Below are 120,443 nucleotides of genomic sequence, written 5' to 3' on the forward strand. Positions count from 1 at the left end.
GCGTCTATATGAAATAAGTTGTAAAAGAAAGTTACTTAGTTATCGGTCTCAAATAAGTTCTATGATAAATCATTAAGACTTGCAATTGTAAATCTTGTCATAGATGCCCGGTCTGCATTGTTTACACGTTTTTGCCTTTTGTTTAAAATCTAAATGTTTAATTAGGGCTCGTTCAATGTACACACAAGGTTTTAATCCTTACTTTAAATGGTAAATACCGTAATATACGTAAATCTTGTTTAACAAAATATGTAATATGTGTAAAATGCAAGATTAAATACAATATATTTGCACAGTGTTGTTTGTGGAGTTTTGTGCTGTTCTTCCATGTTTCTTGTATGTGATTTTTTATTTTGTGTCCTATGGCGTTTACCCAGTGCCATTAAACCTGGTTTATGTTTTAACTTTTTGCTACTGAGCTTGTTTCAGTAGTTTTTGACATAGGTATTCATACACAGCTAAATTAGCAGCAAACAGCATAGGTTTACAAAACAGAAGTAGTATCAACTTTGTACAAGTATGCACAGGAATGAGCATTCAAATGTGTTGTTTTTCTTAAACAAAACGCAGGAAGGTTTCATTTGTTTCAGAGATGAAGTGGTTGCAGCAGTGTTTCTCTGACTAGTGAAAAGCACGCTAACATTGGAATCATTAGCAGTTCGCTAAGAAAGAAGGATTCCAATGTAGTTCTCTATCTCTACAGGACTTACAGTCGATGACTACGCAATGGTTCGTGGTCATTATTAATATGAAAAACTACAGAAACAAGCTCAGTACCCAAATGTGTAAACAAAATCTGGAAGGCACTTTAAATAGGTTTGTTAATTAGAGTGAGATAGAACAGAACGGTCTAAAATGAGTGAAATGCTCTTGTTTACGGACTTCTCAGAATGTCTCAAGTATGATTAGCATTTTGTACGAGATTGAGTTTATGTAAACAATTGTGATGGTGTATTTAGGGATCTGCGCCTTTGAAACCAGATGGACTCTCACTAGCATTATCATCGTTCTGGTGTGCCCAAATGTTGCGACCCAATCGGTTGGTTGGGACTAACTATGATTTTAAACATTGCTTTGAAAGATTTTGAAAGTATCAAAATGATTAAATTTTATGTTCACACTACTTTATAACAAAATTACTAATACAGCATCACACAAAAAGTATTAATATACCGTACTGTGTAATGGCAATTAAAAAAGATATATTAAAAACCCAAAAACTTAAGGTGCAAAAGCTCTTGTTCAATTTGTATACATACAAGGCTATTGTGTATTTGGTAATTTGTGTTCTAGTGCATAAGCAATAGTTTGGCTTTTTGAAATCAATTTATTAACAGTTAACGGCGAAACGATTATCCCATCGATCTATTTGATCTCAAAACAGGATTTGATTTTTTAGACATTTTCAAAATAAGCAAATGCTGTTTTGACTGCCATGTGAACGACGATTATGAAAATATGTATCATAAGCCTAGCATTATGTCAATACAAAGTCAGGGTAGAAATTTGTCTGTTATGTATGCTCTTAATTAAAACAGGAAACGCCTTCTTTATTATTTTACTATGAATTCTTCCTTTCCTCAATGAAAATATCTTACCCTATTTCTGAGCAACTTTAATATTTCGTGTTCACGTATTAAAATTTCACACATCTCATATGGACATGAGGCTCACAGTTGTACACTTAAGTTTGCTGTAATTAATGCATACCGATAAAATAATGAGTCGAAACCCCGTCTTACGCCCTTGTTACGACCGATGCAGGCGGTAATAACAACATTTATTAATAACCATGTTTTAATGTAAAGTATATAGGAAATATGTGGCTCATGTCGAACGGCGCTGTGTGTCTCGTGCCTCTCATCCAAGCCCATACTTCAAATATCGATTAATGGGATCGTCCTGGTGGTTTCCAATTATTTCATTTCGTCATGTTTTTAATGACCTTTCAAATGATGTAACACCAGCATTTATTGACATTTTACTCTGTGTACATAACAAGAGGTCGTATTTATTAAACGATGCAGTGATATAATGCTACTTTGGGTATAAACGCTACAATAATATTACAATGATAACTTTAGGGACACGCCCAGTAGTAAACATTTAAAGAAAACTATGTTTAAGGCCTAACAAACACATACCTCTAGACATAAAGTTTAACCCCGGTGGGTCGACCTCCCAGGAACTGGCGAAAATATTTCGAGCATCGGGATATTCGAGCCAAGCAGGAATGTTAACATTTGTTGAAACAAGTCGGTCCTTTACATACAGATCGAGCCAACGAGAAAATCGAGCTGAGTGAGTTCGAGCAAAGGAGTTTATACTGTACAACCAACAAAAAAAACAGACGACACATTTTAAGTGTTTACCCATCAGATCGGGTCGTAAATATACCGTGTTTTACAATGTTTTACAATGTTTGATATAAACCATGTTACTTAAACCAAATGTTCCTGTAAACAAACGTATATATGAATCTGCGTAGAACGTACAGGAGAAATTGATTGTTTTTAACAATATTTTATCGAAACCCAGCTCAGTTCTCTTAGAATGAAGAAAGCTGCTCAACCTTTACCTAGAAATACGATTTCCCTAGAACTGGTTTCTAAGATTGTATATCCATTACGTTCCAGTAGAAAGATGTTGTCTAAACAACATTAGAAATATCAGATGTCTGCTGGATAATATTGGAATAACTAGGCGTTTTGAGATCTTCTCTTTGTTGGGAATTTATTTTAATATTTGCGCTTTGACATTTACTACATCTTGCACCAATATAACTTAAAAAATATGTATATGTGTGCGCTTATAAATACAACCATATTAAACTGTTTTCGCATATTCATTTCAACAGCTTGGAATAGTTAATTATATATCAGCACGTCGTTTATCATTGGAATACTTGTTTCATGGTAACAAGAAGCAAAAATATTTTTTTTGGCGATTTTAACAGTTAACGTAAAAAAGTGGAATAATTTATAGTGATTTAAATATAGCAAGTAAATACTTTACCTCAATTAGTTCCTTTTCACGAAATATTTGCTCAGTGGAAATGTTATATCTAAAATAAAATTACCATGGATACCATGTTCTGCGTCTTGAAGACATAACACTCGAAAAAAGTACGTGAAGCCGCTGTGTTTCAGTTAAAGAAGTTTCTGATTTATTAGTAAAAGAAACAAAACTTTCACAATACGAGCAGTATGAGGTCTAGATTGGAATGCATCTGAATAAACATTAAGAAAAAATGTAGACATTGAAATAGTTTGGGGGTTTTTTTAATGAAAGCGTTTCGATGTTTTATATTCAGCTAAAGGATAGAGTAAAGATATATGCGTGATGTAATTTTTGAAAGTAAATGTATTTGCAATTCAGAGAAAATGATCAAAACATCAAACAGTGCTGTATTAACTGCATTGCTATAGGACGCGACGGATTTTAGAAGAACTGGATAACTATACAGTTATATCTCGTTCTCCTAAGGATGGAATTAAGAGGTAAAGTGGCGTTGGTAACTGGTGGAACCTCAGGAATGGGAAGCGGATTTGCAGAAGCCCTCCTGACAGAAGGAGCAAAGGTTAGTTTAATACTTTTTATTATATATTTGATGTTTAACATGCTACTGAGAGTTACTTTATCTAGAATGTTTCGATTCGCCAATGTAATATTTGTTTCTGGATGCCGGTGTAGTTTCCGAAAGAATATTTAAAGAATAAGCACAATTAAAAGTAAACACCATTCTATTGATGAAGAGAGGTCGTTGTTACCATATCATATGAAAGATAAATGTTTCAGTGATAGAGGCTTTCTATTGAATTGCCTAGTTCATGGAGTGTTTTCAATTCACTATCAATGTATTATTCGAGACCATATCGTATACATACTAGTCTTAATTCAGTTTTAGGTTTCGTTTCTGTTAGGTTCGTTTTTATCAAATGTGTTTATGTTAAGTGCACGCAAGGTGAAGAGCAGTTACACTAAATTACAACCAAATGCCATTGTTTGGATGTCATTTTGTCAGTTTATGTTAATCTACGAGGTATGTTCGGAAAGTTCCCGGACTGAACGCATTCCTTTTAAAAGGCTCATTGTATTATAATGAAACTAAGTACAGATTTACTACACCTTTTATTCCATATCACTCTAAAATTTCGATTCCATACATATAACAGTAAAAAAGTTACAATAAATTTAAAACATGTACCAACGATATGGTGGAGCAACCCGACGTTAAAACTTATAACGTCAACGTCAATTCAGTTTACTCTTTCTCGAAATAGCGGCCATGTGCTTGCATGCAACGTTCATGTCTCCTGACCCATGATGTGTAAACAGTTTGAAACCATTGTTTATCAAATGAAGACATGATTGTCTGCACGTGACAACGTAGGCTCTCGAGATCGTCGAATCGGATTCCGCATAGCTGGGCTTTGACGGCCGAGAAAAGCGCAAAATCAAGTGGCGCAAGGTCTGGGCTGTAGGGGGCGTGCTCCAACCTGCCGATACCGAGAACATCCAGCTCCAACTCTGTGTACCGGGCCCTATGCGCTTGGGCATTGTCCTGGTGTAAGAGAACATTTTCTATGTTCTCTTCCATGCCGGGCCTCTTCTTGCGCAGTGCTTGGACCATATCCCGCCTCACGACCTGTTCAATAAATAACACAAAATTAAATAATAAGTTGTCTATTTGAAAAATAATGCATTGTGAGGTTACACCGTTTCACTGCTGTTATGATTGAATTTATGCATCAATTCTCTATATTTGATTCATAGCATGATTATATAAATGTGTAATTTCGTTTATAAATATGTTTGTAAAATGTTTACCTTTGAATAATACGCTGCATTTACGGTAACGCCCGCCGGGACCGCATGTATCAAGACTACTCCGTTGTTGTCCATAAATACGATGAACATGAATTTTCCTTTCGATTTCGTCACCCGGGCCTTCTTTGGTGGTGGTGAAGACGATGTTTTCCAGACCATACTTTGCTGTTTAGTTTCTGGGTCGAACAGATGAAACCACGTTTCATCCGTTGTGATTATTCTTTGAAGAAATCTGTCCCCTTCACGTCAATAGGACCTCAAAAAGTTCAATGATTTATTCACCCTATTCTGCATCTGATTGTCATCCAACAGCCTTGGTATCCAACGTGCGCACACCTTTGTCATCTTAAACTCTTCAGTAATTAACTTATACGCTGTTGCTACCCCAATGTCACATTCCTCGGCCACTTCCACGTCGGCCCCTATCAAGCATCGACTTTACCATTTCGCGCTTTTTCGCCACAAGTGCCGGCTTCCCACATCTCTCATCGGATGTTGACTCGCGCCCCTCCTTAAAGCGTCTGTGCCACTCAAAAACAGCTGTGCGACTCAGAGTTTGGTCTCCAAACGATTTCTTCAACTGTATCAATGTTTTCGACGGTGAAACATCTAAACTCTAGAGAAACTGTATCACGACACGCTGTTTTTCAATAATTTCGCGTTGCATGTTTGCTTTGAGCACCTGTTTTTGAGTTTGTTTTGCGAGGCGGTGTATGCTTAAATGACGTCATGCGTATTTTACTAATGACGTCATGTTGTGGTTCAACGTCAAGATGACGTTTCCCGCGTTTTTTAACGTTACAAAATGCGTTTAATGTGAACATTATAGGAAAATATATGGCTTGCTCCACAAAAGCAAATATTATGTTGCTATGGATACAATATTTTTAGTATGTATTGACTTAGGCGAATCTCCGCTTATTATTAAAATGAATATATATGTGTCTCAACTTGGCCGAAGTTTCAAAGCTCTACGTTTAAAAATAACAAAGTTATAAGTACAGTCCGGGAACTTTCCGAACATACCTCGTATTAGGCATTGTAATTTATCATTTTAAACCTGGTCATATTACATAGAATATAGACCTTTCATACAAAGGAAAGCATTTACAAAGATCTGTCAAGCCGTTTCATATTAAGTATGGATTATGGATTGCATCGTACTAGTACCATATACTTTTAAATATATACGTCCCTGAAAATAATGGAAATGCAATATTCTTATTTTTGTCTTATGTATAAAGTATTTTACAGTATCATCTATTTATTTTATGCCTTGCACAATTACAAAGGAATTATTATTTTAATACCTTGTCATATTGCATTGATAACCCAAAAGTATTTACAATCATCCCATGGTATAACGCCGATACTTGAAGCTATAATGATCATTCGAAAAGTCGCCATCTTTATATCTTAACCATATTTGTTTGTTATACGGTGATTTTTTTCATTAGTGTTTAGTGTTTGGTGTGCATCGAATTTACTATGTATGTATAGTTAGTGTTGCCATTTCATGTTAAAGATTTATTTACGGTCAGTTTGGTCCTTTTATGTCCTTTTTATAGGTCAGGTCTGTTTCGTCCTTTCATGTCGCCATATGTAAGGTCATATATGTGTCTTGTTAGTTCGGTCCCTTATATTGTATTTTTGTCCGGTCAGCTTGCTCCTTTCATGTCGTCATGTGTATAGAGAATACTACTAAGTTAGTGTCATGGCTAGAGGAAGTTTATCTGGCAAGTCGTTGGAAATTCTCGGATGAGCCGTAGGGTTGCCAGAAAAACTTTGTCCATCCACGGCACAATATATATGCGAAAAACTACAGAAACAAGCTCAGTAGCAAAAAGTTTAAACATAAACCCGGTTTAATGGCACTGGGTAAACGCCCAAGACATAGAACGTAAAAACAAAATATCACAAACAAAAAACATGGAAGAACAGCACAAAACTCCACAAACAGCACAGTGCATACATACTATGTATAAAAAAATATGTTTATCAAGGATTAATAGGTACCGTCTTGGAACAGTCAGTAAAATGTAAATTTATTGGGGGTTTAAACCATTTTAAGTGCACAAACCTCACTCTTATCCCAACAAACCTAAATAAAGACAAAAACGTAAAAGGTAAATCTTATCAAAGTGTGCATTAACTTGAGGAAGCTTAATAATAAAACAAATATTGATAAACTTAGATGTAAACCTAAAGTACTTCTATGATTACAGATCCCAACTCTTTCTGCAGACGATGGTATACAATTAAGAGCACCTGATGCAAATACTTTTCACAGATACGATGCAGTCATTGTTTGAAACTATGAGTATCACAAACCTAGTATACGAATTATCATAATACTTAGTTTATTAAAACACGATAATTTACCTTAAAATATCAAGTACTTTTTAAAAAAGGATGATCATGGATCAGTCAACAAACGTGTTCTAATTATTTTACAACCATTTGGCAAGTCACATACTACGGTACACAGGTCATGGTTTAAGATTACGTCAAAGAGTGAATTCATTTCTGTTGTTGGTGAGATTTTGTCATTCAAAACAGAAGTTACTATCCTTGGTTGCTGCACATTCAGTTTGTAGCTTTTGCGGGTGGGGTAAGTTCGCATGTAAATTTTCTGTCCGATTTTCTTTGACAGTATCATTATCAGACAGTGTGATAGACCTTTCTGGGCGAGTGGTTGTTGAGGGTGGTTGTTAGCGGTTTATTGTTAAAATACTGAGGCATTTCTTTGTGTTTTTCCTCTGATTTTTCATAATAGAAAAGAGATCCGCGGTCACATGGTCAACTGACTGTAGATAAACATCACGTGGTCAACTATCCTAATAAACTAATATTAACACGGCACCTGGTTGTTGGACCGATTTATATGCAAATGGCAGGATAAAATGTCCTAAATATGTCTGGTCAGTTTTCTCCTTTCATGTCACCATGTGTAGTGTCCTATATGAGTCATTGGGGGAAAAGGTTCTTGCTCAATTTCACTTGGTCTTGGATCATGGGGAAAGGGATAATTGCTCCATATTCACTACGGTCTTTGTCATGGGGAAAGGGGTACACGCTCCATATTCACTAAGGTCTTGGCCATAGGGAAAGGGGTATACGCTCCATATTCACTAAGGTCTTGGCCATAAGGAAAGGGGTACACGCTCCATATTTACTAAGGAATTGTTCATGGGGAAAGGGTTACACGCTCCATATTCACTAAGGGCTTGTCCATGGGGAAACGGGTACACGCTCAATATTCACTAAAGTCTTGGCCATAGGGAAAGGGTCATATGCTCCATACTCACTAAGGTCTTTGCCATAGAAAAATGGTCACATGCTCCATATTCACTAAGGTCTTAGCCACAGGAAAAAGGTTCACACGCTCCAGATTTACTAAAGTCTTGGCCATGGGGAAAGGGGTACACGCACCATATTCACTAAGGTCTTTTTTTATTCAAACGTATACAAAAAGCACTTCATACAGCTATACGTAGAAAAAACATTTGACATGTATACAAAAAAGTATATTTCATATGAAGACACCTGTTGTTTTGCGATTTTCTGATATAAAAAAGGGGGGATTGGGCTAAAAAAAGAAAAAAAAAGAAAAAAAAATGCCCATAAAAGGATTAAGATAAAACGAAGAGACAAACTGGCTTTCTAAAATGTATTATATATCTGATGATTATAAAAGAAAAGCCCATTTTTGCAAATGGACATTTAGCTTATCTTTCATAATAGCTATTTCACGTTCGATATTGATTCGAATATATAAGTATTTTTCAAAAATTTGGAAGTAAGGAATTGTTTCTCTGTGTTTTGAACAGAAAATGTAGTATTTTCGAAGTATAAATATGAAGTTAATGCAGCTACAGCTTTTTTCGACGTTTATTCCTAATAAAACATTTTTTAAATTTAGTTCGATTCTAATATTTTTTGAGTGGATAAAGCGTTTCAATTCATTCCACAGGTCTTGTATGATATAACACTCCCAGCACATGTGGTTTATTGTTTCCTCAAAGCTGAAACACAAGTTGCATAAACTAGAATTGGATAATTTGCATTTAAAGAGATATTTATTTGTTGGTAGAATTCTATTTATTATCTTAAGCTGAAGGCTCGTATACATGTGTCGATTGTTGCAGTGAATATACTTCCTTCCAATTAAGTGTTTCGTTTAAAGAATTTTCCCATATATGTTTATGTTTTATTTCAGTAGTGTCATTTTGAATATGTTTATTATTCAGAAACTGTGTGATCTTTTTTTTGGTTCTTATTTCATATTTTTTTCGATTGGATGTGAGCTTGTTTGCTCTTACTTCTGATTTACACGATCGTATTTCAAATTATTTAGAACATTATTCCTTGCACGAGTGTGTGATATCTAACTGTATTACAGTGCCTTTCCTGAAGAGAAAAGTTTGTTATCAATTGATTTAAAAGCTAGAGGAAAGTTGTGGATTTTGGGAAGAATTTAAAATTTGTATTGTGCAATATTTCGTTGGGATATTAACTCATAACTCAACCAAACTTTTACACATAAGAAGTGTAACTTTAGAGCGGCTCTACTGCATATATATTGTCTAATAAATGGCTGCCGTCAATTTGCTTTGAAACTGGTGACACATTTACTAAAAGTGTGTTGTAGGCGTTGGTGTTTTTCTAAATTAACTTTATATCAGACCGAAGCCATTTTTCGTAATTTTCTCTTGGAATTCTAAGCATGCAATTAGCTGAAAAAGTTGCGATGGTCAGCAGAGGGGCTTCGGGAATAGGACGGGGATTGGTAAACGCCCTTCTGGCTGGTGGTGCAAAGATGGGCTATATTTAGGTAAAACGATGCATGGGTTTATATAAGTTTATGATTTCAGAATAAAATATTCATGCTGATGATAGGTTATATGGAGCTTTGACATTGTTTGAAATTTCATTTGTCAAGTAACATTTCTTTTAACCAAAAACAAGCATGCTTTTTCAAGCGTAAGATGGATCCATCTTTCGTACTCCAATATATTGGATGCATTCATCTTTATTGCTCTAAAAGATTGGATGTACCCACCTGTTTGCTATGCAATGTTAGATGGATCTATCTTTAATGTTCCTAATTCGATCACACTTCTGGAATATAAATATACAATGCATTATGCATTTTTAATAAATTGTTGGAGTATGCAAGTGTTTATTTAAAATCACAATGGACTCGTGAATATATTAATTTAAATTATTGAGGTTTTAGTTATAACACTGTGTGTTACTATTTCCTAACCAAACAACAAAGCTAGCAAGTTATTAAAACCCCGAAAACTTTTGTTATAGCTAGGTTGCACATTGACAACACCATATATTAAAAAATATAGTTCATTGTCAACGTACTAACGTAGTGTAATTTAACCGGATTGTTTAAATACATGATTTGCAAGGTAGACAATCAAACACTTCATTCAGTAAATAATCTAAAGATACTAAATCAACATGTTATGTCCATGTTCACCCTGCGTATGTTATCATTTCTTGCTATTTATGCATTAAGACTTTCTTTGTGTACACGCTATTTAAAAGAAAACCGTAATATTTATAACCAAAGAGAAAGTTCAAAACTTTCATTTATAAAATATAAATCATTTATCTTTGTTAATAACTTCAAATGTGATGATATATTGCGCACTTCAAATGGTTAAACAATGTCGTTTGTACTTTTGATAGTAATAAATTAGCAAAATTAGTTCTCTCAAAACTGGTCTCTGTATTTGTACACGTCGACTAAGTAAACATTGGTGATAACGGATGTACTTCAAATTTTTAATTTATACACATATTGTCAAATACGGGGGTCCTTTGTCTGTGGATTATGGATGCGTTGCAATATGTTTTCGTCTTCTTGACATATCTGTTGTTGTTAGTTCGCTTACGAACTTTGCACCTTAGATATATGATCATATAACAATGTATGTACATGTATGTATGATAGTTTAACAATCTGCACCAGCAAAATGTCTACGAATCTTTCAAGAAATGAATCATTCAACATATAAAAAAGCGAAAATATAAGTTATAGTTGTTCAGCTATGACCAGAGAAAAAAAAGTGTATGATAAATCTATTATAGGACCACATTTTGAGTTACGTTCACCTCAGTTGGGCTGTTGCTCAAGTTTAAAAATGTATCAAAGTGATTAGGAATTGCAGTCACTTCTAATTCGTGTCTTTTTTTGCATATAAATACACTTAACTTCGTGATTAGCCAAAAGGCAGTGTGAAGCCAAGATGGAACCAATGAGCGCAGCCATTTTCTGATAGAAGTTTTAGTAAATTGCGTAGTTTAACATGTTTTATCCATTTTAATAACATTTTTTTCATTTTTTAACGTATTAAATACACTATATACTTTACGTTCACCATACACTATGCACACATTGAGTATTGTTTTTTGCAGAAAGTATATCATGTAGATATTACGCTACGTGATTATGATCATTATGAACTATCGCTTGCCGTGATGAAAATTATATGCAATGTCATCTTCCGCAATGGTAACAATGTGCACTGCCACCTTTTGTTGTTGACAATAGACACGTTTGCCTTCCGTGATGTTAATGATAGGTACTGTAGCCTTATAATATGCAGAGGGTTGATATATTCATTGTCACTCTCCGTGATAACGCGTATGTGTACTGAATATGAACTGAAATTGTTGATGATATGAACTGTCCATTTCCGTGATTGAGATAATATGCACTGAATATGAACAATAAACACTCGTAAAACTTCCTTATGGCAGCAAAAATTATTACGGGACTTACCCACACTGTGTCAATTATTAACTTGACTCAAGAAATAATTAGAATGTTGTTATTGGATAAAAGAAAAATGCAAAAGCCCTTCTACTTCTTGTTTGTGTCAACGTGGCCATGAGGAATATATAGTGTGTCAAGGTTTGACGATGATGAGGTGCTATCCTTAAATAATTCTAATGGCTCGAATCATTTTGCTAAATTTCTTCTTGTATTTTACAGAACCCAGTTGTATAATACTGGACGAAATTCAAAGAAAAAGGCCTGTCGGTACTAACTCACTTAATTAAATTAAAGAAAAAAACACTAATAATACACTGACAAGTACAGACCAGACAGTATTTAAAGCTGAACGAACAACCTGTGTTGATGCACTGCTAGGACCAAAGAGACACTTAAACCGTGTAATACTGTTTCTTAACTATTAGGAAATTATTAAAAGCCCAAAAGGTTTTTGTAATGGTTTTTATTAAAACTATGATATGAAGCCAAGACGAGGTAAAACAAAAGAATAAATTAAAGTAAGTCGACACAAAGTTAGTATTAGAAATGGCCCTTCGACGATAATACTTGTATAAAAAACTTGTAAACGCAACTCTTAGAGGTGGCAACTTAAACTGTATATGTTACCTGTTCACAATACTAACCTCATGATGATATATTTCATGTTTGCAGTTTTAATTTTCTCTTATACCGTTCGAGGAATTTTAAATGAAACATGCCGGGAAATTTGGTTTAAGGCATATAATGGCTCAAATCTCAACTTACATCGTGCGACCAATCTGCGTTTTAACTTGTAAACATCAGCGTGTTACAGAACATTGCGCTTATCTTACTATCTTACACATATCTGACACCCCAACACGATACACATTCGAGTATTTACTAAACACTGTTGAAAAACAAGTTTCATGTTTATGTGATTACAAAATGTTTTCAATTTTTTTCTTCGAATTATTTATCAATAATTTTCCTTGTGTTTAGAAATGCTTGCCAGATGTAAATATTTTGATAAGCGACCAATCACCAGGTCTAAGCTTTGATATGGTCGACGAGATTCTCTTCTTTGTTATATGTAAAGTTACTCCAGTTCACCACTTTATTATGAAATTGCAGAAAAAATCAGCTTTCACATTTCTTTCCCACAAATTGTGAACTCTTTGTGTGTGGATTTGACCCCAGAAAACCTTATCAAGATAATTTTGTTTTCCTGCTATCATCATTTTTGATAAACCTTGGTAGTTAAATATCACGTATTTTACCTAATTTACCCATTCCCTGAGAGCCCTTGATAGTTCGAGTTCACGTATTTTAGAAAATCGTTCACATCCCTGAGAGCCCTTGATAGTTCGAGTTCACGTATTTTAGAAAATCGTTCACATCCCTGAGAACCCTTTATGGTTCGAGTTCACGTATTTTAGAAAATCGTTCACATCCCTTAGAACCCTTTATAGTTCGAGTTCACGTATTTTAGAAAATCTTTCACATCCCTGAGAGCCCTTGATAGTTCGAGTTCACGTATTTTAGAAAATCTTTCACATCTCTGCCATCTTTCACTTTTACATATTTTTTAAAGGTAATGCGCTCAAAGAGACTAGCCCATTATATTGAAGATTATACAATTTCGAGGCCAGTAATTGAAAATTTGAATTCTTAAAACTGCTAACTGCTAATATCGTCTTGGTAGTTTACATTGTATTGTTAAACTACCATTTAAATCAAATTCCACTTTGTTTTCTTTCTTTACAGACAATGCGCTGGAAGTCAAAGCACCTAGCCAATATTTACGATTATAAAAATTAAATGCCAACTTTCATTTTGGTTATGATACAGACATGGAACAATATACCGAAAGTACACAAAATACAAAATGCTAGTACAAATGGAAATTACACAGTACCAAGCAGTAAAAAGTACTTATATAACTTACACTTACTTGAAATTTTTAATTGTATATGAGTACGTTTGTTATCAGAAACCTGTTTTATGTATTACGCATTTGAGTAATTAAATCATTAAACGCAACCAGGGATGTGATGAATAGTGAGTTATAATTTAACTGCTTAGCGTAAATCATATATTTAAAACATCCGAGATAATACGTTTCGACTCCTATACAAAATGTTTAGTTAAACTCATTTAAGCGAATTCATCACCCACTGTAAAGAATTGATTTGAGTGGGAGGCGTACGTTTTAACCCATATTGTTTACTATTCTTAAGATTGCAAAGTTAATATTAATGTCAAATGTCAATTTCGAAATGCATAACATTCGATCAATGTACGTGAAAGCGCTGTTTATCTGTTAAATGGGCTTTTGATTTATAGGTCGAAAACGACTTAACTTGACAATGCGATTAGATTAAGGAGCAAATCGGAATACATCTGAATAAAAGTTAACACAAACACATTTTTTGCCATTGGATTACCTTATTAAACTAAAGTTTGTAGGTAGTTCTTTAAAGATCAACTAAACGATAACGTAAGGATATTGAGCGAACTAGATTTGGAAAGATATGAATTGGTGAAAAGAGACAACGATTAAAACAGTATAAAACGTTATCTTTCAAATCATTCATTGCTTTAGGACGTGTATGGATAATATTCGGTTATTTATTGTGCGCCACAGAATGGATTTAAGTGATAAAGTTGCTTTGGTAACAGGCGGGGCCTCAGGTATAGGTCGTGGATTTGCCGATGCCCTTCTGACCGAGGGAGTAAAGGTTTGTTTAATCAGTGTTAATTAATTGCATTGGTGATTTATTGAAGGGATGAATTGCGCTATGGATGTCAACATCGGAGTTTGGCTGGTTAAAGTGTGCGGAGTTCGATGTACTTTACGCGTTATTTAAACAGCTCAACTGCTTTTAGAATACCGAAAATGACATCATTCACGTAATTCAGTAATTATATTTATAATGATAATTTCTTTCCCAATTGTTAAAAGCTAATTAATTTCATTTAAGAAAACTTAGAGTTATTGTTTCTCAAATATACTATAAATTGAACGACCCGACCGTAACCTAGAACAGTTTATTATATTACGCCACTATAACGCATGAACGATTAATCACTACGAAGATGATACGATAAATCACTTTTAAACGTAATATTCAAACGCTAACGACAACAATACATTACAGAATGATATCATAATTTAACACTCTCTATCTTGGTGATTAAGGCTGCTTGTGGCCTGCTGGCAGAATACAAACAATAGCAAGATAAACTGTTCAATGTAAACTAAGTTTATACGCGATGGTTCGCGAATCGGTCTACTGTGATTGCCCTTGTCGACTGGGCTTGCCTTGTCTTATGGACTTGTCCAGCAATTCAGTATAAATTTAGTGTATCACCTGAATTGAATTACAAGGTGATGTAAATGACGAATCATAAACTTTTAAGATGAAGAGTCTGTTATGTATCATGAAAGTAATATTTTCAGTGCTTTCGTATTATTAAAATGCTTATTTCATAAAGTGTTATTTAATACCCACTTGTTATTTCATACGATGTATATAATAGTTTCAAACAAATTGAAATAATGATACTTAGTTAGGCTCTCGCAATTGTACAGTAAAGAACAGTTATCAATAATTTCATTTCAAATGCTTTTTCGAATTTTGTTTTGCTATTCACGTTTATCTGGCCTTGTTTATTAATTCCCTAACTATTTGGCATTGCCATTAATCAGTTTTAACTCGTGTTATATTCCATTGATAAGAAACTTTTTAAACCAAATAAAAAAATTGCCAAGAGCTGTTAAGCCGTTTCATATTGATAAATGTTCGATTTGTGGAGTGGTGAATTCTATTATGGTTTAGTAAAAACCATCTAACAAAGAATAGCCATTGTTGCAATTACAGTTATAAGCCAATTAACTGTGATAGTGTTTATGTATAAATTTATAAAGAGCTAATAAGTCGTAACACAAATTAATGAATTCGTACACGTGTCCCTAATGCAGTGGCTGTAATTGTTAATTTAAAAATTGATGACAAAATGTCATCTCTGAACAAGGCTCGATAATTGCATTTAATTCCTAGGGAGAAGAACTCTATGAGCTATGCTTTCGTTCAAATCCATTTCAATATTATAGACAACTTGTGTGTGTGTGCATATTCTGTGTAGTTTGTTTGTATATGTTTAATAAATTTTGTTTAAATCAATTGCATTTTTCAATCAGTTAATATAATATAATTACGTGGAGCCATAATGTGCATTCTTCTAAACGTCACAGGTCTGTATAATTCAACCGTAATTCTTATAGAAGAAGAAGAAGAACGTTTATTCATCGAAAAAGTATATACAGACGATGTGTTTGAAATAGGTCAATATGATCCCTGATCAAACATTTCAACAAAATACTATGCAAATAACATATATACATAGACATAGTGGATTTTTTTCTGTTTAGTTTTTACAATTCCACACAGAAATGATTTCCAACTCTGTTTTACTAACAAATATATTATACCTAGACTAATTACAGCGTCTATTCGCTGTCTTAGTTTTTATTATAGTTGTCTGTTTAGCTTGGTTCTTTCATGTTGCCATTTTGTATCATGTATCTATCTATATTTGGCCAATTTCGTCCTTGGTGTTGCCATATGGTATATGTGTCTAGTAAGATTAGTCCTTGCTTGTCTTATATGCGTGTGGTCAGTTTGGACCCTCTTCTCATCCTATGGTAATATATATCTGGTTATTTTTCTATATTATATGTCTGGTTAGTTTGGACATTTCCTGACATCATAAGGTATTATATATGTTTCATCAGTTTGGTAGTTTCATCTCCTATTTATGTCTGGCCAGCTTGCACATTTCACGTCATATATATGTCTAGTAAGTATGGTCCTTTGATGTCATCATATGTTGTTGTATCTTATGCGTAGGGAAGATAATAACAACAAAGCATCCCTATCACAACGAGAATCATGTTATGGAAGAAAATAGAAGCTGGTTTGATTAAAAGACATTCGTTCTTAGTTATATTTTTGTTTATAATACGAGGTTAAAAGATTACGTCGATTTTAAAATATGAAAAATAAGCTCAAAAATCTAAATCGATATCAAACTCCGCCGAAAAGTAAGGACACACTTGGTGGGAGATAGTTCGACGGTATCTGTACGAAGCAATTTTATACAAATGTTATAAAACATTTGCTTAATAACTACCCTGTGAAACATCGTCTGCTAAAATTCCATAAATAGTTCCGAATTTATGTTTGTGGATGTTTTGCTTAATACCGTTTAGTCTATTTCTGATTGTATTTAATTCAAATGGGAAATATAGCAATCTATCTAACTTATGATCTACTTACATTATTTGCAGGTTCCACTTGTATGTTTGTCAAAAATCAATGTAATGCTATTTAAATGTATATATATATATTAGGCATTGCATTCCACAAAACTATTATGTTCAAGTTCAGGATATCAGATATTACAGCTGTTAAGAACACTGCTCAAACAGAAACTATCCCATTTCACTTTACTCCTTAAATAATGTATAAAAGAAATACAAAAAACTTTTTAACACTAATGGACAAAAAGCAGGTATAGAATGACTTACTTTATCAATATAAGTCTCAATTGTTAGGTAATTTAAAAAAACATTGACCATGTAGATCTCTCTTTAACATTGATAATGAAACTGCTTTTTATTAAAATATGGAACTAAGTAGTACAGTTGCGCTGATTACTGGTGGGGTCGCAGGATTAGGGCGACGGTTTGCTAAAACCCTTTGGCAGAACGTGCAAAGGTCAGAGTTACATTAAGCAGGTACTGCCTAAATATATGCCAATTTATATTTGTAGGTAGAAAAAATATTTTGCTTGGTTAGTATTTGAAATAATCATGTTAAACTTGTGTAGTTGTTTGTTCGTGAATTTCGACGTTTCACTTCCTTAAAAGTGTCTTTAAAATTACATTTAGACCATCGTCGGATACTCACATAGTCCATTTATTCGAACCTAATTGATCATGTATTGACCAGATGATTATGTTTATTGATAATAATTTGATGTTGCATATGCGGTCTTACATTGTCGATTTGCGACGTTGTGTGTAAACCGTAGCCGTAAGCTTCAAATCATGACCTTCGCTTGTTGTATTATGGCTTCAGGGATAGTCCCTGTAGTTTTCATCTATAACTACATATTTTATTTAAAATGCTCAGAAATCAAAATGCTTTTGAAGAAAGTATATATATATGCGATTTATATCCGACCTTTTTTTTACTGAAGTTATCTTACTCTACTGATTGAAGAGATAGTCCATTATCACTTAGTTCAAACACTTACTGTGAGTTTGAGGAAGTCCTTGTCATGATAATTTTATAGAATAACTGCTAAAAATATACAACTCTTAGACTAAACGTGTGTATATATAATACTTGTATATATAATACTTTTTTATTTTTACTCCATTCGTTTGCAATGATAAAAGTGATATAAATATAAATATTTACTAAAAGACATGGTGGATAAAAGGTTTACTTACCTACAGCTGAAGAGCTGCCGGCAACCAATAGAGCTAGGTAACGGGCGAAAAATGAGAGACGAAAGCCAATAATTTAATTGGATATGATCTAGTTTGCTTTTATATTTTTATCAATATCTTGATTCTGAGGCACAAGGTGGGATTATATTTTGAATATAATTTCTGTAAAATCGCTCTTTAATGGAGAACGTTTATGATACGTATAACTTAAATAATTACTGTCACTTTATTGAAGACATCTTTTCCTGCTGATTGAAGAGAAAAGGTCGTTATCAATCTGTTCAAACACCAGAGGAAAGCTTGTGGATTAATGAAACCCTTTATTTGAAGAATTTGGAATTTATATTTTTTCAATATTTCGTTCGAATATTAACCCTTAGCTAAAACAAACTTTTTCAACTTTACAAGTGCGTGCTTCACACTGGAGTGTATTGAATATAAGAAACATTATCAAAGAGAGTGTTGTACGTGTTTAGCTTTCTAAATGTAATATTTTCTTACAATTGAAACAGACTAAGGTAACTCTCAATTTTGTCCTGAAAATCATAGAATGCAAATAACTGATAAAGTTGCGTTGGTTACCGGGGGAGCCTCGGGAATAGGACAAGGATTTGTGGAGGCCCTTCTGATTGGAGGTGCAAAGGTGAGCTATATTGAATTGCATTTGTGTATGCTTTCATTTAAGATATTTCGTTTTGTAAAAAAGATTAAACACAGGTACTGGTTGATTGAAGATTTGAGAGTACTTTTCTAATCCCTTTTTTTATTATGGTCAATCAAAACCAAACATGTGTTTTCAAATGTTGAATTTATTCATCGTTCTTGCTCCTATTTGGATGACTGTTCTTAAATACGTATGTATAGAATGATTTTGTATTTGATTGTTCATGTGTGTATTTCAGTTCAAGGTATACTTATGGAAGTATGATTTATAAGGGTTTCTTTTTTGTTTTACATTTTTATTTTATAGCTACGCTTACAATATTTTACCCAATTATGTACTTCAATGACAGTTTGGATTGATGCTATTGCTTAAAGTGTCGATCATATGCCCAGTACAAATATTGTTTAGTGTCATCGGGTTTAGATAAACAGTTTTCAAAGTAATTAATCAAACATTGTATTCACTAAAGTGTGGTATGAATACTACAAAAGTACATACTACGTTGATGTTCACAATTCTCATGTCAGTAGATATGTTAACACTGAAAAGGTATTTTCCAAGGTGTTATTTTACCCCAAAAAATGTGATAAAAAGACTTGCATTTGTAAACTAGCAAACACATTATTTAAAAAAAAAAAATGTGTCACTAAGATTTTGATATGTCACGCACTTCAAATGGTTTAAATATTTCGTTTGATAACAAATGTATATTGCTACAGACGCCTTGCTTAAACACGTCGATAAAGACAATATTACTGATAAGAGTAGTAATACTAATCCTTCATTTGATCAATTCTGTCATTTAATCTTAAATTTAGTCTATGGATTTCAGTTTCGTTTCAAACTGTTTTCGTATTTTCAAAATATTTGGTTGTTTTATGATTATGTACTTTTGCACCTTAGATATATGAAAAAAACCATATGTAGTTTAATAGACTATTCCAGCAGACTTTCATCGAGTCCTTTATCAAATGATACATTAAGGATATAATATATAATAAAAATGTATTAATATATTTGTATCAATAGCTAAATAAAACAAAGCATTGCATTATAAGTTTATAAGAGTATCCAGTTTTGATGTAAATTAAAGCTACACATTTAAAGGCTTATGAAAATGTACCGGGGAATCGAAGTTACTTATCACTTGTGTCTTTTTTCACATATAAATACTAGTTATGGAAGAGGGCATAAAGTCACAATAAATCAAGTCAGTTTTTTTTATTTTATTTTTTTTATTAGCAAATTCAATTAGAACATTGCCAGTACACAAAGAACATACTAGATGGCATTAATAACAACAAAATAGAGTAAAATATAGATATGAAATGAATATGAGATCATTTTTACAAAAATTAATCTTGAGGAGAAAAGCATGAACTATAACTATACATGAAATGTATTTAGACATGTTATTTATGCTAAGCAGCATTTCTTCTATCCGTAGCGAATGATAAATAAATAGCAATATTCATCAATATTTTATCATTATTACAGGACATCACGTTAATAAATTTGGTCATATTAGGCCAGTGAATATAATACCTGGGTATATATTTTGTACGTAAATCCAAATAATGAGGACACACTAACAAAAAGTGATATTCATTTTCTATAACATTCATATTACATTTATTACATTTTCTATCTTCTCGGTTTATATTTCTATATCTTCCTTCTTCAATATTAAGGTTGTGTGCCGAACATCTAAATATGGTAAGAAGTATCCTTAACTTATTGCTATTAATACAAAATAAATATTTTTCAATTGCAAAATCTTGTTTAAAATTAACATAACACTGTAGCTTGTCTGAATTTCTAACAGTTGTATACCATTGTTGTAAGTAAGTATCATATATTCTTGTAACGAGAGCTTCTATCTGTATATTTGTTACATTATCACATGTAAATAAATAAGCAAATAAAAGCTCGTTCAACAACTGTTTCAGATTAACTGTCCAAGTGTTTATATATTCACCATTAACATAACCTTATACATAAGAGACTCAGGATAACGTTTAACCTTGAACCAGTACTTGATAATTCGTATTTTCCTAAACAAACTTAGTGGGAATCTTGCCAATTCACCATAAACTGCAGCATTGCATGATTGCGGTCTTACACCTAAAATTTGTTTTAAGAACAGCAGATTGGCTTTAAACGTTGGCATGGGCTTCCATAGTTCTTATGTTACTTAACGATGAACAATACAATAGAAAATACACAAATGCAGATCATTTGATTTTTTGGACCTTCGTAACATGTGATTTGATTACCTTTGCTTTTGTATTTTATTCTTCAATATTATCATACTTAAATCATATTGCAACATACTAGTAGTACTTTATCAGATGTTTTTTTTATCTTAAATTCCAAACAGTTGTTATTTGGATTGGTTTAAAAGGGCTCAACCTCGTTTTTTTAGGTTCAGACATCGAACATTTTAATTCCATGCGTAATGTGAGAGTAGCTTGTAAAATTGGTAAGTCGTCGTTAGAAACTTATAACATTGGACAGTTTGATCCTTTATTTCCTGTATATGTCCGGTCAGTTTGGACATTTTATGTTATCATTAGGTATATATCTGGTCAGTTTCGTCCGTATATGTCATATACAAGCCTGGTCAGTTTGGACATTTCATGTCACTAAAGGGTTTTAAATATCTGGCTAGTTGGTCATTTATATGTCTGGTCAGTTTGGACCTTTCATTTCACCACAATGTATTGTAAATATCGCCGGTTTTGTAGTGTCATGTTCTATATATGTTTGGTCAGTTTGGAAATTTAATACCAAATATATATCTGGTAAGTATTTTTCTTATCATGTTAACATATTGTATTGTATAAATAGTCAACTTGGTAGTTTCGTGTCCTATTTATATCTTGTCTTCTTGGACATTTCATATCATAAATATGTCCAGTAAGTTTAGACCTTACATGTCAGCATATCTTATTGCAACATATGAACAGGGATGATAATAAACAACAAAGCATCCCTGTCACAACAAAAATCACGAAACGGTAATGAACAGGAGGTGGTCCAAATAACCCCATTCTTTCTTAGTTATATTTTGCTTTATTTGAAATACAATTCAATAATATTTCTAGAAAACAAATTAAACGATTATTATGAAGAAAATTTATGAACTCTCAAATCCAAAGCGCTATCAAATTCCGCTTAAAATCAATGATACACGTGGTGGCAGATAGTTCGACGGTATCTGTACCCAGCATTTTCATATTAATCCTATCACAACATTAGATTTGCTACTTCGCTGCAAAACGTCGTTTGGTAAAAGTGGGAAATGGTTTTGATTTTAATGCTCTGGATGTTTTGCGTAATACTGTTTAGCCTATTTCTGGTTGTATTGTATTCAACTGGGAAACATAGCAATCTATCTTACTAATGTTCTATTTACATTATTTTCGTGTTCCAATTGTTGTCAAATATCAATGTTTTGCCATTTAAAGAACATTAGGCATTGCATTTCACAAAACTATAATGTTCAAGTTCAGGATATCAGATAGTACCGCTGTTAAGAACATTGCTAAAATTTAAATATTCCATTCTACAATAATCCTACAGTATACGCTAAAAGAAATGAAAAATTGTTAAAACTTATGGACAAAAGCAAGGATAGAATATCTTCATCAGTGTCAGTCTCCATTGTAAGGTTATTCAAACAAACATCGACCATGTAGATCTCACATGACCATTGATAATGACATTGCATTCTAACAATGTGAAGCAACTGAACGTATTTATCAATGAACCGAGGTCTTGATTTATAGTTCGAAAGATACCATTGTACGACAATACATATAGTACAAGGATTAAAATCAGTGTAAACGCAGGTGATTTAAACTAGTGAGGAGTTTGATATAGTTGAGATACGAGTATATATTTATATATTTTTCTGTGTTAGGGACGTATTAAAATATGGAACTAAGTGGTAAAGTTGCGCTAATTACTGGCGGAGCCGCAGGAATGGGGCAACAGTTTGCTACAAGCCTTTTGGCAAAAGGTGCGAAGGTCAGTGTTACCTTAAGGAGGGACTGCCTAAATATATGTCAAGCGGTATTTGTAGGTAGTAAAATATTTTGCTTGATAAGAATGTGCAACAATCAAATAATCACGTTGAACGTGTTTTTTTCTTGCATGTTGCCGTTTCTTCTTTGTAGTAAAGGATCATCACTTGTCAGCTTCAATCGTTCCTTAAACGTGTCCTAATATTACTTTTGGACTATCGTCGGATACTCACGTATTCCATCACATTGTTCTTCATTCAACATGTATTGACCAGATGATTGTGTTTATTGATATGCTTTGATGATGCATATGCGGTCTTTCTTTGCCGTGTTGCAACGCTGTGTGTATCTTGTTTAGTTCTGTTAAGCCGTAGCCTTATGCCTGCAATCAAGGCTTTCGTTTGTTTTATTATTTCTTTAGGGATTGTCAATGTAGTTTCCATTCATTAGTACGTACTTGATAAAAATATGCAGAAACCAATATGCTTTTGGAGAAAGTATATTTGTTTTTATCCTACCTACTTTATACTGAAGGAATCTTATTCTGCTGATTGAAGAGAAAGTCCGTTATCACTTTGTTCAAATACTCCAAGTCCTTGTTATGATAACTTTAAATAACATCTTAAAACATTCATTTCGCTTAACGATTGTTTATATAACACTTTTTGATTTTTAGCTTTATTCGTTTGCAATGGTTAATGTTATATAAATGTAGATCTTTATTAAAAGACAAGATGAGTAAAAGGTTTATTTACCTACAACTGAGGAGCTGCCGGCAACCAATAGTGCTAGTTGAGGGGCGGGAAATTGAGAAGCGAAAACCAATAATTCGAGTGGATGTGATCTTGTTTGCTTTAATATTTTCTTTTAGTATCTTGATTCTGAGATACAAGGTCGGATTTTAAAATATTTTAAATATGATTTCTGTAAAGCGCTCTTAAATGGAGAAATTATTTGTTCTGTATAACCTACATTATTACTGTGTCTTTACTGAAGAGATATATTTTTCTGCTGATTGAAGAGAGAAGTCTGTTATCAGTCTGTTCAAACACTAGGTGAAAGCTTGTGGAGTTGTGAAAACCTCTGTTTGAAGAAATTGGAACTTGTATTTTTCAATATTACGTGGGGATATTAACTGGTAGCCAAATCAACCCTTTAAATATTACAAGTGCGAGCTTTTGAGCAGATCTACTGGAGATGTTCAGTTAATAAGAAACATATACAAAAAGAGTGGTGTATGTGTTAAACTTTATGAAAGTAATATTTTACTCCAGTTGAATAATATCAAACAAAGGATACTTGCAGGTTTTTGTCGTTGATATCTAAGCATGAATATAACTGATAAAGTTGCGTTGGTTACCGGAGGAGCCTCGGGAATAGGACAGGGGTTTGTGGAGGCCCTTCTGGCTGGAGGTGCAAAGGTGAGCTATTGTGTACTGCATTTGTGTACGGTTTAATATAAGACATTTCGTTTTGAAAAAAAGAAAGAAAGAAAACACACATTCTGACGGTAGCTTGGAGATTTGAGAGTGTTTTGCTTATCATTTGTCAATTAAAACCGAACATTTTTTCAAATGTTGGATGTATTCATCGTTCCTGCTCCTAATTGGATTACTGTTTTAGTATATATATATATATGTAAGAGTGCGTTTTTAATTTTTGTAGCAGATATGAGGATACTAATTCAAGTATGATTTTAATTGCTTCCTTTTTTATTTTATTGCTGCGGTAATTATATTTTTACCAAATAAGTTTTCTAAATGATAGTTTGGATTGATTTATTTGGCATAAAATATTGCTCATATGCAACGTGCAAAAATTTTCGTCGGGTTTAAATAAGCAGATGGCAAATTAAATAATCAAACACTGTATTTACTAAAAGTCGTTTGAATACTACATAAATGTTTTTTACGTTGATGTTCAAAATACTCATGTCACTAGTTGTTGATAGTTGAACACTGAAACCTTCTTTTTAAACGTGTTTTATTACAGAAACCAAATTCCTTTTCATAATAATACAGTCTTGCATTTGTAAACTAGCAAAACAAATCCTTATTCAAAATCTATTGTGTAAATAATGATACATAACGCATTTCAAATGGTTTAAACACTTCACATGATAACAAATTCATTTTCAACATGGCCTGCTAAAACACGTCGATAGAGACTATCTAACTGATAAGAGTAGTAAGTATAATCCTTCATTTGACATTTTTTTCTCAAAGTTGATGACTTCCAGTTGCGTTTTAAAATGTTTTCGTATTTTCCTAATATTCGTTTTTATGCCTTTATAACTTCTGCATTAGATTAGATTTAGATTTACTCCAGTGGAATAAAAGCTTCAAATTTAAAATTCAATCTTACAGGCTTTTCAAAATGTAACTGGAAATTGAAGTTACTTATCATTTTTGACATTTTTGACATCTCAATACACTTTATGTCGTGATGGGCAATCCAAAATATTTGTTATGGAAGAGGGCATGCGTTGTTTAAGATAAAAAAAATCAGCAGATCGGCTTTGAACGTAAGCAATGGTTTCCATAGGTCTACCATAGGCTGCTTTTTAGAATGGTATGTCGTCGTTAAAAGTTTGAAATATTGGCATGATATTCTTCCTTTTTCACCTTTTAGACCTTGCCATCGATTTGTCCTAAAGTAGTGGTGATAATATTGTCCACATACTTAGGTATGCATTAATAAAATGACCTTTGACCGCTCGATAAATACCCACACGTTACATAAGAGAGATGGTGGCAAACGCCTAGGTCCATATACACTTTGAAGCCCGTCCTTTTAATACCATATGATCCTCATTGTTGTTTATTGTTTATTGGTACCTCTATGAATAAGTCCGCTGCATATATTTCCGTTTTGCTAATTGTATGTCATTCTCTGTATGACCAATGAAGATTGTTCAGAGTGTTGCACTAAGGAAGGTGCATTTCTTTAATGTTTTGGGTCTGAATGATCCAAAACGTATTGTATCTTTGTAGCTATATCCAATAAAGATAAGTTTAATGACTTCCGTAAAATATAAACCAATCTTTATTTTTACAGGTGTCATTGTTATCGTTGCAGGCTTGTGTCGTTGATAACAATGTTTTCAAACATAGTATGTACACGTTTGACACATGATACGCATATGATAATTGTGAAATGTAATGTTTTTAATAAATCAGCGTTACAGTTGTTAGTGTAATTTCAGGTGAGTATCGTAGATTACAACGAGGAGGCTGGGCGCTCAACTGAGAAGGATCTTGCGGAAAAATACGGCAGCAGTAACGTCATCTTCTGTTCGTGCAATGTTACCTCACAGGAGCAGTTTGAAGGTAAGAACATATATTACGGAAAGATGGAGATTATCTTGACAATTGCTAATCTGATAAAAGGCTGAAACCAATAGTAATATTGTATCAATACGCTCTGTAATCGCATACTCCGTACCCGCTTCTTCCTGCCAATGTCATTGTGAAGCTTTTCCACCAACTTTTTGCGTTTGACTCTATCGTACTTGTTTCCATCCATCAGAGATAATTGTCAAATGCCTCGGTCTGATAGAAAGCGATCGAAATGTTCTGTTTCAAGAAAATTGTTCTCATAAAATTGGTGGGAAATGACATTCTCTATTAGAAATATCATCAGTCACCCTTTTGCTCGTGTTGATAGATGTAGAACATTTACATAACATTACCATGACTTGTCTGACAAATCTAAAACACGTTAATTCTAAGATAGACAAACCTGATTGTAGCTTTTTGTTTATCTTGACTGTCATTTTTCCGACAATATGATAATATCAGATCGTAAATTTAAGTAAGTGTATCGAAACGGTTATTGCAAAACTAATCCCGATGCAAATCAGCAACTTTGAGTAAAGCTGAAAATATTGGCTAAAGGAATATGTTTCGCAGCTGTTTAAAGAAGTCGGCAAAGTTGTTTTTGTTGCAGTTGGGTTTTTGAATGAATAAAAATTATTTTAAAATATCCAACGTCTTGTTAAAAGCCCACACTTACATATTAAATGAATGGATGACATCTTTATGTGGTTTAAAAAATAGTCGTTGCATAATAATCCGCATAGTTATATAGTGTTAGTCTATATATCTGATATTTGAGTTCATGCTTAGGTTTTAGAACAATTATTATCATTATTTTTATAATTATAATTATTATTAATGTTATCATTCTTCTTCTTCTTCTTCTTCTTCTTCTTCTTCTTCTTCTTCTTCTTCTTCTTCTTCTTCTTCTTCTTCTTCTCATTATTATTATTATTATTATTATTATCATCATTTTTATTATTATTATTATTATTATTATTATTATTTTATTATTATTATTATTATTATTATTATACTTATTATTATTGTTATTATTATTATTATTATTATTATTATTATTATTATTATTATTATATAATTTTGGCGGTATTTTGACTGTTTATTTATTGTTGCCCCAACAGACACTATGATTGTGATCTATAGGTCAAATAGTCTTAATTATATTACATTATTGTATGTCTGCTCACGTTCATTCTAGATAATAAACACATTACAATATCTTTCACAATTTTCTTTGATGAGAACAACACTCAGAAGAAATATTACATCAGTTTCTTAAAGGTTTAAAGGCAGTTAATATAAATCAAACCTCCAGATAAAACACATTAGCAATAAAACTACACGGAAATCACTATTATGTTTTAGTTAATTAGTCGGGTGGAACATAAACTACCTACTAAGTAAGAATGAAAGCGCTGAAAGCGTTGAAAGACTGTAAGCGCGACAAGCATTAATCTTTGTCATTTTTAAAATTATGTTCAAATGCAATCTAAAAAAGACTCAAGAAAAATTTTGAGTAGCCAAATTGTAACCGATAAGTGCATCTTATTATATAAGAACAGGTAATGTTAATTGATATTTTTAATACAATTGGCTAGTGTCATAACAGTAAAAACAGTAATTGATAAACTTATATGTACTAGGATATACATTGAATAAACATTTCCTTTATCACGCATGATTATTGCTAGTGTAAAGTTAATTTAATTAAACCCGATAGAACGTTTTGATTGTTTGTGTAGGTGAAGAAAGACACGGTCTCTTAATCATCAAATTTCCCTTTTCCGCGAAATTATCTTTATCTCTTTGATCCTCGCCAATATCTATTTAAGATTCTTCGGACTTCTTTCAATTCAAATTCACATTAACGTTGCAAATATTATGAACATTTTAAAATGGTATGGTCTTTTAATAACTATTTTAAAACGCATAACACAATACGTCCCATTTTGCTACCCCGTCGCATAAATTGTTTTGAAATATCATGCCAAAAAGTAGATCTGACTTTAATTGATTTCGATTTGCGATTCTGAAGTCTGTATGCATACGGCACAGCTATATACAACTTGTAATTAATAAATAGGATAGAAACTGCAATACATACTCTCGAGATCTCATTAACATGAAGCATTAAAACAATTGTGATAAAAAAACCAAGACATTATTGAGAAAAAAATCAAAAAGGCATTACCGCTTTAATTGTTGAGAGTTGATACACTTGCTGTCCTTCTATTCCAGTTGCATTTCGGCAAATTTTGGGGAATAAGAGCGGTGCAGGATCACACTATTGGACGAGTCTTGGTGGGTAACGTTCCGTTATTTATGTAAAGGAAATTGTCTACACTTTTGCAGAAGCATTCCGACGTACGCGGGAGGTGCTTGGTGGCCCGGATATTGTGGTTAACAATGCTGGTGTCGGTGGGGAAACGGACGATAAGTGGGAAGCAGTTATCGACATCAACCTGGTGAGGAAATTTACAGTTCCTTAAATATATTAGCAAACAGAATGTCAACATTAATACGGACAACACTTATCTTTTTTATATGAATGTTCGAGTAGTGTAATTTAATAACTATGTCCATTGACTAAACTATTTTAGAATGATAATAAAATTGCCTGTTTGTCGTAGGTACATGGTCCACATGGATTTCATATAAGAGTCATAACGACAATAAGATGTATCTAGTACAAAAAGGTGATAATTCTTCTTGGGCCATATGGAAACTTGCAGTAGCGATATTTCAATTATTATGAAAATTGTAATACCACTTTTTAATGCCATTGAAGCAATATTTTCTTTCTTGTAGAAGGGGACGTTACGGGGCACACGACTTGCACTGAGATATATGAGTGAGGCGGGAGCTGGCAGCGGCGGTGTCATCATCAACATGGCCAGTATGGCGGGTAAGCAAAACGAGAACAGTTAACTCGTTAACTTAAGATTGCGATTTAATTTGCATCTAGTACATTAAAGCAGAAGACAACAAAGCGTAAGAATCAAAGCATTATTATATATTTGTACTTTCGATGTTCCTTAAAAACAATAATGATTTCCTATTTTTACTCTTTTCAGGGGTAAATCCAAATCCGTTTTCCCCCGTTTACGGGGCATCGAAAGCTGGTATTATTCATGCGACAAGATCTCTAGCAGTTAGTAAAATGTCTCGATCTTTTCACTGATTAGTTCACATACTTACATCATAATTTTATCATTTCTAGAGATGAGTTTGATACAAAAAAATATATTAGCCAAACAAAAAACAGTCTGTTTACATTATAATTCTGATGTTTTGAAATAGTATAAGCAGCCATATGGGGCTAAATAATGTCAAAAATACTCAACCCACCTACGGTTTATATATGACATGGTATGTATACCGTGAGTACATATAGTACAAAGCTATATTTAGGTGAATATTGATCATGTTCTAGATATCACCTGATGTTCAAAAGTCCGGTATCCGTCTAAATGTATTGTGTCCCGCATTCGTGGACACGCCGATGTTCAGGAATATGGCTTCCGGTGACGCCTCGCAGACTTCCGGTTCAAACCAGGCGGCGGTGAAGGCATTTGTAGACCATATCGGTGTTATGAGGTGACGGCAGGGGCCGATTAGTATAAACATTATTTTAATTTCTCTGAAATAATGGAATAATATATTAAATGTACTCAGACGGAGTGACACCCATTTATTGCATAAAATTGCTTAACATATGAGTTATGCCATGTGCAAACGTATTATTACGATATTTCAAAACAATTTTGGTTTTTCCCAGATATACAAGTTTTTTTGTTGTTTTTTCATTTTAGCGTGGAAGAGGTTGCAGCTGCTTTTCTTGATTTAGTCAAAGACGAAACAAAAAACGGAATCATTTTGCGGTGTGCTAAGAAAACTGGAATCCAATATAGTACTCTAGCTGTACAGGATGTATAATCGATACGGACGCCAGGAATCGTGCCAAATCTGAGAGAAAATTTAAATTGTTTCCCTATAATGTATCAAAGTCCATTTAGCGGTAACTCTCCTTTTGATACATCTTCACGTATCGTCAAGGTAGCTTACTCCGTAGGCCAATGCAGTAGTTAGTGACTAGTGAAAAACAAAAGAAATGATATCTAACGATCTACAATGAGTGAATTGCTCTTGGTAGCAGGCCTTTCGATATTACCCAAATAAGATTGGCATTTGGGGCGACAATCAGTTCATGCCTAAAATGGTGGTATTGTTCTCAGGTGTCTATAAATTACCTAATTGCCTCAGTTTAAACCATCTAGGCTTTCTGTAACAGTATCATTGTTCAAGTGTGAATAGATGAAGCGAGCAGATCGGACAGTATTCATTGTGTTTTATCACCTTTCTGTGGGACCAATTTATGTATTAAAATGGTCGAATATCATGTCAAAATTACTAAGACAGCATTACAAAAATAACATTCATATATCTGTTTGTGAACTGAAAATTAAAAACATATTCATTTCAGCTTTTGATTGTTGACATTACTAGTGCAGTTTTTATTGTTTTGTTTTATAAGCATGCTTTATTATTTAACCTATCTATCAATACTTCGCCGTCCTTGCAGACCAAAGAGACTTTCAGTGCTTTGATATATATATATAACATTTAGTTACAGCCATTGTCCGCGCAAAGTATGTTCTGTGCAATGGGATTCAAAGGGACTATAATGTATACATTTAACAATTGTATTATGCAAAACAAATATATCTTCTTAAACAGCGATACATTTCTAGATTTAGCTGTACTTTGGCGTCTTAAACTTAAAAGTTTGTATGCTACCTGTTCACAAAGTACCGGCTTCTTGATGAGATATGTGCATGTTTTAAATCTTAATAACGCAATTTATCTTATTCCGTATGACGGCTTTGTAATCAAACTTCCATGACATTTTTTTTAATGCAAATAAGGACTTGAATCGCATAATCATGATGAAGACCTCTTACTGAACGTCAAGTCAATGCTGTTGTTGTTTTGCTTACTGAGTATTCAGCGTTATACCGAACATTGAGATTATATAGGATGATTTGGCCAACCTACAAACTACTTCTTCAACAACTTATACATACAAATGTTAATCATGTGTTTACTAAACACTTTTAAAGAACAAGTTTCCTTTTTATGTGCTTGTATGTTTTTTTCATTATATGCCTTCGAACATCAATCGTCAACTTTCTCTTAGTTAAGAAATGTTTGCCAGCTGTATATGGATTTATAAGCGCCCAATCACATTGAGAGAACTCAGGTATCTAATTGATAAACAAAAACTGAGGAAAATTTCTGAATCAATTAGAACCTTTCTGGTCACATTATGTGCTCAAATCAATTGTAATTTAACTATATGATATTTTAATTATAGTGTAAATGTATTGGGTTGTTTCTGCATGTTTGTATTGAGGTAATGTTTACTTAGTTGATAATTACCTGCATTTTCTAACTTGTATGCCTTTCAAATAGCATAAAGACACACAACGAACATGTTCAAACATAATTTATTCTATAAGTTTTATTAATTATGGAAAGGTTTTGGTTCTTGCATCGAATTAATTTATTGTTAATGGCGAAACGAATCAATTAAACATATCTCAATACACCATTTTCTTTTTTATAGTTTAAGAAAATACATGTTGTACCAAATGTGATTAACAATCATTAAAAAATGTAAAATTGACCCAGCTTTGATCTTAAAAAATGTCAATGTAATCTAGGGTCTGTTATGTATGATATCACTTTCTTCTTGAAAAAGAACAAATAACTTCGAGGCATTCACGGAGTGAATCTTTTAAGATATAAAATAAACTAAAACATAAATAATCATAGTTGAGCAAAGACCACGGACATTGAATATAGTGTATGATAAATATATACTGTGACCACGATTTGAGTTACATTTTCTTCCGTGGGGCTATTGTTCAAATTTAAACATGTCTCAAGGTGACTGGGAGTTGCAGTAACTTCGTGTCAATTTTAGCATTTATAAACACGCAACTTTGTGATTAGCCATAAGGCAGTGTGAAGCCAAAATGAAACTAATGAGCGCTGGCATTTTCTGATAGAACTTTGAGTAAAATGGCGAAGTTTAACATGTTATATACATATATTATAACAGAGTTTTTTTAAGGACCCTCGTATGCCACTAAATAGTTTTTATTTCTGAAAGTAAAATATACATTATATGCTTACGTTCATCATACACTATGAACACATTGAGTATTGATTTTGCAGAAAGATATATAGTATATAGATATTACCCTCCGTGATTATGATAATTATGAACTATCGCTTGCCATGATGATACCATGCGCTGTCGCATTCCGCAATGGTGACAATATGCACTGTCGACTTCCTTGATGTTGACAACATGGACGATTGCCTTCCGTGATGGTAACGATATGTACTGTCGCCTTATAATATACAGATGGTGAATTTATTCATTGTCGCTCTCCGTGATGGTGATAATGTGCACTGAATATGAACTGAAATTGTTGATGATAGGAGCTGTCGCCTTTCGTAATTGAGATCATATGCACTATATATGAAAAATAAACACTCGTAAAACTTCCTTAAGGTAGCAAGAATTGTTACGGGTCTTAGCCAGCACTGTGTCAATTCTAAACTTGATTCAAGATATAAATAGGATGTCGTTATTGAATAAAAGAACAATTTAAAATTATATTATTATTCCTGTTCGCGTCAACGTGGCCATGAAGAATATACTGTGCGTCAAGATTTACGATGACAAGGTGTTATCCTAAATAATGAATTATAAAGGCTTGAAACATTCTGCCCAAATTCATCTTGTATCTTATAGATTCTGCAGCCAATTGTATAATAGTGGGTGGAATTCAAAGGAAAATGCGTGTTCTAAATGCCTAACTTAATTAAATTTAGAACAAACAAAAATCTACACTAATAATACATTGGAAAATACAAGTCAAGTAGTATGTAAATCAGAAGTAACAACTTGTATTGATGCACAATGCTAGGACCAAAGAGAAACTTAAACCGTGTAATACTGTTGCTTAACTAAATAACAAAGCTACCAAATTGTTAAAAGCTCGAAACGTTTTTTGTAATAGTCTAGTTGCACATTGATAACATCGGAAACCGTGCAAATATGATGTGAATTATTCATGAAACTTTCATTTAAACTATGATATGAAGCCCATATGAGTTCAAAAAAAGAAGAATTAATTCAGGTTTGTCGACACAGTTAGTATAAGTAACGGCCCTTCGACGATACTACTGGTACACAAAAACATGTTAATGCAACTCTTACAGGTGGGTTTTTAAATTTGTTACCTGTTCACAATACTAACCCCATTATGACATATTTTCATGTTTGCAATTTTATTTTCCCTTATACCGTTCGAGGACTTTTTAATGAAACATGCAGGAAAATTTGATTTGAGGCATATCATGGCTTGGTAGTTCGAGTTCACGAATTTACATAATACACTCCATTTTTGATAAATCTTGTAGTTCAAGATCACGTATTTTACATAATTTACCCATTCCCTGAGAACCCTTAATTGTTCATGTATTTAACATAATCTACTCCATCTTTGAGAACCCTTTATGTGTCGAGTTCAAGTATTTTACACATGTTTTTGCTCTTATACTGATAACTGTTTGGACAAGTATGAACATAAACTCTTATTAATTCGTTTAACAACTATGTGATTTTTTTCAAATGACCTATTGATGTCGGTAACTTTTATTGATAGACATATATTGATATAAATATATAAATACGCATGTAAATGTGGTTGTTGTCGTGCGGCGTTGTGGTGTGGTTTCGTTGCTTTGATCAAAGCACATGATTCAAATATTGACTGCTGGCCTCGTCTTGGTAGTGAGCATTGTATTATTAAACTACCAGATAAATTCACGTTTACTTTATTTTTACAGGCAATGCGATGAAAGCGACTAGCCCAGTATATTACAGATCATAAAAAGCGAGCCTAGCACGTGCAAATTTGAATTTTTGATACTAATAATAATAATAATGAGAGGCAGTGAAATATGATATTGAAAGTATACAAACTTCAAAACTGATAGTCTCGTCATGGTAGTTTACATTGTATTGTTAATTGGTGTGTATTATTCACTTCCACATTGTATTGTCAAATTGACAGGTAAATTCACTTACACCTTGTTTGTTTTTTTAATTCGAAGACAATGCGGTGGAGGTCAAAGCAGCTAGCTCATATTTAAGATTATGAAGATTCGATGCCAGCAAAGGCATCTTAAAATTTGGTTTAAACGTGATACTGAACATATGCAACATTCAAAGCGAGTAGAAATGGACATTTCACGGACAGTAATAAGTAGTGTAAAGGTCAACAAAAACAACATAGACAGACAACACCTTTTTAGTAATGTGTTCATAAGCTCGGCTCTTCCACGTGTCAAACAATTTGACATTGAAATAAACCATAATTAGCACGACAAATGTTCATGATTTGATATATGTACATTATAAATTGAATGTTTTTTTTAATATTTGATCATAACCAAGTCAATCTCTCTTTTATTGAAATTAGCCGCCCAACTTTTGCTTGAAACCGCGATTTCACAAGAACTGGTTCCTTAAATTATACAGAAGAAAACTGTAGCGTAAACTACGATACAAATATCAAATGTCTGGTGGTTAATACTGGAATACACGATAATCGTACAAGTTTTGGAATTTGCTTTTAGTAAACACTGAATTGTAACTTTTTCGGTTGGACATTTACTTTGTTGCACTTATTTTAAATGTACGTATGTGTATACATGTGGTCTCGTAGAAAACAGTTTGTGATAAGCTATACTTAAACTACACTAACTTGAAATTGTTAATTTTATATCAAAACGTTTGTTTTATAAATAAATCTTGTTGTATGTGTTATAGGTTGATAATCAGAACGTTAAACAAAATACTACGCATTCGAGCGACTAAAACAGTTAACGCAAACAGTGGATTGATGAAAAGTGATTTATAACGAATTTGCTCAGCTGTAATTATATATTAAAAATACAAATATCCGAGACGCTACCTCCCGAGTCTTATACAAAATGTGGGTGTTTAATTTAACACATAAAGATAGAAACCTTTCAAATTACTCGTTGATAAAGCGAATTCACCAGCTCCTGTAAATAATTGATTTGAGTGGGAGGCGTATGTGTTAACCAAAATTGTAAACTATTCAAAACATTGCAATGCTAAATATCAAATGTCATTTTTAAAATTCATTACATTCGAACAATAAACGTGAAAGCGCTGTTTATCCGTTAAAGTAGTTTTTGATTTATAGGTCAAAAGCGACTTAACTTGAAAATATGATTTGTTTAAGGACCAAATCCGAATACATCTGAATAAAAATCATCACAAAGGAATCTTTGACATGAGGATACTTAAATAAACTAAAGTTTGTAGGTAGTTCTTTAAATTTCAACTAAACGATAACTTAAAGGTATTGAGTGAAGTAGATTTGGAATGGAATGAATTGGTGGAAATGAGACAACGATCATAACAGGATACAACGCCGATAAAATGTTATCTATCAAATCATTGCTTTAGGACGTTCATGGATGATATTCGGTTATTTCTTGTGTGCCACAGAATGGATTTAAGTTATAAAGTTGCTTTGGTAACTGGCGGGGCCTCGGGAATGGGTCGTGGATTTGCCGATGCATTACTGACAGAGGGAGCAAAGGTTAGTTGATTCAGTATAAAATACATTGGCGGTTTATTTAAGTCATGCGTGATTGATGTCAATATCTGACTTGATGGCTGGTTAAAGTGTGTGGAGTCTGAAGTACTTAACTCGTACTTTCATAAGATAAACTGCCTTCATAATCCCGGTAATGACATTAATCACGCATTTCATTCATTTTATTTACACCGGTAGTTCATAATTTATTTCCTGAATTGTTAAAAGCTTATTTGTTTCATTTGAAAAAAAACACTTGCAGTAATTCTTGCTCAAACATAATTCGAACGACCCGACCGTAACCGCAAACAGTTTATCATATTACGTAACATAACGCAGAAAAGTGTAATCACTTTATAGCTGAAACGTTAAATCACTTTAAACGAAAATTGAACCGCTAAAGACAACAATACATTAGAGATATCGTAAATGTACTCTTTCCAACTTTTTGATTAAAGTTGTCCGTGGCCTGCTGACAGAATACAAACAATAGCCAGATAAATCATTTTCCATGTTTACTAATATTATACGCTATAATTTGCGAAACGATCTACTGTAATTGCTCTAAGGCCTTGTCTCCTGGGATGGCCCTTGTCTACTTGGATGGCCCTTGTCTAATGGGTTTGACCCTGCAATATCACTTGTATTGCTTTAGAGTTTTGCTACAGTTGAAGTTCAAGGTTATGTGAATGAAGAATCATAAATATGAAGAGCCTTCTTTAAATCATTCAAGTGGTATTTGCAGTGCCAGAGACTTATTTTTAAAACGCATAGTTCATTAAGTATTATATAATATCCACTTTTTATTCCATACAATATACATAATAGTTTCATATAATTTTGAGATAATGCTACTAAATTAGGCTTGTTTCTCAAATGCAATTGTATAGTAAAGAACAGTTATCAATAAAATCATTTCAAATGCTTTTTCGAATATTGTTTTGCTATTCATGTTTATCTGGCCTTGTTTATTACTTTCCTGACTATTTGGCATTGCCATTAATCAGTTTTAACCCGTGTCATATTCCATTGATAATAGACATTTTAAACCAAAGAAAACATTTGCAAAGAGCTGTTAAGCCGTTTCATATTGATAAATGATTACTAGATTGCATCGCACTAGTACAACAAAAAATCAATGATTGCATTACGTTGCTGTACTTGAAAATAATATGTCCAATGCAAGAATATTATTAATGACATGTTCGATGTATAAAGTGCTTTACTCTATAATGTTTAAGTAAATACAATCTAACAAAGAATAGCCATTGCTGCAATTACAGTTATAAGCCAATTTAACGGTGATAACGTAAATGTATGAATTGAAAAAGAGCTAATAAGTCGTAACACAGATTAATAATTTCGTACACGTGTCCCTAATGCAGTGGCCGTAATTGTTTATTTAAAAATTGATGACAAAATGTCACCTTTGAACAAAGCTCGATAATTGCATTATTCAATCATTTATTGTAATTACGTGAAGCCATAATGTGCATTCTTCAAAACGTCAACTGTATAATCAAACGATATTTCTTATACATAGATCTTATTAGTGTGTGTCCTTTTCTGTTTTCTTTTCTTAACAATTCCATCCTGAAATGATTTCCTACACAGTTTCACAAACAATAACATTGGCTGTAAGACTTATTACGGCGTCTTTTGCTGTCTTTTTATTATGTGTCTGATCAGTTCTTTCATGTCAACATATTGAATTATATATAAGATATTATATATTTGGTTTGTTTGGTTGTTTCGTGTCCTATTTATGTATTGTCAGCTAGGGTATTTCACATCATATATATGTCTAGTAAGTTTGGTTCTTTGATGTCACCATATGTTATTGTATCTTATGCGCAAGGAAGATACAAAGTAAAGCAACCATGTCACAAAGAAAGTCACGTAACGGTAGACAATAGGAGGTTGTTCAATTCAAAGCCATTCCTTCGGAGTTATATTTTCATTTATAATACAGGGTAAAAAGATTCCTTAAAAACAAATTGAAAAATAACCTCTAAAATCTAAAACGATATCAAACTTTGCAGAAACATAAGGACACACGTGGTGAGAGATACTTTGACGGTATCTGTACCCAGTAATTTCAATCATATAAAACATTAGCTTCATAACTACGCTGTGAAACATCGTTTGATTAAATTGAGATTAGTTCTGATTTTAATGTTGTGGATGTTTTGTTAAATTCTGTTTAGCTTATTTCTATTTACATTGATTCAAATTGGAAATATAGCAGTCTTACTCTATTTACATTTTTTGAAGGTTGTCTAATTCAATGTTATACCTGTTAAACATAATTAGGCATTACATGGTCAAGTTCAGGATATCAGATGGCACTGCTGTTAAGAACACTGCTTAAATTATTCCGTTCCACTATCATCCAACAGTATAGGCATAAGGAAATGAAAAATTGATCACACTTATGGACAAAAGCAGGACTATTCTAACTTTTCTCAGTCTCCATTGAAAGGTAATTTAAACATACATTGACCATATAGATATTTTATGACCACTGGTAATGAAACTGCATTCTTACAATGTGAAGCAACTGAATGTATATGTATCTGTGAACAGATGTCTTGATTTTTAGTTCAAACGAACCATTGTACCACAATACATAGAGTACAAGTTAGGATAAAAATTAATGTAAACAAAGCTGATTTAAACAAGTCAGGAGTTTAATATCATTTAGATACGAGTATATATCTAGCATATGTTAGGACGTATTAGAATTTGGAATTAAGTAGTAAAGTTGCCCTTGTTTTTTTCCAAAAAAAATATGTTTGATTTTATTCGTTTGCAATGATTTATGTAATATAAATATACGAGTAGATATTAGACAAGATAAGTAAAACCTTTATTTACCTACAGCTGAGGAGCTGCATGCAACCAATAGAGCTGGGTGAGGGGCTGAAAAATGAGAGGCGAAAGCAAATAATTCGATTGGATGTGATCTAGTTTACTTTAATATGTTTTATTAAAATCTTGATTCTGAGATACAAGGACGGATTTTCAAATATTTTAAATATAATTTCTGTAAAGCACCCTGTAATGGGGAGGTCGTGTGTTATATATAACTTATATAATGACTTCTCTTTACCGCAGATATATATTTTCTGCAGATTGAAGAGAAAAGTCCGTTATCAATCTGTTCAAACACTAGAGGAAAGCTTGTGGATTTGTGAAAAGCTCTATTTGAAGAAATCGGTTGTCTTTTTTCAATATTTCGTTGGGAACTTTTAAACTTTACAAGTTCGTGCTTTTTATCGGATTATACACCGGATTGTCTATAAGAACCATTTTATCATTAAGAGTGTTGTACGTGTTTAACTTGTGAATGTAATATTTTCCTACAATTAAATCAGTCTGAGGTTCCTCTGAATTGTTCGTGGAAATCTAACCATGCAAATAATTGATATAGTTGCGTTGGTTACCGGAGGGGCCTCGGGAATAGGACAGGGATTTGTGGAGGCCCTTCTGGCTGGAGGTGCAAAGGTGAGCTATATTGTATTGTATTTGTGTATGCTTTTATTTAAGTTATTTCGTTGTGTTAAAAAGATTAAACACAGATACTGGTTGTTTGGATATTTGAGAGCGTTTTACTTATCACTTTTCTATCAATGTCAATCAAGACCAAACATGAGATTTTTCATGTTGAATTTAATCATCGCTTTCATTTGGATGACTGTTCTAAAATAAGTTTGTAAAGAATGTTTTGTATTTGATTGTGCATGTCAATAATCATACATTGTACTATTTACGGGGTCGTTTGAATACTACAAAAAACATTTTGTCTTGATGTTCACAATTCTCATTTCAGAAGGTATGATAACACTTGGTCTTTTTCAATGTGTTCTTTTATGGAAAAAAAAATGTTATAGTAGAACTTGCATTTGTAAACGAGCAAAAAAGCTATTTCAAAATTCAATGTGTCACTAAGATCTTGATATATCACGCACTTCAAATGGTTTTACTATTTCGTTTGATAACATATTTATATTGCTACAGAAATGCCTTGCTTAAACACGTCAATAAAGACAATATTTCTGATAAGAGTAGTAATACTAATCCTTCATTTGATAAATTCTGTCAAAATTGATCTTGAATTTAGTCTATGGATTTCAGTTGCGTTTTAAAATGTTTTCCTATTTTCAAAATATTTGGTTGTTTTATGATTATGTACTTTTGCACTTTAGGTGAATGAAAGAACCATATGTAGTTTAATAGTCTATTCCAGCACACTTTCATCGACTCCTTCATCAAATTATGCATTAAGCATATTACATATAATAAAATTTAATTAATATACTTGTATCTATAGCAAAATAAAGTAAGGCATTTTATTACACGTCAATTATAAGATCCAGTTTTGAGTTTAATTAACTCCAGTGGAATTAAAGCTTCAAATTTAAAATTCATTCTTATAGGCATTTCAAAATTTAACGGGGAATTGAAGTTACTTATCACTTGTGTCCTTTTTCACATCTAAATACAGTTTAAGTCGTGATGGGCAATCCAAAATACTGGTTATGGAAGAGGCCATGCGTTGATAAAGATAAAATAAGTCAGCAGGTCGGCTTCAACGGAAGCAAAGGCTTCCATAGTGATAATGTTACTTGACGATGAACAATACAATAGGAAACACATATTTAGATCATTTAATTTGTTTAGACATTCGTACCAGGTGCTTTGATTACTTTTGCTTTTGTATTTTGTTATTCAATATCATCACACTTAAATTATATTGCAAAATACTAGTAGTACTTTTTCAGATGTTTTTATCGTAATTTTAAAACAGTTGTTATTAGGGTTGGTTTAAAGGGACTCAACCACGTTTTATAAGTTCAGACATCGAACATTTTAATTCCATGCGTAATGAGAAGAAGCTTGTAAAAATGGTAAGTTGTCGTTAGAAACTTAGAAAATTGGACAGTTTGTTCCTTTATTTCCCGTCTATATCCGGTCAGTTTGGACATTTCATGTTAACATAAGGTATAATATCTGGTCAGTTTGGACATTTCATGTTAACATAAGGTATAATATCTGGTCAGTTTGGACATTTCATGTTAACATAAGGTATAATATCTGGTCAGTTTGGACATTTCATGTTAACATAAGGTATAATATCTGGTCAGTTTGGACATTTCATGTTACCATAAGGTATTATATCTGGTCAGTTTGGTCCTCATATGTCATATACAAGCCTTGTCAGTTTGGACATTACATGTCACTAAAGGGTTTTAAATATCTGGCTAGTTTGGTTCGATATATGTCTGGTCAGTTTGGACCTTTCATGACACCACATTGTAATGTGTATCACGCCGGTTTAAAAGTGTCATGTCGTATATATGTCTGGTCAGTTTGGACCTTTCATGTCACCACATTGTATTGTATATCACCCCGGTTTTGTATTGTCCTCTCCTATATTTGTCTGGTCAGTTTGGAAATTTCATGCCAAATATATATCTAGTATGTTTTTTCTTCTCATGTTAACACATTGTATTGTATTAATGGTCAATTTGGTAGTTTCATGTCCTATTTACATCTGGTCATCTTGCACATTTCATGACATTTATATGTCTAGAAAGTTTAGACCTTACATGTCAGCATATCTTATTGCAACTTATAAACAGGGATGATAATTAAAACAAGGCATCCATGTCACAACAAAAATCACGAAACGGTAATTGATAGGTGGTCCAAATAAGCCCATTATTTCTTAGTTATATTTTGCTTTCATTTAAACTACAATTTCATAATATTTCAAGAAAACAAATTAAACGATTGTTTTGAAGAAAAATAATGAACTCTAAAATCCAAAGCGCTATCAAATTCCGCATACAATCAAGGATACACGTGGTGGCAGATTGTTCGACGGTATCTGTATCCAGCAGTTTCATATTACTTCTATCACGACATTAGATTTGCTACTTCGCTGCAAAACGTCGTTTGGTGAAAGTGAGAAATGGTTTTGATTTTAATGATGTTGATGTTTTGCGTAATACTGTTTAGCCTATTTCTGGTTGTATTTTATTCAAATGGGAAAAATAGCAATCTATCTTACTAATGTTCTATTAACATATTTTAAATGTTGTCAAATATCAATGTTATGCCATTTAAAGAACATTAGGCATTGCATTTCACAAAACTATTATGTTCAATATGTAAAATTCCATTCCACTATAATCCTACAGAATAAGCTTAAAGAAATGAAAAAATATTAAAACATATGGACAAAAGCAAGGATATAATAACTTACTTCGTCAATACCAGTCTCCAGTGTAAGGTTATTCAAACAAACATTGACCATGTAGATCTCACATGACCATTGATAATGACATTGCATTCTAACAATGTGAAGCAACTGAACGTATACTTATCAATGAACCGAGGGAGGTCTTGATTTATAGTTCGAAAGATACCATTGTACGACAATACATATAGTACAAGGATTAAAATCAGTGCAAACGCAGGTGATTAAAACTAGTGAGGAGTTTGATATAGTTAAGATACGAGTATATATTTATATATTTTTCTGTGTTAAGTAAGTATTAAAATATGGAACTAAGTGGTAAAGTTGCGCTAATTACTGGCGGAACCGCAGGAATGGGGCAACAGTTTGCTACAACACTTTTGGCAGAAGGTGCGAAGGTCAGTGTTACCTTAAGGAGGGACTGCCTAAATATATGTCGATCGATATTTGTAAGGTAGCAAAATATTTTGTTTGATAAGAATGTGCAACAATCAAAAAATCACGTTAAACGTGTGTTGTTGTTTTTTCTTGCATGTTGCCGTTTCTTCTTTATAGTAAAGTATCATCACTTGTTAGCTTCAATCGTTCCTTAAACGTGTCTTAATATTTCTTTTAGACTATCGTCGGATACTCACGTATTCCACCACATTGTACTTCATTCATCTTGTATTTGCCAGATGATTATGTTTATTGATATGCTTTGATGATGCATGTACGGTCTTTCTTTGCCGTGTTGCGACGTTGTGTATATCTTGTTTAGTTATGTTAGGCCGTAGCCATAGGCCTGCAATCAAGGCTTTCGCTTGTTTTATTATTTCTTCAGGGATTGTCAATGTTGTATCCATTCATAAGTACGTACTTGAAAAAAATATGCAGAAACCAAAATGCTTTTGGAGAAAGTATATCGGATTTATATCCTACCTACTTTATGCTGAAGGAATCTCATTCTGCTGATTGAAGAGAAAGTCCGTTTTCGCTTTGTTCAAACACTCAACGAAAGTTTGAGGAAGTCCTTGTTATGATAACTTTAAATAACATCTTAACATGTTCATTTCGCATAGAACATCACCTAATCGATTGTTTATATAACACTTTATGATTTTATTCGTTTGCAATGGTAAATGTTATATAAATGTAGATCTTTATTAAAAGACAAGATGAGTAAAAGGTTTATTAACCTACAGCTGAGGATCTGCCTGTTATGTTTAACCTTCATAATTACTGTGTCTACTGAAATATATATTTTTCTGCTGATTGAAGATAAAATTCCGTTATGAGTCCGTTCAAACACTAGGTGAAAGCTTGTGGAGTTGTGAAAATCTCTGAAGAAATTGGAATGTGTATTTTTTTTCAATATTTTGAGGGGATATTAACTGGTAGCCAAATCAACACTTTTAACATTACAAGTGCGAGCTTTTGACCAGATCTACTGAAGATGTTCAGTTCATAAGAAACATATACAAAAAGAGTGGTGCATGTGTTAAACTTTCTGAATGTAATATTTTACTGCAATTGAATAATATCAAACAAACGGTACTTGCAGTTTGTTTTTTTCGGTGATATCTAAGCATGAATATAACTGATAAAGTTGCGTTGGTTACCGGAGGAGCCTCGGGAATAGGACAGGGATTTGTGGAGGCCCTTCTGGCGGGAAGTGCAAAGGTGAGCTATTTTGTACTGCTTTGTGTACGGTTTAATATAAGCCATTTTGTTTTGAAAAAAGAACGAAAGAAAACACATATACTGGCGGTAGCTTGGAGATTTTAGAGTGTTTGCTTATCATTTGTCAATTAAAACCAAACATTTTTTAAATGTTGGATGTATTCATCGTTCTTGGTTCTAATTGGATTACTGTTTTAGTATATGTATGTAAAGAGTGCGTTTTATATATATATATTGGCAGATTTGAGTATACTAATTAAAGTATGATTTATAAGTGCTACCTTTTAATTTTACCTTTTTTGTTTTATTTCTGCGGTAATTATATTTTTACCAAATGTGTTTTATCAATGATAGTTTGGATTTATTTTTGGCTTAAAATATAGCTCATATGCAACGTGCAAATATTTTCGTCGGGTTTAAATAAACAAATGGCAAATTAAATAATCGAACACTGTATTCACTTAAAGTCGTTTGAATACTACATAAAAGATTTATGTTGATGTTTACAATACTCATGTCATTAGTTGTTGATAGTTTAACACTGAAACCTTCTTTTCAAACGTGTTTTTATTACAGAAACCAATTTCATAAAAAGGCATGCATTTAGCTAGCAAAACAAATCTTAATTAAAAAATTATTGTGTCAATAATTTAAGATGGTTTAAACATCTCGTTTGATAACAAATTTATTTTGCTCCAAACTTGGCCTGCTTAAATACGTCGATAGAGACAATATGACTGATAAGAGTTGTAAATCTAATCCTTCATTTGATAAATTTTGTCAAAATTGATCTTGAATTAAGTTGATGGATTTCAGTTGCGTTTTAAAAGTTTTCCTTTTTTTCCAAATATTCGTTTTTTTATGCCTATGAACTTTTGCACCTCAGATATATAAAATCATAACAGAGCCATCAATACTTTAACAATCTTCTCCATCAGACATTCCTCGAGTTCGTCACTAAATGAAACATAAATCGGGATTTAATAAAGTTAAAGACAACAGACAAAAAATCACCAGCAACTGCTTCCATAGTTTTAATGTTTATTGGAAATGACCAATACAATAGGGACTACACAAAGGTCCATCCATTAGATCATTTGATTTGTTTTGACATTCATACCTCGTGTTGGAATTACCTGTGCTTTTGTAGTTTTTGTCTTCAGTAGTATCACATTTTTAGTCACTTACTCCTTAGCTAGCCGGTCCTTTAAATACAATATGATCCTCATCGTTGTTTATTGTTTTTACATGTGTTAAATTCATGTTAATGTCGTTATCTAGAACACTTTGACCAACACTTTCATGTTTTATGATATGGTGGTACCTCTGTTGTTGATAAGTCCACTGCATGTATTTCCCTGTCGCCATTTGTATGTCATTCTCTGTATGACCCATGACGTTTTAGCCATGTGCGTGGAATGTGCGTTTCTTGAATGTTGTGGGTCTGAAGAATCGAATGTATTGTATGTTTGTAGTAAGATCAGAGAAAGACAGGTTTAATGTCTTCCGGGAATTATAATCTAATATACATGTTAACAAATGTCATTTTTGTCATTATTGGCTAGTATCGTTGATAATAATGTAGACCTACATATTATTTACATTTTGACACGTGTAACGCATGTAAAATTTGTGTATTATTATGCTTTCTAACAAATTAGCATTCCACATGTAATTTCAGGTGAGTATCGTAGATTACAACGAGGAGGCTGGACGTGCTACTGAGAAGGATCTTGTGGAAAAGTACGGCAGCAGTAACGTCATCTTCTGTCCGTGCAATGTTACCTCACAGGAACAGTTTGAAGGTGATAGCATATATTAAGGAAATATGGATATTATCTTGCCAATTTCTACACTGAAGAAATGATGTAACCAACAGTTACTTTATCAAAACGCTCTGTAATCGCATACTCCGTACCCGCTTCTACTTGCCCAATTTATTGTGAAGCTTTTCCACCAAATATTTGCGTTTGACTCTTTCGTATTTGTTTCTATCCGTCAAAGATAATTATCAAATGCCTCGGTCTGACAGAAAACGATTGAAATGGTCCCGTTTCAAGAAAATCGTTCCCATAAAATGGTGGGAAATGACATTCTCTATTAGAAATATCATCTGTCAGACGCTTTTGCTCGTGTTGATAGATGTATAACATTAACGTAACCATGACGCGTCTGTCAAATCTAAAACATGATATTTCTAAGATAGACGAACCAGATTGTAGCATTTTGCTTATCTTAACTGTCTCTTTCCCGACAATATGATAATATCAGATCGTAAACTTCAGTAAGTGTATCGAAACGGTTATTGCAAAACTAATCCAAATGGAAATTGGCGACTTTGAGTAAAGCGGAAAATATTGGCAAAAGAAATCTGTTTTGCAGCTGTTTGAAGAAGTCATCAAATTGGTTTTGTTGCAAATGGTTTTTGAATGAACATTTTTAAATTTTCAAACTTATTGTTAAAGGCCCACACTTACATATTAAATGATATGGATGACATCTTTAAATGATTTTTAAAAAATGGTCGTTCAAAATAATTCGCATCGTAACATAGTTGTTGTCTTTTTATCTGCAATTAAAGTACGTGATGAGATTTAAGAACAATTATTATCATATTATTATCATATTATTATTATTATTATTATTATTATTATTATTATTATTATTATTATTATTATTATTATTATTGTTGTTATTATTATTAAATACAATATCTTTCACAATATAACAACAGTTTCTAAACAGTTTAAAGACAGTTTTTAACAAACCTAGAGAAAAAAACTCATTAGCAACTAGCAATGAAACTACACGGAAGTCACTATTTATATATTATTTGGATGTAAAATGAACTACCTACTAGGTAAGAATGGAAACACTTAAAGCTGCACTCTCACACATTTACCGTTTTTCCAACGTTTTTATTTGTTGTCTTGGAATTAGCAAATTTTTGCCTTATTATCTGCAAACAAGTAATGAAATACTGATGACAAAAGATCAGATCGCAGATATTCATATTTCCATTCCAAATTTAATGTTTTGTAGTTAAACCGTTACTAACGGTTTTAAAAAAATGCATAAAACATCAATTTGGGAGAGGAAATATGAAAATCTGTGATCTGATCTTTTGTCATCAATCTTTTATCACTGGTTTTCAGATATTTACGCAAAAACCTGCTCGTTCCAAGACAAAAAAACAAGGTGTCAAAACGTTCAATCTGTGAGAGTGCATCTTTAAAGCGCTGAAAGACTGTTAGCGCGACAAGCATTCATTTTTCTTTTTACAATTATGTTCACATGCAATAAAAAAGAATCAAGAAAAAAATATTCAGTAGCCCTAAACTGTAACCGATAAGTGCCCGTCATTACCAACGAACAGGTAACGTTACTTGACGTTTAACTACAATTTTCATAACAGTAATTGATAAACCTATATGTACTAGGATATACATAAACAATTATTTCATTTTCTTCTTATCACATGAGTATTGCTGGTGTTAAATTAATTAAATGAAATCCGAAATCGGCTGAGAATGTTTTGATTGTTTGTGTAGTTGAAGTAAGTCGTCAAATTTCCTTTTTCTGCGTATTTTTCTTTATCCTTTGGTTCCTCGCCAATAAATATTTAAGATTCTTCAGATTGCATGAATATTGCTTTCTATAACACCATACGACTCCTTTTGTAACCCCACTGCATTAATTGTTTCAAAATGTCATGCCAAAAAGTAGATCTGACTAAACCTGATTTCGATTTGCGGTTCTCAAGCCTGAATGCATACGGCACAGAGCCTCAAAGAGCATCAAAGCTACATGCAAATCACTAGTAATGAATTAATAGGATGGAAAATGCAATACATACATATATTGAGATCTCATTCACATGAAGCATCAAAACAATTGTGATAGAAAGAATAAGACATTATTGAAAAAAAACAGGGACACTTGCTGTAATTGACCTCCAATTCTAGTTGCATTTCGTCATACTTGGGGGAATAACAGCGGTGCAGGATAATACAATATTGAACGAGTCTTTGCAGGTAACATTCCGTTATTTATGTAAGGGAAATTGTCTACACTTTTGCAGAGGCTTTCCGACGTACGCGGGAGGTGCTTGGTGGCCTTGATATTGTAGTTAACAATGCTGGTGTCGGTGGGGAAACGGACGATAAGTGGGAAGCAGTTATCGACATCAACCTGGTGAGGAAATTTCCAGTTCCTTAAATATATTAGCAAACAGAATGTCAACCTTATATGCCCATTGCCACTAAACCGGGTTTATGTTTAAACTTTTTGCTACTGAGCATGTTTCTGTAGCTTTTTGCATATATTTTATTACGGATAACACTAATCTTTTTATATGAGGGTTCGAGTAGAGGAATTTAATTACTGTGACCATTGACTACACTATCTTAAGATGACAGTGTAATTGCCTGAGCAACTGCCAATAATCAATCTTCATTAACATTTGATTGCCTGTTTGTCGTACATGGTCCACATGATATTCATATAAGAATCATTACGCCAACAAGGTGTACCTGTTACAAAAAAAGGTGGTAACTCTTCTTGGCACAAATGAAAAACTTACAGTAGCTGGTAGTTCAATTATTATGAAAACTATTATTTAAATACGCCTTTTAAATGCCGTTGAAACTCTTCTTTTTCTTGCATTTAGAAGGGGACATTACGGGGCACACGACTTGCACTGAGATATATGAGTGAGGCGGAAGGTGGCAGCGGTGGTGTCATCATCAACATGGCAAGTATGGCAGGTAAGCAAAACTAGAACAGTTGACTCGCATACCTAAAATGTGTGATCTTATATACATCTAGTACATTCAAACAGAAGACAATAAGGCGTAAAAATCTGAGCATTATTATTTCTTTGCCCTTTTGATGTTTCATAAATCCTTTTGATTTTGACCTTCTCTTTTCAGGGGTAAATCCAAATCCCTTTTCCCCCGTTTACGGTGCATCGAAAGCCGGTATTATTCATGCGACACGATCTCTAGCAGTGAGTAAAGTGTACCTACCTTTTCACTTAATAGATCACATACTTATATTATAATTTGATCATTTCATGAGATAAGTTCTATACGAAAAATGTTTTAACCAAGCTAATCACAGTCTTTTTTCATTATGATATATATATGTGGTTCGACTTTCAATTGATATGGTATGTTTACCATGTATATATGATACGAAGCTGTATTTAGGTGAATAATGATCATGTTCTAGATATCACCTGAAGTTCAAAAGTCCCGTATCCGTCTGAATGTCCTGTGTCCCGCATTCGTGGACACGCCGATGTTCAGGAACATGGCTTCCGGTGACGCCTCGCAGATTTCCTGTTCAAACCTGGCGGCGGTGAAGGCATTTGTAGACCATATCGGTGTTATGAGGTGATGGCAGGGACCGATTTGTATAAACATTCTTTAAATTTTACTGATAACATGGAATAATATAAATGTATTCAGACGGAGTGACACCCTTTTATTGCATATAAATTGATTAACATAAGATGTATGTCATGTGCATACGTGTTATTACGATATATTTTAAAATCATTTTGGATTTTCTCAGAATTACAAGCTTCTTATTCTTTTCATTTCAGCGTTGAAGAGGTTGCAGCGGCTTTTTTGGATTTAGTCAAAGACGAAACAAAAAACGGAATCATTTTGCGGTGTGCTAAGAAAACAGGAATCCAATATAGTACTCTAACTGTACAAGATGTATAGTCGGTACTGACACAAGGATTCGTGCCAACTCTGAAAGGAAATTTGTATTGTTTCCTCATAATGTATCAAGCTCAATTTAACGGTGACTTTCCTTTTTGATACATCTTCTTGGATCGTCAAGGGAGATCTTTGCGTAGGACAAAGCATTACTTAGACGCTTCTGAAAATCGAAGGGAATGACAGCGAACAATCTACAATGAGTAAAATGTTCTTGCTAACATACCTATCGGAATGATCAAAATCAGATTTGCATTTGTTGTGACAATGAGTTAATGCACAAAATGGTGGTGTTGTGCTCAGGGGTTTCTAACCGACTAGCCTCAGTTCAAACCAAATAGCTTTCAGTAGCAGTATCATTGTTCAGGTGTGGTTCAATGTAGCGACCAAATCGGTTTGTCAGTATTAATATTTTCTTTCTTTTAGAAAAAAGAATATATATTATACCAATTGGTCACATTTTATAACAAAATTACTAATACAGCATTACATAAGTAGCATTCGTGTATCTCACTGTGAAATGATAATGGAAACATATTCATTTCAGCTATTAACCGTTCACATTTCTTGTGAAGTTGTTATTGTTTCGTTTTAAAAAGCATGTTTAACTATATGACTTTTTATCAATATTTATGTTTTGCCATATTCACAACACGATATGCACTCTCAGTGCTTTGATTTGTATAACATTTGATAACAACCATAGTCCACGCAAATAATATTCTCTGCATTGGGATTTCCAAATGGCTGTACATTAAACAACTATATGGTGCATATCAAACATATCTACTTTAACAGCTGAACATTTGTACATTAAGCTGTACTTTACAACTGCTGCTTAACTGTATTTAGAACTGTAACTGCCGTTATGCATATATTAGAATTGCCTTTTATATCACAGGTTAAGATAGAATTAAACACAGCAGTCAACAATCATAGCCGTTGCTTTATATATTGCAATAGATATAAAATAGAACAGTGTAATTTTGGCACTAAAAGGATTATCACAACTGTATGTTGTAGCTGGTATGTACTTATAACAACAAATATGAATTACAGCTAGGAGTATACGCTCTTCTTCTTCTTCTTCTTTTTTTTCTTCTTCTTCTTCTTCTTCTTCTTCTTCTTCTTCTTCTTCTTCTTCTTCTTCTTCTTCTTCTTCTTCTTCTTCTTCTTCTTCTTCTCCTCCTCCTTCTCCTCCTCCTCCTCCTCCTCCTCCTCCTCCTCCTCCTCCTCCTCCTCCTCCTCCTCCTCCTTCTTCTTCTTCTTCTTCTTCTTCTTCTTCTTCTTCTTCTTCTTCTTCTTCTTCTTCTTCTTCTTCTTCTTCTTCTTCTTCTTCTTCTTCTTCTTCTTCAATACAACTCTGATAAGTATGAATACGGCATAATTAGCTCAAAGAGACTTTTGTTACTCAGTCTATTAAATTAACATTTGAAACTTATTCAAAACGTTGGCTGGTCAGTCCAACGGGAGAGACTTAAAAGCGCCCGAGGTTTTCAATGTTACTACAGTAGGCAGATCAAGTATTTAATGCCCTTCTGCTTAAGTATGTGTTGACCGCCAATTTGTGGATCACCCTTACGAATACATAAGTCGGCGCTGATGTTTACAAGGTTGTTTGGCTCGTGTACATCATGTACAGTCTTCTGACGGCGTCCTTGAAGTATAGTCGATGCTGTCGCTAGGAATTGTACCTGCTCAATGAAGTAAATGTGGGCCGGTTTAAACGAATCAGAGACCGTTGAGGCGTTCTCGATTCAATGTTGTAACATGGGTTTTTGGCTGCCAGAGAGACCCTGAAATTGCGAAACACTTAAAAGATAAATAATGAAAATACAATAACTGGTGTTCCCTTTTAATATTACTCGTCGATTTGTAATTTTGATTCTAGTAATTTACGAATTGACAACATCTAGAACCATGCAATTATGATATTAAGAATATTCATGAAACTCATAAACCCAATGAAGTGAATATGTGGACATTCCAAAACGGCAACCTTTCATTTATAACGATGATTTGATTGATGTTAAAATTGAATGTAATATGCGTATGTTGTATTGGGGAGTTGTGTTACTCATGCCTTTTAAGGGCCAAATTTCGTAAATTTCGTAAAAGACTGGTGACACACAACTTCACAAAACAGCAATATCAAACAAACCTTTTCGAGAAAATAAAACAGAATAATGGTATTTACGGCTTGGATTCTTAATATTGCCTCGAAATCAAAAAGATTTTGACAATTATAATATGCGCTGCCTGCTTTTTTTTATCATACTACGAATTCATAAAAGCCGCCAGTCAGTTAAATAATGATATTGGAAGTATAAAAAAGCTGCAAGAATAATAAGAAATGAAATGGACATGCCTGGAATTCAAAATTTAACGAAGACTATGTTTAGAAGAAGAAGAAATGGCTTATAGATAGTTAACCAGTCACAATACAAAAATAAATGAAGGCAGACAAACCATTTTAGAAATTTACTCATAAACACCGTTTATCTACCATAAAACAAACGCTCACTATCCGTGCAAACATTGATATAAAGCTGTTTCAAAAGTACATGAGAATTTAAGCGTTTTATCAATACTCTATCTAAACTTGGGTCAGCACTCTTATACTAAAGAGAGCTGCACAACTTTAACCTACAAAAACGACTTTCCTAGAAATGGTGTTTGTGAGTGCCTATTAATTACATTTCAGTAAAAACTGTTATTTAAGCATATCTAGGAATATCAGATGTCTGGTTGATAATATCGGAATATAGAAAAAAATGTGTTTCAGAGGATGCCTTTAGTCTGAACGGAATCGAAACGTTTTCGGTTTTATGTCGTGCGCTGAAATGGAGTCATATGGTAAATGTGCGTTGGTAACTCGTGGGGCCTCAGGGATTGAATGTATATTTGATTAAGCCCTTCTGACAGAGGTAGCAAATGCAAATTTAGTCTAATATAAATACATTTTATTGAGGGGGGAGGATGCAGTGCATATTTGATGCGGTAAATATCACTGTTTGTTAGTATATATTTAATGAATATTTGACATGGCCAACTGAACATTGGGATTGCCTCTTTCTACTGGCTTGCCCCTGTACATTTGGTTCGCTTTTGAGGTTAACATTGTATTATTCATCAAATATCGCCCCAATGAACTTTTAAGATGATTTGAAGCACCAAAACATGCCCCCCTGCACTTTGACGTTGATTTGAAAAAGATAGCAGGCTAATTCCTTAAAAAAAGCGAAGAAATTGTATCAGTGAAACACCATTTTTGTTTCACTGATAAAACTCTATAAACATGTGGAAAGAGTATAATAAAAACGTGTTATGCATTATCATGTCCATATAATTATATTTGTGTTAAATGCATGCACAATAAATGAATCGTTATCCATTGATGACATTCAACAGGACAATGTATGTTATACATATCGGAACCCTAGTACAATAACTCAATAACTGCATATAAAAATAGAAGCAGATATTGAGTTCTTGGACTCAGGTGACAATATATATAATGATGGCATTCCATCCATTCCAAACGAATTTTTTGTTTTTTGTTTTAATTATTGTCATTTTGTTAAAATCTACTTGAACATTTTAGAAAGTAATTCAAATTGAAGTTTTGTGTACGATATGTCAGGAATGGTTTAAATGCCTGTATCTAAGATTCAATGCCACAAATACTTTGCTTGTAATCTTTTGTGATCTTTGTTAGATCATAGCGTTACCTCTTGAAGTAACAGATCGGAAGTATACAATTCTGTGTTGGTTCTATTACCTGATTTAGAGGGAATAATTCCAGAAACTGTTTCACTACTGCAGTTTTTATGATGTATTTTCTATTTCCAAACAGGATGTTTACAAAATGTGAATACTTTTTCCGTATTAAACGTTATAGGAGATTTCCTTTGAACCACCTAAATAAAGGTCCACAAAGAACATGCCCGTGGATTTGTAGTGACTTTGTTGTCTAAAGGAGCACGGTTGGTCCCTATGCTACTGGTATTGAATATGTGAATACAGACAAATATTTATGGACTTTATAGAACCGTTCATGTTGAATCGGTACAGACAAGGTGCAGGTGCCGTTGGTGAATATCATTTGGCCGTTATTTTGGCATATTACTAACAAACGTAATTGCCCAGAGACAACGAAAGAAGATGATCTTTATAAGCTTTTAGCATCCGATCAAACTCATTTAATATAATAAGAATGAAATATGTGTTGGCACTGGTATATTTTCCTGAAATAAATACATTTAAATCAGACGTTCTTGAATTCAAAATCGTAATAAATGTTTTATATTTCCATGTTGTATTGTGTTTTTCATTATTACAATGTTGTATGTTGCCATTATAAAGTCATAAACAGCATAAAGTTAATGTGTATTTGTTGTTTAGACTAGTGAATAGCTTGAAACAATACAAAAATATTTCTTATTATTTGATAATGCATTCATATTTTTATGGTTATGACTATTTCCGTTTATTTTCCTTTGCACAATTTCAAAAATTGTTCGTATATGTGTTTTTTTAGGATGAGTCTCCTGAAAAGGATATCTACTCATCGAAATTTAAACAATTTGAAATATTGATACAATATCAAAACGTTTAGTTTTTAATCGCTTGTTCTATAGATACTCAAAACAGAATCGGATGTCAATGAATTTCAGCCACAAGTTCAACTAGTTAATTATAGATAAATACCTTCGGTGTTAGAACACTTTTTAAATGAAGTAAGATGAACATATTTCTAAATATATTAATGTTGGCAGCATCAATGGCTAACGAGAAAAATGAAATGATTTAATATAAGAATTTAAAAATAGTCAGTAAATACCTTATCTAAGCCAGACCTTTTCAAGTATTTGATCACGATAAATGTTATATCTTAAATACAGATATAAGCGAAACTACGTACTGATTCGTATATACAACGTGTGTTTTAGATAAGCACAAAACAGATTGAATCTAATCAAATAATTTGGCTCAAAATTATCTTTATTCAATTAGATTTAGTTTGTTTTTAACTAAATTGTTTATTTTTCTAAACTTTGCAATAATAAGCGTCAGATGTCTATCACTAAATGCATTAAATGAAAACAAAGTCGTACTCGAAGCCGCTGTTCATTTGTTCAAACAGTTCCTTATGTATAGGTCTAGAGCAAATGAACTTAACAATACAAAAATATCTCATAACCAAAATAGGATTTCATCTGAAATGACATCACCATTACAAAATATGGACATAAAAAGGGGGTAACCTTCCTAAACTAAAGCATGCAGGCGCTCAATCATCAGCTACATGATAAGGTTTAGGCATATAAGTTATTTCTGAAAGAAAATAAAACTGAAGAAGGATAATATGAACATAACGCAACCAACCACTACTTTAGAACGTTATGGGTTTGAGAAGATCTGAATTATATGTTGTGCGCTGGCTGATGGAATTAAGCGGTATTGTTGTGTTGGTAACTGGAGGGGTTTTAAAGATTGGATGTGGATTTGTAACATACTTGACTGTCAAATCAGGGGTCGCAGGTTGGATTTCTCGCCGCACCAATTAAACATTCAAGTACCCGGTAGGCTCGTACCAAGGTATCATTCTATCCGTGCTACCATTGTGCTCTAGAAGCTTATATGACTATCATTCTTACTGGGGCACTCACCGAGTGGGCCGAACCCAAGTGCGGGTATAAATAAACTCAAAACAACACACTATTTTCATTTTGAACCTTTCATCGGTGTAACCCCAACAAACACGTGACATGTGAAGTCATTTTTTTCTGAGTAGTATTATTGCTTTTCATTCCAACTAAAATTGAGTTAGAAAGAGTCATTGCAAACATGGTTTTTAAAAAAGAAAAAAATCTTAAACGAAAATCAGGAGAATTCGTCAGGTGCACGTGGTGGCAGATTGTTCGGTATCTCTACCCTGTAATTCGATTTGAATTATATCACAGCATTAGCTTCATTACTTAGCTGAAAAGCAAGGTAACATCGTGTAGCGAAACTGAAACACGCAGGAATAAATGAGATTTTAATGTGATAGATGGTTTTCTTAATACTAGGTTATTCCCGTATTTTATTAGATTCACATGGTTAATATAGCCACCTTTAATACATAATTGGTATTTTACTTATCATATGTAAAAATTTCACTTGCATAAGTGTCAAGTGTCAATAATTCACGGTATTCAGGGTCTCTGTGATTCAAGGTTAAATATCTAGCACACTCTTTCACACATAACATAAAACAAATTACAATACATTCAAAAACATACAAACAGCGATGCTTTTTAGCGGATCTACTGTAGATGTACTATCTGTACGAAGCATTTACAAAAATAGTATTGAATGAATGTTTTGAGTTTCCTGAAACTAATATTTTACTGATTTTCATAAACAGGGATTAGTACATGACATTCTAGATGAAGGTGCTATTGTACTGCATTGACACATGCTTATACACTGAACAAAATTTTCAAACGTCCATTTTATGGAATTCATTTTTAGGAAAACCACTGAATATATCGAAGCTTTTCTAAAGAAAATATTACTCTACTATCGATGTTGACAATGCGAGACGAAAGCTGCGATTTCCTTTTTTTGCCACGAGAAAGACGAGGGCTATGAGTATAGCGCTAAATTTCATTTCGGCGCAAAACATGTTCAAATTTTAACCCAAAAAAATGGTTAGGATGACACGATTGTTGCAGGTATCCCAATTTTGCAGGTATGCCCAATTTTGTAAATGAATAAATACATTCCGATATAACGTGGGAAATAATATAAAAAGTGTATTGTTTTAACCAATGACGCATAAGTATCATTAAAGTTAAGGTTGCGTGGATGGGCTTCGAGCTATTGGTATTTGCGCCCGTCTACCACGGAAGGTACCTGTATTTACTGTGAGCATTAGCAATCTGTACTAATTTCGTTTTTGTGAAAAAAACAGATGGAGCTGATGGAAAAGAGAACGAAACAGAAAATTTTGTCTGGTTAACGCAGTTTATTTCGGCGCTTGTCTCGTGATAGTCTGAGAAGGAATTTTAATGCACAGCAAGACTCCAATTTTTCCTATCAGTGGTAATTTAAACGCAGTGAGGTATCAGACCGACATTCAAATTGTACCGCACATTCATGTTAATCGAAGCATAATGCTACTGCAAGACAATGCGCAGTGTCATGTTGCACGGATAACTCAGAATATGCTGGCAACAAACCACAAATTACATGTTCTAGATTTTCCGGCAAAAAGGCCAGATTTGAATCCGATAGAAAATGGGCTGGACTTGCTAAAGAGGAAAGTTAAGGCTTTGCCAAACACAACACCATGCCGATGAACTTAGGCGTTATATCTGTTGGATGTTGGACATTCAATTAGGTCAAGGTCATACAAGCTACTAAATTCAACACTTTCTCCTGGACAGTACTTTTATGGGTGACTAACTTTAATATTGTCATTTCAAAAGAATTAATTATTCTAATAAAATAAAATTATATTAAAATGTTTTCAATACAATGCGTGTGTATTATACAAATTTGAGATCTTTTTTTTTTTAATTCATTTTCATATTTAAATAAAACACGTTAAACATCTTGTTCGGTGTAGAAAAGTCATTTGTATTTATGTAACATACTGATGGATAGGGATTAAACTATGATCGAGTATTGTCGAAAGTCGATTATTTGTGTCCGAGGTCGGCGATATTCGATTTTATTATTCCATTATCGATAATTGCTAATGTACGGCAAAGGGAATTAACCGTGTTGTGTATGTACTGAATTTCTTTATAACGGGAAACGGTACGGACTTATACGGGGTTATACGGCAATTTATTCTCAATTATTTTAGAATTAAGTTATCGCCTAAAAACATTTTACTAAATTATCAATTGTAACCTGGAATGTATCACAAAACACCATATAAAACATAACTGAATGTAATATGTTTATTCATTTAAAGACATGTATGTACAAACCAATATAGTTTGGGATATATTTGTAATATATTCACTTGTTCCGTTTCGATTATATAATCGATGATTGATCGAAATGGCTCGTCCGATTATTTTTGATGATCGATTATGACTTTGGTCCGATTTTCAATCCCTACTGATGGATATATGATTAGAAAGTGTCTATCTATTTATATATTTATTTTTCTTTTTGTTTAAATTAGTTTTCCTTAAACTTGATTCACAGGGATATTTTCGATTTATTTTCTTTGCTTCAAATGGAGTTCTTATTGTACGTGAATCGTTATTTAAATTGGTTCCAATAAAAAGCTAAAAAACACGCATTTCATTCACGCAAATGGTTGTTTGAATACTGCATGAATTCATTTTAGCTTGATGTCAATAATACTCATGTCATTAGTTGTTGATATTTAAACAACGATACATTCACATAGTTTTGCTATAAATGAAAAATCTTTATAACAAAAAACATCTGTAGGTATCAATAATTCTATGGCAATATTTTGTTTCAATCACTTTAAAATATAATCTTCAAATGTGGTAAACTGGTTCAAAGAGTTCGTTTTGTATGAATAAATGAGCATGTTTATTTCGCTTCAAAAAGGTTCTCTTTATACCGGGTAGTCAAGACACAATTGCTGATAAGAGCAGTAATTCAAATCCTGCTGTCAAATTCGATCTTAAATTTAGTCAAAAGATTAGGGTTGCGTTTCAAAAGTTGGACGGTAGCTATAATTATCCTATAGCACTCATTACTCTTTTTTTCTGCATTAAGATACGCTTAATGCATTGGTTTTACAGAAATAGAAAACTAAATGACATTTTGGATTGAATGTAACGCCTTTATCTTCCGTTGATTTAAAACAGAAAACCATTTCATGCTGACTTGGGAATCGTTTTTTCATCATTTCCTTGATAATAAATGCAGAAGAGATGATAGTCGAATTATCACTGCCTTCTCCGCAGCTATGAGATGTTGTACCGTTGTTTCATATAATTATTATTTACGCTCTTGCTTCCAAATCAATATAACAGGGCTAATTCAAATTTACAAAAAAATATAAACCTCTGACGAAAGCAACCGTCTAATGACCATTGATTCATTAATTGGTTTTAATAAATGAGTTATCAACTGGCTCACGCATGCGCGCTGGCAAACTCAGTCGCATATGTGCCAACACTAAGTGAAATAATATATGTATTTGCTTCACTTAACGATTTGTTTTGCATAAGCATGATGCGAAAAACTATAGCTTAGTAAATAAATCATCATAAATTATAATGTATTCCAACAATGCATTCAGGTACTTTAGTACCTATAACATAAACAAGCGTTATATTCCAATGGACATGCAAATTTTTATCAAAACAATTATGAATGAATGATGATAAATGATGCCAATACAAAACAATGTTTACATCCCTCTTTTATGACTTTGGACATTTTGTGCAAGCGCGTTGATGATCATAAAATAATTAGGCGAAAATAAAAATAATCGAATACTAGAAGTTGCCGTATCTAGGCAATATACTATTTGTCCAGCTACCTGACATTCCAAGTAAGCGGTATATGTAAGTGCAGATTGGCATTTATTATCACATTACTTCGATTGTGCTTATTATGGGGAGTCGAAGTAGACGAATTAATACTCTTTAAGTGGTCTGTTATTTCATTTTCGCAACAACATATACAATTGTTCACACATATATATTCGTGCAATCATGGTTGTGGTTTTTGTTTTACCAATTACGAGCAATGCAATAAAATGCATATGGAGTTCTTCTGTTGGTTTAGATCGACAGTCGAGTTTGAAATGACATGTCCCTTTTTGAAAATGACTTTTCTTTTACAGCATTTACAGCATTGTAAAACTTATATCCTGTAGACATAAGGTTGGCGTCATAGAGCTTTTATTTCCGTGCAATTCAATGAAGATAAATATTTTCCTGACTGCCTCTATTTATTCTAATCAGCTTTTCTGCTTAAATTTGACGTGAGCGAATAGTTCATTTATGCTCATTAAGCTGACTTGCGAATATTTTGCGCCTCATTTCCATTCTGTCATTGTTGGCATTCCAAATTGTCGAATTATATTTCTTCTTTGAAAACTGAGAAGAATCAAACCATATCCAATAGCTATCATATGTGAAATAATATTTTTATAGACTTTTTTGCAAAGATATATTCATCTGTGGGGGAAAAGTTTCATAGATTTAGCGATATGATGAAGATTGAATTTATCTGTATATTTCCTGAAAAGAAATTTGCAGATGTGTGTCGTTTTACATAAAATATAAAAATGTTTCCTAAGCACAGCCGCATTTGCCCCAAGAGCCCGCATTATATTTTTTTTTATATAAGATTATCTCAATATGTGTAAGTTTTTATTTTTTCTTCCTTGTATTGGAAAAGATTTTTGAAAATGCTTTTAAGCAAGTGATATAGAAAGTTCGTTCAGACAGGCGTATTGCGTTCTAACTTCTGTTTTAATGCAAAACGCTATTCACTTATTGTGAACATTCTGACTAAGTTTATAATTGTCTATTTTGAATATTATTGAAGTAAAATCATAGACCGAATTCCTACCTTTAAAACAAAGAAATAGTGGTTTAAATCGGTCAATATAAAAGTAAAGCAATACAATTATTAAGCGTGATGGAGTTGCATTACCTACTGTATGCCCCTAGTTGTTATATATATATGCAGAATATAGAGAGAGTAGTAAGCTGCGATAAAAGTGAATAGGAGTGAATAGAGAACGGGGCAAAAATGGGGAGACAAAAAACGAGGAAAGAGAACACAGACCATAAGGCTCGAAATCTAGCAACGCGATGTCCTGTTCAAATTCCTCAAAGATCCCTAACCCGAGGATATTGTCAAAGTACGCATATTGTAAGTTTAAATAGCAGATTTTTAATTCAATGTCCATGGAAATGTCATTTGTATAAATACACCCAATTGAAAAAGAAAACCTACATGCTTCTGTATCGTAGTTTATATTATTTATTCAGTTCTTCAACATTCAGCGAATAACTTCTAGTAATATTGTAATTATTTATTTATTTATTTATACTATTTTCAATACGTTGCTATCTCAATTTCATCAATCACGTACCGCACGTGAAAATCTTAAATGAAATGAATTATAATAAATATTTTCGATTGAATTCGACAATATTAATGCAATGACTATATCTTTGAGCATTCTGTAAAACTTAAATCGCCGCGTGTACAGGGTCGTAAAGATATCTAATTTGTTCATTTGGAAATTTATAAATGATTAGATAATGTTTCGTATTGCCTGCCAATATAACCTGATTGTGACCTTTATGTATGAATGTATTATACGTTGTTAACGGAGACGAAATCAGTTTCCGTGCATTCCCGGTCACTTTCGTGAAAAGTTCGAAGACTTATTCTATTCAGTTATTTCAATCAGTACAAAGCACGCATTATGAAGTAATCGTTTGTAGCCAACTGGTTAGCGTGCAGGACTTCTAAAATTTTGTCAACATGTAACATGTTCGAATCCCGATCACATCAACAGTTTGTTTGTTATTTTATTCATATAACTTGTATACCATATACAAATACTTATATCATAACCGTCCTGTTAGTTATTAAAACAAGACAACTTCAATAAATTAAATCACTGTTACTTATATTTTCAATACATGGTATTATATTCCACCGAGTCATTACATGAAACATCAAACTTTACAAAATACTGCTAAAATAACTAAGTATTTGGGATTTTAGAAAATGCAAAAGACAAAACTCCAAGACATGACTCGTGTGGAAATAATAGTGACGTAAAGACCCAAAGACATTTTTAAAAAAAAAAATTAGCTGTACAAGTGCAGGTGAGTAGGAGGTTAGACGAGCTATTGAAAAAAAACTGTCTGAAAAATACGGCAGCAATAACGTTTTCTTCTGTCCGTGTAATGTCACGTCAGAGGAACAGTTTGAAGGTAATACTGTGTTTGGAGAAACAAAGATGGTTCATTTTATATGAAGTGTGCAGGGAATGAGTATTTTAGTACAATGGTATCATAAATTTAGACAGAAATGACTCATAGAAAATAGAAAATTTAGAGGTTTATAATTATCAATTGAACAAACATTTTCTCCGTCTGTAATGGTGATGGGCAAATTATGAGATTTATTTTGGCTAACTTAAACCAATGCCACGAATTGATCAGTTTTATACAATCGACTGCTGTCCATTGACAAATAATTTCTTGGCCCGCTTCTACTTGCATTTTTCATTAATAAGTATAACTATTTGCGTTTGATTCATTCGTATTTGTACGCCTCGGTCTGAAAGAAAAGGATCGAAAGCCTTCAGTTTCAAGAAAATTATTCTCATAAAAATCGCGGAAAATGACATATTCAATTAGGAATATCTTCAGTCAGACGCTTTCGTTTCGCGTTGATAGATCTGGAGTATCTGCGTAACCAGGACGCGTCTGTCAAAACCTAAAACTTGATCATTTTAAGACAGGCGAAAGAGATTGTTGCATTTTGTTTATCTTTAATGTCTCCTTCTCCACAATATTTTAAGTTCAGATCGTAAACTTCAGCATACGTATCGAAACATTTATTGCAACATGCTTTAAAGGCAAATCAGAAGCTTCGAGTTTAGCTGCAAAACATAGCACAATAAAAATGTTTTGCACTTATTTATACTTAGGCATAATTTTTTTTGTGTGATTAGGGTAATATGGCCCCAAAAAAATAGGTAGCGTAGGTAGGGATTTTTTTTTTTTTTTTTTTTTGGTTTTTGGATTTTAGTTTGGTACAGGTTTGATTGCCTTGTGTTTGTCCTTTTTCAACAGTATTTCAGTTATATTAACATTCGGTAACTATGCTTTTCCAGATAAACAAACCCTTAAATTGATTGACCGGCGCTCTCCCAGGTAAGCTAGCCGAGTTTCATTGTCATTCGTAACATACCTTCCGAAAGCAAACTATACTAATAATTAATTTATGTGACAATATTGACCTGTGTCAGCATTTAAAAAAAACATATTTATACCATTCTCTAAGTTAAGTTAATCTTATGTTTGGGAAAACTTACATTGTATACTATTAACCAGAAACATTTTGTTTCATTGTATATACCTTACTCTAAAGAACCAAAAGCCGAAGAATTTCCCGGTTAACTGAACGACAGGAATGTCCTACAGCTGTTCTTCATTCAAACGGGTCCATGGCCCCATGTCGGATGTTGACATGTCCGATATAAACCCCGACTCGCACAAAAACATTATCTCTACGTCTTCAAAACTCATCTTGGGTGTTATGAGCTTAAACTCCCGACGTTCTGGAATGGTATGGCGACCGCAAGCCGTCTTTACGATGTTTATGACGGCGGATTTGGTCGCCATATGTTGTTGTATAGCGATTCGCGCAATTCATTTTTTTTTGCGACGAGCCGAGCATAACGCCCATAGAGAACCAAACAGCTCCGTACCGGACACAAATATTTTTTGCAATCCCCACCAAAAAAAACAGTAGGGTCGGCGGTATTTTCTAGGTAGGATCGGGTGACCCGAACCAAACAATTTTATTTTCTTTTGGCCTTATAAAGAAATCGTCAAAATTATTGTTTTTACACTAGGTTTATGAATGCTTATTTTTAAATGATCTAACACGTTGTTGAAAGCCCACACTTTAATATTTAAGAAAAAGGATGACATCTTAAATTGATTTAAAAACAACAACAACAACAACAGTCGGTGGTTTATAATCCGCATCGTAGCATTGTAGCATAGTTTGAGGCCGTTTACCTGAAGTGCCTTCCACAGTGCAAAAGTCGTTCGATGGACGAAAACATAAAATGTTTTAATATTTCATTTTTTATTTAGTTTGAAGGTTCCATAGTAAGCAAGCACAATACATATGTAAGTGTACTTAAGTGTTGAGCAAATTTTACAAAATAAGATTTTATCAGATTTTCAATCAAAAAGCATTTGCATTGTTTTGAAAATGTTTTTATTCAATGTGAATATGTTTCGGTGGCTTTGTGATAATTGGAGCTATCTTATGAAAGATAATTGCATTATTGTTTCTTGGAAATGAATCGAATCCTCTTTTTATCTTTTTTCCTATTGATTATCTTTCTTTTTTAACGATATCATCAAAAACAACAATAGATAGTTCATTGGGTAATCTGGGGCTTTTGAACGCAGAAGTATTTATGTTATATTGTCGACGATATTTAAAGCAAATGCTTCCTGATCCGAATTCAGATCATTTTTTTTCGTACAATTTGGTCAGCTCCTTATATTCCCTTAACATGTCTTAAAGGATGTATGTTTTACTCCTAAAAGATTGTTCCTCAAAACTGAATCAAACATGAACTTTGGAAACAATAATATTTGGCCTTTCCAAACCAATCATCTTTAGTCGGTCTTTTGTTTTTTCACGCCCCGAAAGCTTAATTAATAGTGATCTTTAGGTAAAAAATCAACGTTTATTGTTTAATCGAATGTAGTTTCTTTTTGAAATTGGTGCATACAATTAAAGATGCACTCTTACTCCCAGATAACATTTACCACAATTAATAATATTGTTTTATTATTCCAAAAAGGATGAACGAATGTCGAAAGCAATAGTTCTTATAAAGGTTATCGAGTTTAATTTGAAAGAAATGACCATAAAACACGGTATTTCTTCTACCTTATGAGGCTAAAGTAGATCACAGTAAATCTTTTAGCATTCACCAATCATTTAATATTTTTTGCGCTTTGTGATATTGAATACACGGTTACAATCTTGTTATCAGTAATTAATTGTTTCCATAAATGCATTATTTCAAGTAGGTAGTAGTTCAAGGTTTATCAGTCAAAATTGATGTTTGTTAAACATGTGTTTGTATTGATTTTGAATAAGAGCGTCACTTTAAAAATCAAAATATTGCTTTGAATAAGAATAAAACTCAGAACTAATTTAACAACAGTTATTAAACGGCTTATAGACAGTCACATCGGGATGAAATGAATTGAATTGGCAAAGACACAGGAATCACTAGAGTTTTATGACCTACACTTGACATCTCATTCACATAAAACAGCGAAATAAGAATTTGCTTTTTAGTGTACTTTACATGAGCTTGGTGCTGTAGGTAGATAGGAAACACAGAACCGGATACTTTTGAGAATACATATTAAAAAGGGTGTTCGGAAATAATTGAGGAGATAATACTATTGTCGTAATTGTCCTTCTACTCCAGGTGCATTTCGGTGTATATGTGGGAATAACAATGGTGCTTAAAACCGATATTGAATTAATATAAAAGCAATTGTATACACTTTATTGTAGAATCTTTTCGACCTACGCAAGAGGTGTTTGGTAGCCCTGATAGTGTGGTAAACAATGTGGGCGTCGGTGGGGAAACAGACAAGTGGAGAGCAATTATTTGCATCAACCTGGTTATTCCAGTTCCTAAAACATATTAGCAAACAGAAGGTCAACTTTTATATGGACAACAAGTAGTTTTGAATGACTGTTCGAGTTGTGGAATTTAATTATTATGTCCATTGACTACACTATTTAAAGATGACAATATAATTGCCTGAATATTCTCAACTTAATCAATGTTTATGCTATTTTTATGAACATTGGACTTCTTGTTTGGCTTAGGTTCATTGCCCTCATGAATTCTTTTTAAGAATTAGAACGCCAACAAGGTTATATCTATAACAAAAAAGAAGAAAACAACTCTTCTTTTCAAAAAAAAAACGAATTTTTTCAGCGTTAGCATGTGTATCAATGATTTGGAACACTATTTGAATACCACTTTTACATTCTATTTTAGTCATTTAAGCAATTCTATATTTGCGTATAAAATGACACGTTACGGGGCACACGACTCGCAAAGAAATATGAGTGCGGCGGAAGGTGGCAGCGGCTGTGTCATCATCAACATGGCCAGTATGGCGTGAAGGCAAATAGAAAGAAAATGATGACTCGTTCTCTTATTTTTTATTTATATCTGATTAATGATCGTGTTTTTTATATCACCCGATGTTCAAAAGTCCGGTATCAGTCTAAATATTGTGTGACCCGCATTCGTGGACACATAGCTTCCGGTAACCCCTCGCAGACTTCCGGTTCAGACCAGACGTCGAGGACGGCATTTGTAGAGCATATCGGTGTTATGAGGTGATGGCAGCGGCTGATTTTGCATACAGTTTTATGAGTAAAGGGTCCGTTTTAAAAAATTTGGTAACATCATGTCGGACTAGTTTTAAATGTATTCAGACCAGGTGAAGGTATTTGTGGAGCATATAAGCCAATATCGGTGGTCGTTTCCGTGTTATAACATATTCACTGAAGAGTTCATGTTATATCATACGTGCAACGATTTGTGTTGTTGGTCTCATGAAAAATGTTGAAGTTAGTAAATTGTGCAAATTTCCGATATAATCTATGGTTTTCGTATAATTACAAACTCCTTTTTGTTATTGCATTTTAGCGTCGAAGAGGTTGCAGCGACTTTTTTCGTCCTAGTCACTACAAGAAAAAGAATCATTTTGCGGGTGCTAAGAAACCCGGAATCCAATATAGTGGTCTAGCTGTACATGATGTATAAACAATAATGACGCAAATATTCGTGCCAAATCTGTAAGAAAAAAAAATAAAAAAATGCTCCCCTGCAATGTATAAAAAAAATATATCTGTTACTTCCATATGATAAATTTTCTCTCCTCGTCTAGCGAGATCAGTAAATAGGGGATGAACACTGTGTTGGTTTCGGACTAAAGAAAATCGAGCGGGTTGATACCGAACGATATACAATGAATAAAATGCTCTTGCTTACATACCTTTCGGAATGACCCAAATAAGATTGGCATTTGTTGCAAAAAAGAGTTTATGCCCCCCAAAATGATGGTATTGTGCTCAGGAGTCTTTATCTAATCCCAATGCATAATGTAAACCCGATTAGGCTATTAGACACAATATCATTTTTCAGGTGTGGTTCAATGTAGCGACCAAATCGGTTGGTCAAATTAATTATATTTTACCACATTTGTTTGTGACCAATTTTAAATTTCAAAATGGTCGGATTAAATGATAGTTGTGCTTAGAGGACTTACCTCCATGCTTAAGGTAAAACCGACTAGGCTTTGAGTTACATATCATTCTTCATGAGTAGTTCAAATGGTCAAAATTAATAAGATTTTACCACATTTCTTTGAGAACAGCATTAAATATCAAAATGGTCGAATTACACGATAAAATTACCAATAAAACATTAGAAGAGAAACATGCATGTATCTCACCGTGAAATGACAGTTTAAACATACTCATTCCAGCTATAAAGGTTGACATTGCAAGTCCTTTAGTCTTTGATATTAATACTTATTTAATCCATTTTTATAATTTTTGCAATCCTCACAAACCGGTAGGCACTTTCAGTGTTTTGATTTATAAATTATAACATTTGGTAAAATCCATTGTTAGCGAGTATTATGTTTTATACAATTGGATACCAAGTGGCTAATATGTGTACATTTAACAATCGTGTGATGCAAAACATTGCTACATGAGCAGCGGTATATTTTTAGATTTAGTTGTACTTTACAAGTGTCCCACTCGTATTGAATATATGTAACTGCCATTATGCATGTGTAATATTTTTTATTTATTTTACAGATATAGCTGAATTTTAACAGAACAGTCGTAAATAACAGCTTTTGTTTACTATCATTATTGAATTAGCTGTTAAAATGTTTTAGCTATTGGGAAATTAACTTTAAAGTATACCAACATTTATGAATTACAGCTTCGTGTATTCGTTACTCGTACCCTTATATATATACAACTTAAAACAAATTGCACTATCAATGTTTTCATAGTGTAGCTTTGGAGAAATTCAGAACGCATTTGTGACGTCATACTCAATACGTGAATGAAAAAATCATATTAACTTCTCTGTGAATATTATTTATAATGTCAAATATTGATTGAATATGTTTGTTTGTTTGTATGTGTGCATAATGGTCACTCAAACCAACAGCTACAACATTTAAACAACTATTAAGCATTTTACACTTAGCTGATAATGAAAACACATGACTATATTCCTTACTCTTCAGGTTTTGAAAGCTGGCATAACAAGTGACTTCATATACATATACATGTTTTACCTCCGTATGTCAAAGTTTAAAACACCAGTATAAATAAGTCTTTTTGAGTATTTCTCTTTTAAATAAAACTATAAGGATTTCTGAATCAGTGTTTGTTTCGTTTGTATATTATGAGGGCAGTACTTTACTGTTTTCGTCGATTCGTATTTGTGGTGACACAGTTTTAAACCTTACAAATATGATACCAATAGTATCCATTAAACTGTTAAAAATTACAACATGAAGTAGTTTTGAGTCAAATATATTCATTTAAGATTAGTCTTCCTAACGTATATTTTAGTGATGTTACTTTCTTTAATCACGGCCCTTTGACGAGTGGATGTTTACCCGTAAACTGAACTCTTGTAAACGCTACTCTTGAATGAGGGTGACCTAAACTTGAAATATGAATTTTACACATTCAGAAAATTTTGACCCCTTGATGATATATGCTTATTTGATTACATGAATATTGCAGGAATATTTGGTTTTAGGTATATTATGGATCGAATCTCACAATCATGCCGAAGAGCTTATATCGAACCGCCATTCTGCGCTTTTGTTATTTTGCGTTTCCAGGAATCAATTTTGTACTGAACATTAGTTTATATTAGATAATTTCGCCACTCTCCAAATAACTTCCTCCACAACTTCAACACGAAATGTTTAACATTTGTTTACGAAACACTGTTGAAGAACAAGTTTCATGTTTATGTTATTAAACAATGTTTTCATTTTATCTCTTCGAATTATCAATCACTAATTTTCTCTAAGTTTCTAAATGTTTGCCAGGTGTATGTGTTTTGATAAACGGCCAAACACATTGACAGAACTCAGGTATCTGTTTGATAGGAGGAAACAGAGAATTGTTTCTGAGTAAATTTGAGCCTTTCCTCCAACATGTTCTAGTCTTATCATTTTTCAATAGCTTTATGTATTAGTATATACATTTGTAAATTGATTTTAATATAACTATGTGATATCTTAATTATCTTGTGTTCAAATATGTTTGGTCCTTTTCGCTTGGTTATAATCGGATTTAAGAGATGGGGTATAGCTTGCTTGTTTTGCTTGAATATCATGCCATTGACCTACAATGTTTAAACGTATTTAAATCTGTAACTACTTTGGTAGATATGGAAGACTGGACGGCATGCTAGTTGTTTGGTTGTTTTAATCTTTGTGTCCAGTGACAAAGTAATAGTCTGCTTCTTGCATTCGTTATTACATGAATTTGAATGACCTCAATACACTATTTGGCTGTTTTACACTATTCAAAACTAAACATAAGGTGTCACAATTGTGTTTGCAATTTTGAAAAAAGGTGTTTTAAGGGGATTTTATGTATGTTTTAACTTCCTTATGTAAATTTTACCATAAATTCTACCTTCCTGCAGATATTTTACCACACTTCTGAGAAACCTTGACATGTTATTTTGAAGCACAGCATACACATTAAATTTGTTCTTTTTAAAAACGGTTAAACCTTTCTAAAATACTCTCACTGACCATTCCAAGACAATATTGAATAATGTTGGTTATAAAATGGCGACGCCAGCATTTGTTTTAAAAGTAGGCAGTTAATTATCGAGTCTGGAAGTATAGAAGAAGCTGAAATGATACAAAAGAAATTGCATGGACAAGACAGGTAGTGAAAAGTTAATGACGACCCTGTCAAGAGCAGTGCTTAAGGCCTACCATATACTAAATTAGAGACACACAACGTCACAAAACAACAACAACGGACGACCAAATTAAGACGTATATTCATTGGCTCCGGTCGAACAGGAAACAATAAGTCATAAAATTAATACGCACGTCAACCTTCCTGGTTTTCATATATATGAATATGTACCAAACGTAGATGAGAAATTGAAGATTTAATCAAGATTGTATCTTAACCCAGTTCATCATCTCTGTTAGAATAAAGAGGGCAGCTTAACTTTTACCCACTAATACAATTTTATCAGAACAGATTCCTAAGAGTGTATATCAATTACGTTCCAGTAGAAAAATGTTATCTTAACAACATTAGGAATATCAGATGTCGGCACGAAGTTGTTTCAATTGTATATATGACGAATCTTCGAATTATTGTGTATCGTCATATGAATTACATCAACTTGTAAAAATTAATACATCATCATTACGTTTATTAATAAAGCACTTGTTCTATGAGAATTAGTAGAAAATATTTATGTCGATACTCAAAACGTAGAAAAAATATATGCTCCTTTATTAGTTTACGTAAACAATAGAATGATTGATGGTGATTTACAAGAGTAGGTAAATATTTTTGAGCCTAATTGGGCAATCGTTGAAAAGTATGTGCGTAATGATAATGCTATATCTAAAATGTAAATACCTGAGATACAATGTACCGAGTATTTTTGTTGCACAAACAGAAAGCTACCTTTCAAATTATCTCGCATTTAAAAGCAAATTCACCATCTGCTACAGCGAAGTGAGTTGAGATGGGGAGTTTATTTCGACCAAAGTTGTAAACTATTCCAAACCTTTTGTAGTTCTTAGTGTCAAATATCCAATTATAAATTCATTACATTTTAACATTGAACGTGAAGCCGCTGTTTATCTGTAAAGAAGTTTCTGATTTAAAGGTCAAAGGCGACCATATTTGGAATACGAATAGTAAAAGGATCAAAGGGGAATGCATCTGAGTAAACATCAAGAAAAGAAAATTTGACATTTAATTATGGGTTTCTTTTTTAACTAATGCGTATCGGTGTTTATTTTTCAGCTTGATAAAAACGTAAAGGTGGATGCGTGAAGTTGTATTTGAAAGAAATGAACTTTTGAAAAAGAGAGAAAATGAACTTAACAAAATTAAAGACTTTTAAATTTATATAATTTATTTAAGAAACTCTGGATTATATATATGGTTTTATATCGTGCGCAGAAAATGGAGTTACATGGTAGAAGTGTGTTGGTAACTGGCGGGGCCTCAGGTATGGGATTTGGATTTGCTAAGGCCCTTCTTGCAGAGGGAGCAAAGGTTAGTTTAATCTAATCTAAAGACGTTTATAGTTTGGCAGGAGAGAGACGGGGTAAATTTGATGTGGAAAATGCTACTGTTTGTTAGTAAAACTAAAGAATATTTCAAATGACCAAAATACTTTTGAGACTGACCCTGTATATTTGGTTCGTCTTTGAAGACGTTATAGTTTGCGTGGTGTTGTTTCAAAGAATCTCAAAAATGAAGTTTTTAGAGGTTTGAAGTACCAAAAACATGTTTAAAAGGATAAATAGCCTTTATTGTCATATAGTATGACAGTGGTATTTACTTTTAAAGAGCCTTATACCTAAAATGCCTTGTTTATAAAGTGCTATAAGTATAATCTTGTTACTCAATACTATACATATATTATACATTTGTATTAAATGCATGCACAATTAAGGAACGGTTATCAACGTAAGACATTTGTATGATGTTTTTTGGGTATTATTTTTCCATTGTATGCTCAGCTAGCCATGGCCATCTTTTTCGCGATCATTAATACTATATGATCTCTTGATGCGCTATCTGAATCTGATGAATCATGAGCTACCATACATGAATACCATGTAAGCTTTAAGAAAAGGTTCTCAACAATTTGACAAAAGCAGGTGATTAATCAACTTACTTCAACAATGTCAAATTGATGGATATTTAAGTTTACTTTGACCGTGTTGATCTCAAATGGCTACTGATAAAGTCACTGCATTCTAACAATGTGAAGCAACTAAACATACCTTTATAGGTATGGAAAGACAGTCTTGATTTATAGGTCAAAACTATTGAAAGATAGTCTTGATATATAGTTCAAAACATACTATCGAATAAAAATACTAAAGTTCCAATGATAAGAATTAATATAAACTCAGCTGATGTGAATCAGTCAAGCATTTGGCGAAATTAAAATTAAGGTGTATGCTGACCATGTGTTAAAATATTTAAAGCTGAACTTAGGTTGTAAAGTTGCACTTAATACTGGCGGAGCCTCAGAAATGGGGCGAGGGTTTACCAAAACACTCCTGGCAAATGTGTGAAATTAATGAGGGTCACACAATTAATATTTACTTTATATTATGATGAACATGAAACATGAATACCCTTCGTTAAGGAGAGAAACCCTTTGCTATTTTGAATGATAAATGTGGGTCTTTTTCATTATAAGTCTCCTTTGAATATTTCCATATATAAACGCACCGCTCTAAGTTTAAACTAACGAAACTGCACCTAGATTTTACACGACATTTCCCGGAATAACCATATCGGACTTGACGTCATAAATCAATGACATTAATAGTTTATTGCATTTTCATCAATCTAAAGACAAATCAGATTTTTTTCAATCTTATATTTCGGAGATATAATACGTTTCTGAAAACTAATGTTAAAAAGGCTTTAATTACATCGGTCTGTAAATGGTTGCACTCAATACATGCTACTATGCTGATATGGGTTTGGTAAACAACAGTAGCTATATGTAATTTTAAATACGGCGTGCTGTATTTTCACTGTAGGATATGGGAAAGGAAATGGGTAGGTGTAATGAAAGATATAAGGACAAGACCAGTATGAAGACTTTGTTCAGAGGATCAAGGATCAACAGAAAGCAAACAAGAGACACAACGCTACAAACAAGAAGCATAAAACACTTATCGCAATATCGCCATTGATAAAATTTAGTAGACAACACGGCTGGCAGGTACAGAAAGTTAGATCTCACTGTGGAGCTTGATTATTGGGCTTGTCTCTGTAACGTTCAGTATAAACTTGCCTTTTCTACTTTTTCTGTAGACACTCAAAATTTAGAGATACTTGAAAAAAATTAATCTCGGCAACAACTTGAACTGATTTGTACTTTATACATACGCTCAGTTTCATATCGCTTTTTATATAAAAATAGGACATATTTCTGAAGAAACTGGAAACATTGGAACGGATAACAACCAATGTAGGCGACATCAATAGTTAACGCAAACAATGGAATGATTGATGATTTAAAAAAGTGAGTAAATGCTTTACCAAAATCAGACCTCTTTCATGTATTTGAACAGAAGAAATGTTATATCTAAAATAAACATAAGAGAAACTAGTTACTTATTCTTATACAAAACGTGTGTGTTTATTTGAGCAGAAAAAAAGTTGTTTCGCTTTTAAAAATAGTCAGTAAATACTTAACCAAAATCAGAACTCTTTCATGTTTTTGAACAGAAGAAATGTTATATTTAAAATAAACATAAGAGAGACTACTTACTAATTCTTAAACAAAACGTGTGTGTTTAATTAAGCAGAAAAAGAAAGTAAATCTTCAGCTATAGTTTAATGAATTTAGTTGGAGAAGTATGCTTTATACAAAAGTTGTAAGCTTTTCCAAACTTAATAACATATTATTATTAAATGTCATTCACAAAATCCTTTTAAGTTGTTTCAGATAATGTTATAATTTAAGGTTCGTTCTAAAAATAGGCGCAGGATATGGGCTCAAACAACAACAAACGTACAAACACCACAATAAGACCACAAGCCCATCAAATAGCTTGACCAACAAATAATAGGATTTTCGCCCTGGAGCGGTCAGTATAACACGAGTTCACTTGAAAACGAGTACACCGAGGGTAAAACTAGGTTATATGCACAAAACCTAAAACTCTTCCCATCATTTGTTTTGAAAATATAAGCCAGTATCAAGCCTTGTCATATTACATTAATAACAGATTACTATATACGAAAGAAAACATTTGCAAAGACCTCTCAAGCAGTTAAACATAAATTAATGAATTCTGGATTTTATCGCACTATTGTCATAGCAATTTTGATATTGGTATATATTTTGCTAAATACTAGGCTTCTTCCAGTATTCTATTTGATTCACATAGCGAATATAGCAGCCATTTAAAATATAATTGGTATTTAACTTATTATATTCCTAAGTTCCACTTGCATAAGTGGCAAATATAAATGTTATACTTTTCAAGTAATACTTAACATTTCATTGCACATAGCTCTTGTGTTAATGTGAAATATATTATAAGTACCACCAGGAGGAAAGCTTATTAGAAGGTTTGAATTTCATTAAGTAATAAAATGGAAACTATATCATTCCATGATAATCCCACCTTTAAAACTTAAAGAAATGATTTTTTTTTGACAAATCAAAGATAACTTCAATTATATCAACAATGTAAGTTTTAACTTAAATTATAACTAGACTTATTTTGTTGATCTCAAATGACCATTGCTGAAATGACTTCATTCTAGCAATGTGAAGCTCTAAAACTTAAAAAAGAGTCAATGAAAAGAGGGTGTTTGCTAAAAAGTCAACATTGAATGACAAGTTAACAATTTAAAGGATTTGAAGAATGTAAACACAGTTGATTTAAAACTTGGTCAAGTGTTTGGAAATATTAAAAAATGGGAATTATATCAATTATTTGCTAGGAAAATAAATGTGAAAGGGTAGGTGTTACATTTAACACGACAGGTAAACATTTCGTAAACGGGAGGAGCGGTTTGCTGCATAAATATGTATGCGAAAAGCTACAGAAACTAGCTCAGTAGCAAAAAGTTTAAACGTAAACCCGGTTTAATGGCACTGGGTAAACGCCAAAGACATAGAACATAATACAACATAACTTACATTGACACGCCCAGTAGCCAAATTTATTAACGAATACCTTCGTTATATGCACACTATTCAAAACTAACATGTAAAGAACGTCGAGAATATGTAATGAATTTATGGAACATTCGTGTTGAACTGGTAAAGAAAAAGGTGTTATCGGTGAAAATACCTCTGGGAAAGTATTTCGGCTGAAAGTCCCATTTGAGGCACGCGGTGCTCAATGCTCTATGATTCAACGTTCAATATCTAGCACATTCATTTAGAAAACTGAAACAAAATTTTAAAACATAATATCCATATAAGCAACGACACCATAAAAGGTAAACCAATGAAACTGAAAAGAAATAATCAGTTGTGATAAACATATTTTAGTTTGTTGTTTTTTTGTAATAGTAAGCATTGAATTGTTTACAATAATGCGTTCAATGGGGAATAGAATCCTTTAAATACGTACCACGTAAACCTAGAGTGTATAATATGGTAGATACTGTAGTAAAACATCTATATAAATTCACAGGCTAGACGATTATTGCAAAATTTGGGTAGAAAATGAAAGGGTATTATGTGCTCTATTTTGACACTTAATAGTCAAATATTCTGATTCATGTCAGAAATTAAATGTTTTATCAATATGATATCTAATTACCATCAAGGTTTCTTAGAATATGTATAGTTGCTCTACTTTTACCAAGAAAAATGATTTTCCAAGAGCAGGTTTCTTAGATATCTTAGATATTATATTAATATCAAGACCAATTGCTTTCTAAATTACACTAGGAACAGCAAATACCTGGTGGATAATATTGGAATATGTGAAAGTAGTCTACGTTTGAATTTAGTAGGATCAAATTGTAAAGAATGTGTGTATTTAATGGAGTTCTTGCAATATATCTTATATATTCGACTATTTTCCTGAATAAAAAATGAATAACGATAGTTGATTATGAATAAATATAATGATAAATGCGCTGTTGTTCGTTAAAAATAAGAAAAAAATATTTGGACTATACTTAACATGTTTAAAAAAATGACAAAGAAATCCTGCTACATCAAATGTTAGCTTAATCAGTGACATGGTTGATATTAAGTTAATAGATAACCTAAATCAGACCTTCTTCAAGTATTCGAATAGAAGATAGAATGTTTCATATAAACAACATTCATAAGATAAACTACATACTCAGGCTCATACAAACATGTGTGTTTGATTAAGCACAGACAGATAGAAACTCTTCAAATAACCTCGCTATTAAAGCAAATTAACCACCTTCTATAAAGAATTGATTGGAGTTGGAGACGTACGTTTTAACCCAAGTTGTAGACTATTCCAAACTCTGCAATTCTAATTGTCAAATTTATATCTATAAATGCATCACATTCTAACAATGAACGTGAAGCCGTCGTTTATCTGTTGAAAATAGATTCTTGTATTGAGGATATATTTGATGTGGGAATTGCGACCCCAAACATTGACTAAACGAATAGTTTATGGACAAAAAGACATGCATTAAATAAAATAGGTGTTTACGATTGATACAAAGGCGTGTCTGTGTCTAATATTTAACTTAAAGTTATTTCGTGAAGTTGTATTTGGATGAAAATAAATTTGAAAAAAGGAGTAAACCCAAAACAAAACACTTATACAATGACTTAATCTAGATAAGCATACGATTATTTTTCGTGCATTGGACGATGGAATTAAGTGGTAAAGTTGCGTTGATAACCGGCGGGGCCTCGGGGATGGGATGTGAATTTGCTAAGATCCTTCTGACTGAGAGAGCAAAGGTAAGTTTAACTAATAGAAACACGTTTGAATTGTGATGAAAGTGTACATACTGTGGATATATAATGTGGTTAATGCGACTCTTTGTAAATTTAACTAAGCATTTATCCACATAATTGCCAATAAAACAAATACATTGGGCGTGTGCGAGTTAACTGCTGGGTTTGCTACTGTGTTGTCGGCTTGTTCCTGCAGATTTCGATGTAATATTTCAAAGAATCGCCTCAATAAACATTGAAGGCGACCGAAGGACCAAAATACTTTTGATTCGATGAATAGCCTTAGGTTATAACCATACCTTAAGATATTATTATCATATATTTCTAATAAATGCCTTTGAACTAATATGCCTATTTTACGGATTGTGCTTTGTCTTCCAACATGTACATAACAGTTTCTTTACGTAAGGTTCGTTTATCAAATATGGTCGTGTTGAAAGCATGCACAGTGAGGAGCAGGCGTCATTATAATCAACTCGAATGTGTCATATTGCATTGATATCTTGGCTGTACTTTGTCATTTAATAATTAAATTATATGATTAAATAAATTGCTGTCAAGTAATTACACATAAAATAGTAAATTTTGGATTTTGAATCGCACATATTAAATATTCAGTTGCATTATTAATAGGGTTAAGTAATAGATAACATCAAGCTAACGTTGGAGAATACTTGCTGTATACGAGCATGCACATTTACACCATGCCAGTTAAGTGTTGTTACTTCTGCGTTGCGACATATATGTGCAGAAATATTGCCAAGCGGCATTCTGATAATATTGAGTTTTGTCCAATTGTATTGCACAGTATGTTTCAATGTTAGATATTCGGTATTATTTATCAAATATATAGACAGCTAAAACCTTATATAAGTCACAGTCCTATGATAGAAATGAACTTAAGCTTTAATGGCATATATATATGGCCTGAAATACATTTAGTGAAATTTACCTTATTTGTTTTTCCTTCAGATTTATTTGATCGGTCACTTCTGCCAACGATCTAGCATAAAACAACTATGCATGTTTTGTTGCACCTTTTCGTTTCAGTACTTTTCTTGCTATGCTTTTTTGTACTCAACACTTCGATCAAATCGAAAATTGAGCTATTAAGGCCTTTCGAGATTTTCTGACATCTTCAACCTGCAGTAATGCATATTTATTTTATGCAAAATCGTTAAAACAAGTGACCTTTTTGATAATTCTGAAGAAAGAATTAATATTTTTAGGTTAAATGTCACTAAATGTATTTCAGGTCATATGATACCAAAGCTGGAGTTCATACCTATCAAATTACTGTGATATTAGTCACGCTTCATGGACTGAAACCAATACATAATGTATTGTATGAGGATCAAAACCAAAACATTTTGATAGGCTAATAAGTTATGTTTGATTTGGGTCCTATTTGTTCAATTGCTGGAAGAAACATTGCCACTGATTTGATGTCAACACACATCGTCATTTGTTTTTTACGTTCTCTATTCATGAATATTTGAAAAATCCCTGTCTACATAAAATCACGTGGCAATGGGAACATTAACAATCAATGTGTTAAGTCATTCCTCCAGCTGTTTGTGTTTTCCTCATTTATATTAGAAGCCAAAAGGTTGTTATAAACAAATGTAAAGTGGATTTTAAAAAATAACAAAAATAAAACTCTAAATCGAAATAGTATGCCATAAATTATGGGCAAACGCTTTTAGCAGATACTTTGACGGTATCTGTGCCAAGCAATATCATTAAAATCACATCACAGCATTACCTTCATTATAACGCTGTGAAACAATGTAACATCGTGTAGCGAAACTGAGAAATAAATCTGATTTAAATCGTTTCGCTAAGTATTCGGCTTATTCCTTTGTTTGGTGAAAATGGTAATTATAGCCTAACATATCCAGCATAATGTGTCAAATATCAATGTAATAAAATCTAATTTATACTAGGTAATCACCTGAAAGGTTTTCCTTTTCGCTGAGCTAGTTATAACTACAACCAATATACTTACATTTGCTTCTATTATTATTGTAAAAGCTTTCGTCTTCTAGATAATGCTCATACCTAAAATTCATGTGAGAAAATGTCTTACCTTTTTAATCAATAATACTTATAATAATAGGAGTTTCGCCTTTGAGTGGTTAGTGAAACACGAGTTCACTTGAAAACGAGTTCACTGATCGTTACGACTAGTTTGTATGCACATAACCTTAAACTCGTCCTATCATTTTTCAAAAATAATAAAATTGAAAGTATAAGCCAGCATCACACCTGGTCATATTACATTAATGACTGACTCTTGATACGAAAGAAAACACTTGCATAGACCTTTCAAGCAGTTCAACATAAATTAATGAATTTTGGACTTTTTTCGCACCATTGTCATAGACACTTTGATATTCAGTAGACGAACATGAAAATAATAGGTCAAGTGTAAGAGCCTTTTTATTCAAATGTCTCATTAATGAATAATTGTTGTACAGTATATTTGAGAATCATCGTTTTAAACAATATCATGTTCTATGACATAGTCATTAATCATGTTCATACCTTGTCGCATTGCATTGATATGCCAATTACCGCTGATAATAGACACTTTGATATATGAAAGAAAACATTTTTAAAGAGGTATTCAGCTGTTTTAAATAAATTTAAGATGTTCATGAAACCTGAAAATGTAGTTAAATATTAGGTGGCAACATTTGTTAGATTTTAAAATGGATGGCAAAAGGTCATCGTTGAAAAGTGCTTTATAAGCTATTTAAATATGTTGGTACGTGAAGCCATAAAGTGCATTATCAAGGTTTTCATCCCTACAACTGAACCACATTATTTACCTCTTATTGTTAAGTGCTCTTATAATTTATTATTATACTAGTTTTTTTTCTTTAAACCTTTCAATCCTGAACTGATTTCCAAGACGGTTTCACTTAAGACTTTAATTTACTGCTCAACGAATGATAACGTGCTTTGATTTCTGTTATATTTGTTTGGATACTGGACGAAAGACTGTGTTCATAAAATGTCATGTATGTTTTTGGTCAGCTTGGTCCTTACGTATCGCCATATTGCAGTAACGTTTGGTGTGCATCTTATGTCCAATTGGAACTTTCATCGGTGTCACCATGACAATCGCGTGACAAGGGAAATGTTGCCCTTTTAAAGTCATTATTTCTGAGTAGTATTTTGGATTTTAATTCAAACTACAAAATGAAATTAATTAAAGCAAATAAATGAATCGTGATTTTCGAAAAAGTAAAAAAAAATGAAAATAAAAATTTTAATCGAAAATCCATTTAAATTGCTCAGTAAATCAAAGGTTCACGTGATTGGGGTAGTTCTGTAGTATGTGTACCAAGATTATGACTAAATCTCTATAACAGCATAAGTTTCGTTATCTGGTTGACAAGCAATGTAACATCGTGTAACGAAACTGAGAAATTCGGAATAATATCAGATTTTAGTTTTGGAATATATTTTGCTAAATACTAGGCTTATTCCAGTATTCTATTTGATTCACATGGCGAATATAGCACCCTATTAAAATATAATTGGCATTTAACTTTTTGTATTTCTAAGTTCTACTTGCATAAGTGGCAAATATTAATGTTATACTTTTCAAGTAATACTTAACATTTCATTGCACACAGCTTTTCTGTTTATGTGAAATATGTCGTAACTACCACCGGGAAGAAAGCTTATTAGAAGGTTTGAATTTCATGAAGAGATAAAATGGAAACTATATCATTCCATTATAATCCCACCTTTTAAACTTAAAAAAATGAAATCTTTTAACATTTTTTGACAAAGCAAAGGTAACTTCAGTTATATAAACAATGTCAGATTCAACTAAATATTATATCTAGACTTATTATGACCATGTAGATCTCCAATGACCATTGCTGAAGTAACTTCATTCTAGCAATGTGAAGCTCTTAAAAGAGTCAATGAAAAGAAAGTGTTTGTTAAAGAGTCAACATTGGATGACAAGTAACAATTTAAATTATTTGAAGTATGTAAACACAGTTGAATTAAAACTTGGTGTTTGGAAATATTAAGAAAATGAATTATTTGCTAGGAAAATAAAAATGATGGGATTAAGTCGTAAAGTTAAGCTGGTCACTACCGACGCCATTTCAGTTGGGCAAGAGTTTGCCCAGACTTCTCTGGAAAATTGTGAAAGGTTAGTTCTTACATTTAACCAGACAGGTAAACCTTTCGTAAAGGGGGGGACGGTTTGCTGCATAATACAACAGAACTTACTTTGACATGCCCAGTAGCCAAATAATTTACGAATACCTTCGCTATATGCACACTATTCATAACGAACCTGTAAAAGAACCTCGAGTATTTGTAATAAATTTATGGAGCATTCGTGTTGAACTGGTAATGAAAGAGGTGCGATCGGTGAAAATACCTCTGGCAAAGTATTGCGGCTGAAAGCCCCATTTTAGGCACGCGGTGTACAGGGCTCTATGATTCAACGTTCAATATTTAGCACACACTTTTAAAAAACAAATTTTAATACATTATAATATCCATACAAGCAATGATATCATAATAGGCAGACTAAGAAAACTTAAAAGGTAATAATAATATTTATAATCATCAAATTTCAGTTGTTGTTTTTTTTCAAATAGTTAGCAGTGAATTGTGTATGATAATGCGTACAATGGTGAATAGAATCATTGAATACGCATCACGTTAACTTAGATTGTATAATAGATACTGTCTCATAAGTTTTCTTGAACTATATAAATTCACAGGCTTTATTCAAAATTTTACTTATAGAATCGTTCCGTACAAACATGGCAACAACTGTTCAACTATCGTTTAATACCCCCAATTCACGGCTACGGTAATCTCGTAGGCATGAATAATTAATGAGGCAGATTCATTAGTTCCCCAAGGTACCAGATGCTTTCCCTTAGAAGACCACTCAGCCATGGAGATAACTTACACTACAGAGAAGCAAATTCATTGCAAGAAGAGTTGTCTCCCCTGTCTCATGCATATTCAGTAAAACAGATGCTCTCAGTCAGTTGTCCATGGTTTTTATAAAGTAAACGGAATTGAGTATCATGGCTGCTGACGATGCTGTTCAACGGCCTCTCCAATGACATCATTAGTTCAGCCCAAATTGTAATGTTTGTATAAGTATACATGAAAAGAATGTTAGAGAAACAATTTTGAAGTGTAAACTTCATAAACATACTTAGTTTTTTATATAGAATATATGCACTGTGTTGTTTGTGCTGGGTTTCCATGTTTCTAGTTTGTGATTTTTGTTTTTGTGCTCATTGTCTTTGGCGTTTACCCAGTGTCATTAAACAGGGTTTATGTTTAAACTTTTGGCTACTGAGCTTGTTCCTGTAGTTTTTCGCATAAGTATTAACGCCTCTAGGCATGATTAGGTATGCAGTTTCTAATTACCGGTAATATTAATTGTTATGCAAAAATTGGGTAGAAAAGAAAAGAGTAGCATGTGCTCTATTTTGACACTTAATAGTCAAATATTCATATTCATGTCATGAGAAATCAAATATTTTGTCAATATGAAATCTTATTCCCATCAAGGTTTCTTAGAATAAGTATAGTTGCTCTACTTTTACCGAGAAAAATGATTTGCCAAGCACAGGTTTCTTGGATTGTATATCAATATCAAGACCAATTGCTGTCTTTATCACACTAGAAACAGCAAATATCTGGTGGATAATATTGGAATATGTGAAAATAGTTTGATCTTAGTAGAAAGTTCGTTATATTTTACTATTTTCGAAATTAAAATAAAATAACGATAGTTGATAATGAATGAAAATAGTGTTAAACGCAATGTTGTTCTTTAAATATAAGAAGAAATAGTTTTGGCTATACTTGTTTAAAGAAATGACAAAAAAAGCCTGCTATATCAAATGTGAATTAGTGACATGATTGGTATTAAGATAATAGATAACCTAAATCAGACCTTCTTCAAGAGGTATTCGAATAGAAGATAGAATGTTTCATATAAACAACATTCATAAGATAAACTACATACTCAGTCTAATACAAACATGTGTGTTTGATTAAACACAGATAGTTAGAAACTCTTCAAATAACCTCGCTATTAAAGCAAATTAACCACCTGCTATAAAGAATTGATTTGAGTTGGAGAAGTACGTTTTAACCCAAGTTGTAGACTATTCCAAACTCTGCAATTCTAAGTGTTAAATTTCCGTTTATAAATGCATCACATTCTAACAATGAACGTGAAGCCGTTGTGTATCAGTTAAAAGGAGCTTCTTTGTATTGGGGATATATTTGATGTGGGAAATGCGACAAAACATTGACAAAACGAATAGTTCTAGTACAAAAAGACATGCAGACAACATCTAATAGGGATGCACGATATAAAGAACATGTCTGTGTTTAATATTTAACTTTAAGTTATTTCGTGAAGTTGTATTCCAATTAAAATTAATTTGAAAAAAGGGGAAAAAACTCTTATACAATGATATGATCTAGATTAACATACAAATATTTCCGTGCGCTGTGCGATGGAATTAAGTGGCAAAGTTGCGTTGATAACCGGCGGGGGCTCGGGGATGGGATGTAAATTTGCTAAGATCCTTTTGACTGAGAGAGCAAAGGTAAGTTTACTAATATGAACACGTTTGTTTTGTGGTGGGGGTATGCATACTTTGGATATATGATATGGGGAATGCGACTGTTTGTGAGTGTATATGAGCAATTATCCAAAATATTGCCAATAAAACATATGCATTGCGGTTACACCAGTTTGTTCCTGTAGTTTCCGATGTAATATTTCAAAGAATCGCCTAAAAAAAGATTGAAGGGAATTTGAAGGATTAAAATACTTCTGATTGAATGAATAGCCTTAAGTTATAACCTTACCTCATGATATTATTATCATATATTTCTATTAAATTAGCCCTTTAACTCATTTGTCTTTTGATGGATTGTGCCTTGTTTTCCAAAAACATGTACATAAAAGTTTTAATTATTTTTTACGGTTTTTACGTGAGGTTCGTTTATCAAAGATGTTCGTGTTGAGAGCATGAACAGAGAAGAACAGGCGGCATTATAATCCACTCGAATGTGTCATAGTGCATTGATATCTTGGCTGTTACAAGCAATTACACATACAATTGTAAATTATGGATTTTTACTTGTACGGTTAAGTAATAGATAACAACAAGCTAACGTTGAAGAACCCTTGCTATATAAGAGCGTGCACGTTTAGACTGTAGTATTGTGTTGAGATTTTTGGGACGCATGTTTAGGTAAGAATTCTGGTTTCTATTGAACGATTGGAGGGTTCTCTGCATGTAGGCTGCATGTTTTCGATGCAACTTTCCGTTTGGATACATTACCTGGCATGTTTTTGTACCAACACTTCTCGATCAAATCGAAGTTGTTGACCTTTGATCTATTTAGGCCTTCCTTTCGAGATTTTTAGACATCTTCAAAATGCAGTAATGCATAGTTTTATATGCAAAATCGTTAAAAGGAGAAATAAAATAGTTTAAGATAAATGTCCCTTAATGTATTTCAGGTCATATTACACCAAAGCTGGATATCATTCCTATTAGAGGACTTTAATATTAGTCACGTTTAATGGACAGGCACCTAGTACTAGTGTTCTGTATGAGAGACCGTTAGCACGTTCCCCTTCTTGGGAACGAACCTTCACATATCCCCCCACCCGAGCTTTTGATAGGCTAACTGGTTATGTTTGGTATAGTTTGGGTCATATCTGTTTGAACGCTGGAAAATACATTACCACTGATTTGATCTCCTCATGCGGTTTTACATCATTTGTTCCAGGACAATTGAAAAATCCCTATGAACATGATAATCATTTAACGATGGGAACAATCGTGTGTTCCAAATAACGACATTCTTTCTGCTGAATATATATTTTTGTTTCGAAGCCAAAAGGTTGTAATAAACAAACGAAACGTGGATTTAAAAAATAAAACAAAAGAAAAAGACTCTAAATCGAAGAAATATGCCGACAACTATAGGCAAACGCTTTTGGCAGATAGTTTGACGGTATCTGTGCCAAGCAATTCCATTAAAATCAGATCACAGCATTACCTTCATTATAACGCTGTGAAACACGTAACATCGTGTAGCAAACCTGAGAAATAAATCTAATTTGTATCGTTTCGCTAAGTATTAGGCTTATTCCTGTTTTTGATAAAAATATAGCATAACTTATCTAACATAATGTGTCAAAAATCAATGTAATTCATACTCTTTAATCACATGATAGGTTTTCCTTTTAGCTGACCCTAGCTACCATGTATGAAGCTTATTCCAGTTTTGAAAAAAGATGGTAAATATAGGATTACTTATCTAACATAATGTGTCAAAAATCAATGTAATAAAATCTCATTCATACTTTGTAATCACTTTTCCTTTAAGCTGAACCTAGCGATCATACATGAAGCTTATGTTATAAATTATGTATTATTGTAAAAGCTCTCGTCTCCTAGATAATGGTCATAGCTTTAATTCATGTCAGAAGATGTCTTACCTTTTTTAATCAATAATACTTGAAAAGGAATTCTGAAATGCTCCAATCTCTGTAATAAAGCAATCAAATGCTCCATTAAAATACTTTGCAATACTTCTATTGGCATTTTAATTATTACAGTGAAACCTTTTGAATGACTTTGTTTTTGATCGGATTCCAAACGTAAATCCGTGTACTTTGTATTGTATTATCCATTATAATTATTATCCTTTCCTTAAAATCAACGAAGTATTTAAATGGAATTTGGTTTTCGTTTGCGATATATTAAGTAGTTAGTTTGAATATATTTTTCCTGGATTTAATGTCACAAATATATTTCTTTTACTCTCTGGATCTAGAATATCGGAACTATACAATTCTTTGTTAGCTAAATTAACAGTGTTTGCAGTTTGTTGTCCAGTCACTATTTACCTTGATAAAAAAGAAATGTTATTTCCAAACAAAATGTGTACGAACTGTTTATACTATTAGTGGTGATAGATATTTTCCAAAAAAAACATCGGAGCAAGGTTGAAATGATATAAACATGCATACTGTCCGTAACATCGCTCTGATAACGGGCGGGCCATAGGATTAGGAAGAGGATTTGCAAGGGCTTTATTGTCAGAAGGGTCAAAGGTTAGCACATGTATGATACTATTGTTGTGAATTTCAATACACTCAAATATTATCGATGAATTGTTTCTTTCGTGTCTGTGACACTCTTATTCAAAATCAATACATACACATGTATAACAAACATACAATTTGAGTGATATACCTTAAGCCATTTACTAAATAATACATTTATGGAACATATCAATTACTGATAACAAGATTGTAACCGTGTTTTAATAGCTGTAAACGCAAAAACCTTAAATGATTGGTGAATGCTAAAAGATTTACTGCGATATACAATCGTATCATAAGGTGGAAATACCGTGTTTTCTTCATCTTTCTTTCAAGTTTTCGGTTTCCTTAATAAAAATCTGTTTTGGTTTATTAAAGCAATTATATTAATCGTGGTAAATCTTATTTGGGAGTAAGAGTGCATCTTTAACTTTTGCAAATATTAAACGACCTTATAGAACATTCGTCTTAAATTGGTACTGAAAATAGATGTAATTAGTGGACGTACTCTCGGCCTAAATTGACGTTGAACCCCTCCCCCCTTTTAAAACGCTGTATACAAGGGAGGTTTCCGGAGTAATCTGGACTCAAACATGTGTTAAATGGTACGCAGAAACTCATCATTTTAGCGCTATTCGGTTCGCATGCAGATTATTCATACCGTATGTTATTATTCATTGCGCCATATTCGGGTAGAAAATGAATAATCGGTATATTATTGGGAAGGGGTTACTCGCTCCATAATCACTGAGCTCAAAAAGTTTAAAACACTAAACTCATCTTGTATTCGGTTCACAATGGGAATGGGGCTATTCTTTTACTCTCTCCATATGCATTTAGGTATTTAGTCTGCGTTTGGAGTCGTCAATACTTCATATCTTAAATTATCTTTAAACTGCTAATAGTGTCGATTTTGTTTTGTTTTTTTTCAGTTTCAGATTCATTATTTTTATTCTATCGTATGCATTTAACACGAATTTATTTTGTAAAATACTGTTGTGCATTACATAAAATAAAGAAAACAGTAAATTGATAAATCCGGTTTGGGATTACTTTATAAACCAACTATAAATATTATTTTTATATAACATTCCTATTGAATGTTGAACAAGTTTAAATATTTGATTTTGCAATGATAAACGTGATATAAATATAGAGATGACAATGTAGGAGTCAATCATTTACGTTTGTGGTAAAATAAAACCTAGATGTGTAAAAGGTATATTACCTACAGCTGACGAGCTGCCGGCAACAAATCAGAAAAGAATGATCAGAGAATCATTCGATTGGTTGTGATCTAGTTTGCTTTGTCTTTTAGGCCAATATCATGATTCTGATATACAAGGTGGTATTTTATGATAGTTTGAATATCATTTTTGTTAAAGCGCTGTTAAACAGAGAAAGCATATCTTATTTATAACGTACATAATTACTGTTTCATTACTGAAGAGTACTTATTCTGCTGATTTATGAGAAATCTGTTATCATTATATACTCAAACACTTGCAAACAGTTTGTCGATTTATAAAATACTCTGTTGGAAGATATAGATATATGCATTTTTCAATTCTTTATGAGGATATTAGCTCGTAACCAAAACTAACTTTTAAACACTACAGGTGTGTGACTTTTAAGCGTATCTACGGATCGTCTGTCAATATTTCGTGAGGATATTAGCTCGTAACACAAACAAACTTGTATGCACTACAAGAGTGTGACTTTGAGTGTAACTACTATAGATAGACTGTCCGTAAGAAGAATGAACAAAAAGAGTGTTGTATGGTTGAGCTTTTTAAATGTAGCATTTTACTGAAATGGAATAATGTCAGAATGAGCATACTTTCATGATTTTCCCGCGGAAATCTAAGAATGCAAATAGCCAGTAAAATTGCGTTGGTGACTGGTGGTGTTTCGGGAATAGGACAGGGATTTGTAGAGGCCCTTCTTGCTGGAGGTGCAAAGGTGAGCTATATTGCATTGATATATGGTTTAAATATCCGTAATTGCATTTTGAAACATCTAAAACTGACGGTAGCTGCTAAGGGGATTTGGCAGCGTTTTAGTTACCGTTATTCCATTGATGTTAAAGAGGTGTCTGACCAAAACCAAGCCTGTTTTATCATAATTTTGTTGTATTCATCTTCATTGCTCCTAATTGGTCCAGTCTGCTAGAATATATATGTATATTATATTTTTTTTATTTTTAATGTTATATGTTTGACCATAAATGTGTGTATTTCTGTTTACAACATACGGACTGATATATGATATATAATGTGTTGCATATATTACATTTTGTTGTTGTCCTGAATCTGAATTTTCAATTATAGTTTCGATTTATTTACTTTGCTTCAAATGTAGTTCATATTTAACGTGAAACACTGTGTAATTTGATTGGGTTTCATTGCATAGTTTGTACGCTAAATCATTTAACATTTCATGAAAAGGTCGTGTTGATACTACTTTAATACATTGCACGTTCATGTTTACAATATCATGTCGTTAGTTGTTGTTATCTAAACAATGGTACATTCTTTGTACAGATATGAATTAAATTAAACCAATTTCTTTTTAACAAGAAGACGTGCATTTGTTGAATATCAATCAGTTTTTTTTCGGCAAAAAGTGATGTGTCAATGACTTAAAATGAAATATTTAATGGTGGTGATATATTACGATCCTAAAATTGTTCAAACATATTATTTGGTAGTAATAAGTTACCAATTTCATTTCGCATCAAACAGGCTGTTTATGTACACGTCGAATACGACAATGTTACTGGTTAGAGTACTGATGCAACCTTTCTGTCAAATTCGATGTTAAATTAATATATTGATAAAGGTTGCTTTTCAAAAAATGTAAGACTCTTTGGCTCTTTGCGTATTTACATTTGCGCCTTAGATTTATGACAGACCCATATACAGTTTCATAATCTATCCAATCTTACTTCGAATCCTTCACAAAATGAATACAATGACATGTTAATATAAAAGATACTTCAATGTCAATGAATTGGATCATTTGATCTTCTTAGAGGTGTGTTTGCGGTGTTCGGACATGCTTTTCTTTCTATCTTGTACTACAGAATAATCTTACCTGAATCTTAAAGCACAATAGTTGCAAAGTAAAACATTTACTGTCACAAGGCGGATATAGAAACAGTTGCTGGTTGGATTGGTTTAAAGGGATTAGATCATTTTTTATAGGGTCAGACATTGAAGATTTTAATTCCATGCGTTATATGAAAAGGCTGCCTGTCACAATGTTAAATTTTTGTTAGGAGTTTGGATAAGAGGGTTTTTAATTTATACTTAATATTTACATGAGACATTGACAAAGAAAACATCATTTTGCAGAGGAATGATAGTTTCACTGTTTAATTTGGATGACTTAAGCCGAATGCTAGCATTGGAATAGTTGTTCAAATAAGTACATGGCAAGTACTGTGTGATGGATACAGTATACTTTTTAATAAATAAAAAAACTGTAGCACTTTTTGGATTAACTGTCATCGAAATGAAATATCAGTGAGAGACTTTAAAACTACGTGAATACACCAAGTTTTGTTACACTTTCGTGCTGAGACCAAACTTTCATTGAGCTTCAGACCATATTTCTTTGAAACAAATGTTGTTGTTCTTGATGTATTTTTTTAATTTGGATTGTATGGCATTTATCTCCCAGACAATTATGTCTCGCTGACTTGGTAATTGTTTTCTCCTCATTTGCTCTCCAGTATAATTGTAGGCAGATATGTTAGTAGAATTATCACTTCCTTCGCTGCAGCTATGATATATTGAAGTGTCTTCTACACTGACTCTACCACCAAATGAATCGCTGTATTGATTCTGATAATCAATAAAAAGCCTCAGACGTTCAGACAATCGCTAAATGTCCATTTTGTCAATAATTTAGTTTTATTATGTCAGTTTTAAGCGGATCGGTAATATTCGCTTTCCAATATAATAGTGGCATTCGCGCCAAAACTTAGTATTTAAAGTTTGTTGGCTTTTTTGTGATTTTTATTATTTTGCTTTACTAGATAATTAATTTCCATTAGCGGGGCACAACAACTTTTTACTCAACAAACCATCATAAATACATGATGCTTATATATAGGGGATATTATGATAGGACGCTTTTCTGGTGACCTGTATCCCGTCGAGTTCGATGTATAAACACGTATCCGTCAAGACCGCAGATCACAGCAAAAAATCAACAACAAAAAACGGTACTTATATCACGAGTATACACTAATCGTCATTTCATGTAGACGTAACACGGCCTTTGTTAACAAAGTTAATATTCGTTGGAATTGGTGACATTTTATTCTAACCGGCCATTCAGCTCGAATGTGACGAAAGCTGAAATACTCATATGGCTGACTTGAGAACTATTTCCTCCTCATTTCCTTTCTGGCTTTGTTGGCAGACGAAATTGTCCAATTATCACTGCCTTGGAAATCCATATCCCCTAGAAATTATAAGTGAAATCAATTGGTCTCTTGCGGGTTTGTTTTGTTTTGTTGTTGCTGGGTTTTTTTCTGGGGGGTTGGAGGGATGTTGATTTTTTTGTTATTGTTGTGATTTTTTCTTAGGCACATCTGCATTCGTTTCGAATAACCCTCTTCATTCTTTTATAATATTTTTTTTCCTTTTTTCGTATTGTTAATAAACATTAATAAATAACTTCTATGCAACTGTTTCAATATGATAGTAAAGTCATTGTTTCGACATTTTTGGTTAGAATTTTTTCCAAAAAAGGTTTTTTTCTGTAACGAATCTCAGGACAATTATTTAATAAAATGTTTTACTCTTTGATATCATAATTGTTAAAAAAAATACCAAAATGTAAAAAACAATCGAGTCGGAGACCGGGTTCGAACCGGGGTCGCCAAAATTCCAGTTCAGTGTTGTATGCACTGTGCTACGAAGGCTTAGCCTTAGCGGTTAGAATATTTCAGCTATATATCCAACTTGGTAATATCACGTGATTACATCGACTAGCCAATCACGCATAAGGAATTAATTCTACTAGGTAGACATACCCAGAAATCTTTTGTAATGGAAAATACCTAAAAACTGCGAAAAAAAAACTATTTGTAAACTATGTGGTACTTCAGTTAGTAAGTTTCAATGCATTGTTCACATCGATACCAAGTTTATGTCAGTTTAGACAATTTTCTCTTTGTTTTTGCTATTTCATCAATAATTAATTTAACAGCCCCTTTAAATGATTTGATCATTTAGCTTTTTTGTGAGCAATAAGTTTCTATTAGAAGATAAATAAGCTTATTAATCAAAACAAATGATATTCCGAGCTCCAACATATTATTTAAAAAAACATATTGGTTTGAAGCGGTGTACATGTATGTAATATAAATAATGAATTTCAGCATAACAAATGCCCTTCGTTGTTATTCAGTAAGACTCGTCACATAATTATCATACAGCAAAATAACTATAAATACCATGGCGAAAGGATAAGGACTGAAAGGAGAGGATATAGAGATGGAGAAATCTAGGGCGTGAAGAAGGGTGAGATAAATTAATGAGTGGGAGAGAGGAATTAAGAGATACTGGGAAAGAGGAGGGATAGGGATGAGACAAATAGAAAGGGACGGAGGATACGAAATGGAGAGGGGATGCGGAGGAAAGGATAAGAAATTAAGAGGGGATGCCGAGGAGAGGATAAGAAATGGAGAGGGGATGCCGAGGAGAGGATAAGAAATGGAGAGGGGGTGCCGAGGAGAGGGTGAGAAATGGAGAGAGAGTGGATGCTAAGGAGAAGATAAGAAATGGAGAGGGGATGCGAAGGAGACGATAAAAATGGAGTTGGGTTGCGAAGGAGACGATAGGAAATAGAGAGGGGATGCCGAGGAGAGGATAACAAATGGAGAGGGGATGCGAAGGAGAGGATAAAAAATGGAGAGGGGGTGCCGAGGAGAGGATGAGAAATGGAGAGAGAGGGGATGCTAAGGAGAAGATAAGAAATGGATAGGGGATGCGAAGGAGGCGATAAAAATGGAGTTGGGTTGCGAAGGAGACGATAGGAAATGGAGAGGGGATGCAGAGGAAAGGATAACAAATGGAGAAGGGATGCGAAGGAGAAGATAAAAATGGAGAAGGAATGTTAAGTAGAGAGTAAGAAATGGAGAGGGGATGCAAAGGAGATGATAGGAAATGGATAGGGGATGCAAAGGAGGGGATAGGAAATGGATAGGGGATGCAAAGGAGAGGATAAGAAATGGAGAGGGGATGCAAAGGAAAGGATAAGAAATGGAGGGGAAAGGCGAAGGAGAAGATAAGAAACGGGGATTGGATGCAAAGGAGATAATAAGAAATCGAGACGGGATGCGAAGGAGATGATACAAAATGAAGTGGGGATGCGAAGGAGAGGATAAGAAATGGAGAGGGGATGCGAAGGAGAGGATAAGAAAGCGAGTGGGGATGCGAAGGAGAGGATAAGACATAGAGAGAGGATGCCAAGGAGAGGATAAGACATAGAGAGGGGATGCAAAGGGGAAAAATGTAGAGATCAGGGAGTAAAAGAGAGGCAAAAGTAAAAAGATACAGGTGGACGTAGATAGAAATGAGGGAAGGGAGAAGATAAAGAGGGAGGGTTAAAAAGGTAATAGGAAGATGGGATGGTTGAGGCATGGGGCTAAAAGTGGGAGTGATAGATGTTTAAAGGAGAAATGTTGGAAGAGTTAATGTATTGTCTACATGTTCTAAATCACATGATCTCTCTTATCAAAATCACTAAAGGCTGCCGACTTATTTTAAAATATAAAGTGACGGGTAATTTCAAAAAATGTTTTTTGAACTGAAATATTTTGAAGAGGCTCGTTTACGTTTGTTTGAATAGTGTCAGACTTGGAGTGTGAGAAATAATCGAAAAGCTTCTGTCTAAATGTACTTAAATTTGCTAATATGAATTAAATTGAGACCTTTGGTCTCCTAGATAATGGTCAAAGCTTGATTTCATTTGAGAAAATGACTTACCTATTTAATCAATTATGCTTAATAATGTATTCTTAAATGCTCCAAGCTCTGTAATAAAACAATCAAATACTCTATCAAAATACTTTGCAATACTTATATTCGCATTTTATTTATTACAATATAGCCTTTTGAATGACCTGACATTTGGTCGGGATCCAAACGTTAATCCATGTAGTATGTATTGTACTATTTAATGTGATTATTATCCATTGCTTAAAATCAACTAAGTATTTCAATGGAAGTTGCATTTTGTGAATGAGATATATTAAGACAAGTTTAAATGACGTTGTGCTATATTTAATGTCACAAATATATTTCTCGTGAAAATTTTGGTATTTACCTCATCACTGAAAGCAGAAGATCGGATTTATACAAATACTTGTTGGTTTTATTAACAGTGTTTTCAGTGTGTTGTGAAGTCAATATCAGCCTTGATGGTAAAAGAAATGCTGTTTCCAGACATACCTTGTATGAGCTGTGAATGATATTGGTGGTTTTAGCCATTTTCCTTAAAAACCGGATAAAATTTAAAGTAAAATAAACATGCATATTGCCCGTAACATCGCTTTGATAACGGGCGGTGCCAAAGGTTTAGGAAGAGGATTTGCAAGGGCCTTGTTGGCAGAAGGGACAAAGGTAAACACATGTATGACACTTTTGTTGTAAATTTCAATACAATCAATATTTCATCGAAAAAATGTTTATTTTGGTTTGTAAAATATTGCAAAAATGTATCGACCTTAATGAACATTCGTCTTAAACCGGTACTGAAAAGAGATGTAATTAGTGGACGTACTCTCGGCCTATATTAAAGTTAAACCCATTTCCCATTGTTTGTGCGCGGTATACATGGAATGTTTTAGAAGTACGCCGGCATCAAAAGGGTGTAACACGATACACAGAATCTAATCAGTTTGCATTATACGGAACGAATGCACATTATTCAGACCGCGCTAAAGTATTTGTTGCGCAAATTCGGGGTCAGACTTGAGTCTCTAATTCGGGGTAGTCTTGAGTCTTGAAACTAAAAGTCCAAACTTCATGTCTTAATAAAAAAAATTGAAACAGCTGCTAGATAATAGATGATGTCGATGTTGTTATATCTCTTCAGTTTCATTTTCATTGTTGCTTTTATTTTACACGAATTTGTACTGAAGACAAGTGTTCTTTTATACGTTAGAAACCGTCAGTTGTTCAGCATGGGGAAAATCAAAAAGGAAGCAAGTTGAAAAATGCAATCTATCAATAAAAGCCGTATTAAAATGGGTTTAATTTATAAACCAATTTAAAATATTCATTTATATAACGACCCTAAATGAATGTTTATATAACAGTTTAAATATTTGATTTTATTCGTTTGCAATGGTAAACGTGAAATAAGTATAGGTATTTAGGAGTCAATCATTTACGTATGAGGCTAAATACATCCTAGATGTGAAAGAGGTATATTTACCTACAGCTGACGAGCTGCCGACAGCCAATACGAGGTAAGAGATAATAATTCGATTCGATGTGAACTAGCTTGCTTTGTCTTTTATGCTAGCTACTTCATTATGAGATGCAAGGTCGGATTTTTAAATATTTTGGGTATCATTTCTGTTAAAGCCCTTTAAACAATGAATATATATATAAGCTATGATGGACATAGTTACAGTATTTTGACTTAGGAAATCTTCTTCTGCTGATTAAAGCGGAATATCCGTTAATATTTTATTTAAACACTAGAGAAAACTTTCTTGATCGGTTGAATGCTATGGTTAAAGAAATTGGAAATTGGATTATTCTATAGTTCGTGGGGATATTAGCTCGTAATCAAACCAAACTTTTAAACACTACAAGTGTGAAACTGTTAAGCGTATCTACTGTAGATATACCGTCCGTTAAAAACATTTACGAACAAAGTGGTGTATGTGTTGAGTTTCCTTAATGTATCATTTTACTGAAAAAGAATAATATCAGACCAAAGATGTTTTTATAATTTTCTCGTGAAAATATAAGAATGCAAATAAGCGGTAAAGTTGCGTTGGTGACTGGAGGTATTTCGGGAATAGGACAGGGATTTGTAGAGGCCCTTCTTGCTGGAGGTGCAAAGGTGAGCTATATTGTACTGCATTGATGGAATATTTTATACAAATCATTTTCATTTTAGACAGTTTTAAATGATTGTAGTTCCTATACAGGTTTAAAAGCGTTTTAATTTCCATTAATATCCATGAAGTGTCTGGCCAAAACCGAGCCTGCTTTTTCAAACATTTGATGCGGTCTTCTGTCTTGCTACTTATTAGATCAGTCTTCTAGGATATGAATCTATAGAATGCATTTCTCTGTAAAATGTTTGAGAATGCACAAGAGTAGTTCAGTTAACAATAAAACAAACAGATGATTCATAAGTGTTGCATCTATTTATTTATTTTATTTTGTTGTTGTTTTAATAACAGCTTTTCCTTTATCTGGACTCTTAGTAATACTTTTCATTTATTTACTTTGCTTCAAACGTAGATGCTTATTAACATGAAACGTTGTGTCATTTGATTGGATTTCAATTAATAGTTTGCAAGCAAAATAATAAATCATTCTATTCACTAAAATGTCAATGAATGCTACAGTAATGCATTTTAAGTTGATGTTCACAACAGGGGCGGTTCCAGCAATTGACGTTAGAGGGGGCGTAACTTAGGGACGCAACCTTTTGGCATACGCCCCTACCTGAGAACCAAAAGTAAATGACATAAACTATTTGCATTGGGGTTGAGGTGACTCCCTCAAGAAACTGTTAACAATTTATAGTCGGAATTAATGCATTTTTAGCGTATTCTATTCCTCATTTGCTCCCATATTGAAATAAAAAGTAATCTTGGGCGATTCTAAAGGGGGCGCGCGCCGGGTGCGCCCCCCTCTAAACTCGCTGGTGCACAATACTCATGTCAAAAGTTTGTTGATATTTAAATAATGATACCTTCTTTTTACATTTTTTTAAGTAAAATCAAAAATACTTTCATTTGTATACTATCAACAATTGTCCAGTGTCAAAATGTGATGTGCTTATAACTTTATAATGAAATATTCAAAGGTGATGATATATCACCCCCTCAAACGGTTCATATGTTTCGTTTGGTAGTAATAAATTACCAAATATATTTCACTTCAAACAGGATCTTTGTATACGCGTTGATAAAGACAATATTGCTGATAAGAGCAGTAATTCAAATCCCTCTGTCAAAATCGATCATAAATCTAGTTTAAGGATTACCGTTTCGTTTCAAACTATGTGATCTCGTATTGTTTGTACTTCGCTGGTGTACTTTTAGAGCCATATATTGTTTAATGATCTACCTACGCAGAATGTCTTCGCATCTGTCTGAAAATGGAGACGAGCATGTAAACTTTCATAAAAAACATAAATAAATAAATAAAATAAAATAAACTTTAATATAAAGTAAACAACTAATACTCAGTGAACATTTTATCATAATAGATAAATAAAGCGAATAATAAGAAATATCCCTCTGACTTTGGACATTGTGTGCAAGCGCAATTAGGTTAATAGCATACCAAAGGAAAATACAACTGCTCTTACAACGGAAGCTGTTGTATCAGAAAAATATATCATTTGTCCAGCTAACTGTGATTCCAAGCAGGCGGGGTATATGTTATGGTAGATTGGCGTCTATTTCCTACTTATATCTATTGCGGTAATTGTTGGTCGTCGAAGAAGGCGAATTACCACTACTGTTTGAAGAAGAAGTACTTCTATTTTCTGTTCCTTAATAACATTAAAGTTGTCTATCAATTCATATTCGGGACAAAATCTACTATTGTGGCGGATATAATTCGTGCGGGCAGAGATGAACCTTTCTAAAAGGCTGTGATCTAGTACGTAAAAATTTAAATGAGGCCAAAAGCTACATTCTATTTCAATAAAGTTTACATTGCCGTGCTATTCAACGAAGACAAATAATGTTCCTGACTGAATCTCTTTATTCCTATCACCTTTCAGCTCAAACGGACAAAAAATGATAGTTTATGTACCCATTTAGCTGACTTGGGTATTATTTTCACTTTATTTACATCCTGGCATTGTTGGCAGTCTAAATTGTCTAATTATCACTCTTTGGAAACTGAGAAGAATCAGACCCATATCCTCTAGCTATTATAATGTGAAGTAATATTGGTATAGAATTGCGTCGTTTCACAGAGATAATTTCATCTGTAGCAAATATTTTCATACATTTAGCGCTCTGGTAAAGATTGAGTTTATCTGTAGATTTTTTTTTAATTATGTTTACCGATATGTTTGTTTGCTTATACAAATATAATTAATGTTTAGCACTGGCGCATCCGTTTTACAGAGCTCGCTTGATTCTTTTATATAAATATATCATTTTTTTGTAAAAAAAAAAAAAAAATTTCTTTCTTGTACAGAAACTATTTTATAAAATCATTTTATGTTTTAATTTTTCTACATTCAATGATATAAAAGTCGTATTGTTATTAGACAGACGTGTTTGTTCTGTTTAAACTTATAAATCTTAAATCTTATTGTGAATAGCAATCCGCTTTTTGTGAAAATTCTGTTTTATAAGTGTGTAATTGCTCTCAAAAATAAATAAAATTAATTATTGATATAAAATGATGTCCCACACTCCTACTCTTTTAAAAAGAAGCATCGTTTTGTGGTGAATATGAAAGCGAAACTAACAAACAAAAATGCGTGGTTGAGTTGATATACTGTATGACCTTCGCTGTTATCAAGTAAAACTTGTCACATAATTTATCAAATGCAGAGAGAAAGGATAACGATTGGCATCGGAGGATTTGAAGAAGAGCCGATAAAGATGATGAATATTAAGAGATTGGGAGGTTGTGAAAAAAAGAAGAATATTGAGTGAATGAAGACCGGAAGGGGGAGATAAAGGAAAGAAATAGGCGAGATAAGGTAGTGGGGGAAGGGCAATTGGGGGTTAAATATGAGAAATGATGGGGTAGAAGAGGGAAAGGAGAGGCAAGATAAAGATAAACGTGTGTGTGTGTGTGTGTGTGTGTGTGTGTGTGTGTGTGTGTGTGTGTGTGTGTGTGAGAGAGAGAGAGAGAGAGAGAGGGGGGGGGGGAGAGAGAGAGAGAGAGAGAGAGAGAGTAAGAAAGAGGAGAGCGTGAAAATATTAAGAAGAGTTAAGATGGATGGTATGGAGTGCGTGGGGAAGAGAGGGACATATGAGTGAGTGGAGAGGGAATGAACGTGATAGTTAGGGTTAGGATTAAAGAAGAAAAGAAAAAAAGAATAGTGTGGGAATGAGAGAAAAGGAGTAATATTAGTAACAGATGTCGTTTGGATAGTGTTTGTAACATGCGCGACCACACACGCTTTGACGATGCACCGTTTTCCAATGGAAAATACAGAACAAAAATAAATAACGTACCCTGCAAGACCATACGTACGAGCGGAAGCTCTGAAAGCCAGGCTCGAAAACCAGTTACGCAAGTTCCCGTACAAATTTTATCCAAGATATAAAACCCTGTGCGATTTATTGCTATAATACAAATATTGGAGGTGTAAATGGCAGATATCTAAATCACTTTCCTGTAAATGTTACCTGTGAAAAAAGAACACCATTGGTTTACAGAAAGCCTACATGTTATACTATCTTATGTCGATTAATTTCTTCAAAATGTAGTGAATTGCCAAAGTCTTACAATTAAGTAATGTCCTGCCTTCCGTTTCTTTCCTAAATCTATTTATATTATTTTACAGACTTTGCTATCTCATTTTTATCAACCAATTGCAGCACGTGCATTTCTTTCTTCTTTAATTCATCATTTAAACTAAAAAAATTGCTTGAATTCGACAATGTTTAAATGTATTCAAAAGAACTCTGGCATTTTGTGTACGAAACATCCACACTTAAAAAGGATAAAAAAACGACTTTAGAGGAACCTATCGAAAACACTTATTACACTTTGTCTTCTGATCTTTCCTTTGAGATCCGAATATAATTGTGACAAGGTGTTCGGTCCACTTTACATGTTCGTTTGGATATCTCACATAGGGCAGATCGGTCAAAGTTAACAACCCGGTTAACGAGAGTATTGTTAACTTTAAAATTTGAAATATTGGATGATGTGCTCATAAAGTTCAATAAAAAAGTACAGCTGAAACATTGTCTGAAATCTTGTTAGACATACTGCAGGTCACAAATGTATCCATTAAACTTCCAGCCTGAGAGCAGTAACTATTTTTAAGTTGACAACGATGAAGTTAACAACGTTGTTAACTTTAACAAAGTTCTGAACAGTTCGCCCAATGAATAACGATAATTCAACAAGAATCAGATAATATGGTGCTACCTCTGTTGCTCTCCTAAACCCATGTCTTTCCCTGCTTCCCATTGAATGGCATTAATATGGTTGTCACATGGGCGTTGAATGCGGAATGACGTTAAGGCCATCGCCTATGAATGTGGTGAACTGAAACGCGATACTCGATAGTGCGATAGTATAAACGCCAAATCACGAAACTAATATGACGAAAACGCGACTGTCCGATAATGAAAACGCGACAGTACGATAACAAAAACGCGATAATACGACAGTACGGAGATGATAATGCGTGTTCTTGGTATCATACTGTCACGTTTTCATCATCTTACTGTCATGTTTTCATCATCGTACTGTCGCATTTTCATTATCGTAATGTCGCATTATCATCGCCGTACTGTCGCGTTATCACCATTATACCTTGCGTTATCATCAGCGTACTGTCGCGTTATCATCAACGTACTGTCGAGTTTAAATCAACGTAATATCGCATTATCATCATCGTTATGTCGCATTATCATCAACGCAATGTCGCGTTATCATCATCGTAATGTCGCGTTTAAATCATCGTAATGTCGCATTATCATTATCGAAATGTCGCGTTATCATCACCGTACTGTCGCGTTTAAATTTACGTAATTTCGCATTATCATCATCGTAATGTCGCAGTAATGTCGCGTTATCATCATCGTATTGTCGCGTTATTATCATCGTACTGTCCCTTTATTATCATCGTACTGTCCCGTTATTATCATCGTACTGTCCCGTTATTATCATCGTCCTGTCCCGTTATTATCATCTATTATCGCGTTATTATCATCGTACTGTCCCGTTATTATGATCGTACTGTCCCGTTATTATCATCTTATTATCGCGTTATTATCATCGTACTATTGCGTTTGACGCGTGTCAATGTTATCATCTAAAGTAAGAGTCGTTGATTACAATGTTGTTGTTTTTTTTCAAGTAATTTAGAATTAACCACTGTGTTTATTTCGGGCGAGTATCATTTTTTTGAAAATTGTTTACCATTTGAAACATATAATGCATGTGAATATCGTGCAGTTGAATGTTTTTTCACCATATTTACATGTTGATACTTGCAATTGCAGGTGAGTATCGTGGACTTCAACGAGGAGGCTGGACGCGCTACTGAGAAAGACCTTGCGGAAAAGTACGGCAGCAGTAACGTCATCTTCTGTCCGTGCAATGTTACCTCACAGGAACAGTTTGAAGGTAAGAGAATTACCACATGTCGTGTGTTCGAATATCAACGACGGTTCGTTTTTAATCTAGTGTGCAGGGAATGACTATTTTCATGAAATTTTAGTACTTGAGGGTTATATCTTTCATACTCTGACTTTGATAGAAAGTTCCTTTTATAGATTAAAGAATATTGAGGAGTTTATGCCTCCCACCCCAGATAAGTAGATCCATATAGTAGGCCATGCTGAAAATCCTTATCTTGCCCACGGGCAAAGATAAAAAGTACCCATAAGGAACTACTTTTTTTATTGTCATCACACAATTACTTCCCTTGTTAATGCACCACCAGTCAATTGTAACCACGCCCCCCCCCCCCCCTCAGGTCCGGGAATAGCGGGGACTTTGAATTTTGGTCCAGCCAACCCCGGTTAAAATCCCCGCCCTGCGGGAACGAACAGATGGTAAAATCCCCGCCAAATGCCCCCGCCCCCAGGGACCCTAGGTAAGGCCCAATCCCCGCTATATTTTTGCGAAGACAAAACCACCACATTCACCTGGCACTGCGGGGCCACCTGGAAGGTAAAAAAACTGCCCTTTGCCCGGCTATCCCCGGTATATCCCCGGACCTGGGGGGCGTGGTTACAATTGACTAGAGCATAAAAACCGTCGTCTGTAGCACCATGGAAACCTTGTCGTGTGACAATATTTAAAATCCAAATTAAATCATTTCTCGTTTCAAATGGCTCGGTAAACCTCGTTTCCCCAAAACACCCTAAACACAAGCGGCCATGGAAGATACTTATAACCAAAAGAATAACTCGGTCTTCAAATTTGTGCACCATATATAAAGTACAGTACACTGGTTAAAAGTCGAGGCCTACAGTTCTTTCATCACGCACCCGTTTCTTCCTGCCATTTATCAATGTGAAGTAATTCTAACAATTTGCGTATGATTTTTTGTATCCGTTTCTATTCATCATAGATAATTATTAAACGCCTCGGTCTGATAGAAAACGATCGAATGCCTCCTGTTGATGAACACTTTTTCTCTTGAAAATGACGATAAATGACAAATACAATTAAAATAATTGCCTCTTTTCTGGGACGTTTTTGAACGGTGTTGATATATTTAGAGTTTTTGCGTAACAAAGAGGCGTCTGTCAAAATCTAAAACCTGATAATTCTTAGACAGGCGAACGAGATTAATTGTACTTTATTTATCTTAAATGTCTACTTTTCGACAGTATGATACAATCAGATCGTAAACGTCAGCGTATGTATCGAAATGATTAATGCAAAACATACCAATCGAAATCAGCAAGTTAGAGTTGATCTGCAAAAAAACAGAATATGAAGAGTTCTTTAGCTTTTCCAAATACATTCGAAACTAGCTATGTCGAACTTTGTTATCTCGAAATTCTAGTTATTCCGATTTTTTTCGGTTATTTTTCGGTTTAGTTATACACTTTTTATAGTTCGGTTATATCGAATGTTCGTTATCTCGAGATGTTCTCGACGTCTTCGAAAAAAACGAGTTTTGACTGTACAAATAATCAAAACTCATGTTATACTGAATTAATAAAAAAAAAATTCCTATGAGATAGTAGAACTTCACAAATCTGAATTACATTAACTTTTAGTTACTCAGTAATTGACTTAAACCATATGAATCGGTAGATTTGAATAAGGGTTGGGCTCTTAGACAAAACTTCTGAGAAGTTCAAGGCCCGTTTATCTTGAACAAAGGCATACTTATATCCTGAATGAATGAATGAATGAACGAACGAACGAACAAACGAACGAACAAACGAACGAACGAAAGAAAGAACGAACGGGCGGGCGGGCGGGCGGGCGGGCGGGGTAGCGGACGGATCGGGATGGGATGAAATGGGATGGGATGGTGGATGGAGGGATGGATGAAAGAGTATATAAAAAACATGGATCAATGAAATTAATGAATTAACGAGGGTATGAATAAATGAATGCATGGAAGAGAGGAAAGAATGCATGAACGAAATCAACGAACGAATGAATGAAAGAATGATTTTCAGGATAAAATTGATTAGCAAAAACAATAAAAAAAATCAAAGGCACGGGATTAACAACATTTGTTGTTAAAAGGACGACACGTATAAGACCTGCTCATGACAACACATTCGCATGAAACATGCCATAATAAAGTTAATACGATGAGTCGTTTCATGCAGCACTTCCATTCGCTTGGCGGCGTAAATACATGTGGTCACGTGAGAATGAATCAGGCATGTTATTGAGGACCGACATAAAAGAGATTAATATGTTAAAAAATGATAACTTCTTCAATTGGTTTATATTAGGTTAATTTCGCTCGATTGTTAAGACAGCTCAAAGCTAATATGAATCACTTTCAAGTCCATTTCCTTGGCAGAAACCAGTACTGTGTCCTTTTTGAGATGACACGAGAAAGTACCTCTGGTGGGGCTCGAACTCGCACCGTCTTGGGAGAGAGGCGTACACCTATACTACTCTCTCATCCTACAATTAATAAGAGTTAATCAAATTGCGATGATGTTGCTTATGTTACAGAGGCATTCCAACATGAGCAGGAATCTGGTGGTGACGCGGATCACGATGTTGAACAATACTTTTGTAAACATTCACGATGTATTTCAGAGGCTTTCCGACGTACGCGGGGGGTGCTTGGTGGCCCGGATATTGTGGTAAACAATGCGGGTGTAGGCGGGGAAACGGACGATAAATGGGAATCTGTCATCGACATCAACCTGGTGAGAATTTCTTCAGTTTCTAAGATAATATATTAGCTGAAAGAAGTTGACAAAAGCGAGCTTGATTCTTTGTGCGTTCTAGTTGCGAACTTATGTTAAGTGTGAGGTATGATCAATGGTAATACCATCTTTAAGGTGATAAAATAATTGCCAGAATTATCAGGCACTTTTCGTTCCATGTCAGATGTAGGTACAACGCACACTTAACCGAATTACCTATTGCCACCACGTGACAATTCTTTCTTTTTTTTATTTGGTAACTCTTCCTGTCTATAATAGCAATTATCTAATACTATGATGGGAAGAATAACTAAAAAACACATTCAAGTCGTCCTTTTATTCCGTACCTACAGAAGGGAACATTACGTGGTACTCGGCTGGCACTGAAATATATGAGTGAGGCGGGAGGCGGCAGCGGCGGAGTCATCGTCAACATGGCCAGTATGGCGGGTAAGCGAAAAAAATGACTCCTTAAATTAAAATGATCATTTCATTTCGGTTGAGAACAATTGAAGCAGGCGACAACAAGGTTTTATGTCCAGAGTATAGATCCTAGGCGTGGGTCAAATCGATTACAAATACTAACGGCGTAGCAAACTTTTTCCACTTTGAATCTTAAAGCTGCACTCTCACAGATTAAACGTTTGGACAACTTTTTTGTCTTGGAACGAGTCAATTTTTGCGAAAATGCATGAAAACCAGTGATATAAGACTGCCGAATCAGATCGCTGGTTTTCATAATTTTGTTCCAGAAATAATGTTTTATGCATATTTCTTAAAGCGTTAGTAACAATTAAAGCTATAAACAATAATTTTCGAACGTAAAAATGAAAACTGCGATCTGATATTTTGTCGGCAGTCTTATATCACTGGTTTTCAGAAAAGTACGCAAAATTTGGCTCATTCCAAGACAAAAAATAATGAAAAAATGGTAACAACTAATACATGGTGTCTACTAAATAACAAAGAGAGAATGCAGCTTGAAAAGCACTCGTCCAACACGAACTGTACATGGTTTTGATCGAATATAAATCTAGCATTATCTTAGACTAGTACTTTCGATATTCCCTTCAATAACATGTATTCAATCTCTTTTCGCAGGAGTCAACCCAAATCCCTTTGCACCTGTTTACGGGGCATCAAAAGCCGGTATTATCCATGCTACAAGATCTCTAGCAGTGAGTAAACTGTCTTGATGTAATTCACTTATAAGTTTAATTATCACATCAATATTCATATTGCACTAAGTCAATAAATGTTTACTTATAAAGATGCAAGTATTTTCCGAAGCTGTCAAAAGCGGTTATATCACTTTCATAGATGATAATTTTAATTACTAATCAACTGTTGTTGTTTTTAAATAGTTCAAAAGAGTAAATTTCTAAGAAATAGTTAGATGACATGAAGTAACATCTTAATTATTAAGTGTGGGCGGAGTGAGCGTAGCGAACGAGCCCTTTCTTAATCACTAATAATTTACTTTACATTATTTTACTTAGTGACTAAGAATACAACCACATTGCATGCACATTGTCAATGCAAAATCCGACACAAGTAGCATATACCCGATGAGTGGCAGTAGGCGGACTTTTAAACACCCGCGAAAGTTGGAACCCTAATGATACAGCTTGATACTTGCAATTTTATTGCCTGAAAATTGGTTGTTTTCTGAAATAGCATAATCAACGAATGCTAGTTTAACTATGCCAAACCACAGTCTGAGTCACTAGATGTCGAAAGTTTTGAAATGAAAACAGTTATATCCGGCTGAAAAAGATTAATAATAACCATGTTCCAGATATCACCTGATGTTCAAAAGTCCGGTATCCGTCTTAACGTCATGTGCCCCGCGTTCGTGGACACGCCGATGTTCAGGAACATGGCTTCCGGTGACGCCTCGCAGACTTCCAGTTCAGACCAGATGGCGGTGAAGGCGTTTGTAGATCATATCGGTGTTATGAGGTAATCGTAGTGACCGATTTGTATCTTAATTGTTTATAGGTCACTGAATACCATATGTATTCAGACCAGGTGAAGGTTAATAACTTAAAGACATTTGTGCAGTATATTTAAGGAATGGAAGTTGAGGTGTAAATATTGATCGATATCAGAAGTCATTGTCAGTGGCAGATTTTGTGTTTTGGAATGCATTGAATATCAGACTTGTTAGGTTCGTTGTTTGTGGACTCATTACAAATGTGTTTGGGTAAATGTTGGAGATCTACTTGGTGAATTGTGTAGAATTGTTAAATAAGAACTTCATATTCATTAATTTACATTTGATACATACCATGTGCGAAGGAGTCAATGTGATATACCGAAATGTAATGTATTTCACAGCATAACAAAGTCCTCTCTTCAATTTTTTCAGCGTGGATGAGGTTGCAGCGGCTTTTCTGGATCTAGTCAAAGACGAAACAAGAAGCGGAATCATTTTGCGGTGTGCTAAGAAAACCGGAATTCAATACAGTACTCTAAGTGTACAGGATGTATAACCGATAACGACGCAATGATTCGTGCTCAATCAAAAAGAAAATTTAAAAACTGTTGATTATTTTCCAACCATGTATCAATCTCAAGTCAACGGTTGCTTCCCTTTGATGTAATCATCTCTTCACGCCAAAGGAGATTACTGCATTGAAAATTGACAATCAGTTGTGACATCTGAAAATCAAGGGAGTTCATTCTGGATACTACAATGAGTAAAATACTCTTGCTTACAGACCTTTCGAAATGACCCAATTAAGATTGACATTTGGGACGGGACTTACTGTACGCTCAAAATGGTTGTGTTGTGCTCATGGGTCTGTATCTAACCACAATGGCCCACTTGATACCAAATATGCTTTCAATAGCCTTTTCATTGTTCAGGCGTGTCTCAATCAGGGGCGTAGCCAGCTTTACGCATTTACGCATGTGCGTAACATCAATTTGAAAAAGGAAAAAATAAATATGGCCAATAATGGCATCAAAAACGAGGGCTTAGCTATAAAATGATATCAGAATAAAAGGAAAATCAGCTAAAGTAAGCATTGCTTCTCTATGCTAGATAGCTTACTGAGCCTAAATCAATCACTTGATTACTACAAAGTCGGCGGCCTCGAATCTATAAATCACTTCAAAAACACCTCAGAGTTCAACATGGTAGTTCCATTTTCCATTTTTTCCCTCGGGAGGCTCCCCGAGCCCCCAACCGGCAACAGGGATATTCCCCCTCCCACATCCGAACCCTTTCGTGCGTAACATTCAGTAAAGCCTGGCTACGCCCCTGTCAATGTAGCGAGGCCAGGGTAAATTGTATTTACACACCTCCTTTTGGGACCAATTTAAAATATCTAATATCATAGGATTTATAGTTTATCAATCAATACAGCAATACAGTCGAAACCAGCTGGCTCGAACTCGCTTGGCTCGAACTCGATTGGCTCGAATTCCTCGTTGGCTCGAACTTGATTTAGAGGACCGATTTCTTTTTACTGAAGGTTAACAATCCCGCTTGACTCGAATTTTCCGACGCTCGAAGTATTTAAGCCGGTCCCTGGGAGTTCGAGCCAACGGGGTTCGCCTGCCGTATACATTTCATGATAACATAACAACAAAAGTATTGCCACTCAAAGTAAGAGTTATAGTAAGAGACTATAGTTACAACACAATATTATTACAGCAAACAGATGATGTTTATATGTATATATATATATATATAAACATCATCATATATATATATTTATATATAAAAAAAAAAAAATATATATATATATACACACAACAGGAGACCAGAAACAAATGCTTATCTTAGTATAAAAATATATTAAAGGAGGGAATTAAAATACTGAAAAATAACGCGCACTATCATGCAAAATTAAGAAATGGAAGTAAAATACCTATTATCGCGGTCAGACCGTAGATGAACTAATTAGCATAATTTATGTTATGAGTATTTCACTGTGGAATGGCAAATGAGTCATAAAGCAATGTAGCATTTTGAAAACAGGGGCGTAGCTACCTTAAGGCCATGTAGGCCGCGGCCTACATCTTTTTCCAAAAAGTTGAGAACAAAAACGATTATGAAGACTGTCGCATTTTTATTTATACGACATATCAATATCCATAGAGGGTATGTCATCCGAACGGCGGAACCCCCGAGGACACGGCCTACACAGTGTTTGCAGCCAAGCTACGCCCCTGGAAATGTTCATTGAAATCATAGTGATAAATGTTAGTTGACAGTGTGTTAACTAAATAAATAAAGAACTTGAATAAAACACATATTTTCTTCATATGTGTATTTTATTTAAACTTATTGAATGAATATGTATATAGAAATGCATAAATAGTCGCTCAAACCGACATCTTCAAGGATGGAATAATCTCAAAGCTGATACAGAATACAAATGTATATATTTCTTTAAAGGTTCTGCTAATTAATGCTGAGTGTCTCAAGTTTCTGTAGTATAAATATCACCAGCGTATTTCAAAGTTTAATATACCAGAATACAATTTCATGTTTTCAAATATATATATATTTTAAAGGACTGTTATGATAACAAAAAAGGTGTACCGTTTGTTAACTTGGTATGTATTTATCAACCGCCACCGTGATGGTGATAATGACTTCCGTGAAGTAGATATTGCATTATGTGATTGTGATAATGACTTATAGGATGGTGATAATGCCTTCCGTGATGGTGATACTGCCTTCCGTGATGGTGATACTGCCTTCCGTGATGGTGGTGTTGCCTTCCGCGATGGTGGTACATGTATTGCCTTCCGTGATGGTGATACTGCCTTCCGTGATTGTGATAATGACTTCCATGTTGATAATGCCTTCCGTGATGGTGATACTGCCTTCCGTGATGGTGGTATTGCCTTCCGTGATGGTGGTACATGTATTGTCTTCCGTGATGGTGATACTGCCTTCCGTGAGGGTGATAATGCCTTATGTGATGGTGATACTGCCTTCAGTGATGGTGGTACATGTATTGCCTTCCGAGATGGTGATAATGCCTTCCGTGATTGTGATAATGCCTTCCGTGATGGTGAAAATGCCTTATGTGATGGTGATAATGCCTTATGTGATGGTGATACTGCCTTCCGTGATGGTGATAATGCCTTATGTGATGGTGATACTGCCTTCCGTGATGGTGATAATGCCTTATGTGATGGTGATACTGCCTTCAGTGATGGTGATAATGTCTTATGTGATGGTGATACTGCCTTCAGTGATGGTGATACTGCCTTATGTGATGGTGATACTGCCTTCCGTGATGGTGATAATGCTTTATGTGATGGTGATAATGCCTAATGTGATGGTGATAATGCCTTATGTTATGTTGATAATGCCTTCCGTGATGGTGATAATGCCTTATGTGATGGTGATACTGCCTTCCGTGATGATGGTATTGCCTTCCGTGATTGTGATACTGCCTTCCGTGGTGGTGATAATGCCTTCCGTGATGGTGATAATGCCTTCCGTGATGGTGGTATTGCCTTCCGTGATGGTGGTATTGCCTTCCGTGATGGAGATACTGCCTTCCGTGATGATGGTACTGCCTTCCGTGATGGTTATACTGCCTACCGTGATGGTGATACTGCCTTCCGTGATTATGGTTCTGCCTTCCATGATGGTTATACTGCCTACCGTGATGGTTATACTGCCTTCCGTGATGATGGTACTGCCTTCCGTGATGGTTATACTGCCTACCGTGATGGTGATACTGCCTTCCGTGATTATGGTTCTGCCTTCCATGATGGTTATACTGCCTACCGTGATGGTTATACTGCCTACCGTGATGGTGATACTGCCTACCGTGATGGTGATAATGCCTTCCGTGATGGTGATAATGCCTTATGTGATGATGATACTGCCTTCCGTGATGGTGGTATTGCCTACCGTGATGGTGATAATGCCTTCCGTGATGGTGATAATGCCTTATGTGATGGTGATACTGCCTACCGTGATGGTGATACTGCCTACCGTGATGGTGATAATGCCTTCCGTGATGGTGATAATGCCTTATGTGATGGTGATACTGCCTTCCGTGATGGTGATAATGACTTCCGTGATGGTGATATTGCCTTCCGTGATGGTGATAATGCCTTCCGTGAGTGTGATAATGACTTCCGTGATGGTGATACTGCCTTCCGTGATGGTGGTATTGCCTTCCGTGATGGAGATACATGTATTGCCTTCCGTGATGATGGTACTGCCTTCCGTGATGGTTATACTGCCTACCGTGATGGTGATACTGCCTTCCGTGATGGTGATACTGCCTTCCGTGATGGTGATACTGCCTTCCGTGATGGTGATACTGCCTACCGTGATGGTGATAATGCCTTCCGTGATAATGCCTTCCGTGATGGTGGTAATGCCTTCCGTGATGGTGATACTGCCTTCCGTGAGTGTGATAATGACTTCCGTGATGGTGATAATGCCGTCCGTGATGGTAATATTACCTTCCGTGATGATGGTACTGCCTTCCGTGATGGTTATACTGCCTACCGTGATGGTGATACTGCCTTCCGTGATTATGGTTCTGCCTTCCGTGATGGTTATACTGCCTTCAATGATGATGGTACTGCCTTCCGTGATGGTGGTACTGCCTTCCGTGATGGTGATACTGCCTTCCATGATGGTGGGACTGCCTTCTGCGATGGTGGTACTGCCTTCCGTGATGGTGATTCTGCCTCTCATGGTGGTAATATTGCTTTCCGTGACGGTGATACTGCTTCCGTTATGGTGATATTGCCTTCCGAGGTGGTAATATTGCCTTCCGTGATGGTAGTACTGCTTCCTTGATGGTGATTTTTCTTTCGTGATGGTGGTACTGCCTTCCGTGGTGGTAATATTGCTTTCCGTGATGGTGATACTGCTTCAGTGATGGTGATATTGCTTCCGTGATTGTTATATTGCCTTACGTGGTGTTAATATTGCTTTCCGTGATGGTGATAATGCTTTCCATGATGGTTATATTGCCTTTCGTAAGTGTGATAAGATCAACTCAAATAAAGGCATTAATTATTTTTTAAGTTATTTTTACTTATTATGTTTTCCGGTGATCTGTAGAAATTTATCAATGAAATAAAAAAGATAATTCACTGTTTCAAACAGTGAAATAACATTTTGATATTTTTCACTGGTTTGAAATTTTAGCCCGCTCTCGATTTCAAATCAAACGTCAGCACGCATGGGGCTTGGAAACGCCTTCAACTAGTCACTTTCTAAATCACGCTACATTCGCATACAATTAAATGTCATTTTAAATCCTTTTAAGGCATATATTTATAAGAAAAACTGTTCGCTTCAGTGTAAGATCGCAATATATTTTACCTCGTAATCACCAAAAGTAAATATTTCACTCAAAGCTACGCCACTCGTGAAATATAGCTTTTGATGCTTACTCGGGGAAATATATAACACTGAAACAAACAAATATTCTCTATATCGATTCATATATTTTTCTTTGGCATTATTGTTTAAATGCATTAACCTAGTTAAAGTTAAAAACATTTAAGATTATATCATTTATGTTCTAGACATTGAGACGTAATAAGGTCTGCTAATTGTGTTTACAAGGAGGCTCTGATAACCCTTATTAATTTATTGTACTGAAGTAAACGTTGTAGTCAGATATATAAACATTATCTCTCTTTTGTCCTTGCTTTTTTTTATTCCAAAAACCAGATCATCACGATGTGTTGACTTCTTAGTTCTTATCATACATCTAGATTGCCCTTCGAGATAGCACGTAGAAGCCTTTGAGAGGTGTGTCGAAAACAAAGCATTTGATTGGCTGTTAATGGATCTTGAGATGTCACGTGTTTCAAAATGAACGCTTTTGATTGGCTTTAAATGGGGACAAAACATTGTTTTGCTTCCAGTTTGAGAGATGGACTCTAAGAAAGGCGATAACTGGTCAGCTTTCACCTTTCTTTGACCTGATTGATCGCTATATATATATACACCTTACTGCGATTCTCTTCAATGCCATCTCACCTGTTATTACATAATATAACAACAATCCTTCAAAGTTCGGTGCAGTTCATTAAAACGAATGGCGTTTCTTTAAGGCACAAACATAGGAGCAAATTGTGTGATATTTTGTTTGCAAGTTTACAATATTCTTAAGGGAAAACAAACATATCAGATGGATTTACATAACATAAAGTCTATGATTGATCGGACAGACAAACATACAAAAGAAACTGTGGACAATACAGGAATTTCCAAACAACTACTGAAAATGATCAGTTCCTTAAACTTTCCAGGATCAAGGGTATTATTTTTATAACCTTTATAATCTTTTTAGCAGATACAGAGATCTAAACTTAATTATGAAAACCTCATTATGAGCATATGCCTTTTGCAGATATTACGAATTCATTCGCTAAAGAATTTTTACTGTACTGACATTTAGGCATCTAAATATTAAAAACAATCCTCTGATGTATGGATAAAGACTGTGTATGCTTGTACAACCGCTGTTTTTAAACTCTAGTAGTTAAAAGATAACAGTTTTAAAGCTGATCTCAGTAATAGATAAACTTCTTTATTGCAGTGTTATGAGTATTCAACAATTCTAACAATGCCTTAATACTTAAAGGTATGTGTGTATGTCTAATTGTTGTGTTCCCAAAAACAGACAGTGTCCGAAACTTGGCACAAACCTGCTTTTTATTTCATAACCAATATGTCCCGGTTTACATAACTGCCATTTTGAATGTTTTGACGTACGTTTAAAACAGGTTTTGTAAAATATGTATATTGCCTATAAAAGGATGTGTCACTGACGTCTTCTTCTGATCAACCTATGACGTCAGGAATACGTCAGTTTACGCTGGATGACGTCGCACGTCACTGTGATTCAAGGTCATGTTGGTTGGCGTTATCAGATAAAGTATACGACGTCACAGAATTCCTTATAGAGGTATGGCAATTTGCTATTTTATTTTCTCATTATATTCGTACATGTAAGTGTATGCATAATTTTCAACACGCAATGATACAGTGCTTACATACGTATAGAATATTGTATATTCTTAAATGATCAATAACATTATAATGTAACATTAAAAACAATGTGTAAGTAATCAAATTTGAAATGTATGAGCTACACGAGTCGCAAGAGTTACTTAAGTTCCACATTCGGAGCTCCTCGGCCATTTTATATCGAAAACGACCTCGGATGTATATGGACGGTTAACATTATTATTAGTCAGACATCGGTGCTGTTTAAGTTCGCTGCAAGTAGGTCGCGTAGTAATTTAATTTAGCAGTTAAACTTAATGACTTAACTCTTGGGAATCTTCATTATGTTTTCAATAATACACTTCACTGGCAATCAATTTAAACATAGATCAATAAATACAAGCTCAAACACTACATTTAATTAATGATATATTTCAAAAAATTACGAACTACTTCTACTGATGTACCGGCATACATCTGAGGTTGTTTTCGATAAAAATGACCGAGGAGTTCCGAATGTTAAGTTCCAATAAGAACAAGTCAAGTAAGTACGGTGCGCATGCGCTAATAAAACATAGTTGGCTACATTTTGAAGCAAAACAATATGGCTCTCTAGATAAAATGGCCTTAATGGGACAAAGTAAATCATTTTAATAATCTTGTTGTTCAGTTCAAAGATGCAACGTTTTTGTCCCGTTTCAAACTGTCATTAAAACTACAAAATAAAAAGGAACAACGTGTGCAGCCAATACCACCAACCCGATACGTTCGGGTTTGCAGTGTATGCTTCAGTAAATGAATAAAATAGTTACCCGTTTAAGAGATCAGGTTTTCCGAAAATGTTCCATGATTTCAACGCATGCTCGGAAAAGACACGGTCAAATATCGGATCCATACGATTATTACCGATCTGTCTTGGCTAACAGTATGAATTTTCACATTCAGCATCCCGGCGGTGAAGAAATAATTATGGAGAATGCTGGGACTGACGCCACTGTGCCATTTGACACTAAAGGGCACAGCCAGGATGCTTATAAGCTCCTTCAAAAATACTGTATAGGTGAACTCACGGAGGTAATTTTTAATTCAAGACCATAGATCGGAACTATTCGGCAATGCGGTATACGTGTTAACTTTGAGTTTATATCAATGGATTTACATTTGTATAATTTCAAAGTTCAGAAGACCATGATAATAGTCAACAATGAAGTAAAGTGTTAATAGAATTATTATTATTGTTGTTGTTGTTGTTGTTGTTGTTGTTGTTGTTGTTGTTGTTGTTGTTGTTGTTGTAGTAGTAGTAGTAGTAGTAGTAGTAGTAGTAGTAGTAGCAGTAGCAGTAGCAGTAGCAGTAGCAGTAGCAGCAGCAGCAGCAGCGGCAAAATATCATCCTCCTTCTCCTCCTCTTCATCATCATCATCATCATCATCATCATCATCGTCGTCGTCGTCAGCAACAGCAGCGCCAGCAGCAGTACGATAGCAGTAGCAGCTGCAGCAGTAGCAGTAGTAGTAGCAGTAGTAGTTGTATAAGTAGTAGTTTTATACTACGCCGATATCTAATGTCAATTACTACTACCAAATTATATTTTATACTACGCTGGATGCAATCCGATAATAGGAAAAAAAAACATGCATTTATACTCGACCATTCCATCCGGTTACTAAAAATAAACTGCTGTTTGATTTGACGACCTATCAGAAGACGATAGTATTATGATCTTGAGTGAAGTTAAACGTTTCAGTAAGGATTCCCAGCGTTATACAAGACCATTAATTATACATAAATCGAATTACATCACTTGAATGCCTAAACTTGTTTTCTTCCATTTCAGGCAGACAGACGATTCAAAAAGTAGTGTTTATTTAACCACAGTTAACCACAATTATGGAATCTCCGCAACCACGCTTTGCCTGCAGGTCGGGCATTGACTTCGGACGAAACTATTTCCCGTACACTGGCGTATCGCGCCGTATACGTACAATTACTTGTCCATCGAGTAAATTTGTAAATAGAAATATTGTTTATAAATACAAACTGAACTGCACATATAAATACGGTAAAATGAAGTCATACATTATTATTATATTGTGTGTATTGAATAATTATATTGTGTGTATTGGGCTTCTGGTGAAAGGTCGTCCTCGTGGACAATACTTGTTTGGTTCGACCAAGTATGCTATATATAACTTTTCTTAAAACACGTGTTTTTCATTTACATACAGATTTTGTTTTATAATAAAACTGATGTGACATAGGTATGCGCTACATACGGATGCAACAGGATTGAAACACTTGCTTTTTGTAAAATGCTTATTTTTATTTTTCATTCTATATGGTTATGTCTTAATTATAATGGATTTGTTTGTATATACATGCAATTCATAGTTTCAACTATATGTTGATTTCAGTTGCTTTGTTTTCTTTTTTATTTGTTATCTATTTATATATAATTGTTTCAATAAAAACATAAAATGTCTCTTCACTAGTGCGGCTATTGCTCCGGCATCATCGCAAGTTCGTTGGGTTTTAAAAAAAAAAATGCTCTTATTGATGGATGTTTGGACTTGTTAGAGATTCAGTCGTATGTACTCAGCCATCTTCGAAAATCTTGGAAGATAGACTGTTTCTTTAGATAACATTTTCGTACAAAAGAGTGATGATGTTATGCGTACGCTAGATTTAAGCCAAGGTTAGCCAAGGTTCGATTGGTTAAGTACTAGTAAACCGGTTTAATATAATATCCCGACAGTCACCATTTTTTGGCCGTTAACATAAATCTGTAATGGCTACTGGCCATGTGTCTAAAGTTTCAAATGCAACATGTGCATTGTATGTCGGGAAAATGTGATTGAGTGATCACATGCATTCAATCAATCAATCAATCAACGAATTATGAAGAAACTTATCTGAAATGACACACTTTTGAAATTCTTTTAGATCAGAGTAACAGATTCAGTTTTTTTTTCAAATATGTGTAAATTCATTTACGCGTAATTTTCATAAGTAATTGCCTAAAATATTTTGGTATGTTTCAATAATTAATAATTACCGCCCCCCCCCCAAAAAAAAAAAAGCGGTAAGCGCACACTAGACAAACAAAACGTTCTCGTTGGAGCTTGCGGCGTAGGCCTCCCCTTTCCCTTCAACCCCGTTTGGTCTATCCTGGGACGGTTATGTTATGTACAAGAGAAAGTTTACAAGTACATAGCATCAATGTCGCTGTAATATTTTTGCATAAGTACCAATGTAGAGGTCTCTAATTCATTTCGAAAATACATGTTCATGCATAAAGTACTGACTGGAGACCAATACCCAATATGTGATGTCTGTGTTTTCTAAACATTCTTTGTGCATGCTACCTTCGTTACCTAATTATTTTACAATGTGGTATGTATTCTGCGTCTTATAATCAAAGGGCCAGTATTTATTTAAAATAATGTACTGAAAATAACAAATATTACAGACACCAAAGCATTAACTGATATAATAGCATTACAATATGCAGCATTAATGAATATATATAATAAAACAAAAACAACCGTTATCGGGGCAATTAAAGTATTTATCATTATTATCTGAATAAAAACGTCTCATACCATGAGAAAACATGGTCGCTAGCAGTCGACTTAGAACGCTACTCGATTTAGCTCCAGTCTTTAATATATACATATTGAGTGTTAAAAGAAAACAAATCCATTGATAAGATGCAAATAAATCTTCCCCGCTCGATATATAGTGCATATTATCAGACTGTCAGACCGTCTCCGTGCCTGGCGCTCGGCATTTAAAGGGTAGTGCATGGAAAAGTGGTGTACTCAGTACTGGTTTAACCCAGGAAAGTTGTACCCCGTGTATCAGTGCTTTACAGCGAGCACGTAAAAGAACCAATTATATGGGGTCTCTTCGAAAAAGAGCTAGGGTATCGCACCGGACTTACATGTATCCCACTACTGTCTCTTGAGCGTGCTGTCCCTTCAGCAAAAACAAAGGACCCCATTGGAAAAAAGTGATTGAACTTTCACGGGTTATCCTTGACCGCAGGTTCAAAAGAAATACATACATACTTACATAGTGATGCGTATATACATACGTGCATACGTATTCTCCAAAACAAGAACACACAAGCAATGAAAATGGAGACTTCTATCATGCTTTATTATGACCAAACCCAATGTGTGTAAGCAGTAACTGAAATAAAGATGCGTAGACCATATGTAAAATCAAACTCCGCGCAGTGTTACTTCCCTTGCAGTACAGTAATCACTGCCTTCACAAATATCACGTGATGATAGGTAAAACGGCACGTGATTGCAATTTACAAAATGGACGGAACACCTTTAAAAGAAATTCCAGCAACATGTTTTGTCTTCCTCTGCAAGAACATGCCGCCAACATTCGATTTGTTTTGGTTTTGCTTGCAATCCTGGTTCAAAACGTTCGATACATGTCTGAATAGCTAACAACACATCCATGTTGATATTGTAATTTGTAAATCCTACTTTCAATTTGAAAAAAGACCGAACATTTCCGAATGTTTTTTTTAATTGTTATTTTTTTATAAAACATATTATGCCTATCAACTGGCGTAAAGTAATTATTTAAGAAAGGATATAAGAATAAATATATATGATTTAAAAAAATGCCATTAAAAGTTTTCATCCAATTTTGGATGAAAATCTTGTGGTGGCACAATCGGAACTCCTCGGCTAGTATCAAGATATGGCAACTTAAAGCCATATATGTGGATTAAACGCCAGAAATATTGTGAAGTCTCCAAACTCAATGCACTTAAAAGGGCTTGGCACAGAAATGAAAGTAAAAATGGGAGCAAAACCTAATTATGCCCCTACAAAGTGGCGGCATATAGGGTTGCCCTTGTCCGTACGTACGTACGTACGTACGTACGTCCCGAAGATTGTTTCCGATCTAATTCTTGAAAACCGTTTGTCCAATCCTCACCAAACTTTAAACACATGTTTGTGACCATAATATCTTGATCAAGTTCGATAGTCATGGAAATCGCTTTAGTCATTTAGGAGTTACGGCCCTTTTTTGCCAAAAATTCCCGAAGATTGTTTCCGATCTAATTCTTGAAAACCGTTTGTCCAATCCTCACCAAACTTTAAACACATGTTTGTGACCATAATATCTTGATCAAGTTCGATAGCCATGGAAATCGCTTTAATCATTTAGGAGTTACGGCCCTTTATTTGCAAAAAAAGACTTGAAAAATACGTCCCGAAGATTGTTTCCGATCTAATTCTTGAAAACTGTTTGTCCAATCCTCACCAAACTTTTAACACATGTTTGTGACCATAATATCTTGATCAAGTTCGATAGCCATGGAAATCGCTTTAGTCATTTAGGAGTTACGGCCCTTTTTTGCCAAAAATACTTCAAAAATATATGTTTCCAATCTAATTCTTGAAAAGTATGTGTCCAATCCTCACCAAACTTTACATACATGATTGTGACCATAATATCTTGATCAAGTTCGATAGCCATGGAAATCGCTTTTGTCATTTAGGAGTTACGGCCCTTTATTTGCAAAAAAAGACTTGAAAAATACGTCCCGAAGATTGTTTCCGATCTAATTCTTGAAAACTGTTTGTCCAATCCTCACCAAACTTTTAACACATGTTTGTGACCATAATATCTTGATCAAGTTCGATAGCCATGGAAATCGCTTTAATCATTTAGGAGTTAGGGCCCTCAGATTATCCTGAATAATCATTATGGCTTATTTTCTGTGACAAAAAATCGAAGTGGGGGCATCCGTGTCCTATGGACACATTTCTAGTTTATCATTAATTTTTCATTGGATTGCATACAGATGGCTCTGTTATTACTTGACTAATATCAAAAATAAAATTAAGAGACATGTTGATCCAAACTGTAATTATTCTTGTTTGCATTTTATGGAGTTGGACATAAAAGAGTCATTTGGTGAAGAGTGATCTAAAGGCTAATTATTCAAAATAGATTAAGTATTATTGAAAAAAGTCTGGTATACATTGCTGAAAAGCTTAGTAACCTGGCTAAATATTTGTTTAAGGCTTTTATTTAGAAAAAAATAAATCAGTTGAGTATCTTATCAGTTACTCTTTTGGTGTTGTTGTTTTTAATAAAAAATGACAATTTACTCAAAGATATTGAGACTAATAATTATAGATTAAGACAAATATAATGTGTAAGGAAACTTCTAATGAATGGGTTTATCCACAGCCTAGGAGGTAAAGTGAAGCATGATCTGCCTTGAACAAATACAATTTTAAGACAAGTTCTGTCAATGTAGTGCACCAGTCAATTGTAACCCCCCCCCCCCACCCCAGGTCCGGGGGAATACTGGGGTTAACCCGGCGAAATGGGCCGTGTTTTTACCTATCTGGTGGCCCTGCAGTGCTGGGTGAATGCGGTGGTTTTATCTTCGCTTAAAATATAGAGGGGAATGGACCTTACCTATAGTCCCTGGGTGTGGGGGCATTTGGCAGGGATTTTGCCATTGGATCGTCCGCGCAGGGTGGGGATTTTAGCCGGGGTTGGCTGTATTGAAAGTCAAAGTCCCCACTATTCCCCAGACCGGGGGGGGGCGTGGTTACAATTGTCTGGTGCATATCCTCATGAACGTTGTACTGGTACTCTAACAATTGAGCTTACTGCGTGGATAGTCACCGCCCCACCCCAACCCCACAGAACTGTTTACACAAAAAAAATCTGCAGCCCAAACCCAACAATGCTGAAGTAAAGGCATGCATAGATTTCAGCTGGTAAAGCTGACTGGGTGCCAAGCTCACACCCATCCTACCACAACCCACAAAACTCTGCACAAGGCAATCAATGATTTTACAGAATAGTAATGCTGTTTTAATGGCAAGGCATGGTGTGAAAAATAACACGGCAAAGTATGACTTAAAACTTACATTTCATAGGGTATTCCTATAACTGTTGAGAAAATGTTGACATTTAGTCCATGCATGCATTTAATCCGATGTAATGATTCATGCATGCCATGAACCGTATGATCATTTCAATGACTGTCAAGTACATTTTCTTTGTGCTCACGATTTTTCTAGAGGAAATAGAGTGCTTCAACTATAAGGAAACATCTAAATATTCATAAAACGAACATTCTTTGAGGTTACAATAAATATTTTCTCTTAAACAAGCACATTTAATTTAACACAATCCATTTCCTTGTTGTTACAATGGGCCTTCTTTACGCGGATTGAAAACGGTGTTAATCGCCGGCAGCCATATCGCACTTTCGTATATCCTTACTACTATTTACGAGGTCTATCTCGAAGCTTGCCGGAGATGGCCGAGTTGTTACGATTGGTGGTGGCAGTGATTACTGTACTGCAAGGGAAGTAACACTGCGCGGAGTTTGATGTAAAATATATGGGCTTTTCAATGAAAGGGGAAGTAACACTGCGTGGAGTTTACGCTGCAGCTCGTTTGCTGTTACAGAACGTTATGACTAGTTTTCGGGTTGGTATGAAATGCATACAACAAAGAAATAGTGTAACGCATACAACATAGGCAAAGAAGGGTTTTCACATTTGCATACAACATACACAAGGAAGGATGTTGAGAAACGCATACAACATAGAATAAGAACAAAAATATTGACAGTGAATTTTTATTGTTTTAATCAATAAATTATTATGTTTATGAGTTTAGTCAAGTAAAAAATAGTTAATTCACTTTATTTTTGAATTTTGCTTTTAGAATTAAAACCTAATTGATTGTTTTTTAAACTTCTTGTTTTGTTTGAATAGGGAAAAGAACCTTATTTCAAATCATTAAAATTGGTTTAATGGTTTAATATCCAGATTTATAAAGAAACAATTTATTATTTCTTTTATGAAGACTTTGAAATCGGGGAAAGTAAAGACAGGGTCCTTGGATAAATCGTGTTATAGTGTTTTCTTTTCAATAAAATGAGTTGAGAAATAACAAATATACGATTTTCTGGAGCAATTTAACATGAATGATTCAAAATCGTAAAGTTGTGTGTTTTCCATATGTGTAGAATCTGTAGAAACTTTTATTTCGTTTATTGACTTTATCTTCTTCTGATCTGTGTATCTTACTCAGCTTCTGTGTATTGATCTTAATCTTTATTGACCTATATGCTGTCTTGTGACAATCCTTTGATTTCATTTATTGACTTCCTTATTATAAACTCACCAAAATTTTGAGACAATACTCCTATTATCCATGATAGCAGGTGCTATGCAATCGTTTGTTTGTTCTTTATTCACGCATCGTTAATTTAAGGGATGCCATAAAGATAGGTGTTAGGTGACAAATGAAAAATATATAATGAATCATGATTATGTCATTAATGAATCATGATTATGTCATTTGGACACCTTATGGCAGACAATACACATAAGTAATCTCCAATAACTGGTATTTTACTGGACAAGTGACCCTTAATTTTATTGGATAAATGACCCCCACCAATCTGTATATAGAACAGAACAGAACAGAACAGAATTTTATTTAGACTTATGCTCATGCATCTCGTCATATAGTACACAGCTTCTGTGTATTGATCTCAATCTTTATTGAATTTGATGATTTTGTAAATCTAGACAACTCATTAAGTTTAACGCCAAACTAAAACACAAAATTCCGGAAAGGCAAAAAAGCCTTTTTTTTACTCTGCATTAACGCCAAAATTACTCATTAAACATCAAGGACTCCAAAGCAGGAAAAAAAAAGATTTTTTTAAATTAAAGTTTGAGGCAAATTGAATTCATAAAATCCCTAAAATAGAACCATTACCAGAAAAAGAAAAATGTGACAGCTTTGTATATCTTGAAAACATAAGAAATTATAATGAACCAGTTTCAGAAATGTTTCTTACTGGACAACCTTAATTTGACTGTTAATGACAAAAAGCTTTCTTTGAAACATATGGAAGCAGCACATATTTGGTATAGAAAACATTTACTTAGTACGTAATACTATA

General features: G+C 33.8%; 4 protein-coding genes across 12 annotated transcripts; all 4 read left to right on the forward strand.

Annotated features, from left to right (window-relative positions):
* Positions 1 to 2,601: 2,601 nt before the first annotated feature.
* LOC128242487 (15-hydroxyprostaglandin dehydrogenase [NAD(+)]-like) lies at positions 2,602 to 32,825 on the forward strand. Of its 4 annotated transcripts, none has more exons than XM_052959645.1 (7): positions 2,602 to 3,580; positions 26,026 to 26,149; positions 28,511 to 28,623; positions 28,967 to 29,063; positions 29,233 to 29,309; positions 29,592 to 29,755; positions 29,971 to 32,825. In XM_052959645.1, exons 1-7 carry the CDS (start codon positions 3,488 to 3,490, stop codon positions 30,092 to 30,094), a joined length of 792 nt encoding a protein of 263 aa, XP_052815605.1. In that variant the 5' UTR covers positions 2,602 to 3,487; the 3' UTR covers positions 30,095 to 32,825. The 4 variants fall into 4 exon arrangements, with proteins under 4 accessions (XP_052815605.1, XP_052815603.1, XP_052815606.1 ...); XM_052959643.1 differs by lacking the exon at positions 2,602 to 3,580 and adding an exon at positions 14,219 to 14,346; XM_052959646.1 differs by lacking the exon at positions 2,602 to 3,580 and adding an exon at positions 22,623 to 22,824.
* A 2,691-nt stretch (positions 32,826 to 35,516) lies between these two features.
* On the forward strand, positions 35,517 to 50,578 carry LOC128244707 (15-hydroxyprostaglandin dehydrogenase [NAD(+)]-like). 3 transcript variants are annotated; one of them, XM_052962750.1, is made up of 7 exons: positions 35,517 to 35,874; positions 45,480 to 45,603; positions 47,880 to 47,992; positions 48,468 to 48,564; positions 48,730 to 48,806; positions 49,031 to 49,194; positions 49,407 to 50,578. In XM_052962750.1, exons 1-7 carry the CDS (start codon positions 35,746 to 35,748, stop codon positions 49,528 to 49,530), a joined length of 828 nt encoding a protein of 275 aa, XP_052818710.1. In that variant the 5' UTR covers positions 35,517 to 35,745; the 3' UTR covers positions 49,531 to 50,578. The 3 variants fall into 3 exon arrangements, with proteins under 3 accessions (XP_052818710.1, XP_052818711.1, XP_052818712.1); XM_052962751.1 differs by lacking the exon at positions 35,517 to 35,874 and adding an exon at positions 39,265 to 39,378; XM_052962752.1 differs by lacking the exon at positions 35,517 to 35,874 and adding an exon at positions 42,402 to 42,534.
* A 19,563-nt stretch (positions 50,579 to 70,141) lies between these two features.
* On the forward strand, positions 70,142 to 106,752 carry LOC128242642 (15-hydroxyprostaglandin dehydrogenase [NAD(+)]-like). 4 transcript variants are annotated; one of them, XM_052959877.1, is made up of 7 exons: positions 70,142 to 70,662; positions 99,637 to 99,760; positions 102,383 to 102,495; positions 102,849 to 102,945; positions 103,597 to 103,673; positions 104,294 to 104,457; positions 104,867 to 106,752. In XM_052959877.1, exons 1-7 carry the CDS (start codon positions 70,546 to 70,548, stop codon positions 104,988 to 104,990), a joined length of 816 nt encoding a protein of 271 aa, XP_052815837.1. In that variant the 5' UTR covers positions 70,142 to 70,545; the 3' UTR covers positions 104,991 to 106,752. The 4 variants fall into 4 exon arrangements, with proteins under 4 accessions (XP_052815837.1, XP_052815841.1, XP_052815840.1 ...); XM_052959881.1 differs by lacking the exon at positions 70,142 to 70,662 and adding an exon at positions 82,493 to 82,686; XM_052959880.1 differs by lacking the exon at positions 70,142 to 70,662 and adding an exon at positions 92,561 to 92,848.
* Positions 106,753 to 110,403: 3,651 nt separating this feature from the next.
* Positions 110,404 to 113,939, forward strand: LOC128244664 (cytochrome b5-like). Its single transcript, XM_052962686.1, has 4 exons — positions 110,404 to 110,768; positions 111,270 to 111,419; positions 112,406 to 112,534; positions 113,295 to 113,939. The coding sequence occupies exons 1-4, from the start codon at positions 110,640 to 110,642 to the stop codon at positions 113,316 to 113,318; spliced, it is 432 nt and encodes a 143-aa protein (XP_052818646.1). The 5' UTR covers positions 110,404 to 110,639; the 3' UTR covers positions 113,319 to 113,939.
* The last annotated feature ends 6,504 nt before the right edge of the window (positions 113,940 to 120,443 follow it).

Source organism: Mya arenaria, chromosome 8 (genome assembly GCF_026914265.1).
Source record: "Mya arenaria isolate MELC-2E11 chromosome 8, ASM2691426v1".
Classification (NCBI taxonomy): domain Eukaryota; kingdom Metazoa; phylum Mollusca; class Bivalvia; order Myida; family Myidae; genus Mya; species Mya arenaria.

Bases quoted from the DNA above. Each gene is read 5' to 3' on its own strand.
- LOC128242642 (XM_052959877.1), top strand. From the start codon at position 70,546: ATGGTTTTATATCGTGCGCAGAAAATGGAGTTACATGGTAGAAGTGTG. The intron at 102,496-102,848 runs GTGAGAATTTCT...CCGTACCTACAG, and splicing joins CTGTCATCGACATCAACCTG to AAGGGAACATTACGTGGTAC. The intron at 103,674-104,293 runs GTGAGTAAACTG...ACCATGTTCCAG, and splicing joins ATGCTACAAGATCTCTAGCA to ATATCACCTGATGTTCAAAA.
- LOC128244664 (XM_052962686.1), top strand. From the start codon at position 110,640: ATGGATTTACATAACATAAAGTCTATGATTGATCGGACAGACAAACAT. The intron at 110,769-111,269 runs GTATTATTTTTA...TGCCTATAAAAG, and splicing joins TAAACTTTCCAGGATCAAGG to GATGTGTCACTGACGTCTTC. The intron at 111,420-112,405 runs GTATGGCAATTT...TTTCACATTCAG, and splicing joins TCACAGAATTCCTTATAGAG to CATCCCGGCGGTGAAGAAAT.
- LOC128242487 (XM_052959645.1), top strand. From the start codon at position 3,488: ATGGAATTAAGAGGTAAAGTGGCGTTGGTAACTGGTGGAACCTCAGGA. The intron at 29,064-29,232 runs GTAAGCAAAACG...TACTCTTTTCAG, and splicing joins CAACATGGCCAGTATGGCGG to GGGTAAATCCAAATCCGTTT. The intron at 29,756-29,970 runs GTGACGGCAGGG...TTTTCATTTTAG, and splicing joins GACCATATCGGTGTTATGAG to CGTGGAAGAGGTTGCAGCTG.
- LOC128244707 (XM_052962750.1), top strand. From the start codon at position 35,746: ATGGATGATATTCGGTTATTTCTTGTGTGCCACAGAATGGATTTAAGT. The intron at 35,875-45,479 runs GTTAGTTGATTC...ATGTAATTTCAG, and splicing joins TACTGACAGAGGGAGCAAAG to GTGAGTATCGTAGATTACAA. The intron at 45,604-47,879 runs GTGATAGCATAT...ACACTTTTGCAG, and splicing joins CTCACAGGAACAGTTTGAAG to AGGCTTTCCGACGTACGCGG.